Raw genomic sequence first — 144,179 nt, forward strand, 5'->3', positions numbered from 1 at the left:
GATGATGTGGTGGAAGCTACTCATCTTTAGTTTTTCAGATACAAAGGTGAAGAGGCCACCCATGGGGCAGGTGGTTGCAGCATTGACATAATCAAACCCTACAGGTGTAGGACTGATGCACAGAATTGTATCAGCAGATATACTAACACAAGAAATTTCATCTTTCCAGAATGAAGTGTGCATTACTATACATTTATAGATAGGTTCTCTGCATATTCTTTGCTTATTTCAAATTAGACCTTCAGTTCTTGGTGTCCAAGAGCATCACAACACACTCTTCATTAGTCACACAGACTTTCAACATTGTCTTGAAGCCACATGTAAGCTGGAAGCCCAAGCAGATGAAAGCAACAGGGTGGTATTATCCTTTAGATACATACCTCATCAACAAACCACTGTTGCGTTTCAGGAACAAAACAGAGAGCCTACAGAGAACACTTCAGTGAGTGATTTACCACACATCTATAACCTGAGCTAAGGTAAAATGGACAATTGAGGCACCTGAGAGGAGCAAGTAGAGGATAAATTCCATTTTATTGATGCCTTTTTAAATTTAAAAAAAAAAAAAAAAAAAATCGAGGCTAAATTTAGATCATTGGGTCATCAGTTAAGGAAAAAAGATAGATACTCTAAAGGAGATAGCGCTAGAATAACTTTTGAACAAGATGATGAAACGGTAGGCAAACTTCACTTGATATCACCAAGTTTGTAATGAGTTCTGAAGAGTGCAACTTCTCTCCAATACAAGGCAAAGGATCGGGTTTCTAAGGGAACCAACAAAAATAATTTAAATATGAGAATAGTTTGAGGAAGTCACATATACAGCTCATCATCTTTATAAGCAATTAAAAGGGAGAATCCTCAAGTCCAACAGCACTTCATAGTGTGAGAAGTTAATAGAAAACCAGTATGAGATAACCCTGTATGGTAACATCTCCATTCTTAGCAATTCTCTTTAGGTGATTATCTCAGTCCAGTAACTCTGCCAAGGCAAACAGGGGAGATGGTACAACATAAAACAGTTACAGGTGTCTAGTTTTGCTCCTGGGCACACGCAAGCCATACGGCGGCAGCTGACACCCCTTCACCAGTCATATGCTTCGTTTCATGTCACAGATCGACTCCAGGCTGGCAAAGGGGGAACAAAAATTCCCAAACTTGTGCTCTGCCGCGCATCGCTCGGCACAAGAGCCAGAAGAGCCGCAGGGGGGAGAGGGAGGCTGCAGACTCGGCCATGCGAGGAGCCCCAGCCAAGCTGCTGCTCCCACTTCTGCCGTTGAGGGCTCAGCCCGTGGCCGCTGCTTGCCCTCGGTGGAAAGTTAAAATGACAGAGTGGGAAGAAACAGGAAGGTTTTGCATTATGCTGTTATTTGCGGTGCCAGCAACAGCCAAAACAGATTAGTCGGTGTCCAAATTCACGAGCACGTGCTTCAGAGCCAGCTTCCCAGTTGTTCACCATTTATCTACCCCTCATCTCCTCCTAAGAGAGCGTTAACTGTTTCAAAACTTGAGTAAGTCACCCTCAAATTATTTATCTCAATTTCAATTAAAGTGAGTATTCCTGGTATGGCTGGTTCCCCAAGAGCACAACGAAATTTTTGTGTAAATATCCACCTGTCTCCACAACCAAGTTAACAAAATAGTTGTAAAAAAATGGAATTTAGGGCAGTCATTAAAGACAACACCCCATAATGATGATGAATTTTTGGAGTATGTACAGATACTGCTACAGTTTCACTCCAGTGAATGGCAATAATTATCTACTCTTCTGGGTAGACCACACAATCTCCTAAATATGAGAAGGTCGGGGCTCCGAGAAAAATTGCTTTAATGCTTTTTTTGAAATTTCTATAGCATGTTTCCCACATTGACTAGGACACTAGTACTGAAAACTATTTTTCCCAAAAAAAGCTTAATGCAAATCCACTGAACTGAATTTTGTACATAGTTTAGGATATTTAATTATCAGACTGTGTCTTTAATTACATGCAACCACAAAAGGGAATTTTTGAGTTTTGAGTGCTAAAGAGACAGGTTGAGAAAGAAGAAAAATGGTATCAATGAGGAAAAAAAAAAAAAGAAGAAATAGGTAGGAAACTGTGTGGAACAGTAAAAACCCTTTTTCCTTCAACCTTAGATATGAAAGCTTCTACTGAGTCCTATAAAATTGAATTTATAGTGCAGCAAAAAGGCATTTCTAATTAAATTTGTTCATGAGAGCAGTGAGTGCTAGGGGGGAACGAAGCTGTAGGTGGAGAGTTTAAAAAAAAAAAAACAAACCAACAGACAGTTGTGGGCAGCAAAAAAGAAAGAGCAAGAGACAGTGAGGAAGCCACGCATGAGTAGAAGAGCACATTCTTCCTTTCCAGAAGGAAAGGATGCAAGAAGCAGCAGCAGCAAAAAAACAACAAAGGAGAGAATTTACTGGAGAAGAATAAAGTCTGATGGGGGGGGGGGCGGTGGCACAAACAGCAGAGACTATTTGCTGAAAGAATAGAAAATAAGAATTAAAAAGAATTAAAAATATGGATAAATTTAATACATTGTTCTTTGATATTAATTTCTGAAAAATTAAATGTGATACTTACATTAATGGAAGACAGACACTTAAAAAGCTACACCACAGTGTCAGGTAAAGAAAAAAGATACAAAACAAGAAAAGCTAGAAAGATCGCAGATGCACAAAATTATGGGGTATGCACCTCCATATCTAGCTATGAAAAGAGCTTGAAATAAATCCTTTGCTGCCTTATTCTATCACATTATGTTTAACTAAAAATGTTATTCGATAAAAGAAATGTTCCTATAATATTAAAATACATGGGATTTTTTCTGCATGAAAGTTTCCAGGAATTCGCATCTCGTCTTAGAAACAGAAGCTAGTGCAACATGTAAAAGGATGCTGATTTGCCAAAGCTCAAACAAATAAAATAATATAAACACTTTAAGATGTTTAGAAGACATGAGTGCATTTGAGAGTTGATGGCAAGAGAGAGTATATTGCTCTTGTGCCTGTTAGGAGACCATCAGCATGAATAAAGCTATTTGTATTTACTTACACATAAACTAATTAAAAGTAACACATTTCCTTCTGTAATAGGATTATAAAATAAATGTATTTTTAAACTGCATTGGAAACATTAACTATAAATGATCACAAGATACATGTTTCATAGCACAGCCATTTTATGCAAATATTTACTATTATATATTGCAATTAAAAAAGCATATTCTTAAAGGTTACAGTACTAAAGCTATACAAGTGGCTTATTTCAATTCTAAATGGCAAACTGTTTTTAAGTAAGAATATGTCTGAACTGATCATAGGCAAGAGAACTAAGTTTTTTATTCCAAGTTAAAATCCATTAAAGCCACACCGAGTGGGATTATATAATTCATATTAACATCTGGCTATGCAGTTAGTATAGGCTCCTTTCTAAGCAACAAGCAGTAGAGCACATTGAGCTAAATTTGGTGTCAAATATTTAAGTACACTTATTTCAGCTTTCATCACAGGTCAAAGAGAAAGATATCTTACATTAATAATAGTGTGGTTTTTCACTGAAACACAATGAAATAGCTTACAAGGACATTTTATGCTTCAAGCTTTCAAACTTATTGTATCATAGGGGACAGATTTTTTTTTTGTTTGTTTTTAACATAAAGAGGAGTTTTTCAGTTTGTTGATTGGTTGGTTTTGCTTTTTTAATCTTCCTCAAAAGCACTAGAGAGCACCTGGCTAATGCAGGGGTCAAAACGCTTGGAGATCCGCACTGACTCAGAAAGCGACGCTAAGAATCCCCTTAGGAGCTCAGGTAGCGCATCATATTCACTTACGTAGGGTGATACATTGATTTTTGCCATCTGGGACTGGAAATACATGTCTTGTGCTACCAGACAAGTCACCTGCAAAATCTTCAACTTTCCCTGCTGCGTGGAAAGTAACCTGCTTAGACCACCTTGAGAGATCTCACTTAATTAGTGAGGACATTATGACACAGAGGAACAGTGATCTTTTGTTTCTACCTGTAGCCTATGTGCTGATGTTCTAAGAGAGAAATATCCAACTAAACAAATATTTAGGATTGACACTAATACCAAGTGAAATGCAATGGCCTGTCATACACAACAGACCAGACTAAGGGATCTCAGGAAATAAAAGTTTAGTTTGTTCAAGTTACTGTCTGTACAAAAATTTCCTATGTGGTACAGTTAGGCTTAGTATGAGTCACTCCACGAGTGAAGAGAGAAACTAACATCAAACTAGACACAAAGATGTCCCCCAGCGTCGCTTTATCCTATTTGTATTGCAGATACATGATAAGCAAATCCCATATTTAGAGAATGCTGTATTTGAAGTCTCTGTACACTTGGCACATACAGATATTCCCATACTCTCTTGTTAAACATTGAGTACTAACTCCGTATCTGTCTGATTATAGGCAACATTTAAATTTATACATAATTACTTCGCATTAGTATGCAATATCTTTAATAAAAATTGTGGCATTTTTGTAATAAAAGGCATTTCTAGTATAAGAAGTGGTAGAAAAAGAGCAACTTCTAGAACATGAGTGTTTAGATCCTGCTCTTAACTTTACAACAGAATCCCTAAGCAGAGGGAACATTATACATATGTGTGTGTGTATATATATGTCTGTATGTGCGTGTAGATATATATTAACACACACACTTCAATATGTACTTCAACTGAGGCAACAATCACCTTAGCCTTAGTACATAGTTCATGTTCTTTCTCTTTTGTAATGAGCCCTTTAGAAAAGCCTTCCTATATTTTTAGTTTGGTCTATTGCTACTTCTATCTAAAAACTCCTGGGAAGAAGTTCAACAAGGAATGAGAACAGTTGTTGATACTGACTCATTCCAGGTCTGTTGCACGTAGTTCACACGCATTCAGGGCTCAGATTAGCCTAGTCCATTTTAAACAGCATATAATTAAAAAAAATTAAGCATCATAAATTACATTTCATCCAAAAGGCTCTTAAAATGCTTTATAGACTCTACACACAGATCACTCCATCAGTCACCGAGAGCAAGTACCTCTGGGATGAAATGCAACAACTGTTCCACGGGGCACGGCAGAGGAGAGGAAGTGAGGAATACCAGCACATCGAATTGCAATTGCAGGGGGAATTTAGGTAGGAAGAATGTAATTACCCCATTTGGAGCCTGGCCAGACCACGGGGGTTAACATCTTATAAAAAGAGCCCTATGAGAATTTTAACAACCCCTAGTGCTCAGGACCTTTAATTTATATTAGCCCTCAGGAGCAAGGCTAACAGCTCAACTGGTTTCGTATGCCGCTACAGGAAGCGGGGGAAAAAATCAAGTTCTAGTTGTTCCCTGCGGTTTCCACCCAACTACTAAGCAGATTAATACTACTTAGTCTGCAATATCTGATGAAAAAGCAGCAGAAGGCAACATGATTGAAAGCTGCACTGAATCGGAGCAATTCTTACTGATCCTTCAAAAGCCGTACAGGAAGAAAATGTTTCCTACTCCAGTGAGTCCTAAGCCCTCATAAAGCAAGCATTCAAGATCATCTCAGCAGGTATAATAATAAATAAATACTATAAAGATACACAGATAGGAAGATAGCATCAGAAATACCTATTCCCTCCCCAAGAGCAACCTCTGAGAAACAGCAGGAAACTAAAGCATGTATACAGATCAGTTTCTTTCATATATGAAGTAAGCAATTGTCACCAATTACACTTATCTCTACTAACATGAGATATATTAATACATGTGTGCATTTTAACAATTTTTGCTTAAGCAAGACTGAAAGTTAAAGGCAACAATGAAAGTAAGAAAGATGAGCAGGTAGGAAGAAATGTAAGCATGCAGCTCGTCTTACTTTTTTTCCACTGTCACCTTTAAGCAATTAAAAAAAAAAAAAAAAAAAGTAGACTTGCTTCCAAGTTTCCTACCTCCAAACTAAAATATCAACTGAAGCTATAATGGAGCATAGCTTTTCAGTCCCATTGAACCAAAAGCGTTTGGAGCAAATTCCAAGAGACTGCCAAATACTCTTTGAAATCGTTTACATTATGTATCCATACCCCACAGAAGTATCTTATTTCTTCAACTAGGTTACACACAATTTAGAACCATTTAACTTCTTTAGGACAGTCTAACATAATGCACTGCAGATATTTTTATTTAATTGTTTTTAAACTCCTGAATGTCCACAGGGGTGCATTTTATTTGCCTTTGGCTAATTTATCTTGTTCACATCAGACATGCATAACAATAAAAGTATCATGATATTCTATACGATTTTCTCTGGAAGACCCTTATTTGTTCCATCTTATAACCAGAATTACTCGTTAGGATGCAAGAAACTGTGAAAGAAGAAACAATGAAAGGCTTCTCCCGATCAAGCAAAGCAGAGCATTTTGGGTTGTAAATATTCCTTGGCCACAGCAGAGATGCTGTATATCATATGGACAACGCTACTGCTGCAGGAGCTTTGTGATTTATGCTAATGAGAAAAGCCACCTTGACGAACAGAAAACAAAGGACAGAATAGTTCAGTGCGGATGCAGATTTCGAACATTAGGTTTAAGTTTCACAGGAAATACCGAAGACCAGTGGTTACAGGAATCTCACAACGCTGGTACATATCTGGGAGCCTTCGCTGGAGAGACGTCAGTCAGAGGCACAAATCACTTACAAGTGATTTGTACCACGCAGTTTTATCCCAGGTCTTACCAGCTCTCCTGCGTGCTCTGGTGAAGAGTGGACAGTCCCTGCTTTTTAAAGAGGATTCACAGACCAGTACTTTAACTACAAAAAACACGCTTCAAAAAGCACATCGTTCAGTCTTTTATGTAAGACCATCGTGCAAAGGTGCTCCATATCATTGCAGCTATAAAGGAGAACTTGTCTTGCTACAAGTTTATGTTTAGGCAGGTCTCAGCACTGGATTGGTGTGATCCTGTCCTCCTCCCCAAACAGTTCTGGTACATTTGTCAAGGGCTAAGCAAGTGTTTAGGAGCCTAATTTTTCACTGACTTTCAAGATTAAATGAGCTTTTCCAAGTCCCTAAGAACTACATTTTGAAAAGCATATCGGCACATAGAGTTTTCGCATGTGCTCATCCATCATTGACTTCTGAACATTTAGGAAAACCACAGCGCTGATTTAGAATCTGTGTGTCCTTACTATGTTCAAAGATGACCACAACCAGTGGTGCAAGGTCTTTGAAAGGCCATAAAAGGCATAAATTCATACTTCAGGAACTTAGAACTTGTTACAGAAGACACAGACCTGCTCTGCTTGAAGGTCTGAGTTCACTGCATAGAAACTGATCCGAATAGGTAGGTTACTTTTAGCGATAACGTGTGTCTTTTTGACCACGTAAAGAATTGGTCTAAGTTACAAACTCATTTCTTGTCCACATCTACTATGTGGAGATAGTGTCAGCTTGTTGGCAAGTAGGAGCCAGCAGCAGGGACTCGAGAAGCGGATTTATTCCTTTATAACAATAACACTGCAAATTATCACGTCCGTAAGTTAATGTCACGCTTTCACTTTTTACTTGACTAAACAGAGTGTTGCAGGCCCCGGAGCAAATTTTGTCCTCGTGATTACTAGAAGCGCTCTCCCCCTCCAACACCTGTAAGGAGGAGACCTGTGCTCACATGTATTGCTGTCTAGCTATTCATGCCTCACCTTGAATACAGAAAATGCTACACAAGTAAAGAAAATGCTACACAGGTAAAGACAAAATACAAAAACCCCTATGCAGACAGCTCCAGGTTCGATTTAGGAGGGGTTCCAATTAGGCTCCCATGCAGAAAGCAGCTAGTAAGTGTTCCTATGATCATGAAATGGATCATTAAAATAAAACCAATCAGAAAATGTAGCCAAACTCACTCTGGCTGAAGAGGCTTAAACTGCAGAAAGATCTATGCCACCGAAACATAAGTAAAATCTTTTTCAAACAAACAAACATAAAAGAGCATCTGTGTGATTTGCAGGGTCAGCACTGTTAATTTATAGCAAGACCACAGCACACTGAGGACCCTTTTTATATTTCTCCAAATACACACTATCATACAGATGCAGTGCACTGTGTCACGTAAGCACAATAATTAAACAACATGGACAACTTCATCTAGTTGTTTGCTATGACATATTAAAAAAAATAACAAAATCCAGCAGTTTTTAGGTTTAATACAAGGTGGGAAAAAACAAGGACTGTATTTTGCCCTATCGGTTAAAGTGAACAAAAGTGGCCATGTATCTTAACACCTGGGAAAAGTCAGGGCAATGCACAGCTGGCCGCGAGCTGGTCACACATTCCTGAGGTTACAATTACGACCAGTGTTCTCAAACCAGGCTCATTGACAAGCAGTTGCAGATGGCCAAAATGCTTATGTATGGAAATAGCTTTACTCAGCAAAATCTTAGAAAAATAACGTATCAATAGGAACACTTGTATATGTAGATATAGCACTTTCTCAGTGATGTTTTCTTCAGTTAGCCCACAGGTCGTGTCATATAAACTGAAAACAGGAAATCTTTTGTGTTGCACATCATATATATCATTTGGTACCGGCATATCATTTTCCCCAACAAGCAGACTTCCAGTGTAGTTAAAGTGGGGAAACACTATCAGTGTGCTAGGTTCTGTTCCCAGATTTGCCAACCACCAGCTATGTGGTCAGTCCTCTTTTAAATACGTCAGTTTAATGAGGGGACAAACAGGCATAATGTGGCTCTCATTTGTGTATACAACTTCAGGTTTCTGATGCTTGGATGAACAGCAACAAACACTGTAAAGTATCATTTTATAATCTCTGTAAGTAACACGAGCAAACGTACTCATGTTTTCTCTCTTCAGTAATGACATTTAACAAAAATACTGAAACAATCAAAATTCAAACATGGTAAAAAGTGAAAAACATCCTGTTCAGATAATATAAAATGAAGTTTTTAGTTATTTGCAAAACAATCCTTGCAAGATACTTCTTTAGTAAGGTGATGGGGTGATCACATGATCAGGTGACATTTGTGATGCTGAAAGCATGGACACTTAACATAGGAGAAAGGAAAACAGTTGTTAATGTGTTAAAATATAGGATGAAAAAGATATTTAAGTGCAACATATACTTTCAATCCAATGTTTTCAAACTCCTGTTTGGCAAAATCAGTACCAGAAATGATATAGTAAAAGTCATCGGACTTCACACCAACATTGCCAGAGCCAGCAGTAGGGGCAGAAACATCAACTGAAATTTAAATTAGGGCACTGATGTCTATTTGCACCACTAAATGAACCTTATTTTCATAGGAAAAGAACTATCTTTTCCAAAATCAAATATGCAAAAATTGCATCAAGGTGTGATTACAAACATTTTAATTTCAAAATGTTATTGATAAAAAGCACAGTAGAAGAACAAATATACTATTGTATTGCTCACGCCTGATATCCCCCTGAGCAATAGCCCTGTTACTGTGATTAGTACAGACCAACAGATGAACATCTTTATGCACATGATTAGCAAGACCAAAAGGTCACTATGGTTTTAATTTACTATTTGCTATAAACCTAATATATTTAAACAGACTTTGCATACATTTTTCAGATGTTACGCATACCCTGAAGTCAACAAATCACAAGGTAGATTACAAATCACTCAATGTAAACTCCTATTAATGTTTTGACCCAAACAGCCCAAAGTAGAGAAGACCTCTCCAGAACTTCTGGCTTTCCATTTTATTAGGCCTTACGCTGCACTCCTTGAGACAGAGAAATCTTCCTCTATGAAGATTAGGGAATTTTGCCATGGTAAAGTATGCAAGGTCAGACCTATTGGACAGCAATAACAACAAAACCCTCTTAAAACTATTAAAGTTTGAACACAGCACTTCCACTCATTATTAAAAAGATTTGGGAATAAAATAGTAAACGAGATTCCCAGTTTTGGAGGTTAGTATTAGTGAATATGCCAAAGCCTCTTGAAAGAGAATTAGTTGCGAGGTAAATTGAACTTGCATATTCCCTTCTGTATATTCAGCTTTTCAAAGATTATTTTATTCAGCTTGTAACTACCAGCACAAATGCTGATTCTAAATATATCTGTTGAACTCTAAATGACTTCTGTTTATAGAAATAGGACACAACAAGCTATTAAATCTTCCTTACAACAAACTGTGCTATGCCAAAATACTTGCTCCAGATTTTTGAGCTACAGTTAAAAGACTTAGACTGACAACCAGAAGAAAACTGGTAAGACAGTTATTATAGCAATATATTTTATCATTTAAGTCTTTCCTTACCTGGACTTAATTTTAGTCTTATTAATTCTGCATCCACACAGGTTTAAAAAAAAAAAAAAAATCTAGTGGTGCTTGAAACCTTCATTACTTGACACAACTTAAGAATTCAACACAACACTTTCTTGCTATATAGCATCCAAATAAATTCAGCAGAAACAGGACACAATAATACTAGAAACCTGCCTAATTTTCAGCATCTCAAAGTAGTATTGAGTCAGAAATTACAGTCCTGAGGATGCCACAGAGAGTTCATAATTAAGCAAGAATTAACTGCACCCACTCATTAACCATTAGGTTCATGCTCATTCTACTAAAAATACAACAGTAGGAACTGAGTTGCAGAGTTTGGGTTTTTTTCCCCCTCTGTAATCTCTGCATCCAGCTCAAGGCTGATTGAGCCGTTTCTTCAGTTTCCATAATCTACAAGCGCTTGGTACACTATAAAGTGTTTTCAGGTTCTACAGTAAAGCTCACTAATAGTGTAAAATATTACAGTTCTAAAAGGCCAGTATCCATTTTATTGCTGTTATACCTGACGTATAATCACATTTACTTGTTTGCAAACATAGATCAAAACTGAAGTTTCAAATCCACACTTCCTAAAGGAGTTGGCAGCATTTTCACTTGCTCAAAGGTCGTCATAAATAAAGCATAGAAGTTATGGCTCTCCTAAATGGCAATGGGATCTCAGGCAAGCAGTTCTGAAAAAGAGGATTTAGAAGCTGAATGTGAAGCTTTAAGTGCAACAATTAAGGAAATGTTCTGTAATGGAGGTGGCTACACTGTGGGAGAAGTAACTGTATGAATTCCTCTGATGAGGGAACCTTTTTCTAGATCTACACGTATATAGTTTCACACGTCTTAGTAACTATTAACAGATTCTTGTTCTAAACTATACACACCTAAGGTGTCAGGGAACATCAGGAATGTTAACTGACTAAATAATAGTCAAACTCTGCCTGCTTTAAGTGAAGAACAGAAATCCAACAGCATGTTGCTTTGAAACAGTGTTTATTCCAAGTCAGTTTTGGCCAAGTTTGACAAGAATCATACCTAGATCCGCTCCTCACAACTGAAACCATTTGCCTTTCAACAACTACTTTATATGAAATAAACTCAGATTACCTCCAAAAGCATTTTACTTCCCATTCTCTTGAATTGAGATGACAGGACTCTCTTAAACCTACTTAAACATGAGAGGGTTCCTCCCTCCCCCTTTTTTTAATTGAGAAAGTAAATTCTCTTACCTTTTGTCAGGAACACTCTCTCATTCATATAACATAAATAGCACCAGGCTAACAAAAACAAGGAAAGACATTACCTCTCTGTTATTTTATATCAACTTAGATAATTCTACCTGACTAAGCATCTTCAAAATCCTCCAAAAATAGGCTGTGCTGACATTAGAAACAAGGTAGAACCCTAGCTCTACCAATGCAATTCTATTACTGCAATGGCCTGACAAGTGAACGCTCATATACAAACACTTCATACAGTGTTCCTCTGTCAAAATGCTTGCTCCTTATGAATATTTTAATTTAAACAGGCATTTTAAGTGCTGAAACAAAAAATAGCGGTGACCTAAAATATCTAAAAAATGTAATGATTCAATTAATGCTGAGTTACTCCATGCATGAATGAACAATTTGACCTGGGTTTGAATACAGTATTTTAATAATGCAGCTGCCATATTCATTGGTCTCTACATTTCCTGAAAACTAATCTGCCAAACAAGTTATACAGTTATTAATCTTCTGCACTTCCGTTCGTGGAGTGCTGAGTTAGTAATGCTCCACAACTGCATATTATTTCATTGAAAAGCCATGTTTTTGAGAACATTTACAGATACTATAATTCTAAAATTAAGACAGATATATTTTCCACTTGAAGAACTACTACTATCACCTTTGAGCATCTGAGTGGGAGGTACTGGTCTCTAGGAAATTTCAGGTCAGTTTAGCCACTAATTTTTAAATATTTTGAGATACTTGGGTTGGTGTTTTTTTTTTTCCTAGGTACACATGGTATTGCATCTGCAATTTTGAGGTATTTTTTTCCAAGAGGCTGTCAGAACCATAGCTGTTCTGTATTTCCAAACCTTAGTAGCACAATACATGTCATCAGACATACAGAAAATAAATGAACTAAGATTAAAATTATTTTCACATAAAACAAAAAAATCCATGCACTAAATGAGAACCTCTCCTGTACCACCTGATTGGTACTACCCCAATATGCAGTGCTGGATCTAACTGAGCATGCTCTGGCAAAGCTTCACCTATAATACCAACCAACTTCATATGGAGTTCATACGAAACGAGCGTTAGCCTGGGCCCTCAAGAGCAATTTTTTTCTCCCCTTATAAAGATAGCTGGAGCAAAACCAAAGTCAGAGTTGCTTTGGCTGAGTAATTCAGCCCAATGAAATCATCAATAAAATTACTGATGTGCAAAAAGACTTACAGTGGGTTGATGAAAGACTACAATAACCTTGGATAAACATTTACAACTTCAGATACAAAAGCAATTAAATAAAAAAATAAGAGTTCTGTAACTGCAGATGACAGCAGCATTACAGTTAATATTTAATCATGATATTGTGAGAATGTTCAGTAGTGGAAGACAGGATTAACATATTGCTTTAAAACATTCCATTACTTTTCTGCATCTGTTTACTGATAATAAAAGAAACAGCTGTTCTAAATGTAACATCAACAGGTGTAAACCATTCATTTGAGATTTTAAAACAATAACTCTCCTCCATTTCCTCCATAGCTATTTTGAAATGATATTATGAACACCCCTCCTATTAGCTTACACAATTAACTTGTAATTGTTTAACCTCTCTGCATGTCCGCAAAACGTATACATGTGGAGTTAGCTTCCTTCTCATTTTGTGCAAAAGGCTCTGTTCTTCTGCAGTGCACATCCTGAACTAATGCACCAGATGTGTCCCATAAAATGGTTGGTCACACCAGTCAGCAGCTTTCCTTTAGCAACTGTTCTATATCAAATTTACTGTAAAAAAGCATCGTAATTATGAAGTAACACTGTATCAAATTCACAGACCTAATATCTCACTATGTTCAGTTAAACTATGAATGATAATTGAGCTTGAAATTGTATATTTACTTTAAATAAGTCCTCCAAATCATCTGCAACAATGTGTGCTTAATTCGAAGCCATTAACAAAAGATTTAACATTTCCGCATTTATACTCTCCATAATTTCAGATATGATACTCCATACTTTGAGAGAGAGAGGAAAAAAATAAAAGCTACTTCTGGTAGTTTTTCTTTTGCAGAATTAAATGGATGTATCTTAAGTTTCTTACAATTGCTAACCCAGACTGTTAAATGCTAAGTACAAAAGAAACAAAACATCCAAGAATCCTTCAATATTGTCATTGCAGCCAAAAAATTAATTCAGAATTACAAGTTTGTTTAACAAAACCAAACCAAAACCCCCTACCAAACCAAAACTAGACCTGCTTTACAGAAGATAAAACAATCTCTGAAGACCAAATATTATGCCCCTTTCAAAAACCTAAAAAGGTGCTCTTTGAATCTACTTTCATGAAAGTAATACCAATAAGTATGCGGGGGGGGGGGGGGGGGGGGGGGGGGGGTGAGGAATGAAACCATTTATATAAACTGAGACCAAGGAATATTTTAGGTGCTTGTATAACTAAATAGAGTGTTGCTTGGGAGTATTGATTCTATTGCTACATGTTTTAAATATTCCATATTAGAATATGGAAATACGGAAGAAGAATACATTTTAACAAATCACAAATTACATTATGCAGATTTAACTGTGGCAAATGACTGCTAAGTGCTCCTGAAATAAGTTAAGCATTCCTCTGGTTTTGCTATTATTCTCTACTACTCATACTAAAGGAAGAAAAAAAAATCCTCAGAAATACTCCAAATCCCTTCACACACGCACTTCTTAACTGAGAGGAAAGAGAAACTTCCATTATTAAGATCCCTAATACATTCAGAGAAGAAACATGTAAAAGGTGCTACCTCCATTTCGTGTTTATACCCATATCTATACGCAGGGAAAATAATTCTTTTTTTCAATGAGATTTTCCTGCATTTAAAAAGAAAATTTATATCCAATGATTTCTTATTAAATTAATATGCAACTTTTCAGAATTTGGGCAAGGCAGACACCTGAGCTGCAAATACACCACCAGAACTGAACCTGCCCAAACCAACCGCACAAACGATCATCTGAAAAATGCAAAGCTATGTACAGCCAAAAGGTTTTTAAAGTTTTATTACAAGATCATGCTTCAGTCTGGAAAGCTCCCAGTTATCACTTAGGGAACACTGCTACCTGCACTAGGCATATTTTAGCACAGCAAACATGCACACCATGAGAAGCGTCATAAGCGATAACACTTCGACCTGCTGGTGACCGCAAGTAAGGGAGGAATGATGCTCGTTTGTGGTCAACCTCAGACCTACCTACCTACCCACCCATCATTTTAAGTGGTCAAAATTGTGCAAAAAATAAAATGCCAGCAGAGGGCAGCGCAAATACTAGAAATTCCCTGAAATGCCCCGACCTGGCCACTCGTGGGTCCACGGTGTGGAGAAGAAGGATGCAGCAGCCTGCCCGCTCGCTGCTGGGACATGCGCCCGCCACGTCCTGCCCCATTGCTTTTTCCATTGCTGGACTGGGTGATCTTAAAGGTCCTTTCCAACCTGAAAGATTCTATTCCTCTAAGGTAAGAGGTCAAGCACAACAACAACCAAGTCTACTCATCATTACACATTTTAGGTTTTCTTCCTTTCCAAGAGCCCATAGAGCTGGGGACTGACTGCAAGGACAGGCAGCCTTTGCACGCCCTCCAGAGAGCCTCGTGGGGCTCATCACTTAAAGAAAAATCTGAGTGGCACCAGGTGCTGATGCAATGGCAATAAGTTGATGTGCCTTCCTTTTTGAGAACCGTTAAATCAAGCACAGCATTTCATTTCTTTTAAACTTGTAAATCTAGAACTGGGGTACTTTTACTGTTTAAATAAGGAACATAAAATGGATGCATCACCAGAGGCATCAGTAAGAACATCTCTAGAAAAAGAAAGAGTATCTCTAGAAACAGAAAGTAACATTTCCTTCTGTCCACACTGGATAAAGCAAGGAGACACCCACCCTACCTAAAGCCATCTCCCATCAGCACAGTATCAGAACTAACTCACAATTTCAGCTTGCACGCCCAACCACGAGTACCGCAGTGGGGAGACGCCCAGACTTACAGCTCCGAAGCCATGCTACAGCAGTCGCTGTTGGCACCCAGCTGCATGACAATCCCCAATATCCCAGAGACAGACAACAAACTGTACGTGTATGTACCTAAGAAAGAAATCCCCAGCAGCCCCCTGAGGTAAAGGACAGCAAACCTAGCCAGGAGAGAAAGAGGGAATAGGGGAGAGAAGACCCAGCTCCCAACTGCCTAACCTGGTGCACCTGCACCCACAGCAATGCCTGACACTAATTTGCTTCCATAGCAACTAAGCCCACCTTGGCACCTGTGAATACCAATTTACCAATCACTTTTTATCCGCAACCTAGGGGCCTGAATACCTATGAAACAACTTGTCCTCTGCAATGGTACTATTATATGAAAGCACTTGATGTTGACTCTACTCTTATCAAAGATACTCGCATTTGCTCCAGTATAATTAGGATACAGCTATTTTACCTTCTGGAAAAGAACTAGCAATTATTAATCTCATTAAATACTACACATTATATTCCCAACTGACTAAAATTGGTGCACATACTCATTTAAGTTCCAGCAAACTTAGTTTAGAGATAAATCTCCCTTCTCCAGCTTGCCTTTGGCTTTTCTCACTGTAATGGCTACTCTCTAAACTCTCACAGTTTGTATCCAAACAAGAATAAAAATAAACAAACTATAACCTTCTGCATCCAACGCAAGGCTGGGATCCTGTTTCCCCCTTGGAGCCAAAAGTCACGTCTCCTTCCTGTGTCTCCATCCACCTTCTCGCTGCCATTCTAAAAATTCACATCTTCTGCACCGAGTGACATTTACAGCTAACGAGTGTCCAGTTTTCCAGTGACATTCTCATCTTGTGCCTTGCTCACCGGTTAAGTTTGGAAAGATATTCTGCTTGTGCCCTCCGATCATCCCTGCTCTTTTCCCCCATCAGTCCCCGTGCTGCCCACCCTCCTTTGGTGCCCACTACCAGAAATGTATTTTATTCATGGTTGTGTCTTAAGAGTCCCTCAGTATGGCAGTAGATATCAAACTTTTTCTTCCTCCAGAAAGAGTCCTCTCCTTCCCAATTTACACTTAACTATTCTGTCACACAGCATTCACTTGACACCCTTCTGCTGTTCCCAATCTAACCTTGCACATGTGCATGGCAGAGGTGGGGAACAGCAACAGAGGAGGCTGCGCTTTCTTGTGCTCCTATTCCTTTGCAGCTGTGAAGGATCCACACACAAAAACAGTAACAACAAGAGAGCACCTTATTTGGTACTACAGATTATCTTAGCTCAGGCCTTTGCACAATTCTGCCATGTATCAGGAGAGGTAATAAAGAAAACTTTCCTATGCATTTGCATTTGGTCCCCTAAACCTTCCTCTATGTGCCTCCTGGGCAAAAGTCAGCACGTGTTGTGAATGGAGCAGAAGTCTACATGTGCTGATCGTCCAGGCGCCTGCTGCTGAATGGAGCAGACTGTCGAGTTCAGCTTGCCTTTCGCCTACATGGGGGCACAGGGTACTCCTAGCTTGCTGTCAAGAGCATCTCCCTAAGCACTTCACTCCAAACGCACACATACGAACTCTATGTAAGACTAACAGAGCTACTTTGAGACTTTGAGGCAAACACACTGTAATTAATGGGGGTGGCTACTTAAAACAAGCACTGTGATTTAGAACGACTGCTACAGAGTGCAGTTAATGTTTTCTGTACTTGTTTTTCCTTTCTCCAGTTTGAAGTTACAAACCTCTCTTCTACATGAAAAAGATAAGCTTACTTTAATGGCATAAAAACATAATTATTACCTTTCAGCTTAGAATTTATATGTTGTCATGTATTGCTGTCATTTCTTAACTTAGTTCACCAGTTCAGCATTGTTTGACACAGAGCAACAGAACAGTCATTTACATTCCACATTGTACAAACTGTCTGGTCCGATACTCCTGTCCACAAACCAACTTGCACTCAGGTCTTTCGGCAACCTTCAACCATTTACCTAGCAGCCACAGAAACACTACAAAGCTAGGCCTTACCACCACATCTTCATAGCGCCAAAATTTGCTAATGAGAACAACGGAGGATGGACAGGAATTTTCAGGTGATCTTTCTTCAAATTTTTAAAACACACTCTTCCTGAGACATTGCATCTGCTATGCACTGAAGGCATAATCGGGTAGCTTTACAGAAGTAGGCTACTACTTGAAATAGAGGAGTAAACATTACGTTCTGGTAGAAAAAGAATGAACAAGTTTAGCAGAATCATTAGCTCTCTACATAGCAGACTTTGCCCTAGTTACGCCACATTCTCCTTGAGCGAGGACAGTTCATGTTTCCCACCCCCGAACAGTTTGTGTATAGCATTGCACCAACACACATGTATTGGCATCTGTGCTCCTGTGGCTCTGATCCTTCCATCGTTCAAGTCATTGGCCAGTTTTTGTTGATCTGAAGTGTACTATACTTAAGACTCACACTTTTCTAAGTTGTGTAAAAAAGCTTTTTGGAGATTTAAGTCTTGGTGTCCAATAGTGATTTACACGAGCTAACAATTTCTAAATAGAAATACACCACTGTAAAAGTGTAACTATAATAACTGCATATCACAATGCCACATTTAAATACCTACAGCTATCTAGCATTCCTTTGAAAAGTAACATCTCATGTCCTTAGTACAATAAACTTTACCAGGCTCTGTTGAAAGCAACTTCATATCTAAAAAAATTTGACATAGTGGTATTTTCTAAACCTGCAGCAATAAGAAAACCATCAAACCAGCTGAGAACATTTCTTTAATTCTTTTTTTAATAAATTCTTTAAAAAAAAAAAAGTGGTAAGTTGTTTCTCTGCAGTATTTATTTCCAGTTTTCAAGTAGCATTTGAATTTAAATTTAAAAAGTCTCTAGGAGGTGAACATATGATAATGAAAAGTCTTTATACAAAAGCTTTGCACAAAACATACTGAAATTACAGAGTAATGATCAAAATTAAGCAAGAGAAATATGATCCCAAACAAAATGTTCTATTTACTGAATAATTTCCATGGAGTTGTGCTTGTCAACTTCTGGAATATCTGTTAAGTGATGAAAAAAAGGACGACCATGAACACAGCCTTTATTTTCCTTTCCAAGCTGTTGCTTCATCCTGTAAATTGTGTTTTGTACATCTTCTTTTGACAAATGTAAGGGCAGCTGCCGAGCTAAACGTACCGCTTCTCCCTGTGGAAAAGAAAAACAAAAACAAAACCCCAATAGTTTTAAAGTACCACTTTTTAACACATTAACCTGGGGCTACCAGAAAGCAGGAATTAAGCACTCACTGTTTAAAGGTCACTCTTCTGCTGATAAATATTCTGAATCCCAGAAACCCAAATGTAACTCTAAACATATCTTATTGGTCATTTCATGACACTTCTACAATGGAGTCACACACAGTCAGTCTCCTGGTCATGGCTGCACTCTTTTTCTTTTAGGGTCCACTTTTGCAAGATGCTTTGTGTTTCTGAATATCTTATTTCCTGTTGGCACCAGTTATCAGCTGAAGATGTTTACCAGTTCACAGGACACATTCTACACCACAACTTTAGAACTAACATAAACGAAGTCAAACAGTCAGCTAAACAAAATTTTAAAAATACTATAGTGAAATTTTAGATTAATGTATTAATTATTGCCTATTGCATCCAGTTACCTCACAATACTAGAAAGCAGAAGTGACTCCTAAACACAATTACTGAAGCACCCATCCTCAAAGAATCAAGCAACTTCAAAAAGAAGTTGTCAGCTTTTTTTGTTTCCTCCTCTAAGATGGGCCTTCCTGCCATTGCCTTCTCTGCTGTACTTTTGTAATGCTGCCTAGACTGAAATGCATGTGGCATACCATCTCCCTTCACATTGTACAAACCTGAAGCAACGTTCATAATGTTTTAATCTGAAATCTTCTCATTTTGTTTGTCTGGGATTTTGTCCCACTCTTCCAAGTGGAAAAGACATCACTGTGGACTATTCTCTACCTAGGAAGGCTGCTTCTTTAACCATTACCCTATTCTTTCTTCTGGGTCTACCAAAAAACAGCAGAAGCTGCAGACATGCTGCCAGCTCACGAAACGTATGATAAAAGTTGCAATTCTGAACATGACAGTGAATGGCATTCCTAGTATTTACCCCTCGAAAATGGTCAAAAAACTCAGTGCTTATTTTTATAGGGTTTTTTTTTTTTTTGTGACGGCAAGCCATATACTTCCTAGTTAATATGTATTTTCCAGCTACTGTTAACTGCTGCACATGCATCTTTTTTCTAACAGTTCCTCACAGGATCAATGTTGCTCTTAATAAGCCTTCCTTTGATAATCTCTTGATATAAACCTTTATGTGTATGTGTGTGTATCTCTCTCTCTAAACCAACTCCATCCCACTCAATCTGACTGATGGGTACTTGTAAGTAGAGGAAATAAAGCTTCCCCCTCCAAACCAAATTACAAACCACTCCTGTCTCAACACTTAACTCATCCCTTCTTTAAGCTTCTGAGTACATGAGAATGGTTCAGTAGTACATAACAGAATCACTCGCTCCAAAGGCAGCTGTAAATCTACTGCTCCAAAAAGACAGGGAAAGATTTGTATAATAAATGTTTAAAAGACAAAACACATACTCTGTGTAAGTCCCATTTTGAAGTAGCCCGATTCAGGAAAGCATGTCAGTAAATGCTTAAGTAAGAAGAGACTTAACATGTATTTTGGTAACCTTTTTGAACAGAGATCTTAAGAATTGGGATTAAAGATAGCAATAGTGAAACATCTAGACAGGAACTGATAGAAAACTACTATTGTTAGTTACTGCAGCTTTAACTAGTACCACATATATTAGTTGTGTCTGAAACTTCAGGCCCATTATTATCTCTGGATGGACGATTTTACCTATTTGCATATTAAATATTAACAAGAGTCATTCCAATTCCAACCGTTGCATAATAATTTCTGTAAGAAAACAGATTAAAGATTCTTCTACTCAAGTACCGTATTTCTGGCAACGAATAATGCTGGCTGCTTGTGAAGAACACATGGTTTCCTCTCCGTCAGTGCACTGCAGAACTTAGTCACTATTCCATTGAATAGAGTGGACTTACAAGACTGTTGGTTGTCAGTATGTGCTTCCTTTAACTGCAGAAGTTATTGATGTTAACTAAACACAAATATTTGCAAAGGCATATGTGGTTCACCGTATGTGAGACTTCACTTTTTACTTCAATGTCTTAATTCCAGTGACAGCTTGGTTTTCTGGGGAAAAAAAAGCTTCCATTTGTCTATCTCTGCCCTTTGAGTGAATTGTAGAATTTTTCTTCTGTAAGTGTAAATGGTGCACTTTCCGATTTTCACGATGTACATCTCGTAGAGGTTTTCATGAGAATTAAGCTTCAATGAACACCTGCTTTTCATAAACTATTACCTTAAATAATTTTATAACTTCTTCATAGATTTATTTATAAAGGAGTTAAATCTTGATGACTGTTCTGGATTCAACTGCCTTCCAGAATTTCTAAAGCAATTTTATGGCAGTTCTGTATTCTAACATGGAGAAATGCCTTTCTAGTCTGAAAACTGCCTATATAGAAATAACTTTGTGAACATCAGCTTTCAGCATGTATTTTGTCACATTGGATGACTATGCCTGGGTATGTCTGATGGAAGTATTTTGGTAAGCAATGCAGAACCCATACACCTCAGAAAGGATATGACATCCTCCTTTTCAAAAGTAACTTCTGTTTAGAACAGAACTACATTAATTAAAACAGAATGCCAAAGAAAGATTTTTTTCAAGCTGCTTAAGGATTTATTATAAGCTTAGCTGGCCAATACTTAAAAGCAAATTTCTGTCTTACCTCCAGGTAATTTATCACTTTGAGAGGCCTACATTCATATACTTCCTTTGCATTTCCATTAACTACTGCATTCAGAATTTCTTTCAAATCAGAAATACCATAATATGGCAGACAATTTGCCACCCCTTCTATTTCCAGATGACTTTCTGTAGCTGAAGCACCTGAAAATACAAAAAAAACCCAGTAATATATGCACTGCTTTGATTTCTATTCTGGAGCAATTCAGACAAAATTAAACTAATGTAAAATCACTTAGTAAATTAGTCTCACAAATTCAATACAATTAGGAAACTTTTTTGCTCCTCTCGGAGTGAAAAGCATTTATTTGTCCAATGTTTATGACGATGTGTGCCTATTCACAACACAAATGTCTCAGCTTATTTTAATTCAAATCCTAGCTGGCGCTGTTTAAATACTTAAAAACATTTTGCAGCATTCCCAGTCTTGAGCATAGCTTTAATTAAAGCTTCTATGGCTTTAATTAAACTTACATGAAATTAAACTAGAAGCTAGTAATAAAATACAATTTAGTTTGAAAAAAATTAAAACAGAGTGTTGGCACTATTTCCTATGTAATTGGTTTAAACATCTGTAGATGTTACCATAACAAATTCAGCTTCTACTGAAATAAAAAGCATTTTTTTCTCCTACCACAGAAGAGGAAGAACTCAAGCCCATGTAAGTAAAGGCTCTGTGACAGACTTCATACTATCATTCATATGATATCACTGCTGCAGCAAGTACCACTCTGAATAGCAATGATGATTAAAACATTTAAACAACCTTCCCAACAAAATATCTATTCAATCTTCGAGGTGTAAGAGATTTCACTTCTTACTCACACTACCTGCAAAAAATCTGAATGAAGTTGTTACTGTACAGCTAACTTTTCTTCCGCTCCCAGTCAGAAGCAAATTCTCTAGGGGTCAGGCTCACATATTCTCATACAGTCCTTCAGAGCTCCTCCTCATTCATGCTGGGTGCACAAAAATCTCAACCCAACCCACATGGCTACCTTCCCTTTTCCTCCACTACAAGTCTGAGAAGTAGAGCTTCATAAGGAGAGCATGGAAGAATACAATTAATAATGAAAATACATCCACTCCTGTGTAATGGCCCCAGGTAGGATAAACTATGTTCAGCCTGAGTCATGAATGGTTTTTGCAAAGTCAAAAAAGCTGGAAACAAACAGATTGCTACAAAGTGGATTAAACTAACAAACTGTGATAAGGGATCATTCATGTTCCCAATCCAAACAACAATGTGAAAGATTTCAGAAGTGAGAGAAAATATATATGTAATGTAAGTCACCACAATGTACTTTCATTAGCTAGTAGAATGAGACCATCCATGACCAGGCACTGTTTATTTGACAGTCATTAAATAAGAGCATAGATGAACAGGAGGAATGTGCAGGTTGAAAATTTTTCTAAATATGGGTGTGTCACCAAGTAAATACTGCTATTGGGCCCTTTTAAGCTTCATAGCAAGATATACTTTGACCAGAGCGGGAATTTGGTATAGGGAACAACCCTCCCCCCGCCACCACCCCCCCCAAAATAAAAATCACATAACCTCCTTCCAACTACATATTTAACACTGCTTTAAATTTGAAACTTTATTTCCTTTTTCACCCAGCATTGTCTTCCTTCTCTTTTTCAAGTGGTCCTTCCCTAATCATGGCCAGCAAAAAACCACGTATTTTTTATGTACTGCTATAAGCCTGTGATCAGATTCAGGTTAAAGCAAAATGTTAAACTATCTGAAAGTTCACAGTTATTAAAGGTGAGATAAGATGATGTACTATGCCAGTATTTCCCCATGGGAAAGGCTGCCAGTAAGAGACATGAGCAAATGACAAAATCTGGTTTTAATCTCCTTCAGCTATTTTCTCTTCATTTTTATCCCAATTTTGCTTTAATGAAAGACTAGATTTGAGTAACTGTTCCAGACCATTTGATTATGCTGCCTTCTCTCTAAAATGAGAACTTAGTCTATTTGACAACCTTTCAATAATTACCTCTCTATATGCTACCAAAGACAGGACACAAAATTTTGTTAAGTTTCAAGTGTGAAGAGTTTCAGTTTAAAAAAAAAAAAAAAATTATTTCTGGTGCCTCCTCTTAAAATTTCATGACAGTGAGGTTCTGGATTTGCAAAACTTTTTTTTTTTTTCCTTTTCTTGCAAATCCCGTAAATTAATCATATGTGCTTGCTAATGAGACTGCTAATGCTCAATACTCCAGTTTTACCAACAGCAATTTTCCTGTCTGCAAATTTTGACAGCCAGATTTGACTTTACCATACTGCTCATTAATTTGAAAGTCAAAGGGGGCTTTAAAGAGTCTAACATAAGAACAAACAATACAAATCCTGGCTAAGAGAAGTTTTCTTCTTTGGTATTTCTGTTTGTGTGTCATTCTCCTTTTCTGCTTACATTCTTTAGACTGCAAAATAGCCCACTGCATGCTGATTAACATATATTTATCTGCAAGTCTTTGCAGGAATTCTGATATTGGCAACATTTGATGATATAAGCAGATGTCTGAGCCTCAGCGTACTTGTACATTTTTGACAAAATATACATTAAGATTTTTGAGTATTCAAACAGCAGTCTTCAAGCAGTTTCCATGGTAGTTTCTATGAAATGCTTTACAACTTCCAAGGAAAGTATTTCCATGAACAAATAAACTAGCTTTCAATTGACTAAAAATGTGGATTTCTCATTGCTATAAATTTCCCCTTTCTCCTTCCAAACAAAGCATTCACAATCATCTCTGGATAATTCCTTCTTGATGGCCAGGAAAAACTGTTCTCTTCCAGCTGCCACCTAGATTAGGTGACACTATAAGACTATCTATCTTCCAGTCTATGGTCAAAATCAAACAGAAGTTAAGTAGCAGCATGATTTTCCACTGGTCGGTTACAAGAGCTGAGGCAGCTTATATTACCAAGGAAGACAGGTTATTTACCTATTATTGCTCTTTGAGGCCTTGTAAGCACATTCTTTGTACATACATATGTTGGGTACACATATTCTATCAGGCAGACAATTCCACCCTAAAAGCCTGCCTTGGAGCATGGCCCAATTGTTACAAAAACAGGTTAAGATGTGTTCCTTGCTCTCAGTTCCTTTCCAGCCAAGAATTCACATCTCTCTCTAGGACTCTCACAAAGACAGACAGATGTGCAGTGAAGGCACATGTAACAAACCCATCTTAAGAAGAACTGGATAGAAAGTAATCCATCTTACTTCTTGAAATGCAGAATCGTCTGTATGTAGGGGTCATTGCAAGCTATACCCAGCAAACAAATGCCTGGCAGATCCCAGAACATGAGTTAAGTAAAAGCAAACAGACTGCTCTCCCAAAGGTAGCATCACTTGAAGCCTCAGTAAGGCCGGAACATGAGGGGGCGGGAGGGCAGTGGAAGACAGGCTGAAGCTCAGCGTCACAGCTTTGCAAATCACAACTGGCACGTTCCACAAAGAAACCATTGATTTTGCCTAACTGACATACTTACAGCAAGAAGCTTTTTCTGAGCTATTTCACAACATGTTTTTCACTGTCAGCTATCCAGAGAAAAATCTAGCTGAAAACTCCTTAGACTGCTGAGCAATCAATATGAAGAGAAACAAGGAGACATTACAAAAGATCTTAGTCTTAGATCTTAGGCTGCATTTGTCAAAAAGGAAAACGTCGTCAGAAGTTCACACAGTTCTCCCACCAAAATGACAGAACAAGAACAAAACTCCATGTGGAACCGAGTCCTTGTTAGGAAGAAAAGGCCTAATTAGAACTTCCAAAAACCTACTAGGAGTAGTGCATCTGGTGTCACATGGTGCCATGCAGTTCAGAGTGGGGCAAGTCCATACTATGCCTGTGAGAAAAACTCCTGGTAGGTTTTTAGAGTAACTAAAGTTCAGAACCACCCCACTAGCTAAAAGGTCTTGACCATTAAAGAGTATAGTTGTATTTCTACAAATTCCAAGCACTGTGAGGGAATGAGATTCAATTTCCGAGTATTAATCCCAAGACCTACCAAATTTAGTCAAAGACTAATCAATTAATTTTATTTATCCTACAACAGAAGTCATCCCTTACAGACAAGTCATCCAAATAAGGACAAACCAATACTATGTGGGTTGCTTTTTTTTTTGTTTTCAAGTAAGAAACTATCAGCATCAAGATCTTTTTAAGAAGTTCCTGTGTCATAAGTTGCCAAAAGGTAGGAATTTAAACTGTGAAGAAGCATCTTTAACAAAGACCAGTTGAGATGCAAGCCCAATGCGACAAAGGAATTACCAAAGTCACCTTCCAAATTAAGGCAGCTGTTCTGATTTTCTTGTTATTAAATAGTCAGTCAGTCCTGTAAAACACCCCACACACCAAGAGGAAATCAGGAAAGAATCTATGGTCCTATATTCAAGTCATTATACTCACCTAGGAAACAGTCCTAGTGAGGTGCTCAATACCAAAGCAAGAAGTCTTGCGTTCCAAATTAATACCTGGGTATGATGAGTAGACTTAACATACGATAATGGGCAGTAATACTCAGGGTCCTTCTCTTCTCCTTTGGCAGCATATGTGTGGAGATTTAAACAAATAATCAATGCAACCTACTAGACTGACAGCCCTCTTCAGAAATCACCATGGGTCAAGGAAAGCCACCTCTTCTGCGGCCAAAACTGCCAAACATCGAATTGGAACAGCTAAGTTTCCTTTGTTCTTGTTTTGGAAGGTATCTTAGAGCTAGCAATGGCATCACAGACTTATCCACATGGATCAACAGGAAGTCTTGTTATTTTGCAAGAAGAAATTACCAGAAATACACACTTTCACATTCAAATTCAAAGCTAAAGAAATGGAACCTGTGCTTGTGACATAAAAGAGGACGTGTCTGCCAGAAAAAGAAGTTTTCTACTACAGAAAATAAAACTCTTAATTCGGGATGAAAAAGGAAGCCATGCACTAGTGGCTATTAATAAGAAATCAACCAGCAGTCAGAATGGGACATCTAATATGACCATGTCAGGGTTGAAGTCCCAAAGGAAAGACCTTCAAATATACTACAGTGGACCTTGACAGCAAGAGAGTTTGATAGTTCAGTTGAGAAACAGCAAATACTAGGACTGATCCAATTCATCCAAAAAGTTGGGGAAAAATGAGTTATAAAAGTACGTGCACAGAGAATGGGGTTCAGGCATGCCCCTATGGATGCTGCTAAGGTGAAACTCTCCAGCTACCATGTGTTAAGTGCACATGTGCATTCTGGACACCTCTCTAGAGTAAGCTGTGACTTTATCATCTGCCATGCAAAGTGGCAACCCCTGTCCCAAAAAGTTAACAATATATCCTGAAGAAACAAAACTTTTCTGAGGCAACTTCTAATTCAACATCATCTGAATGCTCCCCTTTCAGGCTGTGTCCGAGTTTCAAAAAACCTCAAAAACAGACACTGAATTCAGACAGTGAACAAAAAAACCCGCTTCTATAAGGATACTGAAGAATGTTCTATGAGACTAACTTGTTCTCTCAAAGTTGAGAAATCGTATAGAATACTCAGGTTTAAGTGGGACAAATCACTCCTGGTCTGCAGGTCACTGTCTGTAAAGATTATACAACACAAATCTATGAACTGAAGAACCTCAAACTGAATAGTGAAATTCCCAGAGAAGGACATGTAAGGAGTGTTAATAATTAATACTTGTGTTTCTAAAAATCAGCTTTAATAAGTATTTGTAGAAGATAATAGCATATTTGTAGAAGACAGCATATTTCAGGGATGAGTGTAAGAAAAAAGAAAAAGGACTGATGAAATATTAAGTAAAAATCCTTGGGTCAGTTGGAAAAAAGGCTGGGAGAAATTCCATTTGTCTGCTGGTATTTTTACCTTCACCTGCAATGGTATGCTCCTTTAATAAAAGAGGCTGTAACTGCTATAATGTCATCAGCAGAAGCTTATAAACATGACTGACAAGCCTCAGATGTTATTAATGTTTCATTCAAGTAGTTAAAATATAAGACTGGGACAAAGAACAGAATTAGATTCCCATTCTTCATATGGGCTAGCCGTATGGTACTGATCAAGTCCATGACCACAGTTCGTCAACCTGTATGTATAGCGCATATAAAGCACTTTTACTTTCACTAGCTCTAAACCAAGTGAGAACAGTTTGCTCACAAGATTTCTTATATACCTAGGAGCACAGGACTGGAAGACAGTTACTACTTCCTGGTTACTGTGCCGAGTCCCTTTTGCTATTATATTGTACAATTCTGCTCTTAAACTAACCAAGCTATCTTAAAACTAGTTTCCCATCTCCACTACCACAAGATCGGTCAACAACGCTCCTCTGTTGTTGCCTAGAAACTGTCTTCAAATTTTCATATTCAATTTATTCACATCCAGTTTATATTAATTAGATTTTGAGCAAACTTACAGTATCAGGAAGTAGCGGGGGGGGGGGGGGGGGGGGGGAAGGTATGTGAGCAAAAAGGGTAAGCAACAATCCCTTTCTCCCATATTTGTCTAGAGACATATCATAGACCTCCTCAGCTTTTGATTTGCTGGACTGAATAAACCTTTTAAGAGCTGCCTCTTACGCGCTTTATTCTGCTAAATCATTCAATCTAAGATTATTACCATGAACACCTCTTCTACAAAGTTTTTGCTATTTATGTAGGGATTTAACCAGTCAAAAAGAAGTTGCCTTGGTTTTGCTGTGCATGATTCAGTAAAGAAAACAGCTTAGGCTCTGTTTTCCCCAAGAGCCAGTCTCTGAGTGAAGGAGTTGCTCTACATCCCTTTTTTGTACCTACCCTTAAAAGATCCCATATGTTACAGTAGATCTGTCATCACTGTACATATGTGGGGATCTGTAACACATGAGGCTATAGCATTTCTAACAGCTCTTATAGTGAATCTTTTCCCTGAGCTGTCAGCTAGGTACTACCCCCAAAGATGTTTGCTTTTCTTGGAATTCTGCTAGAGAAATCCTGATCTGCAGAACCGACCCTGGGTGGGTTGCCCCTGGGTTTCCAACAGCATCCCTATAAATCATTCTTCAGAAAAACGTATAAACACATTTGATCTCTCTTGCTAAGGTAAAAGGATCTTATATGAAGCAGATTTCTTCCGTGATCAATGTAGAGGCATTGGAAAGTAGGCTGTCTCAAAAAAAAAGTTCAGATCGAACTCTATCAAAAGGTGTGACGGTGATCCTGTCACCCTCTCTTTACTGGCCCCTTTGCACTCTGCGTTACGACTCTGATATGAAAGTAAGTCAATTAGCAGATCCAGCTCCTTACTGGACCTCCTCAACTACTCAACAACAGAGGCGTAGTCAGCGAAAGCACATACAAGTAAGTACGCAAGTATCAACTTGGAAGAAGCTGCCAGGACTCAGGAATTCTCATCAGTTTAATCTAAATTCTGTCAGAATGGCAATTAAGGATATTAACATCCAGCATTTTGAGACAAGAAGAAAAAAACAGAAGTCGGGAAAATGTGGATTTCAGAGCATTCTTTAAAACACTATTGACATTTTCTGTTCAGTTATCAGTTTCCGTTACTCAGTGTTCAACGTAGAAGATTACATTCTTTACCAAGTAATAAAATCTCAATGTTAAGGAAAACAGGATGTTAGTCCTTTAAATAAGGTGATGTAGAATAACATGATCTACATTAACAATCATTTAAATCATTAAATCAGAAGAAACAATCCCCAATACAACTAAAAGATTTTAGCACTATCATACCTGCTATCACTTTTATCTGGAATCCGTTTGCTACAAGCCTCGGATCTGACAAATAACCTGATCCATTGAAACTCTGGTAATCCTTCTGCATTTTATAAAGAGCAGCCATATACTGAAATCCACCAATAAGACTGGAAAAAAAATACCCCCAAAGTGTTAAAAACCAAAATCCTTAATGTGAAAATTAAAACTGTGAGAAAAATACAGAAAAAAGTAGTAAGTGATGAGGAATGATCAAGATTTTTAAAAGTATTCTGAAAAAGCAATTTGTTTACAGAAACAAAATCACAACTATTCACATTATCTTAAAGAGTGACCAAGTTTAGGCATATAATAATAATTACATCAGCCATTTCCTAATCCATCAGGGAAAGTTAGCTCGAGTGAAGTTGTGAAAATGTCCAGCATTTAATTTTCCTCTGGGGGAAGAAATTTGTCTTCGCTGCATTACCAATGAAACTGGTCAAAATTCATACTTATTTCAACTGGAGTATGACCAGGCCTGCTCATTTACTGTAAAGCAAAAGTATACAAAACGTAAAAATCTGTTCTTACAGATAAACAGATGTACAAATAATCACCAAATTAACAAACAGGGCCTTAACAGAGTTTACTGCAAAAAATTATCAACTTATACTTGAAATAACATACAAATTTTTGCTGTATTGTACTATACCTGTCCGTTAACACAATTGGCTCGTCTAGTTTCTCTACTGGAAGCTTATGATTCATCAGCAATCTTTTATGTAGCAGGGCTTCTTCCAATCTATATGGATTCAGCAACATTAGCTTTTTTTCAGTAGCAAATATCCAGACATCAGGAAAACTCTGACGACGGATCAGGAAAAGCTCATGTTCACCTGAATCATTTTTCTCATGTCTCTGAATCTGATGTCTACAGGAACTCAGAGAAAAAGGCACTGTCACAATTTTTGTAGGCTGTTCAGGTTTCTGCTTCTTTTCCATCTGAGTATGAAATATCTTGTCAAGCTTCTGCTGGTCAGATGGGGAAGTCTTCAGCTTGGGTTTCTGTTTTTCTGCCTCCTTTGCAGGTCGGTGCACTGTCCGTCCCATAGCTTTCTTGACCTCTCTGTTGTACCGTTCCAGGTCTTTAGCAGCTTTTATTTCGTAACTTAAAAGAGAAAATAAACCAGTAGCATAATCAGATAAAAAACCCCAAACCCCAACTCCTAACATATGAGAACAAAAGACAAGGTAACCATTCCAATAGACAAGAACAACTCCCATGGTTCATCCAAGTAGCCACATCAATATACTTTCCACTATGATGGAGATGGAAGGACATTGGGGACTCTGCCCGTATTACATTACCCTTTAAAGATGATGAGCTGGAAATTTTCCTTCATCATGACAGCCGACAAAACCTGAATTACTGAAGGGGGAGGCGTAGACTGCATCATACAAAGAGCTACAGCAAGTTGCTTGTGACCTTAGTCCCAAAGACTATGTTTAACCCTAATTCACAATCAGGCATATAGTTTTGAAATGAGTTTCGTCACAGGCACATCCAGCCCAATTCACAAAGTCATCTAAGCTTCTAGAGCTCTACAGACTTCAAGGGGAGTCCATGCAGTTAGGTAAGAGTTTGGAGCCTACATAACCTCATAAGCCTGAGGCTTAATATAAAGAAGTACATTTCATTTCAAATGGCCTAAAATTAGCCACATAAATAAGAGTGTGAGAATACAGAATAGATATGATTATCACATAATTCTGTAACTAATAAACTTACATATTTTTTAGAAAAGTACTCCATAACAAACTACTCCTAAATGCTGTCTAAATGGTTAAAACATTACTACATACTAAATCTCTACAACCTGAATGGATTCTTAATGAATTTACAAATGTCAGGAAGATAGCTAAACTTTTACAGATGCCAGGTTTATACTTGGCTACTGCATACAAATCTTACTTTTTTTGAAGGCCAAAGGAGTGATTTGCTGAACTCCCTCTTTTTGCCCTTATTTGATATTCTGAATTCTAGCAGGTAATTCAAACTGGTCCAATATTCAAAAAAAAAAAAAAAAAAAAAGTTGTACTATCATATGTAAGTATTGGAAATAAGTATTTTAGCTGGTCATATTTATTTATTGCTACTTGCTGGAACAGTTTGATTCAATTATGTGTATGCATGCTGGAAAATTAAGGTCAACAAAAGGGTCACCATTTGCAATTAATTACGATGTGCTAGCATTCACATATGGTACCAATATTTAGTTAACTAAAAAAGTCAGCTTAAATAGTTTCTTGCAATAAATCATGTCCTAGAAAATATGGAGTAAATGTTAAGATAAAAAACATCTGCTGCTTTCAAAATGAATGGATGAAATCACTTGAACAGAAATTTTTTTATCCCAAATACGTTTATAGCTTTGACCAGATCAATACTTACTTTGTTTTGAAGAGACCCAATTGTAATGCAGGAGAATATTTAACTATAAAGAGAACCAAGCTTTCAGTGATACACTGATTATCCAAACCAAAAGCACTTCCAAAGAAAGTCCAACTTGCCTGTCATTTTAGGGTACCATAAGAAAAATTCTAGCCTTACAAGCATCGATTGTGAGGGTTTTGCAAATTCATGTACATCACTATCAGTGATTTACTGAGAATCAAAGAAAACAGCAGGTTTACAGACTACGAGGGAAGACCTTTGCCATTCCAAAAATCCTTCCACAGAGGCAAGTACAATCAACAAGTGCTAGAACAGTTTCTTCTCTGCTTTGTGAATTAAGACTGTAAATTTAGGATCCCTTCCTGAAGCTCCAAAACCTAAAGCCAAGGAAATTTGCAAAACTGGGTGTAAGGAGGGAAGTGGAAGACTAGAATGAAGTCTAGTTTCAAAGGCAGGTTTGGTTTAACTAGAAAAATAGATCCATGATTTATTATCTTCCCCTTGCATCTGAAACTCAAATGAAATATTTATCATATAACAAAAAAATCTTTTAATGTACGGTCTCTCAGACCTTGTAAGACAAATAATCTGAATTTGACTATCTGGAGAAAACTGACTGGAAATGGCCACTTGTGTAGATCCCTATGTGTCCAGAATAGAGAGGCATCCCATTCTGAATGTAGTATGTCTCAGCATCAGCCTCTTCACATAATGAAACCAGTTCAACTCAAACTATCACCACGAGTATGTATTACGTTCTACTTCTGTGTTTCCTTCCTTTGTGAAGAGGAAAATAAAAAGCTTTTAATTGCCCATATCAGCTTTTCACAATTGTCTTCTGAAATGCATAGGTTTCAGGTGACTAGCACTGTTTCCTAGGAGAGGACCTACTATTATCAAGCATTGGAACAGGCTGCCCAGGGAAGTGGTTGAGTCCCCATCCTGGGAGGTATTTAAAAGATGTGTAGATGTGGCACTTAGGGACATGGCTTAGTGGTGGGCTTGGCAGTGTTAGGCTTACAGTTGGACTCGATCTTAAAAGTGTTTTCCAGTCTAAATGATTCTATTATGACTGAGTAGATGCTGGGGACAAGCAACAGTATGGAAGGATTGATACCAAGTATTAATAACATTATTCATGATTAGTATCTGTCAGTATATGAATGGAGCTGGCTAGAGATATGATGGATGGTCAATGACCAGGTGGTACCACCAAATGACCTCCATCCAAAGGAAAGAGAATGTGTTAACTGAAAGGTTAAAATACAGTAAAAAAGGATTTTACTGGAATTGCTAAGCAAGCGTATTTACCCCGATGTGAGAGTTGCAAATAACGCATACACACACACACACACGCCACGAGATGCAGGAAAGTTTATCAGGCAATAAAAAGCTACCACACATGAGCTAGTTACTACTAGCCACTAATGACTGTCTACATGCATGCTCTTACCTGTCAACAGACAGCAAAGGCCACGCTACCTGAAATAATGTTTCTCCCAAGGTACAAATACATGCATGAAGAATTACTGTAGAGTGCTGACAAGGTAATTTGTTAGTCCCATGATAATGTGCATGTAGCTCTGAACCTTTCCTACACCTTCAGGGTAACTACTGCTGCCACTGTCATGGAACTTGGAGGGATTTCTCCCACTCCTACCTGAGCCCGATATGCAAGAAATATTAAGGCCAGAAACATACACAAGCGGTAGTAAGGAAGAGCAGAGTGAGTGCAAGAAATTAAATCCTGGCTTTGCAAACCCAGGGGGATATGCGATGCTGCCAACATGGACATGCATGGAAGCTTTCCTCTTCTATTATAACCTAAAGACCATAACATTTTACATTCCGGTTGAGTAATAAATGCTGGCTTGTTTTGAAAAGGCTATCCTATGTCACTATGAGACATCTGTTGGTTGTACTGCTCCCAAAAGGGATTTAAACTCATTTAGACCTGCTGGAGGAGCCACAGAGAGAAACAGAGATGCTGAAGCCAAGCACACCCATTGTAACATAAACGTGTTACTTTATCACAGAAGGATGGAGGACTAGAGCCCAGGAAAAGTGGTGTCTTGCCAGCAAGGTTGCATGAAGTTGGAGGTATAGCGTGCTCAGTAGAACTGTGGCACTTTGGCTGCCCTGTTGTATATACATTTGTTGTTACCTCTAGGTGGCCCAATTTATCCAGAGTATCTGGCAGGCATGACTTAACGTTCTCTGCCAGACGTACAACAGTTCTTCTGGATTGTTGCCTTGGAGGAAAAGATGTCTGCATATCTCCTCCTATTGGTTATTTTCTGAGGCAATTTCAAAAGATTAAAAGCAGAAAAGAGGCACACCAAAACTGAAATGTACGGATGCAACTAGTGGTAAGTTTTTCATTCATTTCAACATCCACTGGACTACACTGCATTCATTCCTACATATAAGGAAAAGTTCATTACCAGAGAGGTCTCCTTCCTGAACTAATACAAAGTTAATCTGTAGGCACACTTTTAAACATAACAGTTGTACCAGGAAAGCAACCATGAAATCTCAAAAGCTAGAGCAGAGCAAATTAAAATTTTCTGAAACAGCTGGCAGAACCTTTTGTTTCATTTCATTAAAAGCATGAATATAATTGGAGTAGATTTCTACTATTACATTAATATTTCTGCTAAAGCTGAGATGGACAAAACACTCTCACATGTGTGGTTTTGCGACCATGGCATGCTGCTTGCTTAGTGAGCTTTAAATTAGGTAAATCAGGAGCTAGATAAAACAGTTTTACTTAACTCTGATATAGCTGCTATTCAGAACAATGCAGATGTTTTCAAACAAAGTCAAGAAGTCAAGGAAAAAACAGATATATTAACAGTAATTTAATAGGTATAGCTTCTCTTTCTTACCATTTTCCTAATCGAATCTCTCATTAGTGTTAAAATTACACTGTTTTGGCTAGTATAATTTCCTTTTCAGTGGTCTTTCTTATTCCTCTCCTTGCTTCCATAACATGAAGAAAACACATTTTCACAACACTTCCAATGAGTTTGTTCTTCAGAACCCAAATTTCATTTCCCAAACCTTCTGCTACAAATTACAATATGCATTCAAATAATTACATTTAAAACTACTGAAGAACTACTTCTATTTTCCTCATTTGTGTGATGCCCTACAGTGTTTTACATTTTATAAAATTACAAATACAATATGGAAGGTTTGGTGTTTCGTTTTTTTAAAACTGTCTTAGAATGTCTCAAAATCTGTTATTCTAATTCATCTTTACCATAAGTTCCACATAAAGGACAACATATACCTAATATTTGAACTAATCCAACCCCTGCCCCAAACTGGGCTAAAATATTTCCCTTACTTGCAGACGGATTTAAAAAACTTAGTGACAATTTATTTTAGAAAAATATGGAATTTAGCTATTCAGGTTGTAATCTAAAACGAGATTCATTTTTGATTGAAACAGATTAAAATTCAAACTGTACTAAACTCTCTGAACCAGCAGTGCAATAGGGGAAAAAGAAATTCCTAGTGTCATTTGACTGGGTTTTATAAATACGATTCTGAGGTAGCCTGGGTTGGGATAGATACTAAATTTAGAGAGAAGGAGTTTACCAAATGTTCGCGTACTAAAGATCCTGAAAGAATTCTCACTTTGTAGCAATAAAAAAAGAATTGTTGGTTGGAAAAAGCTCCGGAGGAACTATACGGTGCCTCTTCCATCACCATGCTGGTTTTCATTGACAGTACACTGGGAGTGACAATATACAGGCAGTCCTTTAAAAACCAGAAGCTTGTAGGATTCAAACAGTACATTTTCTTGCCTGTTATCTCTAAATAACAATTCAGCAAAACTGTCCCTACCTAACTGCTGCATGGCACAGTGACAAAATGAGTGACTCAAATCAGCTGTGTATGTATGCATACAGCAAAAGATGACAATTCACAATATCGATGCTGATTTTGAAAAGCAAAAAACCATTTTCTGTTCTATTTTTTCATAAATAATGGAGAAGTTACAATTTTTTTCATTCACTCTAGATGACTCATTGGTAACTACCAGATTTAGAAGGAAGACAGCCTGAAAACTTACTTTTTTTTTTCTTCTTCATTCAAATTCTTCCACTGCTCTTCAATTTGCAGTAGGATGTCCTCCATGCTGGTCTTTGGATTATCAGTTATCAACTTTGGACGACATTCTTGAGTGAAAAATCCAATTGCAGACTTCGGTTTCCTTATTATTCTACTACTAATTAAGTCATAAGCAGTCACATGTCCGAATTTATCGCTTATCACATTTCTTTTCTTTATGCTTTGATTTAAGGTATGTGGATCATTGTCTTGTTCATTAGTATGTTCATTTTGCTTATTAATTGTTCCTCCAACTTCAGGAATCAGAATCTTAACAGGTTCCAGGTTGTCTCCTAGACTGTTTTTAAATCCACTTCCCATACTCCAATTATCAGCAGAGATTTCAGGTAAGTCTTTAGGGACTAAGGTTTCCTCATTTTTTTCTATTTCGTCAATATTATCAGAACTCAAAAGATGTTCATCGGCTTTTTTGGACTCGGGGTCCACGGGAACACTGTTACTTTGAATATCAGTCATATTCTGTCCATTCTGTTCCTTCTCACACAATAAATTTAAGGAACTGTTTGGAAAAGCATCACTCTTGGAAACCTCTTTTTTGTCCAGGTGACTATGTACATTATCACCACAAAACGACTGATGATTTAAGCAGATCTCTGTGTTTTTTCCTGCTTGGCAGTTTTGCATATCACTGCTGAATGAAAGGAATGAAGTATGAGCATGTAGATCATCGTTTCCAGATGGTCCCATTTCATTAACAACCACATCTGTTTGTTCTGTTCTACGAACAAACATGTCTTCTGAGGTAACATCTGTTTTATTACTTTCACCAGGGACTGTAGCAGGTAGTGGCCCATACAGTGATTTCAACACATTTTCAACAGCAAGTAAGACAGATTCCTGGGGGGTGGGAGGGGGAAGAAAAGCACACCTGAAAATGTAACTGACAGATATTGAGAACATAAAACAATAAGCAAAGTGATCTTATTCACAATATTTTTCAGCCAAATCTGGACAGATTATTGCCTTTCAGTTCTTCACACATGCTCAAAAAGACTCTGAACTGGACACCTTTAGCCTCAAATATTTTGTGACAGGTATTCTGCTTCACTGTTTTACTCTGATATTACAAACCCGATTAACTACTTTCTTTCTAACAGGGTACTGACTGCTTAAACCAGTATAAGTTAAAAGCTGTTCCCACTAATATGGAGTTAGATGCTTAGTTATAGCTTATATAATATAGCTTATAGCTTATTTTTCTTATGCCAAAGAAAAATTTTGAACTAGATCAAATGTCAGAATGCTGTGTCAATTTTCATACAAGTGACACTTAACAGGCAGTACATTTAGAAGATTAACAGACAAATACAAACACCTTTAGTGAAGAAGAGGATTAACATACTGGTGTGACTACCTACATTCACTTTGAATAAGCACCTTACCCATGTAGCTGCCTTAATTTCTGTAGCACTGTTTCTCATATGAAGTGCTAATAAGTGAAAGTGGCTTTGTGGAAATGTATCGATACACAGCCTCTAAAACACAGGCATATAGGGTCTAAATTTCAGGTCTTGATCATATGGATTCAGCATCTTGATAGTTCAAGATATCCTGAAACTTAAGTGATGTCAACAATAATCTGTGCACATAATGGCAAACAGAAATTAACTCACACACACACACACATCCCTTAATGTATGTGGCATTTAAAAAGTGGTTACTTAGTGTAATTATGAAGTTAAGCATGAGATTTATGTAGTGACACACATCATAATTCCATTTAACTTAGAATCATAGAATGCTTCATGTTGCACAGAATGCAAAACTACTCTCTCTCTAAAGCCATCTGAAAACAAAGTGATACACACATCTGATGGTGTAAAAATGATCTTTGAAATCAACTGGGAAATTAATTTTGAATAATCCTTCACTTAGCCTGTTCAATACTTTTCAGACAACACAGTCCTGTCATAAAGGCAAGCTATCACGTAACTTAAAAAAAAAAAAAAAAAAGAAAAAAAAAAAGAAATCAGTGGCACTGTTTACCTTCAAACATTTCAATAGTCCCAGAAGGCCTTATTATGCTTACATAAGTAAAAGGCTGACAACTCAAAAAGAGATTAAGACCTTAGTTACCTTATAATGCAGTAAAACTTGAGTTTTATCAGGTGTTAAATTCACATCCACAGCAGAAGGAGGTACAGTAATATTCAAAAAGAAAACAGGATATAAACGAGTACAGTCCTTGTGTGTCACCAGACTGTAGTACTGTCGAATTAACTACAGATTGATTTAATAAAGAGATGTCAGTAAAGGCAATAAAATAAACACAAAGGCACAGAAACAAAATTTGACATTATAAAAGCATAACTGGTTTGTTGGGGTTTTCTTTTTTTTTTTTTTGAAGTTAAAGAAATGCTAAAAACATTTTTGTGGGTATACACGTATGCCGGAATAGTCACCAAAAGGGCAGTTATTGGTGGTTTTCACATCTTCACAGCTAAATAAATAAAAAAAAAAAGAACCAATTCTAAGACACTAATGGTAGCTACTTTGACCTTCTGAATTAATGTATTGATCACACCTGGAATATATGCTCAAATTAGACTGCAACGCCAATACTTACTTCCTCAGTCAACACAAAAATACTATTATTTGTTTGGTTTTTTAAAGAAAATGTATTTATACAGCGTGCAACTACACTGCTGTCTCTTTCAGCCAAACTGAAGCCTGTTTGAGAAAGTAGCACTTTACCACAGACCTGCCCTTTCCCCAGAACACAATTAATTTGTTCCTTTTATTAACCCAATAATAAATTTACAGCTTTTCCTTAAATTCTGCTTGCCATTACTAGAATGATCAAATAAAGATCCTTGCATTTCCCTCTAGTATCAGGGATCCTTCAACAGACATACATACTGGAGAAAAGAATATCTTAATGAGACAAAAAAAAAATTGAAAGTGTGAAAAATGAAGAGCCACTGCAGATTAAATTTTAATTTTTTAATTAATTTTAAATTCTTAAATATTGTTTAAATAACATTAAACTTATTTAAATATTTTCAAGTTATTTTAACCTTAATATTCCCATAGCCTGTCCTCAGCTGGCACTGTACTGTAGTAATAAGAGGTCCACCAGCACTTCTTCCCCATACACAGCATGGAGATAAAAGTAAGTGACCTATAGCTTGTTTTCCAAACCCATCAAAATGTATTCTTACAGGTGTATTGTTATCTGCACCTGGCCAAAAAAAAAAAAAAAAAAAAAAACTCCATTTAAAAAAATGGACAAAAAAAAAAAAAGGCAGTGGAAGACTTATTACTTGCACTACTGCAAGAACAGCCCTAAATGACGGGCAATGCATTTTTACTTTGCATGATAGTACTCTGAACCCCACCCTGAATCTAGGCCTCTGTGCTCTAGTTAAAAAGCTGTCTCTGTCATGGGATTCAAGCTGAGCTTTGAACTCCCAGGAAGAACCAGGCACATCAAATACTGCGTGGAGATGGATTAGCCTTATTTGGGACTTAACATACCAACACAAGTTCAGCATTTACAGCTATAAAGCTCTGCTTGCCAACTGAAATCTACTTCATTGTCTCCACTTTAAAACCTACACATACACTTTGGCATGAATGTGATTTTCTTTTCTGGGGAGGGCAAGGAATAGGACAGCAAGGCTGCTCCAAGTGAGGTGCTGCAAGGTTCAGTAGTGTGAGAAACCCAAGAGTATCAAATTCTGCCTACACAATGCCTAGCTGTAGCCAATGCTACTGCACTATCACTTTCATTTTTATGCAATGCATACACAAATTTAAAGGGAAAGTATGCGTATTTGCTTGATAAGCCAGCACAGGAAGAAGTGGGCAAAATCAAAACTTTATTTTCAGAAGAATTCTTTTACAAGGAACTACATAAAGTTCCCTCAAGGAAAACTGCACAGGTGTATTTCTGCAGGCTAATACAAAGAAAGAATCAACTATTTTGGTCTCTGGCATAGAGTATCTGAAATGACATTTTTTTTTTGAACAGCCATAAACATAACCTCCAGTTCTGTGGTCGTAAGTGACTGCAGGAAATAGAATAGAACTGAGGCACCAGGAGCCATCAGACTTGCAGAAGAGGTTTCTGTTGTAAATGCTAGTATCTTCACCTGTAATACTCTAGTTATTTTATGGGGGGAAGAAGGTTGTAGATTACATAGGTGTCTGTGTCCTCAAAGAAGTCACATTTCTATTCCTTGAATAAAAAGCTAGAGATGTTACCTTCAGTATTTCCTTCTGATGAACTGGACGATTATTTATAAAAATGAAACTCCTTTCTGAACTTGAAAGGCTTGTCAAAGAACTGTCTGACTCAGCTTTTGGGAGAAATCCAGAAAGATTTATCTGCAATGATAAAACAAATACAGCGCAAAAGTCTTTAAAAGAGAACCCCAAAAAGTTGGGTTTTGGTTTTTTTTTTTTTTAGAGGTGAGATATTAAAATGAAATTGTACAGGAGTCCAAGTCATTCAAATGCATGCACTGCTTCTTGAAAGTTGATACAAAAAAATAAAAGCACTTAAAGAAAAAAAAAAAAACAAACCAGAAGGATGGGTTTGTATCTATTTTCCTTGATCAGTTTGTTGAGAAATTTCCCATTTGGACTGCCAGGTGCACCAGGTTGCTGTCTGCAGCCCTCAGCTGCAGAGAGCAACAACAGCGAGCTTTAGGCTTGCTGACTGTAGGGATTGCCAACTTAACCCCTGTACTAAATGCATGCACCGCTGCCTAACCTGGCAAAAGCAGCAGTGAATTACCCCTGCGGGGAAAGCCCGAAACACACAATCCCTCCCTTTCTACGCGCAAGGCACCTTAAATAGCCTGTCAGAGGGCATTTATTCAGGGCACCTAAATTTACCTACGCCACCTGTATCCAAATCATCTGACTCTCAAGAGTGCTGAGCACCCACGATTCACAGACCGCAGCAGAACCTGTGAGCACACAGTACTGCCAAGGAGCCTCGGAAAATCACACGATTTGAGTACCTAACATTAACTCCAAGTTTCAAGATTTTTCTGTTGAGATTCTTCAGCTTAGTTTTTTTTAGGTCAAAATGAGGCCGATGACTTGTGCTGCCTGTCCCATCACCTCCCCCTCTCCCCCATCAAGCAACTTTGAAACTGTTGGATCGATTTCAATTCAATCTGATGAAGAAGCAGAAATCCCAAAGATATTACATTTCCACAATTTCTGCGATAACTGACAGCTGTTTGGAGAGGAGAGCCTCAAGATAATGACCTTACTGAGGAAAACGCAATTGTAACTTTTCAAGAGCCAGGATCCATTAGCATGTAAGAACTCACATGCCAACCAGCCCACATACTGCCCCACACATTGCCCCACTACCACTTGCCCAAACTAATAGGTGAAGGAACACTGGAGCCTCATAAGGATGGAGATTTTGGAGATACGGGAAAGCTTGGAGAATGTTCTGGTAGCAGGGTGGATCACTGAACACAGAAATCAGACCTCATTAGCTTTGCTTTTGGCAGATCCACTTGTATTTACTAAAATCCAAATTATCATGCATTTGAAACGGAATTTAAAATCCCTGGGATTTGGCCTATCCTTCCCATTCATCTACGTCACGGCAGCTATCTGCTCATGTGCTCCCTTATTCCCTCCTGACCTTGTAATAAGCATTCTGTGCTAAAGCTGGAGTGTTCTGGTCAGCAACGTCGCACATAACCAAACACCACTGGTCAAGTAAAAGAGGTGTCAAATATCTGTTGGATGATTATCAGAAAACAACATGCAGCACTTCTAGACTTTATTCTGCAGCTTTAGCACATCCTCCCTGAATGTTCCTGCTCTATGCTTCAAGCTCCTTTTCTAATTCCCAAATATTTGCATAAGTCTACCACTTCAAACAAGATTTTTATATACAGACAACATTAAAGCAAAACTGAAAGTCTCTAAATAACTCATTTAAGAAGCTGCCAGATTTAGAAATGGCTGACTGCTGTTACTATTTAAAGCCATGTAGACTATCAGTACGCTCATTAAAAGTTAGCAACAATTTCTAAAACTAGTCTTAATTATTAGAATTTTCATATACATATGAAAGTATATGAAGTATAAAGACAAAATTACAGAGACTAGAAAATATTACAGAATTTTTGCTTTTAAATTAGATCAGCTATTTTCAAAATGAATACTTTAATAAAAACCAACTTATATATGTATGTTCTTGTTTCATTCAGTGTTCATAATGGAGATGTTTTGGAGAAGGCCAGTCTTTGAAACCCCTGGCTCACTTGCTATAGAAGTTTTAACTCTGCAGTTAGTAAGGTACAGAAAAGTTGTTTATAGCAAGATTAGTTTTGTCTTCAGAGTAGACTTTGCAGCAAAGGAGTATGAAGCTACACAATGAACAAGTAGGAAAGGAAAAGAATTAAAGAGCTGCCCTCTGGTCTGTGTACTGAATGAGGCATGGACCTAATGGGAAGGAAAAAAGCAGCATATGCCTTGTCATTAAATACCTATCCCAATACCTGCACACCAGGAATAAAGAAAGGGTTACACAGACAATCTTAATTCTGTCATTTCATAGTGTTTGGCTGCTTAATTTAGAAATGTCCACGGTTTCTGAACGTAGACTTGTGCGTGAGCAATATGCATGGATCACTTTTACACCTATAAATGATGCACGTGGTATTTTACACACTATTTAGAGACAGAGAGAGAGATGGAATGTTCCCCAACTTCTATTCAAGGAATATGGATGCCTCATGATATAGCGGAGAGGTAATGTGAGAACCTGAGTGCCTCCTTCAAGCTAGTCACTTCTAAACACCCCCATGTCTTCCCTTCGGAGCCCCCTGCACTTGCCCTGTGGGGCACATCCAACCTGCATTCAGGTACGAATGACTCTGGATGTTCTGTTCAGACACAAGCAACTTTGTTAACTACAAGAAGGAACTTTGCTTTTTCCCCCCTTACTTCCCTGCATATGTACACTACAAGCATTCTGACAAATTCAAGATTTAAGTCTGAATAATGTTATTAAACTTTAACATGCACATGCATTCAGACTGATTTAAAGTCTGACTAAAGCTATTAAACACAGCTTACCACGCTGGATGCAGCATGGTAAGTTGTTTTGGACAGCCACTGTGACTTTACAGATGGTGATTCATCTCATGTATGGTCAAGATTTGATTACTACAAGACACAGGAAAATGCAACTTTGAAGGATCAGCAGTAGCAAGACTCCCCTTTATAAGAATGTCTCCAACAAAAATGGAAGCAGAGTAAAAAAAATTTTTGACAATATTAGACAAAAAATATAATGGGGAATTCCCTCAATTTCAACAGGGGCCAAGAAAGCCAAGTGCAGTGAATTTTTGAAAAGTAACTAGTATTTCCTCGAAATATATGTTTAGTTGAAATTTTGCATAACTTGCTTTCTAAATATGTGTTTCTTTTGCTGCTCAGGTGCCCCTCACTGAAATTGAAGGGATATTCTTCAGAGTATAAGGCTAAGAGGCCACAAGGATGAGAACGATATAAATGCTTACATATTAATCAGAGCACAACCTGCCTGTGGGCCAGGAATCCCAACTCAGACAGCTCTGAGCAATCAGCAATTCTGCATTTGTCATCACAACTGTTTTTACTGCCATTTGATCAGTGCCACATGAGTCCTGACTAGATGATTCTTGGAGTGGATTTTCAATCACCAAACCAATTAATTTTACAGAGAGGACAGTAATAGAATCAGAAGCATTAACCAGATGTCAATCTGGAGAGAATTTTCTCTTTTTCAAAGTCTCCTTCTGTTTGAATATTGATTTAGCTGTCTTCATTGACAGGCTTTAAGTGGATTTGGGAGAAGGAAGTTTAAACTCACCTCAGGATCTTCACAACAGTGTTGAAAAGGTACCATACTGCCCATAACGGCTGTTCCCAGAACTGACATACAGGCCATTTTGTGATCTGACACCCTGGTCTTCTGCCAAATAACTGCCTGAAACAAATGGCACAGAGTCAAATTTTTGACATTATATTTGCTGAACTCAAGTCATGTCTATGAACATGCATATGCAACTGCACACATACTGTATATGTAACATTCTGTACCTTGACCCTCTTACATTCACAACTTTCAGTGTTAACACACACGATATAGTACTTTTTGGCATGTCTGCTCATATTGTATTACTTATTTAGACTCGTAGCGATTGGAAAATTAAGCAAAGCTTGTATTTGTGACTTTTACACGGCTAATCTGGACTTCTGCACCTGAAACAATTGTTAAAAACAAATCTATAAAAATACCACTTCTCCTCTTAGATATCTAGCAGTAGGCTTTGTGTTTTAGCGAGCATATAAATTGAGGGTTTATGACATGTCTCTGGCACAGTGGTCAACATTTGAAGGTGGGCACTCCAATGCTTATGGTACTTATACTCAAGAGATAGGTTGTTTTGGTAGAAATCAGGCTATTAGATGTCCATTCATAGCTCTCATCTGGATATTCGAGGTCTACGACAAGCCTGCTATTTAGAGAGGAAAGCAGTTTCTAAGGAAGTATTTATATAAGGAAAGCAGTTGTTTGTCCAGTGAAAACTTTGTAAAAGTTAGAAGGATAAAAGGATATCTGCTCTATTAGCGACGTGTCTTGCAATACCATTGCAAAGATTTAATACATACAGTAAGGCAGTATGAACTGCAACTTGCATCAGAAGTTACCTGTCAAGTCCACTTACATATACAGAAAGTATTAGCTGCTTTGGGAGACGAAATTTTGTCTCTCGCTAATGAGAAGTCCTACACTAAACAGCCGCAAATTTAACTCTGAACCTGTTGACTTTTATTGCTGTGTATCAACAACAACAACAAAAAATTGCTTAGTTGGCTTTCTGCTTCTAGGCAACTGAGACTGCTAGATTCAGATGCACTTTATACTTATTTCTGTCACTGTTAGCTGACTGAGGGTATTTCAATGTGCAACGTTCAAACACAAAAGGAAAAAAAATGCAGCAAGTTGCACTTTAAATCTGATGTTACAGTGCTGCTTAAAATGATGTTTTAAATAGGTGCTAGGTGTCCAATAAATTCAAAATGAGTTCACAGTATTCTGGTACAGGATGTTATGTGAAAGCATGGTGAGTGAGCAAAGAATACACATGCACCCATCTCAAGAAATGCAATACATAGCCTTAAAATTCCACCTGTCCAGTGGGATATTTGCTGGCCTTGGGGGGTGAATTCCACGGAAGAACACGGTGCTCCTGTAAAATGATATTCCCTTCCTACAGGACAGGTGGAAATGTAAAGGTTTGAGGCTGTTCAGCCTAAAACTATTCCCCAAATCTTTACATGTACACTCTGCAGCATTTATGAAGGGGGTCTTTTTAGTCCTTCCTGAATCTAACTCACCTCCTAGACTCCAGCCTGACAGCCCTTTGCACATGCTGGATCACAGCTCAGTCATCCTACAGCAAGCACGAACCCCTCATACATAAAGGACAATTTAGGTCAGGGAGGGCAGCAAATACAAAAAGGGGAGAAGGAGAAATGAGCAAGCAGAGCCACGGGCCGGGCGTCCACAGCTCTGGCAGGGAGAGTCCCCACCGTGCTTCGGCAGCACGCAGCGGCAAAGTACAGCCCGGGGCTGCCCAAAGCATGCTGCCTCTCAGCCTCTCTCCTCTACACCTGCTGTAAATCTCCTCAAAGACATTTTGGAGTGATGAAAGAATTTGTCCTCTTCTTTAGAGCTCCTCTTATAAAACATATCCTGTACTGCTTCTATTTTAAAATTCATTACTTAAAATGGAAACACAAAGTGCCAAGCAATTTTTTTCTTTACTGGATATATTTTAAATTAAATGCATGTGACCAAACTGAGAAAGACACTTGTTACATGACTAATACAAACATCATGATGTTTATTTTAGGTTACACTAGTGTGATGCCACAGGTACAGATACAAATCTTAGCTGCTGATTAATGCAAGGTTATTACACTGCTTAACCTGCTGAATGGCTGATACTCAGGACTGTGAAAAGATTACTTCAGTAAGGTGGTTCTGAAAAAACTGTGGAAAATGAGAACTTATTAAATGCAAACTTGCTAGAAGTAGATACTGTTAGTAAGTTCAGGGCGTATTTTTAACTAGTTATATATTTATCAGATATTAATACTCAGAACTACAGACAAAATTTTAGGAACTAGTTACCACTGTAGGTTAAATTAAAGCCTACATACTAAAAAGGCCAGGCAACCCCTAAATTTCTATACTATATAAACACAGAGTAGATTGTGTGTTCATTTTTAGTCCTGACTGCACATTATGAAGCAACAACATAGGAATAGCTGGTAAAGAAAATTATTTTTCTAAACTCTCCAGATATATCAACAGGCATTAAAAAATCCACAGAGAAACAATGCCTGTTCCATTTCATTTATTTTAGAAAGTGCCTGTTTCCATGAGGTTCCTGCAATACCCTATTTTTTTAACCTTGCTTATACCCTTTAGTTTAGCTAAAAATACACACCCACACACACCCCCCATATTTTTTTTCTAGGTCATATAAAGCGGGTGTCCAGGATGAGCCAAGGAAGAATCTGACTCTAGTCAGTATGATGACACTGCAGAAACAGCCTACTCAAAGATATATTATTACATATGGCCCATCTTAGGTTTTGCTAGAGGTAGCCAAATATATCCCATCTCCCTGCTTGTTTCATTGAAGGGGATTACATGATCTGGATTTTACAAAATGTCATAACATATATAAAATCTGTTGCACATATACAGAAGATAAGTACGTGTGTGCGTGTATGTATTTCTCCACCCCCATCCAGCCCTAGGACATATACATATGCATACTTCTGTGGAGGATGACAACGTACATGCACACATGGAACAGGCATCTCTGTTATTTCAGGACGCATACACATAGCCCAGAAAGATTCCTTGAAAAATGGGTAAAAGGTGGAGAAAGAGTATGAGACCTCTTCCCACTGGGGTCCCTGGTACATGGAGAATAAGAGCTGCTCGTTATTTGTCTCCTCAAAGACACCAGGGAACGACAGAGGAAAAAATGCAGCCACTCCTCATCCCCTAACTACCTTTCATATTTTAGAACTCCTACCAGCAGCCACAATGATTCGCAATCACAGACAAAAGAAAAAATCTTAATTAGAGCTGGGGACTGGATGCTGTTGCTGACTGTGGCTACCTCAGTGCAACTATCATTTTATGATTTAAACAGATTCATCCCGTTTACCTTATTACTACATAATGGCAGTAACTTAACCAAGTAGACTTTTACTACCCAGAAACGATCGATTTTATTTATTTATTTTGTGATAATCATTGTGTTATTTATCCTGTAATCAAGTTTGAGGGTGTAAAAATCTGGTAGAGCAAGTACCGCACATGAACTGTAGGTTGGTAACGTAACACGAGTTAGCTCTGTAAAAGAGAACTGTATTTCACAGTCTCTCTTAATTTTGTTTTACATGCTTCAAAAATGCTGTCACCCTGGCATCTGAGATCTCACTGCACATAGTTAACTCTTTGGGCCAGTATGTTGCTTAGCTTTCCTGACTTAAAACCTGATAGTTTATTAGGCTCCAACAAAACTGAAAACATTGCTGCCTACCTGTTAAAGAGGGCATACAAACATGAACAAAGCCAGGCAGTAATATCACAAGTTTGAATTCAGCCAAAGGGAAACAAGTAAGACATCACCTTGTACAATATGTATAACCTCTTTTGCTTATGATGCACAGACACCTAGCTGCAAGGGCTGGCATGTTCTCTCTGCAGCGGAAGAAAATCTAGAAGACACCAAGTTAAAATCTTAACCACATTCTTTACAATCCCAGCCTTGCAAAATGTCAACGATATTTACCAACTCCATGCCATAACTGGTGTCTTGTTTTAAGATCAATGGTAAGTTATCTTACTAAAAGAGAGCTCTTGCATAATCTTCCCTTGAAAACAGGAATCACAGCAGTTTTTCAATTTAGCGTAAAGAAAAATTATGCAACTCTCTCCATAATTATAACTATTTTCCCATATATTTTATACTTGCCCCTGAGGAACCAGTTGTCCCATCCCCTTCATAAGTGATGGTGGGACAACTACCAGCAGAGGTATGCAATACAGAAACTCAAGGCAACACTTTTCCCCTCATCAGATGCAGATGACATACCTATCTATCCCATGGGCATCAGCCATTACCACTATCAAGGGGATTTGTGAAAGACAGTCACGTTCCACAGCACTGCTAAGCCTACAAATTCTGACATATTTCCTGCTCAGATTTCCCTTTTGTGATACGAGAGCACCCTCTCAATGAAAAGGCTTTCTTGAGCATCACGCAGTGGAGAAATGGTTGGATTTGGGAGCTGGAAGGTAACTTAGAAGAAGACCTAAGAGATATTACAAGGAGCCAAGGACCTTCATCTGGCAATGCATGTCTTCAGAGCCTTTCAAGAATTACAAAGACTATCGAGAGAGTTGTAAGTTTTTTGGCTGCTTTAACCACACATGTTCAACTGTGGGTATTTAGAGAAATTCCACTACCAGAGCACAAGGAAAAAAAGAAAACCAAAAAAACCTCCCAAACAATTAAGCTACTGTCAAAAAACCACATGGTTTCTAATCCTAAACTGTCATTCAGAGGATGCACATCATTACAGCGAATTCCACCTAAATAAAGGAGGTTAAAAGCCTTTTGTAAAATAGTGGTTAACAAAAGTAACAGAGAACATACCTAACTCTGACAAAGTGCATTGGTAAGGAAGACTGAAAACTCCCAGGCGGCTTTGGAAACATCCTTTTTCTGCCAACCTTTTTTAAGTGTACAAAGCCAGTGCGAAAGCCTTGCAAGAGCTAAAGGCACATCTCGGATTCTGCAACACACACTGCATATGTGAAACAGTAATTGTTTTGAGATTTCAGACATATACTGTGCTGTCATTTGAAAAAAGTGATGGATGAGAAACTGGAAACCTCAAGGAATTAGTAATAGGATATAAAGCATTTCACCTCTAGGTCACCAGTTCAAATTCAACCAGGTTGGTAGTGACCAAAAGTAGTTACCATCTGGCAGCTGTTCTCTGGCTGATGTAAATTGAGTTGAGGGTCTCAGCGCATTTCCTAGTGGACAGGTGTCCTCATCACAAAAAACACCATAATTAACTCTCTGTTTGGCTTTCTCAGCAAAGCCACTGAACAACGAATGGAAGTAAAGACTGAGCTATACTCCAGGTCAGCACGAAAGCATGTTGGCTACAAACCACTGCAGATTCTTAATCATTACTCCTCTTTGTATTTTAAGACACACAGATTAGGGAGGTACTTACTTTATTTATCATCGTTACATTAAACAGAGTAGCCTTTCCAACTCAAGAAAGAGCTTATGTGCTGCTGTTTCTGCTCAATGCAGATTTCTTTTCAACATGCAGCTACAGCAGAGTTTGGAAGCACAATGAGTGAATGCAAAGTATAATCCCATTATTAAAAACGATAAATTTACCTTAATGCACCGTATTGGGTTTGCATGGTAAGGTTTTGGTAGTGGGGGGGCTACAGGGGTGGCTTCTGTGAGAAGCTGCTAGAAGCTTCCCCCACGTCTGACAGAGCCAATGCCAGCCAGCTCCAAGACAGACCTGCCGCTGGCCAAGGCCGAGCCCATCAGCGATGGTGGTAGCACCTCTGTGATAACATATTCAAGAAAGGGGCGGGGGGGAAACCTGCACAACGGCAGCTGGAGAGAGGAGTGAGAATATGTGAGAGGAACAACTCTGCAGACACCAAGGCCAGTGAAGAAGGAGGGGGAGGAGGTGCTCCAGGCACCAGAGCAGAGATTCCCCTGCAGCCCCTGGTGCAGACCATGGTGAGGCAGGCTGTGCCCCTGCAGCCCATGGAGGTCCATGGTGGAGCAGATATCCACCTGCAGCCTGTGGAGGACCCCACGCTGGAGCAGGTGGATGTGCCCGAAGGAGGCTGTGACCCCGTGGGAAGCCCACGCTGGAGCAGGCTCCTAGCAGGACCTGTGGCCCTGTGGAGAGAGAGGAGCCCACGCTGGAGCAGGTTTGCTGGCAGGGCTTGTGACCCCACAGGGGACCCACGCTGGAGCAGTTTGTGAAGAACTGCAGCCTGTGGGAAGGACCCACGCTGGAGAAGTTCACGGAGGACTGTCTCCTGTGGGAGGGACCCCACGCTGGAGCAGGGGAAGAGTGTGAGGAGTCCTCCCCTGAGGAGGAGGGAGCAGCAGAGTCAATGCATGATGAACTGACTGCAACCCCCATTCCCTATCCCCCTGCACGGCTCCAGGGGAGGAGGTAGAGAAAATTGGGAGTGAATTTGAGTCTGGGAAGAAGGGAGGGGTGGGGGGAAGGTGTTTTTAAGATTTGGTTTTTATTTCTCATTACCCTACTCCTATTTGACTGGTAACAACTTAAGCTAATTTCCCCAAGTCGAGTCTGGTTTGCCCATGACGGTAATCAGTGAGTGATCTCTCCCTGCCCTTATCTCAACCCACAAGCTTTTAGTTATATTTTCTCTCCCCTGTCCAGCTGAGGAGGGGAGTGATAGAGCAGCTTGGTGGGCACCTGGCATCCAGCCAGGGTCAACCCACCACACGCACTTACTCTGTCTCAAAAACCCCACACTTATTACAGAGGACTCAAAGAAAGAAAACAAACTGGTTTTGGACTATTGGATACAGACTGTAGGCTGAGATTATCCAGCTTTGGAAATAAGAGGAGACTTACTGTAAAGCAGTAAAACGGAAGATGGCATCCCTTAGGTGAACACCAACCACAACCACAAAGGGAGTTTGGGGAAGAATACTATCCACAGTTAAGAGTAATAGCTTTAAAATGGACCTCTTGCATCCAGAAGTTCTGACCCATGTCTCTCTCAAACAAACAAGATGCAGTTCTAGGCAGAACTCTGTGTGACCACGGCTTTGAAATATTATGCATGAAGAACACTGGGGGGGGGGGAAATCCCTTATGCAGATTTTTTCCTCAACGGGAACTGGAAAATTTATTGAGCCTACTTATGGTCCACCTGTGCTTCGCACAAGACATGGGACCAGTTGTGTATGGTATGGCCTGCTGATAGGCACTATCTAAACCACCCATTGCCACCATTTGTTCAGCCCAATTATATCTGAAATTGTTAAAACAGATATAGTTATTGTGTGCCTGCGCTCATTTTGGCATTTGTGGAATAAAGGCAACTAGAATAGAATTAAAGTATTCCGTATCATCAGCCTTTCAACACACAAAGGCATTTCTTGAACATCAGTGGCTTGTAAGACTGAGTCGAGGGCTGCTGCTGTTAAACAGTGATGAGCGTGAAAACTGTTGTTCCAGGGAAAAGCCCTACAACACCTTGGGTAAAATACAGCCAGAGCTCACAGGTGGCTAGAACATGGCATTTCGGGCTGAAGAGTTTGACGCAGTTTAAGCGGTAGCTGACTTTGGAATGTTCTTAGCACGCCTTCAGATAATGTTAACTTTAAATAAACTGGCTGAATACTCATGTAAATTATTTCCATTTGGCTGTCTCATTATTCAATATGCTTTCAAGGAACATGGTGATGAAAGAAGAAAAATACCTCTTTCTAACATAACCATACTGGCAAGAGGATCAACATTATCAGTATTCAAAGAATGTCTTGGCAGGATAAACCTTCATAAAAAGAAGGAGCACTAGAGCTAATCCAAGTTGTCAAAATAGCAATAGTACTTCAAGGGTTGATCTGCAAAGTGATTCATTATTTATTGCTAATGCAAACAAAACATTCTGAGCAGAAAGAGCAATTGAGTATTTCCCATCTCAGAAATCCACTGACAGAGACTACACAATAAATGAACTCTAGGATGACCGATAAAAGGGTATCTATTTTCTTTTTTACTAGAGAAAACAACCCAAAGGCAGGAAAAGCATCGTGGTTCTTCACAAAAATCACACTTAATGGTAAGATTTTCCGAACTAACACAGATATGAAATGTGGCACAATAACAAGAAAAATTTCTGGAAATTTCATTCAGAAGCACAAGACATACACCTTTAAAAAAAAACATGGTGGAAATAAAACATGCAATGTATTGTGCATCCTAAAAACATATATACATTCAACAGCTCAATATGAGGCCTGACTTTTCAAAATAAGTTTCTGCTAGAATCAATTAGGCAAGCATTTTCAGATGCCTAACCTCAGACACTTCTATGAAAGTTTCAGCCTTATTACATTCTTCCTCAGTAAAGCTAGGGCTATGCTTTCTTCCATTTTCCTTTCACTTCTTACAAAATGTAGGACTTTAAAGACTGTTTGAGGTTTTTTTTTTTTTTTACATGTACTGGTTTTGTCATTTATTTTCACGATTTCTTTGAAATGCACTTTCACTTACACTTTTTTCACTTACTACTCTTTCGACCCATCTTTCCTCGCTTCCTTCTGTAATACCTCATCTCTGCTACCTTCTTGCTCTTTCAAGCCTCGGAACCTGATCTTACTCCTGACACGTATCTTCTTCTATTGCAACAGAAAGTATTGGCTCAGCCTCAAGAATTTGGGATTCTAGGAACTCCTCCGAATAATTGCACATACAATTTTTTTAAACTAACATATAATCTGTGAGCTACACAAAAAAATAAAGCCATTCTGAGAAGTTGATTCTTTCTCCTAGTACATTTCAAAGAAATATTAACAGCCACCACAAAAAAAAAAAAAGACAACCCTATTCAGTAAAGTATTATTCTAGCACAGATATCTATCACTATAAGAAAAACGCCCACTGATCTGAATTAATAATGTTGATGACAATAACAGCATCTGAAGGAAAAAGAACTAATAAATATTCATGTTCTGTGATATTATCGTAAAACGGATGCACGTAGACCTGCTGAAAGTTATTATGCATTGGAATTTCAGAATTTCAAATTTCTTAAAAGGTATGATGGAATAGGTATTTTTTTATTTTGCAAGTAATGACAACAGCAGTAGAAACACAGGAATCTGCATTCAAAGTTTTTTAACATTTTCAGACTATTTTAAAGCTTTTATACATGCACAGAGACAGACTACACTTTCTGTACGATTTCTTAAGCCTTTAATTTTCCCTGCTCAGCAATAGCCACTGAGCGACCTCTTGTGTTGAAACATGTCCGAGCAGCTTATTACTTGCTTTCTTTTTTCCTACATAAATGAACTTAAGGCCGGCAGTGCAAAATGAAAGACCAAAAAAAAATGAGCACCATCTCTGTCATTACAATGAATAATACTGCCTGCAGATAGAATTTATAATGATTTATTTTACCTACTCAAATTTTGTACTGAAGAATTTACCTCCAAAGCTAAAAGGATAGGTAGTCAAAACCAATGTGCAATGGCTACTATCATGCTGTTCGCCACACCATTTTTGCAGTAAGTATTGTGAAAAAGGCATGTGATCCACATTACTGCCATTGTATTAAAATAAGCACAGGAAAAAAAAAAAAGAAAAACAAGATATGTAATAGTCTAACCAAAGGGGATGAAATCAAAATACCATAAAAAACCCCCAAACATTTGCAACTTGTCAGAGGGCAAAACCAAACCACCAATAAAAGACAAAATTAGTTTTATTAACCAACATTCAAGACCAATACTACGAACCACTGCTAGATATGTCAAGGAGCTTAACAACACCTAAGAAGTGCACACCCCTGAGATCTCTGGTTTCAAACCTTGTGTAGTCCCAATGAAATAAGACTGAAAGTAGCTACACTTTCTCAGCTTTGGAATACTAATTCTGCAGCCACAAGGCTAGCTTTTGTTTTTCACAGTATCTACACTTTGATATTTAAAAATACATATATAACCAGAGTATGTTATACAACTCCAGAAAAGAATGGGCAATCTGTTGTCATTTCAAGAAAGCACAGTGTCATTCATCATTCCCACTGAAAAGGAACTGAAATGTGAATGTTTGGTTGACAGAGTAACTGATCAAAATTGCTCAATGAACAGGCCAAACAGCAAGATCAGCAAACAATATTATTTTAGAACAGAAAAGGAATTGCTGAGGGATGTGGCCACGAGATGTCACTCTCTACTTCGTGGCAACTTGGAAATTCTTTAGCATAGCTTATTTCTCAGAGGTGCCAAAACCAGCAGTACAGCCAGTATTACCAGCTATGTTAAACTGGGGTCAGGTAAAGGAGAACTGCTCAGTGCATCATTTCTGGAGCTGCGTGCGCAATTTCTGTACCATGTTTTAAAATTACTGTTCAGTATGCTGTGAAGTCAAAGTAGCCTCCAAGCAGCCTCTGAATCCGTTCCCCCAACTCTAAACAAAGAACGACTACCTCAGCTAAAGCCTGTTGTAGTAACATACATTACTCTTACCTGCACCAATGTAGCAAGTTGTTTTGAATTTTTTAGCCTTTTCAAATAAAACCATCATTATGTATTAAACTTTCATGACTCAGCCTACAGCAAGCTACCTGTATGTGCTATAGCGTCTATCCAGATAGATAGCCTAACCAAGTTAAGTTTTGAAAGTTTTTTCAGTTGGCTCAGGTTAACACTTGATCAGGTCCTGTGGCCTACTAAGGTCTCACTGCTTTGTTCTGCTCAACAGCACCAACATCTTCACTACCCACTAGTGTGTAAAAATCATTCTTATATCACTAGCATGTAAAATAATTTTCATACTTTCATACTTCAACTTTCATAAATTGATATACTTCCATATATCTAACCAGACATCTGTTGGAGCAGACCAAAAAGCAGATCTGAGCCCGAGTTTTAGAAGTTTAGGATTAAAATCTGTAGCCATCATAAATACACATCTATGAAGGGAAGAAAGAAGTGAAAGTTCAAAAAAAAACTATGATGAAAGAAAATTCCTAGGAATTAAAGATTTTATGTAGTATTAGATGAACTGCATAAATTAATCAGAAACGGATCCTTAAGATAGCTGATAGAGAAAAAACTCATTATTACCTTATCATGTGTTAAGGTTATCCTCAGGTCTGGTTTTATGATACCATATGCTGTCAGTAGATCTTGAACTTTTTTCAGTTCTTCCTTACATTTTCTATTTGTTGAATAAAACTGCTTTCTTACAGGAAGATTCTTAAACAACTTCAGGACTGTTACTGTAGTACCTGCAAGCAGGTGACAAAAAACAAGTAGAAATTATACTGAAAGCACACCACTGACTGGATATCAAAGAAACTTCATTTGTACTTGAAGAGACCTGTCTGTATGCTGCTGCATACAAAATAAACCCTGGTAACACTAAATTAGATTATATTAGCATGATAAGAAATATACCAAATTAGCAGTCATCCTCCCCCAGAAAGTACCTATAGACCTCAAGAGCTGTGATTCCTCTCCTTTATTTAGGGTTATGATCGCAGCATTAAGCTTTCTTTTGTACGCACTGACAATAGCAAGAATCAGCACTAAATAAAGCTGAAGACTCTTTCAGTGCATATTATGTTAACTTTCATTAGCAAAATAATTAACAGACTAGAATCTAATGACACACATCTGGAGGCAAAGGAACAGGGAGCTCGATTAAGGCCCTTCACAAGCATTTGCTTTAGGGTAGTACCTGAAGAGCCCGATACCTCTGTTCAAGACACAGTACATAGTAAGAGGAGGCATATGCATCTACCAACACAATCACATGAATTTGTAGCCCGTAAGGATACTGAAAAGTATTAAATATATGTCACAGAATTCAGTCAATCATTCAACAATTTTGACAGAAGACAAGGCAACACAACCCATAGGCTTTCCAGCCATGAAAAATACTATAGCCTAAATCTTAAAGAGAGTCCCTGGTTAAAATTGGCTAAAATTAGAGTTCTCTGCTTAGGCTCTTTCTTCGGTACTTGCCCCTCAGCAGCTTCTTCTGGCTTAATGGCTCCCTGCAGCCAGTTAGCACTGAGGAGCAAGGAAGCCGGGTTGGCATTCAGCTCCCCATTGGGTGTACGAGCGCTGCAGCCAGCTGGGGGGCAGCTTGTGGGCACAAGACTGACAAGCAGCTGCTGTGGCTCAGCTGGGAAAAGCTGAGCTTTACAGAAGAACTGCAACTGCTTCCTCAGGAGCACATCCTTGTCACAAGAAAGGAGCAAACCGCTGTTCTTCTGGGAATACACACCAGCTGCAGTGTGAATGTGAGGACACAGTGTGGTCTTTTAATGGCTCTTGCCGAGCAACAATTAGCTGAGCAGAGTACGAAGTAGAACAGATGCTACCCCAAACCTACACCACGTCTAAACCACCAAGGCCGCCTCTGAGGTGAGGGCAACCTTTAATCTTCCACACAAACATGCAGAAGGATTTCTAGTGACATACCCTTCCTGCAGGTTAGGAAGAGCTGTGACTTTGCCTGGTCCTACAGCCATGCTGCTTCCAGCTACTCCTTCATATAGCTGCAGCACAACTCTTCCTCCTTTAAGCAAGGATTTTGCTACATACAGAAACATTATTTTGATCCTGAACAAATCTTTCATATACTTATATAGTGTCTGCCTGGACCCGGGGCATCGAATTTTTATAGATTTTATTTCTGCTGTCATCTTGAAGAAGTGAGTCGGAGAAGGAGAAACTAATTACTATCTAAAGCAACTTCCAAGACATACTAGTTCTTACGGTAACAACACATTCTCAGTTGACAGACATAAGGCAAGAAATGTTTACAGCTGCAAAGATTTCATACTTGGCCTTCAAGTACAGAACAGGTATTTCAACACCAAAGACAGCCCCAGAGAAACATAAAATACTTCTGTCACAGTACAACACCAGAATGATATCCTACCTTGCCCAAGATGAGAAGGCTTTTTAGAAGTTATATGCCCGTTCCTATCCAAAGCATACTGAGTGCTGAAATCATCAGCAGCTGTCTTCGTTGTGACCAAAACCTGAAAAGAGTAATTTAAAAAAATCACGTTAATCAAGAATTCAGAATGAGCTTAGATAAGCTTTGCTACCACTCTTACCATTGCATTATTTTAGTCATGAAAATTACATTTAATTAGTTTATAGAATTTTTCTTCTACAGGTGTTTCTTACAGTCACAGAAACATTCTGCATTATTACTCATTTTTCTATCCATTTAACTAAAAGCCATGCATTTCTATCACACTAATACACAAAGCATAGCAATCCCTACTACCTACAACACGCACTCCTCTACCTTCTATTCTAAACACAGGTTACATGAACAACTAAATCAGTTGATAATTTTGCATTTTCAGCCATAGGCATACTATGACGACTTCTTAAATTCACATGAGATTCCACAAACATAATGAATACTATCAAACCGTGTATTATCTTTCCACACCCAAATATATCTAGCAATCAGTAGTTGCACGTTTTGTAAGCTATTAAGGTAATACACAGATTGGCTTTAGCGAGACCAGTCATACACCAGAAGTTCAATAACACTACAGTTCCCTGAGTTCAGGTATCAGTATTTGGAACAATAGAGCCACTGCACTTCCAACTACTGGAACGACATAAAGGTTATCACATGTATAGAGCTTCAGGATATTTTGGTTTATTTTAGTGTCTCATATGAATCATTCAGAGTTCACCCATGCCTCTGGAGAGAAAAAACATTAATTGATTGATTGGAAATGACAATATTACAGACCTACTTAAGGGCCAATAGTAAAGTACCTCTTAACTGAAACTTCAGGGGGCAGTTTGGGTAGCCAGAATGCAATTAATGCCTGGAGTGTTTAATTAACATAATTACTGACCCAAGGATTAAAGTAATACCTATTAAAGTACTTAATACACTCAGGCCACCTCCCATCTCTTATGAAACATACCACAGAGCTCATTAAATGCTCAGAACAGATGGCATCCTGCTCTGACAACTCATTAGAAGGAACCAATGATTGAGGTCTGTCATCATCTGTCAAAACACCAACACTTTTGAAAGCATCTTTGGAAATCTCCATCCAAACACACAACCCACGCCTGCTTAGTGCAACGTGGACGTAGCCCAAGGTAGCAAGGAGTCAAGCTCTGACATCTCTCCTGACCTTGCCACTTGACGGTTTCAATCAGACACAGGTATCAGTATCTTCTTGGAGGATCTAATCCTTGGCAGACTTAGAAAAAAGAATCCAAAACTTGACCTTGGCCCAGCACGAATACAAAAAGGCAGAGCACAATGGAAGAGGTAAATGCTGTGCCCTTAATAGCCTGAACACTTTTCAGATGGTTTTGAACCTATTTACTTACTTTCAGTCAACAAGTTAAATCCTAAATACCAGTACACTGTCAGTCCTCTTAACACAAACATATGGATCAGACTCAGAAGGGCCAGGGAGCAGGTTCCTGTTTACTCATACAGACAAAAAAGTTTGTGCAACTGGAGTCATACACATGTCAAGGAGCAATACGGAGCCCAGCAAGATCCTATGACTGCTGATCACCTAGATAACATCAAGGCAGAAATCCTTACTGGAACAGTAGCTATGTGGGCCATCAGTTCCCTGCAGTGATTTCTCCTGGCCACGATCTGCTGTTCCTCATGTTGATTTACCCTAATTCAAGTAGCAAACTCAGCCACGCTCTTTGACATTATATTGCCAATAACACTAAAGAGGATAAGCCAGTGTTCTAAGGAATCACGTATCTATACATGTATATATAAGGAATCAGGTATCTATACCCTCATACAAAAGAAAAGGCACCACTAAGCAATCTGTCTCTGACCTATTCTTACTGAAGAAAATAAATAGAGCACTGCTGTAACCAGTATGACAGAAAGGCAGGACTGACACTAATAAGAAATTCATACTGCTTCCTAACCGTATGACGTAACTTCTGGGGAGGAGGGGAAAGGCAGCACACACAAGCCAAACTGTTCGGAAAACATATCCCTGGCAGGCTGCTGGAACAATTTAGAGTCTTTGCACTGATATTTTAATAAAACTTTCACAAACACACACACAAAAAAATCACAACACAAAAGACTAGACACATATATAGCAGCTGCTCACCTCTGATATGGAGCAAATTGATCCCAAAGCCTCACCACGGAAACCGTATGTTGTCAACCTTTCAAGGTCCTCAGAAGAGCTTATTTTTGAGGTGTAGTGTTTAATTGCCATAACTGGAACATCAGCAACCTTGATTCCACTGCCATTGTCTCTAACTTCTATTTTGTTAAACCCATAATTCTCCTAAAAAAGAACAAAACATAATGGAGCACTAAAACAACCAAATGAATTAAGACACAAGTTTGACGCAGTTAAGATTACAGCTTCTAGCCATCCAGATAGAAGAGGGAGTTTTGCTTATTTGGAGAAACTGAGCAACAACTAAACGTCTCTGCTTAAAAAAACCCAAACACCCCAACCAAAAAACCCCAAAGGAAAATACAACATGTTAGGATAGTAGTGATGGTTTCTCTAATTAAATAATGTAATTCATACCCTGTGGTTTGGAAACATCACATTAATATAAATACAGTAAAATTAAAACAGAAATTAAGTAAGTTTTTTTTTTAAAACGATGATGAAATTTGCAAAACCTAAGCTCAGAAAGAGATCTATAGCTGGAAAGCTAAAGACTTTTTCCACCTCTTTTCAGCTCTCTCACCTATTTGGTATCAATTTTTTTGAACTCACCACAAATGCAGCCCTGCATCCATTAAAGTCAGTGGGCCCTCAACTTAGAGCTGTTTTCAATTTCAGTCTTGAATTATGGGATTTCACTGCTTCAGTGGTTTTCCAGTCTCTATACTGTGTCTCAATATACAGAAGCTGAAATTCTAATGGGGGCAAGGCATGAATAGGAACAGAAATAAGAAAGCTTGTAAAGAGGTGCAATACTTTACATAAAGAAGTAAAGGCTCCTCGAGGCTTTTTTAAAAACAGCTTTCAAGGAAGCCAAGTTCAATCTTTGTGATTTCCCTTTACATATATGCAATACAGATTTTACTGAATTGTAATTTAAATGTGTCATTTCAGTAAGCACCAGCATAAATTGGGTAAAACGCTGAAAACCCAGATAATTAGGACAGCTAAATGAAAGACAGAATTCAGGTTCTGTAATATCTCAAATGGGTGCAGCAAACAAATGCTTCTTTCCAGCTGCATTTACATAATAATCTGCACATGTAAATCATACCCAAAAGAATCACACGCCAGGAAGAGAAAGTCATTAGAGCTGCAGGATCACTAACTAAACTTCTTTTACAGAAGCACACCCGGCTCTTCAAAAAGATTATGATATAACATACAGAAAAATGTGCTGCAGTGTGTAATACATCTAGGCGACCTTAAAACTGTTTTTGCTTAGAAAGAACCTCTTGAATGAGTGGCCACCACCACTGATGCTGTACAGAGCATGTGATTGTTGCTCACAGAAAGCTGATTGATTAAACAAAACTAACTTTGTTGTCCCATCTGGGGATATACTGAGAACAGTTATGAAAAAACCATAATATACTCGCAGGGTTATTTCTTGAAGTAAAAAAAAATAATGCAATTAAAAATAAAAGGAAGGTATCTAAAGATATTATCTGTATTCAGACATAATCTGCATTAGGAAACATCAAAAGCCTCCGATGTAGGCACAGAACTATATATATTTAATTAACTGACAAAACAGAATAGAATAAAATAGAAATCTGGGTACATTCCACTCTTCGTATTAATGAATGGTGCTAAAGCTATCTTCAGGTGAAAAACAATGCTTTTGCTAATATTTGAGTCAACCTCCCACTGGGAAGCAAAACAGAACCTAAGCAACACACCTCAACTGAACATAAAAACACATAAGGAGATTTAAATGGGAAACCTTCTACCCCGCTGCTGTATGCACTAATGAAGGGTTTGAGCATTTTACAATGAACTCCCATTTTCCATTCTAATTTTTACTTCCAGACCACTTAACTGCTTAGGAAAAGTGAGATTTATCTTCTTCAACTTGAATCAAAATGTTACCTGAATGATTCTCTATTTCTTTTCTAATATTACTCATTTTTACTTGCACACATTTTACTTAAAATATTACAGTGCTTAAACTTGTATTCTATAACACCTTCCACCATGTTACACAACGTAAATACTACCGAGGTCATGATCCCATGAGATGTTTAAGTTGTTCTACCAGATCACTGATGCCAGACCATATGGTTCAACTCCCTCCTCTTTCCCTCACAACTGCACAGTCTCATCTTTGTTTCAGCTACAGCTCTGTTACTCATGAGAACTCTAAGGTCAATTCAGTTTATTAAACTGGCACAAATAACCCACTTTTCTTGCCGGGTTCCTTTTCTTTTGCATTAGCAAGATGAATGGATCATGAGAGGCAGAGATGTCTAGCAATGCTATGCAGATGGATGTAGGACTTCGCTTTTCAGACGATGAGATAGATCAGGTGTAGAGTGGAACCTCATCCCAAGCTAAACTTCCTCTGAGAAGGTTCTAAGGATTAAAGCTCCCAGTTCACGCATTGGGGAAAAAAAGGTGCAGAAATGAGCGTCTGCCTTTTACAACAGCCATTTCATATAACAGTAGTAAACCTGCAGCTAAGATTTGTCCTTCCCAAATCCCAACTTTGCTCCAACTGCTAACACAGGCTGGTGCTCATCTTCTCTATTAATTAAAATATGCAGGTCCCAGTCAGACTGTGCAGATTATTCTCATAAATTCCTGTCATTAGAGATCAGTCAGGGAAACTAACAGACTGATGCCTGTGGAGGCTCTTTATCCATACACAAGCAATTACATTGCTGCATCAGTGGTTTTCAGCATACTTTAACCTGAAGCCAGGACATCACATCAAGAATAAAACCATCATTCTACATATGCTTAATGCACAGCCCTGCTACAGAGGCAGTTGACCCCGCTGCTAACAACAAGGCAAGCTCCACCACGTTCGGATTTGTAAAAGTAACAAAGCTGAGGTGCAAATTAATAGATAGATACCACTCAATACCTTATAGAAAGGCCACAGCTCAGTTTCTAATCAAATGGCTGGCTCTTAATTGTAATTAAAGTAAATCTCATTATCTAAAACTACAACACAAGCTGATGTTTTTCCCAATGTTGTGTAAAAGCTAGTTGATACACAGTGCAAAGACACTCAGTAACATCACCTCTTGGAGCGCGGTCAACCAAAAAGTTAACAAGAACAAAACACTAGCCAAAGCTTCCCACTACAACTAACCACTGCCACAGTTTCTACCTGAGAACCATTCCACCCGCAGGTTAACTCCTGTCTGTCTGCCTCCAAAAAAGCTATTCCTGTCTTTGTTCAGGCAAATTGGGTAACAAGTCTGAATGAATCAGCTAGCTTTCCTAATCCATCTGGAAAAGGTTAAAACAATGAAAATGCTACAAGTTTCAGGCAAAAACCATCAAGCTGTAAAATGAAATTTCAAAGTTTCTGTTCTCTATTATGCTTTTGAACTAATTCAGAGTTAATGTGGTTGTTGAGCTCTATTATGTGGTCGACCCTATTTAAATTTCACATAATAAAAATAGTATTTTGATATAAAAATATGTTTGCCAGAAAAAAATCCACTGTTTTACAGTATTACTGTGTACAGTTGTGCAAATTGCAGGTTTTCGCTTTGCCCCTAGTAGCCACAGAAGAACAATCAGCAAATCTTATTTACTCACTGACAACTTGTGTACAGCCAGGTTTATATGTTTTGTTTTAGAAATACAGTGATTTGGATTGGGCTGAACTGACAATGCATGTAAACAGTAGTGCAGATGACTCATGCACTGGAAATGGTTGAAAATGCTCTTTTAAATTGATTTGGGACCTCTCACTATGCAAACAGCTGGTTCTTGCACTGTGAAACGCATGCTGATTAGAGAGCTTTCTCCTCCAGCTATCTGCACGGCTTTATATTGTCACTCCAGCAAAGGAGGCAAGGTTTGTTCTAACAATTTTTGAAAGCTCCAAAACCTTCTGTTGACTTCTTGCAGTTATTGATTGGCCCACAGGATCTGATTCTGATACCCTTATCCCCAGAACTGTGTACACACTACTCGCTTTGGAGTTACTCATGAAGCAAGATACTATGCAGTCTAAACATTGAGAAGATAGAGGTCATCACAGACCATAGTGAAGACAGAGTATCTTTAGCTCACTTAAGGCAAATAAAAAATAAGCACGTTCCTTGGCATCTGCAGGAAACCATACTCAGATAGAAAACACTTGAAACTCATTCAGAAAAGATGGCAGTGACATGGACAAAGGAACAAGCAGAAATTGAATTGCCCTCCTAATTAAGAGCATTTGTCTAACATTTAATTCAAGAATAGCTTACACATTCACTGTTATTTGCAGGAAAGGAAATTGGATGCAATTCTGGATACATTCATTTATACAGACTGTAACAACACACTTTCTTACCAAGTAGGATACCGCTACTATGCAGCTGTTGACAAAATACTGCAAAACCAGAAATACTCATGGCAGCAAGGGAAGCTGATCAGTTAGCCATTTTACCCAATTTGGGAAAAAAAGCACAAGTTCTTTATTATAAGCAACAATTTATTTTTTCAGAAACTCTCCTTGAGCGATATGCCAACTTTTTTAACAACTTACAGAAATAAAATGTTAGAAGTAGCCAGAGCTCACCATGCTAATTAGGGACCATATGGTAATTTATATTACAAAAACATCTAGCATGGCCATCAATCTTTTCCACTGTTTCCATTTTCACCTTCCTGACAATATTTTGTAATGAGCATTAAACATGCCAGGCTAGCAGTGAAACTTAAGTCCAACATCTTTTAAAACAAGCTATTAGTCAGAAAGAGTAATTTGTAAGTAGGAAAAGAAGTATTAAAGAAGTTGACGGTTTTTCCCCCAAGATACACTCAGGAGCACAAATACACTTTACTGTTTCAGTGGGGCCTCAAAAACATTAGTGGAAACCAACTTTGGACCATTTTTATTTGAGATTAAAGTATGTATGTATAAATACTATTAATACCCTTCCATTCCCCAAACCACGGCAGCCTACAAAAATATATTTACAGTGGAACAACTTTCCTTGCATCTTATTTTATATCATTCTTTGTAAGAGAAAGAGAGAGGACTTACCAGTTTAATATCAATATTTGTGGCACTGGCATCCAAGGAATTTTCTATCAGCTCCTTCACCACACTGACAACTGATGTAATCACCTGAGAACCTGACAGGAGACGAACAGTTTCTGCCGACAGGTGTTTCATAGTGGAATTAAGAGTCAGAGAAGCTGCATAGAAAGATAACAGATAAAGAATGTAAAAGGCACATTACAAATATATATTTCTAAGTAATTGTTTTACAGCAACTTTTAAATGTAGGCGAAACATAACATTACAGCTAAAAAGTGTAATTTTCAGGGTACAGTAGCACCCAGCTTCCTCTGCAGTCAGTGGGAGTTCGACTTGTGGAAGAAACAGAACCCAGAGGTCTAGACTGGAAAACATTATTTTAAGCAGATTAAAATTCTAATGAAAAAAATTAAGAATTCAGAGATATATTGATCAAAACAGTATCTCTCCTGTAAATTAGTATAACATGTGGTTGTGATCTTGCAATTATAACAGAGTAGACAGACCAGATGGTAACCCAGAGTGCTAGCTAGAAATGTCTTCAGATAGGATATTAACCCAGCATCAGGTCCAATCCCAGCACAGAAGGGCGGGGGGGGGGGGAAGAAAAAATAATTTTGAATCTTTTATTAACTTTTTTCTTTTTTAACAAACTCCTTGTATCATGTCTTCCCTACATTTAAAATTTCTGAGCTCAGCACTGCTGTGTTGCACGTACAATTCCCAGTACCCAAAATTTCATGGAATGAATACAACCTGAAGGTAACTGTTTTGGAGTTGGGAAGTTGGGAAAGAAGTGAGGAGGAAGCACAGTGGTGCTGAGACAAAAGTTACATTCAATGGCAATAATGAGAGAAAAAAAAAAAAAAAAAAACCACAACCTTCTGAATTATAACCTTGCCTTTCTGATCAGACTTACTGCATGCCCTCAGGCAGGTCACTTTATTTCTGTGTCTCTGCATCTTCCACTTGAAAATGGAGATGCCTCCTATTATAATAAGCAAATGGAGAGGCTTTTTTTTTTTTTTTTAAATCACTGAAAACACTTACAAAGGGTTACAAAATTCCTGCTGCATTACAGAGGCACGCTACCATGAAGAGACTGTAAGTGGATCTGCAAATTTTGCACGCATTGCTGTACCCAAGCAGACACAATCAACCAAACTCCAGGAAAAATCTCTGCTGATCCTTGTAGCATGACGCAAGGAACTCAACCACAGGTTTTCATGCATGTGGGGGGGGGGGGGGGGAAGGCCATTGCTAGACAGCTCTTTGTGCCTCAAGAATGGTTCAGAATTTGGTTCCCCTCTGTCCTACAAGGAATGTGTCTTCTTTTCACAGCAGCACTCTTTACTGGGTTATGTTATGTAATGTTATTTATATTGAAAGGCAAACAATCCTGGCAGTCCTGGCGGCCCCATCGATTCAGTCCAAGCTGCCTGCTGGAGAACACCGACCGCACACTTCGCACCAGTCCCTAGGATATGAGCATGTGTGGAGGAATGGAGCAAACCCAGATTTCCTCCGAACACAGTCAGGACACAGTGAGGGAATGCGGTCAACACCCCAGAGCACCACTATCCCGCAGGCTATACGCAACTGATACAACAATTACAGGACACTTCTCTGCCTCGATATCCTTCTAAAGACTGCCACTCTTTAAACACAGAAGACAAAGCAAAACCGTGGTTACTTGTGGAAGAAAGGTACGGTGTTTTGAAGAGGAAGCAGCATTAAAACTTTTATGAGAACCAGCTACAAAGAGGTTTTCTCTTTATGCTTGTTCTTTATATTCCAAAAGGGAGTTTGCCTTTCAGATGTGCTAAAAAGATCTGACAAATCAGTCTTCCACCGAACAAACTGGGAAGAGGAGCATGGGAAGGCATGTGTTGTTGAAGGCAGACCAATATTAATCATGTACACGCATTCAGGAAGGCAGGTTTCCTCACGCATTACACAGGACTCCCGTGTCAAGTGCTTCATGATTTACTAATGACAAGCGCCAGATCAGAACTGGATATCTTTATCAAAAGATGCTGACCGAGGCAAGGGAGGGTCTTAAAATAAAAACGTTGCAGATCCCAAAGACAAATTTTCTGAGGTGTGCATGAGGCAGGTGGTTTGGGAGAGGAGCCAGCCCCCGGTGTGCCCTCCCCTTCCCTGGACCCAAGCCACCCCACGCAGCACTGCCGGCTGCATCGCAGAGGCTTGTGGTTATACAGCCACGCTAGCCACGTCTCGGGGGCACCTGCTGGCAGGGGGGGATCGCTGGTACTTCCCACCTATGGAAATACATCCAACCCCCGATTACTTTTAGCTAAAAGATACCTATTTCAGCTCAAGCCACGTTACTACTGTAACTCTTCGCTGACCGGACATATTATAATCTGCGCTCAGCGGGAAGGTGTAGTATTTTCTGTGTTTGAGCACCATTGCCAGCATAATCCTTCTACACCCCTCTAAACAAAGTCAGGCACCCCAGCGGCAGGGGCTCTCTGAATAGCTGTAACACTGCACGCCATCAGGTGAACTGTGAACAAAAACTCCTTGAACTTCGTAGTTGCAGCCTTGCAAATTTTGAGAGCAGCACCCAAACCCCACTCCAACAGCCACCTTTCTTACAAGTCCACCAGAACACGTACTCAGGTAATTCTCCAGTTTATGGGGGAAAAAAAAAAAAAAGAAAGTGGAGGAAAGCTACAGATAAAACCTGCAGACAGTCACCACCTTTCTTACAAGTCCATCAGAACACGTACTCAGGTAATTCTCCAGTTTATGGGAAAAAAAAAAAAAAAAAGAAAGTGGAGGAAAGCTACAGATAAAACCTGCAGATGGTCACCACCTTTCTTACATATCCACCAGAACACGTACTCAGGTAATTCTCCAGTTTATGGGAAAAAAAAAGAAAGCGGAGGAAAGCTACAGATAAAACCTGCAGATGGTCACCACCTTTCTTGCAAATCCACCAGAACACGTACTCAGGTAATTCTCCAGTTTATGGGAAAAAAAAAAAAAAAAAAGAAAGTGGAGGAAAGCTACAGATAAAACCTGCAGACGGTCACCACCTTTCTTACAAGTCCACCAGAACACGTACTCAGGTAATTCTCCAGTTTATGAGAAAAAAAAAAAAAAAAAAAAAGGAAGCGCAGGAAAGCTACAGATAAAACCTGCAGATGGTCACCACCTTTCTTACAAGTCCACCAGAACACGTACTCAGGTAATTCTCCAGTTTATGAGAAAAAAAAAGAAAGTGGAGGAAAGCTACAGATAAAACCTGCAGATGGTCACCACCTTTCTTGCAAGTCCACCAGAACACGTACTCAGGTAATTCTCCAGTTTATGGGAAAAAAAAAAAAAAAAAAGAAAGTGGAGGAAAGCTACAGATAAAACCTGCAGACGGTCACCCCCGAGTTTACCTAGACCCACACGAGCGGCCCCCAGTTCCCGGTTCTGCTTTTCGCTAGGGGAAGCACGGGGGGCCGCGCCGAGCAGCGCCGGCGGCGCGCCCCTGGGCGAGGCGAGGGGAGGCGTGAGGAGCCACCGCCGCGAGGGACGCGTGGCCACCGCCGCGGCCAGCGGGCCTCGCCCCCCGCCCGGGCCCGGCCCCGCTTCGGGGGCCGCCGCGCCCCGCCAGGCCCAGGCCTAGGCGTAGGCCCAGGCCCGGGCCCGGGCCCGTCCCGCGCAGCCCGGAGCGGCAGCGCTTCCCGCCGCGCCGCGGTGCCGCCAGCCGCCCGGGGGAAGCGGCGTCCCCGCCTCGGCCGGGGCCTCGGGGCAGGCGGCGGCGGCGGCGTCGCCTCCCGCGGCGGGCGGGCAGCTGCCCCACACCGCCCCTCTCCCCTCCCCTCCGCCCTTCCCGGGCGCCCGCCCTCCGCAGGGCCCCGGGGCTGCGCTACCTGCGCGTCCGCGGCGCCCCCCGCTCCCGCCGCCGCCGCCGCTGCTGGGGGCGGTGCGGGCGGCCCGGCCCCTCCCCTCCCTTCGCCGGCAGCCCTGCCCACGGGGCGGCCGGCGGGCTCGGTCTGCGGCCGGCGGCCCGCGCTCCGCTCCTGCTCCTCGGCGGCTGCGGCCACGGCGCGGCCGGCGGCGCTTGGGCCGGCGGGTCTCCGGAAAGGTGGGGCCGCGCTCGGGGGGCGGGCGGGCAGGCGGGCCGGGCCGCCGCCGCCGCTCGCCAGCAGGCCCCGGCGCGCCCGGCGGCTGCTGCCAGGCCCGGCCCGGCCCTCAGGCGAGCGGCGGGGCCCGGCGGGCCGGGGCGGCGGGAGGGGGTGTGCCGGGGAGCCCGCAGGGTGCGTGGCCGGGAAGGGAAGCGAAGCGAAGCGGGTCTCCGGCGAGGCCCCGGCTCCTGCGGGGGCGAGCTGCGGGGGGTCTGCGGGCACAGCGTCCCGCTTCTTTCGTGCGGCTGGGCTCCTGGCGATGAGGGAGACAAGACAGGGTACAGCTAACTGAGAGGAGGTGTCCATCTGATTAGATAAGAAGCGTGAGGAAAAGATAGGAAGAGATGGCAGCCTGTGTCAGGAGGTGTGTCTGGGTACTCCTTCACCTGCGGTGCCAGGGAGGGAGGAGCGGTCTCGCTTCACCCATCTCAGGGAACGCGTTCCCTGCATACGCACGTTTGGAAATACTTTGCCACAAAAGTATTGATTAAAATCAGCGTTGCCCCGGTTCAGTTTCGGGTTCATCGCATCTAGTTTTTATTCTGCGGCCTACAGTTAATAGCGCAAAATACTTGGGCATTAAGGGTGTTTTACAGCACTAAGCAAGTATAAAAAACAAGCTTCCTACCAAAAGCTAACTGTTTTTGCTGGTTAAACGACGCTTTTGTAGACTGATTTAGAAGAAAGTTAAAAAGTCCCCGTCCCAGTCCCATAAATGAATATAAATAGTCTTACAGATCACGTGAGCATGAAGTCTGCGACGAGGATTTTTAATTATCATTACAAATTTTAGTACCACAGGACAAGAGTGTCACCTCCACTATGTTCTGTCAATCTCCTGAAGAAATCGGCACTCTGAAATTGTTCTGTGTATCTTTGCGTATGTCTGTCACTTAGAAAACTTTTGAACCCGTTGGCTAATTTCAGCCAGATGTGAAAGACACAAATGCCTGTCTGAAAACTAACAGGTAGGGAGAGGAGGAAAATCTGAAAACTGTACTCTGCTGCAAGAAAAGCAGGCATAAATTAGTCCTTATTCGTTCTTTCTGGCAGTAGGTGGCTGGGCAATTGGTATATGCAGAATTCTTCCATTAGCCATTACATGAAGAAGAAACAGGAGGAAAATTGTCTGATACAGGAAGTGGAAAAGAGCTGCGGATATTGTCGTGGATGGAGAAAGCAATTTCAAAAGTAACAAAAGTTACAAAGCTTGGTTTCTTACAGGTTTGCAACTTCAGCTTCTAACAGCACACCTTACTACTTTTTTTAAAATGTCCCTTCTGTAGCAGGCTTGTGGGTTTTATTTGTTCAGGCTTTTTCAAAAAACCAGTTCCCAACAGCCCTTTAGTACTGGCTTCTCCATGAACCATACTTTGAAGATCTTGAGGTACATCTTTGCTTATGCACTGTGTTCCTTTCAGACTTGCTTATTTAAAACGGCCTTTTCCCAACTTCGAAAATTGCATACGTTAAGTACTTCTCTATAACAGTAGTCTCAATCTTCAAACAGTTCTGTTTTATAGGGTAAAAATGAACGTAGGAGTTGCCCACAGCGAGGTAAATCCAAACACGCGGGTGATGAACAGTCGTGGAATGTGGCTGACGTACGCGCTCGGAGTTGGCATGCTGCACATTGTCTTGCTCAGCATTCCTTTCTTTAGCGTCCCTGTCGCCTGGACTTTAACAAATGTGATTCACAACCTGGTAAGTACTCTCTCGCATAACGAAATTTGAAAAGTTGTTCATATGTATTTATTTTTAGTAGCAAGAGAAGAGAAGAACAGCCAGGCTGTGTGGATAATGAAATCCAGCTAGCCAAAACACCACCTCTACTTGGCTTATCCACTATGAAATGAGTTGGCTGGTTTTGGGAGGAGAAGTGATACATGATCACTTTGGGTTTAAACACAAAAGATGTGAAATATTCCTTACATATTTTACGTATTCTTTAAAAGGCATTTAATTAAGCTAGAATCTTGCAAACATAAAATCATCATGCCAAAGGACTTTTACAGTGTTTTGTGTATTATTAGAGAGCTGTGCTGAGTCCATAAAATATATTACATTTTTAATGCTTGGATATCATCTACTGCTGTTTCTACATAAATCTGTTAGTATCCCAAAATGTTTAATTTCAGCACTTTATCTGTTTCCTTGGACAGAAACATTTGTGTTCTTCTTGCTTTGATTTCTGGTCAAGCTAGATAAATTTTAGCTCAGAATGCCTTCAGCATACAATTTTGTCACTATGTATGACATTAGAAAAATCTTATTTGAAAGCAATGGGAAAAACTGGACTGCCTTGACCCAGGCCCTGAAACCATTTGTTATTCAGTGGGTTGTGATTTGCATGATGACTTTTTTATGCAAAAGGATTTGGAAGCTGAAGACCTTAAGAATCTTTCTGCCTCCTCTCCCCAAGATGGTATAATTTTGTTGTAATCATTTAAAGTAATGCAAGTATGTATATTGGTCCTGCCAAGCTTAGAGCAAAGAGGGCCATAATCCAGCAATTTACATCATACTTGAGGTTTGCTAACTCAGCTTTCCAAGATTAACAGCAAAGAAGTCTTGACAAAAAGACAGCTTCTTCCTTATTTAGGAAAATGATAGTTCACTTCAAAGACTGAGGTTGGATAATATCCTCTAGGATCCTACAAAAAAAGATTTTTTTTGTTTTTAATTTGAGCTTTTTGGTTTTGTAGCTAGATTTAAAAGTAATAGTGGGATTGTAAGCATCATTATAGCATTTTGTACGTTATCTTTGACAGGCTCAGACATGCCTGACTTCAGAAGATGTTGGCAGAGACAAGTATTACTAAATATTTCTGAAATGCTGTACCGAATTCATTGCGAGTAGCTATAATGGCAACACAGAGAATGCACTGGCAAGTAGTTTTCTAGCAGAACACTAGAAGATGAGTATAAACTGCACTTTTGGATATTTCAGCATTTAAATGGCACTTTTTTGGAAACAAATCCTTGAATTGTTGACAAACAAAAAAATCTTGGATTTCCACTAATGGAAAAATCTTAGCTGACCTTGAAAGCATTTTTGGCCGTCCTTTCTGCAAGTACCAGTGTGATATAAAATGTGTAGTAAGCACATCTGGATCTGTCCTAAAAGTGCCTTTTTGGTTAAATTGTTAAAACTGAGATGCTGCAAACATAATGAATTGAAAAATTAATTAAGCAAATTAATTCTCTTAGGTTAATAGGCTTCCAGTCAGGGGGCTGTTCCAAAAAAAAGTGGAAGTACATGTGAAGGGAGTTGCTCAACTTTCACCTCCTTCATAAGAATTCAGAAGAAACGTGGGTTTTCTATATAAAGCTTTCTATAAAAATTTCTGTATGTGCCTAAGAAATGAACACACCTGAAAGAAAGAAAATGGAAGTCTTTGGTATTTTCTGATAGATACTCTTGCTCTTTGATAGAAAAAGTATGTTTGTTAAAACTGGAAGAGGGTGGGCTCCCCTGTCTGATTGATCTTTGGGCCCAAATTGATCTTTTAGAACAGACCAGACATGGCATGCTCCCATCGAATAGAAAAAAACAGCAAAGAACAGGCCGGTGTGGTTAAGGAGAAGCAGTGAAGAGATGGACAGATGGTATTCAACAGATTGCTGGTAGTCAGCTTCTAAGTATTTGAAGCTACTGGGGGGCTGAGAAAGCTTTTGAAAGTTCTTGTCATATTGCCAGTATTCGTAGATACGTTTTTTGCTTTGTGCAGAGTCTACCTTGTACCTCATTTAACACTGTCTTAGGAAAGCAGTAACATAAATTGGCAGCCCTAAACTCGTTACAGTGCTTGTTAAAATTCTGTTGATTTCATGCAATTTTTGCCATCTAACATACAAGACAAGGCAGTGGATGGGATGTCACATAGACTGTGGCTTTAATTCTGACTGTGCCACTGGCTGCACAACCTCGGGCAAATCACTTCTTGTCTCTTCCTTCCTCTTTTATAATTTGTCATTACAGGCTAGCAGCTCTTCTGGGTGAGAATGCATTTACTCTCTATTTTTTCACAATGCATTGAACAATGTAACAGTCATAAAAAAATACAGCTAAAAATGCCACTGTATTCACTTTTTGTTTTCCCCAGGGAATGTATGTGTTTTTGCATGCAGTAAAGGGAACTCCTTTTGAAACACCTGATCAGGGGAAAGCTAGGCTACTAACACACTGGGAACAACTGGATTATGGAGTACAATTTACATCTTCAAGAAAATTCTTCACAATCTCTCCTATAATTCTGTGAGTTCAAAACCATATTATGAGTTAATTGAATCATAAAACCATGATTTCAAAAGCTGCAACCAAATGAGTTGCAATTTACCTTCTAAAAGCATTTTCTTTCCTTTTTTGCTTGCTTGTTTGTTTCTACATCACAGAGGTAGGGAGTACATATTTACAGGCCATATAATCAACAATCTTTCTTACTGCAGCTTTCAACACTGATTGACTTACTGAAGTTGAAGTTTGTAAACAGTTATTAAGGGGGCAGGTTTTAAAGATTAGAAACGTTATGAGGAAAACTTGCTGTTAACTCTTGAAGTTCTTTAAGAGATTGTGAAGTCATAAATATTGAAAACCTAAACTAATTGCCTTTAGCGCATGCACATGACAGCATTTATTAACTGTTTTGCAACTTGTGAGTTACGGGGAATGTGGCAGTCCTCACTGAATGGGATCCAGGATTTTGCACGTCAGTTTTGCTTTGTACAGATTGTCTTCTGTTACACTAGTTGTGTAAATACTTGAGAAATTCTACCCCGCCTGTCTCTGTTGACAAATGTATGGTTGTGTAACTAAAAGAAATCAGATGCGGATTTAATCTCCAACTCTAAAAAGTCTTTCTTTTTTTCCTTTAAGGAAGTTGTCCACGTGCATGGTGGGAGGCAGAGGGAGGGAAGATCCTGCATCATGTTTAGAAATTTGGTTCACAAAGGATAGAAACTGAAAAAAATATATAGAACTCCTAAAAAAAATCCTCTTTTTCTTCCAAGATAGCTTCCCACTTTCCAGTGGGAATTTTGTATTCCTAACACTTGCGTATGGTTCTCTTCATGCACTAATGACGCATCAGTAGCTGAATAAACACCTCCATTTTGCTGGGAAAAAAACAAAACCAACAATCTGATAGCCTCATTTCTGTGACTGGTTTTTGCAAAGAACGAAATGAAATTACTGGCTCAAAGCATAAAGAAGTTGGTAGTGAATTGGATTTTCTGAGGCACATTTCCTTATTCTTCCAGTTGAACAGGTTGTGGACTAACTTAAAAGAAAAATGTGCTGGGAATGTCTGCCAGACGGGAAGCATTTTAAAATCATGCCAGTCACAGATGTGCTCAGCATAGTTGATTTTTGCACTGAAAAATGTCAAATGCTTTGTCACTGAGCTTGCTAGGGTAGCAGAACTGTTGAGTATTTTGGTAACAGATCTTACACCATTTAAAACCTGTGTCACAAATCAGGCTTGTAGCTGCAGAAGTCAGAGACTCCAACTTGAGAGGTGGGGAGAAATGCTGGAGGAAGATAGTAGCCAAGAGTTGCTTTTTAGCACCTTGAGAAGTATGGGAAGAAGAGACTTAGGCCATACAGTTTTGCTGTAGATATTCTAGAACCTCAGGTGAGATATTTAATACAGGAATAGATCAGTTGTTAATCAGTAAAATATGACTGGTTACTAATGCACTTTTTTCAATTTATGCTTTGCTTTTTTATTTTTTAGACAAGGGTGTTGCCAGCTAAGCTTTCTCCCTTTTCTCCTGCAGGTACTTCCTGGCGAGTTTCTACACAAAGTATGATCCAACACACTTCATTCTCAACACAACCTCTCTCCTGACTGTGCTTATCCCCAAGCTGCCACAGTTGCATGGCGTTCGAATCTTTGGCATCAATAAATACTAAGCAGAAGGTTTGACACTGACTGCCCCTGACACGGCTACTGGTGCTCCCCAGGTGAAGGGAACGGGTAGTCTGCTGTGCCGTGTATCTAATCATATTCAATGAGAGATGCTTTTACATCTGAGATACAGTTCCTGCTTCCTGCAGCATTGTCTGGGATGAAGGTTGAGTTTATGAGAAGATACCTTCAAATACTTAAATGTGAATCAGAAACCTCTAGAAGAAAGATTTCCATGAAGAACTGGGCAAGCCCAGCTCTAAAGTGTAATCACCACTAAGACTGTTACATATGCCTGGCTGATGCAGTCCCTGGCAACAGTGACTTGTAAGGAAGGTGCGAATAACAGTTGAAATGGAGGGTAGCATTTCACAAATACCCAGTCAACCATAATGCAAATGGTAACTACATAGAAAAGCCAAGGACTGGTGAGGCCGCATTCTTAGATTAAGTGAAAGTAGCTAGTTTCTGCTGTATGGATTGTAGGTGGTTGTGCTTGTTAACTGCGTTGTAAAAGTTTGTCTCACAGTAAATACTGTGACGGCTAGCATAAACTGATGGCGTAATCCATGCCTTATCTGTTCTTGTGATTTTTTTTTTTTTTGTCACAAAGACCGAAGAAAGTCCTTAACTGTCAGCTCAGGGGGTTTCTACATCAACTTGATAGCTCAGTTTATGTACGCTTTTACAAGTTGCTACTGTCGTGTTTATTTCATTTTGCCTACCAGGATACTGACTTTTCTATGTGTAAATGGGACATCCTGAAAACCTGAAATTTCTTTTAAGGTGTGGATTTTTTACTATTTTCTCTGATACTTGTGTGATGGGTTATTTTTCAGTAGCTGAGAGGCCTGTAGTGGTGGAGGAAAGGGCTGCTGGTGTGGTGGGAGAGGCAGCTCCATTGTAGAGCAACAATGTCAGAACACGCAAGAGAAACTCTGTGTAGGTCGTAAGTTACAATAGAAGCCAAACTAGAAGTAGGTGAATAGGCAGATCACATGGACTAACTGTACGCTTTTTCAGAAAAAGGTATAGATAATTTGCATGTCTTGGAGATGTGGAGGAATGCTGTGTTTTAGGGGTACTGCGTGGTACGGAGTAATCATATATAATCAACTCTGGAAATAGAGTGAAGGAGGTACATCTAGAACTCTGAGCACTTATTTCTCTATTTTGGAAAAAGGATTAATATTGAAGTCTGTCGTATGTCTGCCAGCCAAAACTGGCTCAGATTTAACAGAAGACTCAATTTAAGACTTGATTTACATTTTGGTTGCAGTTGACAGCCAGTGAGCTGGAAAAAAAAAAAAAAAAGGCGCAAAAAAGAGAAAAGCCGACAGTGGCGTATTTCTTTTCTTGCTAAAAGAATTTTTCTGGATATTTACTTTATCAATAAAGATGCCGTTTAAAAAAAGGTACTGAGTTATGAAATTCCTAACAACTGGAAGTAATCGTGTTGTTTGTACGGAAAGCGGTAACTGGCAAATTTTTAAATAATGGCCATGGCAAGGCTATGCGAGCCTTTTGAAAAATCACTGTTTTGTGTACCAGCGGCAAGGGTTTTCAGGCACGGACCGAACTGCTCGGGGCAGAGGGGCGGCGGCGCGCGCTGGGTAGCGGCGGGACCGCAGGTAACGGGGCAGGGCTGCCGTGGGGCGGCTGGACGAAGCTCTTGGCTTGCGGCATTAACATTCTCCGCCCGCCGGCGGCTGCCTTTTCTTGTCCGCCTTCCAGGGAGGCGGGAGCGCAGCGTCTGTCACAGCCGGCCCCGGCGGCACCCGCTCGGCTCCGCTGGGCCGGCGGGCTGCGGCCCGGCTCGGCTCGGCTCGGCTCAGCCCGGCTCGGCCCGCTGCGGGCCTGCGCCGGCCCCGGGGAGCCGCGCCCCGTGACCCGGCGGCGGGCGGGAGAGGGCCGCAGCCTGGCCCGGTAGGAAGGCGGGGGGGCCCGACCCCGGGCCCCGACCCCCGGCCCCGGCCTCGGCCCCGGGCCCGGCCGTGTCCGCCTGCGGGGCGGAAAGGTGCCTCTGGGAAAGGCGGGGGGGGGGGGGGGGGGGGGCGAGGGGCCTCCTAAGGTGGCGATCAATCGCGATACAGGGTTACAGTGCGAGTGCGCGGTGACAAACATGGCTGCGCCCGGCGGGGCCGGGCGGCCGGGGCCGGGGCCGGGGCCGGGGCCGGGGCCGGGCTGCACCTTCCGCCATCACCCGCCGCCGGCGTGAGGCGGTTCCGTCGGGCTGCTGAGGGTGGAAGGCGGCCTCTGAGGATGAAGGAGCAAAGAGGCCAGCGAGGGACAAAGCTGCCAGCAGCTGGCAACCACGCTGGGCGCTGGGGCCACGGCGGGCCCGCCGCGCTGCGGTTCTGCCGCGGGTCGCGGGTTTACGCTGTGGTTTGTGTCCCCTCCTTAGGACGGCGGGAAGCACCGTACGCGGCAAGCACGGGTGAAGAGCTCTCTTGAAGCATGATTAAGGTAAAACAGAGGCCACTGGCTCCCCACTCTTGAATTATTTTTTATTCTTAGGGTCTTAAAAATCTCGAAGAGCCCTCTTGAAGCATGATTAAGGTAAAACAGAGGCCACTGGCTCCCCACTCTTGAATTATTTTTTATTCTTAGGGTCTTAAAAATCTCGAAGAGCTTTCTTGAAGCATGATTAAGGTAAAACAGAGATCACTGGCTCCCCACTCTTGAATTAGTTTTTATTCTTAGGGTCTTAAAAATCTCGAAGAGCTCTCTTGAAGCATGATTAAGGTAAAACAGAGATCACTGGCTCCCCACTCTTGAATTAGTTTTTATTCTTAGGGTCTTAAAAATCTCGAAGAGCTCTCTTGAAACATGATTAAGGTAAAACAGAGACCACTGGCTCCCCACTCTTGAATTAGTTTTTATTCTTAGGGTCTTAAAAATCTCGAAGAACTCTCTCGAAGCATGATTAAGGTAAAACAGAGACCACTGGCTCCCCACTCTTGAATTATGTTTTATTCTTAGGGTCTTAAAAATCTTGAAGAACTCTCTCGAAGCATGATTAAGGTAAAACAGAGACCACTGGCTCCCCACTCTTGAATTATTTTTTATTCTTAGGGTCTTAAAAATCTCGAAGAACTCTCTTGAAGCATGATTAAGGTAAAACAGAGACCACTGGCTCCCCACTCTTGAATTATTTTTTATTCTTAGGGTCTTAAAAATCTCGAAGAACTCTCTTGAAGCATGATTAAGGTAAAACAGAGACCACTGGCTCCCCACTCTTGAATTATTTTTTATTCTTAGGGTCTTAAAAATCTCGAAGAACTCTCTTGAAGCATGATTAAGGTAAAACAGAGACCACTGGCTCCCCACTCTTGAATTATTTTTTATTCTTAGGGTCTTAAAAATCTTGAAGAACTCTCTTGAAGCATGATTAAGGTAAAACAAAGACTTCTAGCTCCCATCTCTTAGATTTTTTTTTTTTTTCCTTAGGGTCTTAAAAATCATTTATGGTCATTCGTAACTTTAAAAGTATTACCACCTCTTCAGAAAATCAAACCAGAGCACATGCTTGAAAACGCTCCAGTGACAATAAACTGTACATTTCTTTTCTAGACAGAACTACCAGATTGATTTTTAACAATGAACAGCATCACCAAAAGCCTTTTGAAATCAGTTAAACACGGCCGAGCTGCGTGGCTGAGAAGCAGCTCTGCTCACGCTGGAAAACAGCATCTTCGGAAACTAGTCTTGGGAATAGAGACGAGCTGTGATGACACCGGTGCTGCCGTGGTGGACGACGCCGGCAACATTCTGGGAGAAGCACTGCGCTGTCAGAAGGAAGTCCATTTACAGTAAGAATATACTTCTCTTGGAGCTTTTGCCTTAATAATGATTTTATTGTTATTCTTACTTGTAATACCGTCTGTGTGAATGTCTTCTCTCCTCCAGAAAACTCAGTAAGAAGTGGGTAGGCGTAAAGACCTACCTCTTGGGCCATACCACATTCTGCTTGAGGTATTACTAAGGGTGAGGAAAGAAATGCCGTGCATTTCACAAGTTTCCCCCAGTACTTTATTTCAAAAAGAGACATTACTTACCTAGCTTGAATTAAAGATGAAGTCATTGTTACTGTTAAAACCACCAAATGTCTAAAATTTTTTAAGGGAAAATTAATCAAAGGTAGGCGTTGGTGGCTAAGTACGTTAACTGAGAAGTGAGGGGTTGTGAATATTAAGTTACAGACGTTGTTCTGGATCAGAGTTGAGATACATTTAAGAGGTATGTGTACCAAAAAAGGGGCAAGTTACATTCTTCTCTGACCTCCCAGTGATAATTACGCTGTCTTTGGTGCATAGATGCCCTTTGCACTAAACAAGGCATTTGAAAATGTACTAAGAAAATGGGCAGGATATGGCAAGGTTCAGAGGTGTTTAAAATCTATTTTTATGCCATTCTACCTGTTACGAAATACAAATGTGTCGTAATTCTTTGTTTTCACTAGGGCAGGTGGAATAATTCCTGTGGTAGCACAGCAACTTCACAGAGAAAACATCGAGCAAGTAGTAAAAGAAGCACTTAGTGTCAGTGGAGTTTCTGTACATGAACTTGCAGCTATTGCAACTACGGTAAAACCAGGACTTGCGCTAAGCCTTGAAGTGGGGCTGCAGTACAGCCTGAACTTGGTGAACAGGTACCAGAAGCCGTTCATACCCATTCATCACATGGAGGCTCACGCACTGACCATCCGACTGACACATCACGTGGAATTTCCCTTCTTAGTTCTTTTACTCTCGGGAGGCCACTGCATCTTGGCAGTAGCACAAGGAGTTTCAGATTTCCTTCTGCTCGGACAGTCCATAGATATAGCACCAGGTGACATGCTGGATAAGGTAATACTTCCTTACATAAGTGAATCTGTTTTTTTTTCCTTTTTATTGCAGTTATACTACATAATGGTAGTCTTATCATCAACCCGAGCACAGTAATACAGTGCAATATGAGCTTTACTTAACTTTTTTTTTTCTGTTTTGAAATACCATAGATTTAAGACACAATAGGCAGTTAAACTGATGCATAGCATCAGTTGTAACACATGTAAGTTAATTATATTTTTAGAAAATAGACAACCAAAATTGGTGTCGGAAGTTTCATTGACACCCATTATACAAATGAGTTGTATGAATTAGAGAAGACTGGTAGTGATATTTTAAAGGATGCTGTCAGGTTTAAAACAATACATATTAAAACATTTCTTAACAGTTTTTTTGTACAGTTTGAAAAGCCTGGTTTGGCTTTCAGAATCTTAAGTTTTCTGGGTCACTGAATACAATCTGTAAAATTGGTCACTTACAGTTTTGTTCTCATACACTAGCAGTTTTTTAAACAGTATTTGTGTGTATTAATTAAAAAAGTGGGGGAGTGAGTGAAGACAGGAAGGAGATTGTTGGAAGTTGAAACCAACTTTGTTCGTGTTTATTTGGTAATACAGTATGGCAGTCCGTGTGTGTTTCCTATAGCATAAAAATGGGGTAATTAATGTTTCCTGCAAAATTCATTGATCCTCATGTTTGCCCAAATTGTTCTAGAATTGCATTTCTAATTACTCCAGAAAAATAAAAAATCCAGCCAGCGTATGTCTTGTCTTTATTGTGCCCTGTTTGTAATTTCACGTTGGATTGGATTTTGTGGTGTCTAATTTTACTCCACAGACTAAAATAGTGATGCAGCTACAGGAGGAATTAATTTAGCTCTCTATTCCAAGCCTGTTGTTTATCTCCTCAGGTAGCAAGAAGACTCTCTTTAAGAAAGCACCCAGAGTGCCACAGCATGGCTGGGGGGAAGGCGATAGAGCACTTGGCTCAAACTGGAAACCGGCAACAGCACACGTTCAGACTTCCCATGCAACAATACCGTAACTGTGATTTTTCTTTTTCTGGACTTCAGAACATTGTCAATAGAGCCATTATACAAAAAGAAAAAGAAGAAGGTATTTTCAAACAAAGTCAGATATAAACCATGTTTTTGGTGACCTACACTCAGGAAAATCTATTTGATCGTACATTTTTATAGGTATTCAAGAAGGTGAGATCCTATCCTGTGTTAAGGATATTGCTGCTGCTGTACAGCATGCAGTGGCTGTTCATATTATCCAGCGGACATATCGAGCCATGCTGTTCTGCATAAAAAATAGCATATTATCATCAAAAAATGCAACTTTGGTGGGTATACACTTTTTTTTTTCTTTTTATATTTGACTGTATAAACACCATTTGAAGATGCAGATGCCTTGTTGTATGTTCTCCCTTGACAGGTGAGGAAGATGTCAGTATGTATTATGTTATTGTAAATATTTATATATAGAATATTACTTTAGTCCTGGTATTTTAACAAAGTCTTTCATAGCTTGGTTTTAAGCTAGAAAAATATTTTCTTACCATTTAATCTGACCTTCTATAAAAATTTAGGCCACATAATTTCACCTAGTGTTCCCCAATACTTGACAGCTGTTCTAGCTATAACATGCTTTTATTCAGTAATCTCTTAGCGTAATAAGCTCACTTACCATACTCTTGCCTGATATGTTTTGATCTTCAAAGACAGGTTTTCATCTTCAAATGTATTATTTATTGCTGTCTTCAGAACTTCATATGATAACCTTTTTTAAATAGGATGTTAGGTTGAATGTGACCCATCAGTACTTTTGAGTTAATGCCTTTTTTTCTTTTTGAAACTGCTGTCAGGTTGTATCAGGAGGAGTTGCAAGTAATCAGTATATCCGAAAAGGTCTACAGACTTTGGCAGATGCAAATGATTTTGCTTTTCTGTGTCCTCCTCCAAGACTGTGCACTGATAATGGTGTTATGATTGCATGGTAAGAGTTGTTTCTCTTTGCATGGGTTTCTATAATGTTCTTCAAAAGTTGACATCAGAATCAAACTTCTGTTTACGGTGCCTGAACCACACAGACATATTCAGATAGTTATGACATACACTTTTACATAATTGCTTTCTTGCTTAGGAATGGCATGGAAAGGTTACGTGCAGGACTTGGTGTTTTACATAGTACCGAAGGCATCCGCTATGAACCGAAGTAAGTGACTCCATTTACAGTGTATTTCTTCGCTTATTCACTATGGTCAATGAAAGTGGAAGCAGGTGTAGACTAAAAAGAGTAGCAGAAGCTGATGAGTGTCTTTGCAGTGCATATAAGCTTTAAAAGTTACCAGACCTTCCTTTTCAATGTAGTTGTGAAATACAAATGATTGCGTCTGGCATCTATGTTTGTTTTGGCTCAGAAACTTAAATTACCATACATTGGAACAGTTCTATGTATTTTCCTATTACCACTGTGTTATAGGAAAACTGGAGGAAGTTAAGCTGTAATACACTCCCCCTAGCTTCTCAGTCACTGTAGGCATAAATCAAAATCCTCCAAGTCAAACTGGGTATTCCTAATAAGCAATCAATTTAAAAAAAGAATTTGACATACAACATCTGATTACTTTTTTTTTTTTTTTAACTGATAATACTGATTTTTTTAATGACTTGTTAGGTAAGACTTGTTCTATGGATTTAAGCAGATCCCTGACATAAGGCCAAACAAAGTTCTAGTATTTCAAAAGTACCAGCTGGTCTTAAACTTGAAATTTTTTTCAGGTTTTTCCCCTTTCCAGTTCCAGCAAAACAGACTTGCAAGGTCTCAGGACAAAAAAAAAATTGTTTCAGAATTTTCACATGAAAAATGATAAAATACTCTTCTTCAAAAATGACTTGCTTTATATATCTCACTGAATAAAATACTAAGTTTTATTTGCTGTAGGCTATACATTCTTTATCACATAAAGAGATACCTGTGAATCTCTAGTGTGTCTTGCATTCATCAGTGAGATGTAAAATGAGTTATCAACTAAAATCAGAATCTAAATAAAACAATGTCCCCAAAAGATGGCTTTGAAATCACAACTGTGTTTCCCTGCATTTGGAATGGCTACAAATGCCAACATTTCCTCAGTGTAAAGATGTTTCTAGGTACCACCGCAGACAGACCATTTTAATGGTCACACAGCTTTACAGTGCAGGGAATCTGCAAAAATACTAACTGCCATGCTCATTGTAAAAAAAGTCTGTGAACCTGCACATCCCTGTGATATGGCAATAATGTTATTTATTTTTAACAAATACATCATTTTATTATTTTCTAGAGCTCCCCTTGGAATTGATATTTCAAAAAGAGTTGAAGAAGATTCCATCAAGGTGCCAAAACTAAAAAAGAAGATACGATGGTTGGCATCTTAAAAAGTAACTTAGTAAATGCAACTATAAATTGTTCAATAAAAACTGCTTCAATGCTGTTACACTCACTGACAGTACTTGGTTTACAAGTGTTGAAAAATCACCTGTCAGAGAAATAAATGCTGTGTGGTATCACCAAAATGATTCCAGTTACTGTTCCACAAATGTCTAAGAGTTCTAGGTATTAAAACAATAACAAAAAAAAAAAAAAAAGCACTTTCTAATAATAAATCTACACAAATGAAAATATCTCAATTGTTTACACTTTAAAACTTACAATAATGTTTATATATTTATAATATGTTATAATTTAACAATATAATATATAATTCATATAAGGTTTATAATTTACATGTTAAAAAAATCCATGCCTTCCATGATTGAAAAGTTACAGAAGGTGAACATGAGAGAGCACAGATTTTCAAGAAGATCTCAATGTGTTAGCTGCGCCAGTACAATTTCAACAGTACCTAATTTTCTGCTGCTGGTGTGAGAAGCCCAGTCTTAGAATTAAAATTTTGGGGTATAGGGCTAGTGCCTTTTAATTTTTTCCTTTCTTTATAAACAGCTCAATAAATCTAATCACAGTGTCAGGGAGCTGCTAAGATGCAAGTTCTGAGTTCTGACGTGAATAATGGGTTATTTGACCTTGCCTTTTGATAATCAATCTAATACACTTTTACATTATTATTTATTTTATTTATATTTATTTATATTATTATTTATTATTATTTATTTACTGGAATAAATACTTCAAGAATTCAGCACCTCTTCAATAAGTTTTCTAATTCATAATGCATATCTTTAGAATTGCTTCCATTTAAGTACAAACAAGTAATTGGGATTTGTGGGACAGTTACAAACAAACAAGTTGCCTGTTTTTCAAAAAAAATTTTTTTTTTTTTTTAAATCAAGGGCTAGATGTAACAAATTAACAAGGTGCATGTGTTATTTTTTCTCCAATACTTAATTTTTGGAAGAAGGTTAAGATCCCTCATTGAGCAGAAAGCACTGGAAGAGTACATAGTATTTACATCTTCTTCCACAGCATTTCTGGAGTCTCATGGGATTTCAACTACAAGTACTTTATCTTCTTGGTAAAGTAATATTTAATAAATTTAAATATCACATTCATAGGCCCTATTCAGCAGCATGTTTATGCATGTGGCTCACTGATTTTAGCATAGATGAAAGACTAGAATTTGTGAAATGAATAGTGAGCAAAACCTTTTTTCCTCTGTATTACATCTAATCTCTCAATTATCCCAGTTTTTAGTGCTGGTTGTACCTTCCTTGGGATCAACAAGCCAGTCAGTCTTGCTGCTCAAAAGTCTCTCCCTGCTTCCAAACTTTCTGAACACTGAAGAGGAAGAAATCCCTAAATAGCTGTGCTTTTTGATACAATAAATGCTGATAAAACCCAATACAGATTTCCCATCGGGGATCCAACCTTATGAACTGGAGGTGGAGTGGTTCCAGTATGTCCCAAGCCTCCCAAATCTACTGTTTGGGCCAGACGGCTTGATTCTAACACCACAGAAATTCTCTTGCATGATACTACAAATACAGTTAATGGATCACTATTATGTTTACCTCATCTCAAGTGTTTGAGAGTTTACACAGCAAAATTTTTTTTTTTTTTTTAAATTAAAAAAATACTTAAAGCTCTTCCAAAACAAGTACATGGGAACAATGCCCCCAGTAATTACAGTGAAGGCTTTTAGGTGGAGGTGCTTTGTTAAAAGAAATTAGAAATGCTATCAAAACAATTTCCTGGCCTATCTCAGTAAATCAAATAAAGCAGATTACATGGTTGAAAATCTGTGCTCAGTGACTAGTTATTGATGGCCTTTTGATGAACTGTGATTATAGGGCACATAAGGTCTTGAAAGGTTTGCTTCAATGTCTCATTCTGTGCATTTTTTTTTTTATTTGTGGCTGCAAATTGAAAGCACAAAAGGAAGTGGTGAAATTGCAGCTTATACCGTTTTGAAAGCAGCTGCTAGCACTTCTGAAAACCTACTTACAGTGATTTTTTTTTTTTTTTAAATAAAATTCAGTACACTAGTACACTTAAAGACAAGCAAATACAAAATACCAACTAGGAATAATGAGGTAGATTTATAGGACAGTAATGGAATCAAATCTAAATGAATCAACAATATAGTGTGGAGAGGCGTATATTTGGTCTTTTATTATATGAATAACACATAAAAGAGAAGAAATACAGGGTTGGGTTTTTTTACTGCAGTAAGAGGCTGACTAAAACAATGAAGTTGATATACTGAGGAACTCTCAATCTATTAAAATGAGTTATAAAACCAGTATTCAGTTGTTCTTCATTGCAGGCAGGATTAAAGTATTTAGCTTCATTCATAGAAAAGGCATAAAAAACTGCTAGGAAAAGCATTCTGTTTTAAGGAAGGGAAGTGATGGAGCATATTACCTATTGAAACAGATTCCTCAATCGCTGCATATTATGTATTAAAATAACTGTTAGAATGCTCTGCAAATACCTCATTCCTCACTCAGAACAAGGCTGTAAACTAGATGATCCCTGGAGATCCCTTGCAGCCCTACACCGCTATCCTGTACACAACATATACACCTTGTCCTCATTGCTTGTTATCTTCTGGATATTATTAAAACCCATAGAATGTAATCATTTTATATCACTTCAGGAGTCATTTTGGTATTAAAGTATATTCAGTAACCGTAACAGTCAAACAATTGGTAAGATTTTAAACATAAAAATAATTTATGAAATATCTTTGAGTAAGTTTTAGAGTGGTTAGTACAATTGAAACAATTTACTTGGAATTTAATGTATCTACAGCAAGACGAGCAGTTTTCTTACATCTAGTAATACAACCACTGCCTCCTATAGGACATTTTAAAGTTTGACAGTGCTCAAATAAGGGGGAAAAAAAACCTCCAACCACAGTCTCTGCTTGTTTACAATTTAAACCTTGGTTCTGTAGTGCTTTTGTGAGGATATTTTGACATGCTTGAATTTAAAGCAGCAAAAAAACCAAGTTATTTTGATCAACAATGATGTTTTTCATTTGTTTCTACAGAACTTCCTTTTCATTATTTCCAGAAAAAGTAACTGCATTCTACAAAACAAATGGTTGCACAGTATTTAGCTAGCAACCCTGTATGTTGCCAGCAACTGTACTATATGTACAGAACTTTTAACTAGTATTTTATAGTGTCATTTAATCCATTAAAAAAAAAATTAAAAAATCAAACTGGAATCAAAATACATTTTATCAAGCTACAAAAATCTTTATTCCTCTCAAACCTTCATAATATACTCAGCAATTTCAGTTAAGTAAATGCCAATCTGAAGTCAGAAAGGACTTGTATTATTTTAAAGACTATACTGTAGTATCTATATTCCTGTGCACATTCCTTACCTCTTACCATCAAATTCCATCAGTGGAATGGGGTAGTGTTCTCTACCTGGCATATCCATGTCAAACAACTGAGCCTCAGAGCCTGATGCACAACAGGAAGCCTATGAGGAAACAGTTACTAAATCAGGTGTAAGGATTGTTTACATCAATACCTAACTGCTTACATCAATAAAACGACCGACAGAATTGCAGCTTCAGAAGCTTGCCAATGATCAGCAAACATGGAAGCTGAAGTATCTATAATTTTGATTTAATTTCATATTTAGAAGTGCTTTGCCTCTTTATACAGACCATTTGCACATGTCACAGCAAATTAAACCCATATCTAATGAGAGGCATCCCTCAGGGAATAGTTTATACCTTCTCAGGTGAACCTGTTTTGATCCTTCTCCAGACTTCTATTTTGCCATCCAAAAATGCCACCTAAAGGCTATCTTCTTTTAGGGCGATGCTGTCCTTATGATTAAGGTACCTTGTGCCAGCTTGCACAGCTCAGTATTAGCAGCAAATATTGTTACAGCATGCTCATTTGAGAAATAAGTAGTGAACTCTGTGTTAGCCTAGTCTATAACAGCTACTTGGACAACCAAGTGTCGTGGTTTAGCCCCAGCCAGCAACTCAGCACCACGCAGCCGCTCGCTCACTCCCCCTGCCCCGATGGGATGGGGGAGAGAATCGGAGGAGTAAGAGTGAGAAACACTCCTGGCTTGAGATAAGAACAGTTTAATAATTGAGATAAAGTAAAATCATAATGATAATAATAACAATATAATAATAATAATAATAATAATAATAATAATAATAATAATAATAATAATAATAATATCCAAAGCAAGTGATGCACAATGCAATTGCTCACCACCCGCCGACCGATACCCAGACAGTTCCCGAGCAGCGATCGCTGCTCCCCAGCCAACCCCCCCCAGTTTATATACTGAGCATGATGTCATATGGTATGGAATAGCCCTTGGGGCAGTTTGGATCAACTCTTCTGGCTGTGCCCCCTCCCAGTTTCTTGTGCACCTGGCAGAGCATGGGAAGCTGAAAAGTCCTTGACTAGCATAAGCAGTACTTAGCAACAACTAAAACATCAGTGTGTTATCAACATTCTTCTCCTACTAAATCCAAAACACAGCACTATGTCTGCTGCTAGGAAGAAAATTAACTCTATCCCAGCTGAAACCAGGACACCAAGCAACAACAGAGTCTAGACAAATCTATTAACTCCTGGAGCAAGCATTTTTTTCCTTATCTCTGATGCTAATTTTAACCAAGTACAATATTCTCTCATACTTTATCAGCTGTAAAGACATGTGCACACGTACATTACAAGAAAGACAGCAAACTAGAATCATGGTCTTTAACAAAATATCCTTTACTGATCCTTTACATCAAACTTGCTTCGTCTGTGGACATAAAAATACTCATTCTGTGCATATTGAAAATGTTGACATTTGAAACTCCCCCCCCCCCCCCCAAAAAAAAAAAAAGGACAACCCAGGGGCAATTCTTTCAGTTTTAACTCCACAAGGTATAAAAAAAGATGTGGGTGGGTTTTTTCCTTTTTTAGAAGTAGCAATGGCAACAGTGTAAAACACATTATTTTAGTATTTAACATATGAGAGATATATTACCATTTAAACATATAAAAATCTACAAGATACAATATCTAGAAGATATAAAAATAGCAATGTCAAATTTGAATTTAAAAAATCAGTAAATTTAGTTTTCTTATTAGAATATGACTGAAGACGTTTACTTAAATTTGGGATTTCCATCTTCTTTTTAAACCCTAGTAAAAATGGAATCAGAGTTCATTAACTTGAGGTACTTTATATTCCTGCAGAAAGCTATGATTTCTTCCAGTTGTTTCTTCGGAAGCTTTTGCTGAAGAGCTAACCTCTGCTGCAGACTGACATGTTACTGTATCTTAATAGGCCCCTGTTAATCTTATCCCATTGGTGAAAATATTCACTGCATCAACCCTAAATAGATTTTCATGTAGCTCAACTTGTGTAGTGCCAAGTGTCAATTTAAATAGCATATTATCAGCATATTGCATAAAAGACACTTTTTTTTTCAGTACTGTTTGGATTGTAAGTTGGATCTTCATTCGTACTTTCATCACAGGTTCCCTCAAAATCATGTTTAGTGAAAATACCCACTAGACCTGCAAAATCAGGAATGAGTACAAAATTCTAGAAGGTCAAATGAAACCTTTTAGAACACTATTGTTGTCTGCCATAAAAAAATATACATTACATTTTGTACCACCTAAATGTAAGCGTTATTCTCTAAGTTTTAAAACGTATTTGTCAGATGTACTTTGCTGTTGTACATTTTTATTAATACACTGGGAATTACTAGTTATATGTTAGAAAGTTAGAAGATTCTTTTGTCGCTAACTCCACGTTATATAATAATTTTAAACCTTAATTATACAGACATGGCAAATAATATAAATAAAACTATATAAAATGTTAGGAAAAATATATGCCTGTGTCTTTAGAGATGTATTTTGAAGAATTCAGAAGCCTGGAGCTCTTGTTATTCTTAAAAGAGTGTTTCCAGAGTACTGAGGACTTTTGAAAATCCGACCAGTCACTTAAATAACACAGTGGAAGCTGAGCTCTTTTGGAAAAGTGTTAATTTACAGTATTTCCTATCAGCTTATAATTTCGCATGAGATCCAATGATTGTATTTTTTTGAGTAATAATCCCAACTTTATAGGAATGCCATGTATAAACTACATGCAGTATTAGGTATTTTCTTAATAGGAATGTTTCTGTACTTGCCTCCTGAACAAAAACTCAAAAAATATTTCCATCTGTTTGGGTTTTCCCATCAGTATCAATGTCTATTTCAGAGCACCAGAGCTCAAAGAACCCAACACACTTCTCTTCGGGTATATACACCCCAAACTTCTGCCATGCAATCAACACTGATCAAAATTTGTCCAGTTTTTCTGTCGGTGTAAGCTGGAGGAAGCTGACAAGAAGTTCTGTGATGATAATTTGCATCTGAACCGATGGAAGGTTTAAACAGCAAATTCCAACAGCCAATTCTCTCAAAATCTGATGGACTTCTTAATAATACAAGGGCATATCTGAATCCAGCAGTGCTAGCAAAGTTGCTGTCTGTGTACATAAATTTTTTAGCTGGCCCAGCAGTCCACTGGGAATCTCCACTGAGCACTGTATGCCATCTTTTGAAGCCTAGAGGACATGGAGGACATGGTAGTAATCCATTCTTGCTACTTACTTTTGTCAGACTTCGCAAACAAGGCACTAGCATTTTTCTGTGCTACTGAGTTTGACAAGCAGGTTGCCTCATCATTTTATTCAGCTCTAGGGAACACTTACCAGGCCTGAGCATTCTTCAAGAGTATTCTCCAGTTTCTAAAATACAATACCTACAGAGCCTACCAAAAAAAGAGAGAGAATATTACTTAATCAAGAACTATACTAGTATTTGCAAGAAAACAACAAAGCTTTTAAGGACAAGATTAAAAGTCAGTAACATTGCTGTAGGTTGCTCTAAAATATTATAACAATTTGATTTCAATACATCAAGTATTTTAAAATGGCTTCTCCCCCACCCCCCAGAACCAAACATTTTGTCAGGAAACTCTATAAATATGTGTACCATAAATAATAAGAATAAATTAATTTCTTATGAATAACTGGAAAAATGGAAAAGCTTGCCAACACCAAATTACATGATTTCTTCCTACTATCTAAAACTATTTAGAAGCCTTCCAAAATTATTTCTCATGTTTCTCTAAATATCAGAGGCCTCGTAGTTTGGAAAATAAACAATTTGCATAGATATAAAAAGCACAACTTCTTTTTTTTCTTAGGGACCTCGGTGACACATAACTTCTAGGAATACTGCAACACTACTACAGAGGTAACAAATAATGAACAATAGTCGCATTTCGCCAGCCTAATGTTCCTCTGGGTCCAATCTCCACCTGCTTTAGAGCATGATACAAGAACTCTTGCAAACATCCCAGGGTGAGGTACTAGGGAGTCAATTTTCCTCGGAGCACTAGTAAGAAATCTGCCAGTGCTTTGAAGCAGTCTGAAGCTTAAATTTTTGTAATTTCTTTATAGACTTAACAAATTATTTTGAAAATCTACTTAGACCCTTAGAGATACTTTGTAGAAATAGACATACTATGCTTTGTATGAAAATAGATTTTTTTTTTTTTCCCCCGGTATGATTTTTTCTTTTTCTACTTAATTGGACAAACCAAAAAACAAGAACTGTAAGGTAGCAAGTTGAGTACTAAGCTCCAACCTTACCGAAAACACTGAAGAGCATGTATCCAGTTGTTCTTACAGCATTACCTTTGCAATCCTTCCATACACAATTAGAAAAACAAGCTAACTCAAGGTTCTCTTCAGAGAAAGTCCATTCATATTTCTATTTCAACCCCATGATTGCATCCACATACTCACTCAGCGTGCCCTTTTTTTTTGAGACACCTTTTTTTGTTTTGTTTAAAAGAGATCTTCCTTGAAGTACACAATGGATGCTTTACAACTTTAGAAGTAAAAGTAGCAGAGCTAAAGCTAAAAGGAGAGGCAGCAAACTAGGGGAGCCAACGAGGGACAAAGAACAGCCTGGAGGGAGCTTCCCAGTTTGGGAGCAGAGAGAGCCCCAGGCTGGGGACCAGCAACCAACCCAGCCCTGCGGAACTGGCCAAAGACTGGGACGCTGCCCTGGATGGGCCCAAAACACCCAGGGCATGTGTGGGGCGTCTGTTTAGTAACGAAAGGGCAAGCATGATGCTTGGAGGGCAGATCTCCAAGAGGCGATGACGCCCAAGACCTTCAGCTCCTTTTGGCTCTGGCAACCCAGGCCAGCTCCCCACCACGCCCTCCCTTCTAAAACCATAACCTGAACCCTCTCCGAAAGCAGAGCTGCAGGACTGGCCCTGTTCTACAACAGAGGAAAATGTGACAGATGTGACAGATTCAATATGCTTTTTGTGACACTGACATTGTTTAGGAAGGGTGGGAAAGCCAACCTCTGGCTATCCTCTCTTCCCCAGACCCCAGTACTCCCTTTCTCCCCAAGGGTGCATTCATAGTGAGTCTCTAGTACAACTACACATCTGCATATATTACTTTGATGATTAATAATAATGTCCAAGTGTGTAAAAAAACCAGACCAAACATTCTAAGAAAACTCCAAACTTTTACTGAATTTGCATATAGGATAAATGCAACATCTCAAGATGTAGCTTTATAATTCATCTGCTGAAAATAACTTCAGTCTGCTGCATGTGTCAGATGCTTTTTCAGTGTTGCTCTCTAGTTTTGCAATCCGAGATCCAAACTGTACAGCCCTTTTTGGCAAAATGGTCGAGGCTGTAAGGCCAAACTCCTTGGCTGCAAGGCGCAGAATCAATTTCTCACCAACTCCTCGAGGTAAAGTCAAGTCAGCTTTTTCTGAGACGGGCAGAGTATTGAGGAATGAAACAACATCTTCGTCAAGAAAAGGAAACCTAAAGGAAAGATACACATGGGGAAAGACCCTTTGAAAACTTCATACAAATAGTCTTGGTTTTCCCCTTTACCACATGGAAAGACTTCAGAGTCTGTGTCAATTCTTAACTACAGATGTACCTTGAATGTTAGCGTCACAGTACTGAGGCAAGTCTGCAAAGCAGTTACACTGCCTTGGAGAAAGAAAACATAATATATCATGTTTAAACTCAGAAGCCTGGAAGTTTTCAAAACTCAAGCAAAGAAAAGAGTAAGAACAAGCATTAGAAATGCTGTGTTTATACAAAACAAAAAATATGAAGAAAATCAGAAAATGCAATGGAACAGCAAGACAAATTTTAAACTAACACTTCTCAAGATCACTTCTAAGTATTTAAAAATACTGTATGAAGCTACACTTTAACTTTGAAACAAAAATATTTACACACTAACTTCTGACAACATTCCGAATTCCAGGCATTCATATCTAACCACAAGCATGATTAACAGCATCGCCTGTCCAGCACTGCAACTGCTAAACTGAAACCGTGCAACTAAGAACAGATTTGGAAAAACACTGGCACAAAGATCACGTGAAAAGACCCTTCATGCACCTCAGTGGCCTCTGCTACTGGACACCACCTACGGGATTTTTTTGCAAGTTGGTGGTAGCACTGAGGAAGTAAACTCAAGTAAAATTATTCTTTAACTATTCTGACATAACAACCAGGAAATGCAGTGGATGTTGATCATGCCTTTATTGCATGGACAGGAATACATGGCTTCCACGTTACGCTGTCACTCTCCAAAGTCAGTCCCCAAATGACCACACCAGAACACTTCAAAGTTGCGCAGAAGACTGTTCCACTTAAAATGATAAAACCAACTTGATTTTGACTATTTCAACATCTGTTCTTGCTTCTTAAAGCTTCCAGATGGAAATCCAATGTTCAAGTTGCTAAGTTTCCTTAAGTAACTCTCCCACAGGACTACAGACCACTTTTTAAAAAACAAAACCAAAGAAACCCCACAACACAGTACACAGTAACAAAACTGCAACAGAACTTAAAGACAATAAAATGCATAGAAGTTTCAACAAGCTTTCTGTTGGGAGTGTTAAAAACAGAATCTAACTGGCAAAACCAGTTTTGTTTCATGTTAAAACAATAATACCTGGCTTCCTTTCCGTGATCACCAATAACCCTGTCATCTCTACCAAGATTTCTAGAAGAAATGCGATCTAACTCCATTTCAAGTTCTTTTTTCAGACCCTCTAAGCCATATTTTTTGAAGCAAACACGATGTCGAGAGTACCCAGCAAGCTGTTCATCTGCTCCAATTCCTGTAAGCACAACCTGAGAAAACAGAATAAAAGAAATCTTTCTTAATATCTATGCAAGCTAATAATATGTAACAGATCTTAAATGTTTAACTGCATCTTAAGGTGAATAACTTTAATACACATCTTCTAAATATGCTGCCTATCATGACGCCTGCCTTACACTCTGCTTTACAGAGCCTGGAACAGTTCCCAGTAAAGTCACTGGAAACTTTAAGTAGGTTCACAATCAGACCTAAAAGTACACACGAACATTTCTACCAAGGCAAGGAAAAAACACCAAAATAATGTTGTGCGCATCACAAACAGACCAGTATCTTTGAGGAACGTCTTTGTTAGTTCTATTACAATAAACAGCATTTGTTAAGCACCAGCCTTTATAAAAAAAAAATTGTTGTCGCAGATTACGCAGTATGTCGTAGGTTCTAAATAGTCATCTGAATGTACACCCAGATTATTATTAATTTACCAGCTACTGGGTTACTAACAACTGCATTACACGAAATAAAAATGCGTCATCCTGTTCTGTCTACTCGACGATAAGCACATAAAATGTTATCAAGAGAAAAACACTACTACATCTGGTCCATTACTGTGCTTTCAATAGCAAGTCACTATAAAAGTGGAAGTCTCTTAACATAAAAAGTCAAGTGCATTTCACTAATCTGACACCAGCTACTGGTCAACTAATTTTTTTACCTGAGCACAGTAGTAAGTAACTGATGGGAAATGACAATTTCCCTTTGTGTTTTATTAACTCATGACCCATTTCAACATATTCTGGACCTAAGATGAATTTCTATGTTTCACAAACCTGAGATGCACATCCTTAAGTAGATCAGTCAACTAAATCAACTGTGTTCTACAGCAGTAGTTTTCACACAAACTATTGCGTTTGTTGGGTTTTTTGTTGTTGTTGTGTTTTTGTGGTTTTAAGATCTAGCAATTAGTAGAAAAGTAATAGAAGCCTCAGAAAGCAAAGGCAGCAGTGAACTGAAAACTCCTGAAATGAAACAGTTTATTCTACCCTACACAAACCATCACGAATTGGGAAATGAGAAAAAATAATAAAATTCCCAAGAAATTCATATAGTTACTAAAAAGATTCTACCTGAAACCACATACATGAAAATAAATTACAAAAAAGAAAGAACTACTTTTTGTAGTCCCGTCATTCAATCAAACTCTAATTACAAAAGATTCCAAGTAGTTATCTTTTCTGCCATTATTAATTGCAATTTTGTCACATAGCGTGCCTAAGTAACAAGCTAGTAATTTAACAGCCATTGGGATGCTGGCACAAAACAGTATTACTTAATACTTCATTAATGTTGATCTCTAAATTTGTTAACCTGTATTCAGTTTGGACTGCGTAACAGTTACCCATTACTGGAGTTGAAACACCAAAAATAATAGATGACTTGTTACTTTTTTCCTAGTCACACTGTTGTTCATTCAAGCTTAACGAAAAGCCATACACATTACATGACAAAAGAACTGAATGCAGTTTTTAACCCCAGAATTACACAAAGATTATCAGTACAGAACTATTCTACATTCTGCCACTGAATTTCAGAAGCCTTATGAATATTAAAGACCCCTGCTGATTTCTGAAACAACAGAACTGTTTTTACATTGATAGGTCAAGCATAAGGCAGAAAACAATCAGTACCTTTGCAGGACTCTTATATGGTTTCAGTTCTCCTTGGTTAGTAATAAAACCCTCTCCTCTGGAAGCAAACCAAATTGCACAGCCAATGCTGTCATCCAAGACTGTATCCAGTGGATAAATTAAGTGATTAATGCACTGTTGTCTCATTTTTTTCAATTCCTCTACCGTAACATTAATTTCCACAAAGTTCCAAGTTCTTGAAGGGTTAATGGCTTCTAATTCTTTCAGTCCTGCCCTACCAGTGATTCTGTCGGGAACATCAAAGCAAGATAAATGAGTACCAGTTTTAGCATCAAGATCTTTACAACTTTCTTGGGGACAAAGCAAATCAAGCTGTACTTCCCGGTTGGCATGTTTTTTAGCAGTACCCTTTTGCTTAGCTTGTTCTTTTATCATGAAAGCTACATTGAGAAGATCAATTGGTTCCCCTGAAGGCACATGTTTATCAGCAAGGGCTGCAATAACCATACAATCAATGCCACCAGAAAAGAGCACTGCAATGTGTGCTTTCCTATGAGACATGCTCGGGACTTCTCTTGTTTTCTGATCTTCATCTCTAAAGAGAGATAAAACCCGTCTCTTCACTGCTTCATTTAAAACATCAATAAACTGATGAACTAATTTTTTCTTGTGTTCCTCTGCAAGGAATCCTTGAAGGGTTTCTTCTGAAACCATATGGACAATGCTGTTAATATTAGTGCCTGGACATTCACCTAACACTTCAGAAATTGTTTTATTTAAGGGGATAACTGGTGCTCTGAGACATAGTTTTGATTCATTCATGACGAGAGGTATGTGGTTCGGTACATCTTTTGAAACTTGGTCCAAAACATTAATGAATATTTCTTCTACTGTTTTCTCTGTGCAGCTGTACTTCCATGGAAACAATGTTAAAGACAAAGATTTAGCTGTTGCACAAGCCTTGAGATCAATTTTGAAAATTCCAGATGCTGGGACTTCTTGCCATTGGTTACCTGATTCGGAATAAACACTTACAGATGTGAGACAGAAAGCACTGCCAACCTCATTACTAAATTGCCAAAGCAAACTACGACGACCAAAATAATCTCTACCAAACCATAAACTGTGTCTAGATGCTTGATAATAAATAAAAGACCATGGACCCCGAAGTGATGAAAAGAGTGACAAAATGTCCGCTTCACTATCGCACAACGCAAGATGATGAAACATTACTTCAGTGTCGTTCTCTAGATCTCCTACATGCACTCCATTGAAAATTTCTCCATTCCAAAGAAAAACATTGTTATTGGCATCTTCCAGGGGCTGAGGAGTCAGCAGTCCCCTCAAGTGAAGTACATGGCCAGAAAACAGACACTCATAAGAGAGATCAGATGCAGTTTTTATCAACTGTTCGCTACTGTCTGGTCCTCGTCTTCTAAGACGGCAGAGTATGTCTTCATTAAAGAAATCATGAATAGCATGCTGGCTACACAAGGTAACAATGCAACAAATGCCACACATTGTGACTCTGAATTCAGATGGACTATTTCTTGGTTTTAGTCTTTTCTGAATTTTCCATGTCCTGATGTGCCTTCTTTAATTCATCTAACGTATCTGTGTAAGAGAAAAATACATGAATAATCAGTTTCATTACCTGACAAGTTAGTGAGTTTTTGAGTAGTTAGGTTTAAGAGTATTATCTAAGAAATGAGTAACTCCAGCCACTTGTTCAATTAGAGATAAACATGAAACACTAAGTAACAAAAGTGTTATAGTATTGATGTAACACAAACATAGCTCACTGTAGCTTATTCTTCTTTAATTATACAAAGATTATGATTTTTTTTTTTCTCCCAAAGAAAGCCACACTACAAGTACAAGAATTAGGGGAATGGCCAACTATTGCCTATATAATCAGCAAGAGTTACACATTTGTAATAATAAGAAAAGCAAGCTGTCAATTAAAATGTCAACACTATTAACTCAAATCAAAGGAAAATGAAAGTAGCAATTGTTCATTCCAGAAGATAAATTTATACATTTCTAATGTTCGTTCAACCATCAACTCTCTTTGTCATCCATTCTCCTTTCTTCATAATCGCACAGATCCATTCTTTTAACTACCTAAAGATTTCTAGCTTAGCCTTCAGTTTAACTTGCCATTATTTTCTTCCTGCTCTTCCCATGCAACTTTTAGACTTTTTTTTTAAGGGACAAAGCGCTATACAGCTTCCCAAAGGGCACTGAGAACAGCAACTCCTCTGTGGGGCAGACGTTCTTGCTCTTCCTACATCTTCAGCACTTGCTCTTTTATCACATCTATATGTCAAGCGGAAACACTTTCACATTTATCCAATCCAGAAAAACAAGAACATGTCTGAAGTCCACATTGCATTTGATATACAGTTGCCAGTTTTTCGTTTCAATATACCTTTGAAATCATTAACAGCTACAAATACAGCTTTTAAATAGTTAACTATTTGATCAACTTTTACACTGCAAACTTACTTTTGCATTGAGATAGCGTTTCTGTTCGGTCTGCAAGGAAGAATATGTTGCTATTGGGTTGCTGCCTATAAACTTTCTGTAAAACACAAACAATGCTGCATTAAGCCAAAGTAACAAACTCTGGCAACCACACCGCAGCAGAAGCTGATGCAAGCCCACTGAGATACCCCTTTCACTTTTATGCCAAAAGGATAAGTTCTGCCCTGACAACACCAACATTCTCATATCGTACCACCAAAACCATTTCATGATCAACCCATGACTATTCTGCATTGCTCTTTTCCTCATACATGAGGGATCACGTTCTATTTTAAAACACATACACACAAAAAGTAAGAATACTTCACAAAGTCTTCTGATCAACTCAAACACCTTGATGAAATAACTCAGATAAAACATAAAAGGGAAAAAAAGCCCAACAACGTACTGTGTTACGCTGCACAAGCGTACATAATCAAGTCATTTGGAGGACAGATTATTCTGAGAACATATGACCACATCCGTACTAAAATCTGTATTAAACCAAATTAAAGACAGCGCTATGATTTTCTTTCCCCTCTTTGTCTCTCTGCTTATTTCTCTGATGCTAAAATGAAATAGTCAAAAGCAAATTTGTAAATAATTACCCGGTTCTTCTTCAAATTAGAAAGCTCATCAACTATAACCTTCTGTTCTTTAATCTGAAAGGCAAAAGATGCACTTCAATTTAATTATTAAGAATAAACCACTGTATTACAATCCTGGTGGCGAACACGCTTAGTGATATTTTAAGACAGCTACATGCATATATAGTTGCTGTTCTCTGAATGGACCATTGAAGGCAATGTGGAAGTAGATATAAAAATGAAATACTAAATAACCACTCTAGAAATGGGTTACCTTGCATGGATTGGTATTTCTCCCTCAAAAGCAATCACTACTGGGAAGCCAGAGCACCTCTAACTATTTATAATCAGAGATCACATTTTTCCCCCAGAAGAAAAGAAAACATGCAAACCACTAATAAAACATCAGATAACTTTAAAAAACAAAATTCAGCATAGTATCTACAATACACTTTATAATCACAGGTATGCTCCAGATTCAAAATGAAACAAATAAAAACCCCAGCCCCCTAAAACTGTATTAAGAGCCATGGAAGCCTTTCTATGACTCTGGAGTTTTGCGCAAACTTCCTTGGTGGGATTTACCACTCTGTTCAACTGCACTGGCAGAGGTGGCAGGTATTCCCATTTCCTTTTACAATGACAGCTGTCAATGCTAAAGAGCAATCAGGAGGACTGTGACAAAAGCAAACAAATAGAACAAAATCTGGTCAGCAGGCACTTAACACTTTTTATTAGAAACAAACAGTACGGTTTTGTTTGCTCTTCCTTTGTGTCTCCTGGAATTGGTGCAACAACAGAAAGCTACCGCAGAGCTAGGTTAGCCAAACTGAATGTGTCATACAGAAAAGACAACTTTTCCAGCAGCTACATCAATGTCTTATACTTGCAATTCCAACAAAAAAACCAGAAGTGTCATCTTCTGGCACGGACTAAGCTGCCACTTAAACGTAACAGAAATTACAACCTGCAATACTCTGACATCCTAGATTTACTGCTTCCCAGGCAATCAAAAACACCACTGACTTTATGTAGTATGTCCATACGGAAAATAATTAATTTTGAGGGAAAGTAGTTCCATAGGACTTGACAGATTTTGCACTAAACAAAGCTGTTGGCAACACGGAAAACAGCAGATTTATGAGGAGTGCCGGCCTCTGACTGAAAGCCCTTGGGACTTTTGGAGCAGATACAGCTGAAGTAGAGACTGCAGCTAAAAACCTCACTGCGACTCACCTGACATTTCAAGCTCAACCTGGCACAGTAAGAACCAAAAAACCCCAATTTGACAAGTGAGCTAACAGCGACGCCGACGCTGCGCGGCAGCCGCTCTCCCCCGCGCCCGATAATGAAAACCCCGTGCCACGGGAGCCCCAGCTTCCTGACAGCACTCGCCCCCCTCTTCTTCCCGCGGATCATGCCCGAGGTTACAGGCTTCGCGGGGCCGCCGGCCCCCCACCCCCGGCAGCACGGCCCCGGACGCGCCTCAGCCCGCCCCAGGCAGCCGAGAGCGCCGCGGGGATACCGGGGGGGCTGTGTGTAGGGCTGGGGCCGTGTGTAGGGCTGGGGCCGTGTCCCGGGCCGGGACCGTGTCCGTGGGGCCCCGGCTCACCCTCCGGCTCAGCTCCTCCTTATAGCGCAGCTTCGCGCTCTCCCCCTCCTCCTGCCGCGGCGCGCGCCCCGACATCCCGCCGCCGAGCGGGGCCCCGCCGGCCACCACGCGCACCAACCCACCGGCGGCAAGGGCGGCACGGAGCATGCGCAGGCAGCCTGGCGCAGGCGTGCGGCAGGGCCGGGCGGCGGCACCAATCAGCAGCGCTTCCTCCCCGGCAGGCGCCGGTGAGCATGCGCGAGCCCTGAGGCACGCGCGCGCGCGTGCGGGCGGGGCGGGGCTGTCGCACTTTGCGCCGCCGCCAGTGGCGGTAACGGGTGAGGGGGCCGGCGTCCGCCGAGGCCCTCCGCCCGCCCACCCTCCGCGGGCAACGGGCAACGGGCAACGGGCAACGTCCTGGCTCAGTGGAAGCGTTCCTTGGGAACCGTACGCTCGGCGGTGAGCTGTCGCCTTGTCCGTGAGGGTATCGGCAAGGCCAAGGTGGAAATGCTGTTTGGAATGAGGGCTGGCAACTGGGCCTTGTAGAGTGCGAAAGGAAGGAGAAGGGGGAAAAAAAAGAAAAGTGCTTTGCCTTGGAACTGTTTGGTGTGGTGGTGACCCTGGACCCAAGTCAGGCAGCTTGCTCTGGAATACCTTTAAGCAGCTTGCTTAAAGGTGTGCCAGAAGAGAGATGAATTACAGAATCATAGAATGCTTTGGGTTGGAAGGGACCTTTAGAGGTCATCTAGCCCAACCCCCCTGCAGTGAGCAGGGACAGCTTTAACTCAATCAGGTTGCTCAGAGCCCCAGCCAACCTGACCTTCAATGTTGCCAGGGATGGGGCATCTACCACCTCTCTGGGCAACCTGTTCCAGTGCTTGACCACCCTCATTGTAAAAAAATGTCTTTCTTATGTCTAGTCTAAATCTGTTCTTCTTTAGTTTAAACCCATATTCCTTGTTCTGTCACAACAGGCCTTGCTAAAAAGATTCTCCCCATCTTTCCTGTAGGGCCCCTTTAAGTACTGGAAGGTCACAATAAGGTCTCCTTGCAGCCTTCTCTTCTCCAGGCTGAACAACACCAACTCTCTCAACCTGGCCTCATAGGAGAGGTGCTCCAGCTCTCGGATCATTTTGGTGGCCCTCTTCTGGACCCACTCCAGCAGGTCCATGTCTTTCTTGTGCTGAGGGCCCCAGAGCTGGACGCAGTACTCCAGATGAGGTCTCACCAGAGCAGAGTAGAGAGGCAGAATCATCTCCCTCTACTTGCTGGCTACGCTTCTTTTGATGCAGCCCAAGATATGGTTGGCTTTCTGGGCTGCAGGCACACACTGCCGGCTCATGTCCAGCTTTTCATCTGCCAGCACCCCTAAGTCCTTCTCTGCAGGGCTGCTCTCAATCCCTTCATCCCCCAGCCTGTATTGATATCAGGGGTTGCCCTGACCCAGGTGCAGGACCTTGCCCTTGGCCTTGTTGAACCTCATGAGGTTCACACAGGCCCACCTCCCCAGCTTGTCCAGGTCCCTTTGGATGACATCTCATCCTCCTGGCATGTCAACCGCACCACTCAGCTTGGTGTCATCTGCAAACTTGCTGAGGGTGCACTCAATCCCACTATCTGTCATTGATGAAGGTGTTAAACAGCACTGGTCCCAGTACGGATCCCTGAGGGACTTCACTTGTCAGTGGTCTCCATGTGGACATTGAGCCATTGACCACGACCCTCTGGATGCGACCATCCAGCCAATTCCTTATACACTGAACAGTCCACCCATCAAACCCATATCTCTCCAATTTAGAGAGAAGGATGTTGTGGGGGACTGTGTCGAACACTTTACAGAAGTCCAAGTAGATGACATCCATTGCTTTTCCCTTGTCCACTGATGCAGTCACTCCTTCATAGAAAGCCACTAGGTTGGTCAGGCAGGACTTGCCCTTGGTGAAGCCATGCTGGCTGTCTCGAATCACCTCCCTGTCCTCCATGTGCTTGAGCATAGCTTAGGAGGATCTGCTCCATGATCTTCCCAAGGACAGAGGTGAGGCTGACAGGTTGGTAGTTCCCAGGGTCCTCCTTTCTTCCCTTTTTAATAATGGGCACAACATTCCCCTTTTTCCAGTCAGCAGGGACTTCACCTGACTGCCATGACTTTTCAAATATCATGGAGAGTGGCTTGGCAACTACATCAGCCAATTCCCTCAGGACTCTGGGAGGCATCTCATCAGGTCCCATAGACTTACGTACATCCAGGTTCCTCAGGTGGTCTCAAACCTGATCTTCCCTTACAGTGGGAGGGGCTTTACCCCCCTGCTCCCCATCTTTTGGTCTATCGATTTGGGAGGGGTGAGGAGAGAGGTTGCTGGTGAAGACCGAGGCAAAGAAGTTGTTGAGTACCTCAGCTGTTGATACAAGGTCGCCATTCTTGTTCATCAGGGGGGGTACGCTTTCTTTAACCTTCCTTTTCTGGCTGACATACCTGTAGAAGCCCATCTTGTTATTCTTTACATCCCTTGCCAATTCAGCTCCATCCTCGCCTTGGCCTTCCTGACCCCCTCCCTACACAACCGGGCAGTTTCCCTGTACTCCTCCCAGGACACCTGTCCCTGCTTCCACTGCCTGTGCAGTTCCCTCTTACCCTTTAGTTTGACCAGCAGGTTTCAACTCAGCCATGCTGGTCTCTTCCCTTCCTTGCCTGATTTCTTACACTTGGGGACTGAGAGCTCTTGTGCTCTATGGAAGGTATCCTTAAAGATCTGCCAGCTCTGTTCTGTTCCCCTGTCCCTGAGGACCATTTCCCAGGGGGTCCTTCTGACCAACACCTTGAAGAGCTGGAAGTTTGCTTTTCTAAAATTTAGTGTCCTGACTGTACTCCTCACTTTGCCCATGTCCCTCAGGAGCGTGAACTCCACCAATGTGTGATCACTGCAGCCCAGGCTGCCTCCAGTCTTGACATCACCGATGAGTTGACATCACCACTTGAATTGGTGCCCATCAGGCCTAGTATCATGTCCCCTCGGGTAGGGGTGTCTATTACCTGGCTTAGGAAGTTGTCGTCTGTGCATTCTAGGAATCTCCTGGATTGCCTACAGCTCGCCGTGTTGCTCTTCCAGCAAATGTCGGGGTGGTTGAAGTCCCCCAGCAGGACGGGAATCTGCAAGCATGAAGCCTCCCGGAGCTGGAGGAAGAAGGCTTCGTCAGCAGGCTCCCCTTGATCAGGCGGCCTGTAGTAGACACCAACCACAAGGTTCCCTTTGTTGCCTCTGTCTCTGATTCTTACCCATAAGCTTTCGACCTGCTCATGGCTATTCTTCAGGGACAGCTCTTCACACTGTATTGATTTATTTACATAGAGGGCAACACCTCTGCCCCTCCGTCCTTGCCTGTCCCTTCTGAACAGCCTGTAGCCGTCAATAGCCACATTCCAGTCGTGGGATTTGTCCCACCAGGTTTCAGTTATGGCAATCAGGTTGTAGCTTTCTAGGAGCACAGCAGCTTCCAACTCCTCCTGTTTGTTCCCCATGCTGTGTGCGTTCATGTAGAGGCATTTCATCTGGGCTGTTGGCTGTGTCACCTTCTTAGTGGAACATTCCTTGTTTCCCTTGGGTGTTTCACGAAGGTTTCCTTGTGAGCTGTAGCTATCTCAGGAGCCCTTGGCTCATCTCTGCAAGACTTCAGCTGTGCTGCAGTGTCCCCATCATGCCTCTGGGCAACAGGTTGAGGGCTCACAGTAGCACCTGGTCTCTCTTAACCATTGCATACCATCCCACAGCTTGTCACAGGCAAGCCTTATATATTCCCCCTCCCCCTTCACATCTAGTTTAAAGCCCTGTCAATGAGCCCCGCCAGCTCCTGAGCAAAGACCCTCTTTCCCCTTTGAGAAAGGTGGCTCCCATTTGACGCCAGCAAGCCTGGTGCCATGTAGGCTGTCCCATTCTCAAAAAACCCAAAGTTGTGATAGTAGCACCAGCCACGGAGCCATGTGTTAAGAGATTGGATCCGCCTGTTCCTATGAATGCCACCTCCCACAACTGGAAGGAGGGAGGAAAAGATAACCTGTGCCCCCGATTCCCTCACTAACCATCCCAAGGCCCTGAAGTCTCTTTTAATGACCCTTGGGCTGTGCACTGCAACTTTGTCACCACCCACGTGGAAGAGCAGTAAGGGGTAGTAGTCCGAGGGCCGTACCAGGCTGGGAAGTCTCCTGGTGATATCTCTGACCCGGGCTCCAGGCAGGCAGCAGACTTCCCTATGAGAAGGGTCCACCCGGCATATTGGACCCTCTGTTACCCTCAGAAGGGAGTCTCCTACAACTATGACCTGTCTTTTCTTCCTTGTGGAGGTGGTAGTAATATGGGGGGTAGGTCTTTGTGGTCTTGGCGACTCTTCTTGTGTAGATGGATTGATGCCCACGTTGTCCACTGACTGGTTCTCAACATCTAAAGCCTCATACCTATTGTGCAGAGGCACCTGGGGGGTCACGGTGGGCAAGGAAAGGGTTTACTTGCCGCCCCGATTGTGGACTTGTTTCCACTCTCTGCTTCCCTCTAAGACCCTGCCTGCATCCTGGTAGGGGGAGGATACTGGCTCCCTTTGGTCACAGGCTTTTTCTGGAGACTGTCCCTGGTCCGGTTTCTGGGAGCTCAGAGCATGGTTCCACCTGTCTCTCTCTTGCTCAGACTCCCTGATGCTCCGTAGCCTGTCTGCTTCGCCACCAGGCCGAGTAGATAGTCCACTTGGTCACAGCGCACACAGCTGTTCGCTCCACTGCCATCTGTTCCCAGTGCAAGCTGGTGGCACTCCCTGCAGCCGGAGACCTGGCCGGCTGTGTGTTTCTCTGAGAGCTCAGTCTGGGTAGATACAGCCTTTCTGGGTAGTGTAGAGGATACAGCCTTCCGCCGGGTGGATACCATGGCGGTGCCTAGGCTCCCTCTCACCAGCTGAACTTACCGAACCTACCTCTTGAGCTAGGAGGGGGACTTGGCCTTCCCTGCACGCCCTGCCCGTGCGAACTGCCCCACAAACTGACGTGTCATGCCATCCTGATGTGCCACGCCCTGTTTGCCTGTCCTGTTCACCGAGCTCCCTAGGGGTTACTTTTATAGGTGTGTGGGGGGGGGTTGGCCACCTCACTCCTGTCCCCGCCCACACTACATCAGAGCTGCTGCATGTCAGCAGCTCACCCTTTCCCACTCTTTCCCGCGCTAGGCGGGGAGCTGGATACTAAGGTTATATGTTCTCCTCTTCAGTAGGATGATTTTAATATTTCTCCGTCTCTTCCATTCTACTGTAGATATATCACAGTGACACATCTGTCTTCCTGTCTTTATAAATACGTCAGGGAAGAAGTTGTTTAAGTGGCAGGATGATGATAGCACAAGGCCAAATAATATTATCATGATCCGCTATCGTAAATTTAGGCTGAGAAATGGTAAAAGGAGCCAATTACTGTGACAACAAGGTTTTGAAAATGTCTTCCAGTAGCACCAACGAGGAACAAAAATTAATTTAAGATAGAGTATGATTTACTTATGGAAGGAATTACACGCTCTGATCACTGAGTTAATTGGTGAATGAACCGTGTGTTGCAGGAAATCAGAAGTCTGCTGATTTTCATGGAAAATAGATCATATTAATGAGGGTTAGTGGATATCAGTGGGGAGTTTGGGTAAGACTTTGTCAAGCTGGTTGATGTAGGAACATTACAGTTGGTTTTTTGGTCTCATGTTATCCCTTTCCCTCTTTTAAAATATTGTTGTGAATTACTCTAAAGACTCAAGAGCCATTCCAAACTTGCAGACTGCTACCAGTAGCTCAGTTGGGATAGAAAGCTCATAAAATCCTACAAGTCCTTATGCTACTGACTGCACTGCAAATATCATGCGAATCTTCGTAAATTATTTGAAATATTTGCTACTTTAATAAGCAAGGTAGTTGGGTTGACTTTTGCTGCTTTGTGATTCGTGGCTCACATTATCAAAATACATAACACATATGGTTATACTTAGAGCTTGTGAGCAAGATTACACTTTGTTTTGGTGGCATCCATGGGCTTGGCTGGAATGCCCTAGATGTTGACTGGAATTTTTGGCAGTGGTATAGGGAGCATAAGGATTTTGGCTCCTAGTAGAAGCATGAAAAAAGACAATTTGGCTGTAAGAATATTTAACAATACAGTAACTTGCAAATGTTATGCTTATTTGCCTTCAACAGAAAGAGAAACTGAAGTTACAGTTTCATAAAAGGTCAGTTCTGCTCTTCGCTCCACCTTCAGCCACACACTTCTGCCTCCACCCTTGCATCAATATGGCTGCTTGTGGGATTGTGTGGTGAGACAGGTTACGTAGCTGATCTGTCTTTCTCTGCAGTGCGCCAGTGCCTATGTGATTCTGGCAGTCCCAAAGCAGATTAACTGAAGCTGCTGAGAAACTGTTGCCTAGGGGTTGGAGAAGTTCTGGGGCTTGCCCTTCAAATTCTGGAAGAAACACGCATACCTGGGTCACATACAACAGCTTTGCTGCTGTTGCTCAGTGCACTTTGTAGTTTGTCACTCTTGTTCTGTGGAGTAATTTGTTTAATCTGAGTACCTCCCGACCCTCTGCTGCCTGAGTATTTTATTTGCTGTTGATCTGTTACAAAGGTTGATGATCAGGTAACGCAGTAGTCAAAGTATAATTTCTGTACTGATGATCCTTTTCATGTTCAGTAATAAATACAGTTAATGTTTATTCATCAAATAATTCGTCACTCTGTTCCTGAGAATGTTTCATTGGTTCATAAGAGTGATGATAATGGTCTTGAGGCATAATAGCGAGTGTGGAATGTCTTCAACTTCTGGTCTTACCACGAATCGCTGATTCTTCTGCTGACACGGAATGTGCTTTTGATAAGTGCTTTTCAAAATGAATGGATTCCTGTGACATGATTACTCCTGAAATTACCTCCACTCATACCCACAATAAGAGCAGCTATGTTTAAAACTCAACAAAGGAAAAGGTCAGCACCTTTTATCTCCCCATGCGGAGCTGTGACATCTTAATTCAACCTTATTTCAGGGCTGCTCTAGTTCTGTTGTTTGCTGTGTGCATGCACTGTTCTTCGTGAGAGGTGGTGAGGTGACTCAGGAGCTGATCTGGCTGACAACTAAGTGGGCAATGTAGTCCAATGATACATCTCCAGTCAATCTGCTTGTGTCTGTGCACTTCTCTTGTGCCAGCTCAGGTGCTCTGAACTATTTCTGGCATAAAACTATTTTTGGGAGGTTAATAATGCCCAACACAATGTTAATAAAGTATCAAGGAATATTTCAGAGTCCTTTAAAGTCCTCACCTTGTCAGCATCTAGGGTCTTTAAAAATATACAAAATAACACAAATTACCCAACAAACAATGTAAACAGTTACAAAACAGGCAGTCCTTACTGCTGCCAGGAAATATTTGAAGTTGCCATCAAGTGTTAGCAAACACATGACCAAAACTATCCTCAAATAACCAAGCCCGAGCTCCGACAGACTGTTGTTAAAAGCATGCTGAAAATGTTAGCCCATCTTGCTGAAAACCTCTATCAGTCGTGAAGACCTCTTTTCAAGATGTTGGCAGTACATTTGTGTCCAATGATTTTACGGCTGTGAGAGGTACAGGGTAGCATTGATAATGCCTTTGGGGCTTAGCAGTGCCAAGTTCCCATGCTTTGCTGTAGGCTAGAAATCTGCATGTACTCAGTTCTGTATCTAAGCTGATGCTTGGTAACAAGTTAAGCCATGATAACTTGATTGTGGGTTCAAACTTGAGTCATTTACTAGGTTCAGCTGTAAGTGACTGTAATCTGAGGAAACTTGTCATGCTTTAGAAGAACCACTCTTGAAGGTCCTTGGAACTGAACAGTACCAGGACAATTGTAGCTCTAATGTTGGCCACAAGAGAGCAAGCTGGAACTGTGCTGGCTGTTCAGTGAATCCAGAGATAGTCAAAGAAAGAATGGAGCCTGGATTATAAGACAGGTATATGAGGTCTCTAGAAGGGGGAGAGCATGGTCAGAGGGTATTTGCATTTATAGGTTTTTTTGTCTTTTTTGGAATATTTTAAATTCTGATCCTGGGTTATTTTGTATTCAGGCATTGTAACTTCAGAATCCATGTAAGTGAATTCTGAGATGTAACATTGCTCTACATTAACCCCTCAGTTCAACCTAAATTTTAATAACTTACTAACTCATCAGTCTAAGAAAACTCAAATTGCTGAAATTAATTGGGTTTGCTTTATGGTAATCCTTCTGCTAATTTGATTGAGACATTCGGATTTGAAGGGAGTTAGGTTAGTTTGCACAACCAGGGATCTGGAGCTATGTACCGGAATCTATGTAAAGTTGTGGTTTGTTTCCTTAGGTTAAGCATCTAGATTATCAATTGCACAAGAAACCTTGCAAACCCTCTAATTATTCTGCTTTAGAAGTCCTATTACTGCAAACAAAACAAGAAGTCTGAGCGCTTTTATGAACTTGAAGTACAGTCAGGTTTTTTTCAGTATTTACTTCTGCTACACTGTTAAAGCAATCTGAAAACTCCTTTGCACAAAACTTCTGCATAGGTCAGATGTATAAAGTTCTTAATTTTCTAATTAAAAGCAGAATTTCATCACTTTCACGTGGAAGATACTAAGGCTGTTGTGAAAATAGCTGAGAATTTGCGTCGCATCAGTCTATCACTAGTTTTTACAATCTGATTGCATTCCTTAAAGCTTCTAAAAGTGCTGGACCAAGCAGCTTGTTTGTAAAATACTCCCAGTATAGTCTTTTGTCTGATGTTTTAAATAAAAGAGGGTTTAAGAATAGACTTTTTAAAGTCTACTCTGTGTTCTTCAGCATAAAACTGAAGTAACTCTAATGAATACAAGGGCCTTTCTCCAGGTCTTAAGTTGTTGTAGCTAAGAACACAGTTTGACCTTTAATTCTCATAATCTTTCCTTCCTTAGTGCAGAACACCTTGTTGTGCACTTTGCTGGAGTTTAAAAGAGAGTTGAGAAGTTCATGTGAGTGGTAGTTTGACTGAGGAAGGTAGAACTAAAAGATTTGGTTTTGTCCCTTGTCTCTTTTGTTGTAGAGAGTTCATAACCTGGCGCAGGAGTCCCTCACATGCTTTGAATAACCAACACACCTTTGAGTAACCAACACGCAGGTTTACTATAGTAACCATCTAGTTTGAATATGGGATCACATTTCCAGACTGCACATTTTGAGCAGTGAATGTTCAGGGATCTTCAAAAATCAAGTGCTCTGTCTCACAACAACAAACATTTTGTTTGCAGTATGACGCTGGAAGCCTGGTGGCTGGAAGCTGGAAGCCCTTTTGTTGATGCCGCTAAGAAGCAAGGATATGAGCGGCTTAGAACTGCTCGTGAGCACCAGAGGAACCTATGCCTCCTTTGCGTTATCTTGGATTGGAGTATCTTGATGCAAAATCAGATCATGCTAGTATTTATGCCTAATGAGAAAAGGAAAAGAGAACTGCACCAAATACACTCCGAGTGAGGAGTCAGCCTGCCCAGTAGTCTGCTTTTTGCAAGCTGAGCTAGGAAGCCTGGAGAAGACTAGAGGGATAATTATGTGCTTGCTTCTATTTCCTGTTGGGAGCGCCTCCCTGACAGTAAGTACTGTGTTTAATACTATGTACAACTGATATTTTCTTGAAGATAAAACACAGAGATTAGATTGCTTTGAAGGAGTAGGCAGGCCTGAGCAGGGTGGGCTGAAGGTACAGAAGTAGCAGCCTGTTTGTGTTACTCTAATACGGGTCTCCTAGAACCAGGGGCTTGGTCATTTCGGCTGAGATAGGTTACAGTCCCATAAAGCATGTTCCCATAGACACAAAATGGACCTGCCTAAGTGTGAGTTTGGGCAGACCAGAACATGTCTGACTAGGCTGGAGAGAGGCGGAAATGCCTAATACGTTTGCAAGGCTCTCTGAGGCAAGAGTGAAAGTAAGGCCATTTGTTCTAAGATGCCCAGTTGGATTAGGCTCTTACCTAGATTGATTTATTAAATGTGTTGCTCTCGAGTGCTTTTTGTCCCTTTGTTCTCATTGTTACAGACATTTGGACTTAGTGCTTGCTAGTGAGCAAATATAGCCACTTGGACACCAAGGGCGGAAAATTTAGTTTTTCCAGGTTTGAAGAGCAGAGTTATTCAAAAGGAAACTCAAGTTTTCAAATTCTGATGTGCCAGAAGCCATGTTATCAGACAGTTTGTTGGGCTTCACTTATTTTATACTTCATTCTTTGTGTCTTATGCTATGCTGAGGGCTTCCCATTTACTCATTGTCCATTGTCCTTATTCCACTCTAGCCTTTTTTTTTTTCCTTCCCCTCTACATGAAGCTTTGGTACAAATCAGCCTGCACATGGCAAAACAACCTGGGACCCAAATAACTGAAATCTTCTTAGAGTTTTCAGTCTTGAGGGTTATACTTGTTCACCATCATTTTATGATGAATATGGTACTTAGTGCTCTGACTGCCTTAAGGGTCCACAGAACTCAAAATGCCTGATTGAGATAGATAAATACAGAAAGGAAATCTAAGCCAAATTTGCATGAGTTGGCAGCGTGAGGAACAGAACTTTGAGGTGCTGGCTTTTCTTCGTATGTTCCGCCTGTTAGCATTACTATTTCCATGTTTAAATTGCTATTTCCATATTTAAAATGAGGCTATTTTTGCTTTATGAAGTCAGTCAGAAAACTACTCAGTACAAAAAAAAATCACTGCACTGAATGGTGAATTGGTATCTATTTTAATTTTATTGCAGTTTTTATGTTGACTGTTTTAAACCATCATGCTTGCTTGGCAGCCTAGACACTTCTCGGTAGCAGGAAGGAAAATACTCTGATCAAGTGGGGGCAGCAGACTAGGTGAGCTCTGACAGAAGAGCTCACAGAATAGATCTCATTAAATGTTTATTTTGGAATATCACAGGACAAAAGCATCTTCCTTTTGTCATGTTGACATAGAGCCTGAAGAAAGGCAAATTCACTAGTTGCAAGCTGCTGTGTCCTATGAATTACTATGATTGTCATCATATTTAAAGTCTAAACATCACTGAGGTTTAACTGTTCTCCTCAGCTATCCTCCTGTGAAACACCATCACTGATCCTATACTCTTCCCCACTTTTCCCACAATTTTTGGAGTAATTACAGCTGTTACAATTAAGGAAGAAGGACATACAGTAGTACAAAAGGGCTGTAACTACTGTGAGGTGTAAGAACCTCATCTTTTAGATAGTATAATAGCCCTCAAAAGGTTTCCTTCTCTTCCAAGGCAGAACCACTAGAAGCTAAGAAACCAGCAATGTAAATGTAAATGTTGGTAAGCTTTGAATGTTAATAGTTAGTATTATCTGTGGCTGATACAGTTACTTGAAATGCAGTAATGTTGACCGAGTTCCTAGTATTCACAGTGCTGATTTTTGAAAGTGATAGTTCATCATTTGGAGCAAGAATAACCACAAGGGAGGGAGAGGCATCATTACATAATTCCTGGCATGTATTTTAACTGGTGGTTATTTAGCAAAACATTGACCATGGCTCAGAATCTTAACAGTAGTTTAGGTAATAGTAAGCTTGAAAAAGGTCTTTCTGCCAGTGACATACATTAGCATATGTGATAGAGGTAGCCTAGACTAATCATACAATTTTGCAACATTGCACATTTGAGTAACATATTTTTATAAATATTCAAACATTTCTGTAATGAAAGATATTGGTATTTAGCACTTCTGCAATCAAGACAGTAAGGTACCTGTCTGGAAAAAAAAAAAGAACAAACTAACATTAGATACCTGTAAGGTAAAATCTCAGTCTACACATGTTGTAAATTCAGTTAATGGTGTTAGAGCAAACTTTTAAAAGCTTTTAAAAATAAGAGTATCAGTGTAACTTGACAGATAGAAGTAGTGACCTTGGTTAGCAGTGGAAGTCAGAAATAAGAATACTGAATTTAGAAAAAACAAGCTTTTCCAAATTTTGCTTACAGTCTCAATAGGTTGAAGATGACCGTAATGTCAGTATCAGTTTACATGGGCATAAAGGAGGAAAATTTAGAGTGGCCTAGCAGTAGTAGCATATGAAGCTAAACTGTGGAGCTACCCTTTCTTGGTAGAATTGCAAGCAACAACATGAGCAAGATGTGACTACATTTGATTCTCTCCAGACCAGAACAAAAGAGGCATGACAATGAATTTTAATGAAGAAACATAAATTTCTAGAATTATTCCAGTCCAAAGGGATGAAAGTTCTCTCAAAAGAAGGGAAAGCTGGCAACTATCTATCACTCTTTTTGTATCCTCTTAGCCTTCTCAGCTGGTTTCCATCCTCAATGAAATGTTGAAAAATTATTATCAGAGAGACAATGAATTTCAAGCCTTGATATGGAAGCTGAAAATAGGTACTTGAGGAATGTGGTAGATTTTTCTAGTGTGGACTGTGTGTATGTTATATGGATATGGCTCTTCCTTGTAACGCACCAAAAATAGTCAATAACGTTATCTCAGTCATAAAACTATGTCAGTATACTTATGCCTGAATGACAGGACCAAATTGGTACAATGAAAATTCTGCTACTTCTGATACATGGTGCTCTAGGGGCGGGGGGAAGTGGGTTAGAACGTAAGATAAGGCACAAGTGGCCGCATGGAGTCAGATCAAAGGTTCCTCTAGCTCTCTAGGCTGTCTCCGTCTGCATTTGATAAATGTAGCCCAGGAAAGAACGTGCAAAGAAGTACAAACAAGACCAACCAATTTGTTTCAAATGCTGATTACACTAAAAAAGGTGACCTATGTCGCAGAAGTTATTTTGGTTTTTGAAATCATACTGCCTTCTTTAACAAGATGAGATGGATTTGTCTCTGCTCATCAAGGAGGAGTTCAGTGTGTACTTTCTCAGAGTAGAGAAAGTGCAGTGTGTAACAAAATCTCTTGGGAACTTGTTTCTCAGTTGTTAAAGGTGGACAGCTAAGCATTTGGGAGGAATTTTTCAGGAATAAATGTTTCCTTGCTTCTTTTAACTTATCAGACTAGGAGAACTACAGTTTTCTAGCACAAGTACATGGTAAAGAGGAAAAGCAAGCTACATTTCCTTTCAGTAACAATCTGCAAAAGAAGTTATGTTGCAGTAATAATTGTGTTTATAGTATGCAGAAAGCAGTAAGTGCTAAGTAGTTAATCCCCAAAATGGCTGTTGGAGACCATTTTAATTTGTGCAGGTTAAATAAGGGACTGTGGTAAATTGATCTGCCCATTCTCACTGTTCACATCAATGTCAGGATTATTATTTAGTCCCTGGTTTTTTGCTATGTAGAATGCACAAGACTGCTACTTCCTCTTGAGGAAGTGTTCAGACTTCACGTTTTGTAGTCTGTAAGTGTGGTCTAAATCCTCTTCTAAACAGTGTTGAAAACTCAAAAGGCAATTCAAAATTTAAAGCAACCCTTAGGCATAAAGAGTATGGTTAAGATGTTGACCGTTGGACTGCAAGAATTCTTGAGGTATCTGTCCCAGTGGGGGGAAAAAAACCCACACCCAAGCCTCTGATCAGTAGCGTCACAGGCTGTGCCTGCCTTATTGTTGAGCAGAGTTTTAAGTGATAATTTTGTCACAACTGTTAAAGAATATATACTGTATTCAGCACAATTAAAGCAGAACAGACAGGTTTGGCAAACACCTGCTGAAAAGGCCTTGTAGTCAGCCCTTGCAACTATCAGATTTACTCTATTAGTTAAACAGCTACTGCAGAAATTACATTAAGATATCTGATTAAAACTTACATTAACTAGAAGGAGGTCATGATCTTTTTAAAAAATCAGAGGAAGATGATTATTAGTCTTTCTTTTTTTGCATTTTACTTTTTATCTGAAGTATTTAATTGACTTTTAATCCTCTGTTAAATAAGTCCACTAAATACACTCTTACATGGATTGTCTGCTACTGAAATGGGTGCAACAGCTCCTTAAGAGTACATAGAACCATTCAAAATGTATCTGGATAAGAAATGAAGGCTCTAGCATTCAGTTATTATGCATGTAGCTTACAGTTAATTGTTTATTGTGTCTTTACACAAAGTGTTGCCAGGAGACTTTGCCATGCTTATTTTCAGTCATGCACTAGAATAGACTCCTGCAAACTGTATGCTTTCTCCTTTAGTGCTCTACCTTTATTTTTTTTTTAATAAAAGAGCTAACAGGTAAGGAGAACAAAATACATATTTGTATGACTGAAAAATTGGAAAATTTTGTTCACACATAATATTAGGAAATAAAAAGCATTTCTTGTTCTGAGTAATAATTGGAAAATGGATTTATTTTTAGTTTGCAATCATATTTGGTATTTTTTAACTGTAATAAAACTCATTATCTCTTATATAAGACCCTGGAAATGTGATCTGCATCTTACTTGTTTAAATGAATAGTAGTCCGCAAAGCCAAATTCTGCTGCCTTCCTCTTGTAGGTAATTTGAATCAAATGACTATTGTTTACAAAGCAAGATGAGCAAGATTTAGCTGGTAAAGAACTATTTGGGTGAATGCATTCTTTCTGTAGGGTATATAAGCAACACAGTCTTGAAAGTCTTGCTGCTGGAGGATTTCCATTAGCTTTAATGGAACTTCATGTCTCATTTGTAGAAATCTAAGTGTGTGCAAGTTTGTGTGTGCGTACAGAAATACAAGTTTATATATATGCACATAAGCATACTGTATTAGATAATAACCATCCTAGACATTCTAATTATTGTTAGTAGCATTTCTTTATATTGTAGAATTCTATGTTTCACATGTACGTATGGTGTCAAATAAGGAGTTTGTAGATAAACTCTAAAAAAATAATTTCCCAGTTAGTGTCATTCCTAGGAAAGAGTGAAGCAGAGATAAAATATTGGAAGAGTAGACAGAAAAACTTAAGAAATTGTTAGTGAAAATCAAACAAGAATAATGTGGAAAAATTTGCAAGGGCTGAATCATCTTAGAGAAGACAGTTTGGAAGTTGAGAACTGTGTATTAAAATACACACTAAGAAGAGATGAGGAAACTCTTTAGATAGCAAAGCAGAGATGATGATGCAACACAGATGCTGATTTTGTTTGTAAAATAGCTCCCCTACTTAAATAGTTCTAGATTTTTGTGAATTTTTCGTTAGGGCCAGGTATAAATCACTAGGAATCTGTAGAAAAGTGCCCACAAGTTTCAGCAAGCTCTTGTGTTGAAACCCATACTAGTTTCAGAATTAAGTTTGGACTTGATCAGATTCTGTTGATACATTATGTATAAAAAGCAAAACTACTGTAAACTATTTGGAAAATATTACATGGGTAGTGGAATATATGGGAACAATTGGCGCTCTGCATAGGTGGCAAGGTCAGACATCCTAGAGCATAAACTCATTTCAGGATGAAGCCCTAAGTGACAAGAATAGCTGTTCCCAGGATGAAGAATCTCGAAGTTACTTATGAGAAGAGTCTGGGTTTTTAGTGGACCAATGTTGTTTGAAATATTTAACAATTAAACAGCAATTAAAGAAGGACGTTAGGTGATGCTGAACACTAAAAAAACCCAAACCTAAACCAAAAAACACTTAAGGAGAACGGGAAGAATTTTAAATAGTTTTATACCTTAATAGATGCTGTTCTTACTCCACTTTTGATCTGCCTTGCCTACTGCTAAAAAATTTTCTCTTAGGCTTGATGACCTCTGAGGATGCCAGATCCTGTTTTGAAAAGGATTTTTGAATTGTCATGGATAACTCAACTAATATTTTTTTTCAAGTTTACAGAAGGCATTAAAATCTAAACTCAGGTGAATTAAAACAATAGTAGAAATGGAACCAAAGGGGGCAGTTTCCATGTCACATGTAATGGATCAGACCTAAGTATGCATATAAGATCACTGGAGTTTACTATTTTCTTTCAGGTACTACTCCATTCCAGAACCATGCAGAATGTCTTAGTATTTATCTTGATAAACATCTTCAGTATTCAATATATACCTCAATATATTATCTTGATAACATAGTCTTAATCAAGCTGCTTTTAGATTTTTAAAAACTGAAGGTATTTTTGTTTGACAAGGTAGAACACGTGGCTGCATCATGCACGTGATTGATGAAGAAAGCTGAAGATTTGACTCCAGTTACTGGACAATTCAGTTTCTAGCCATTGCAAAGTTGTGAGTGTGTCTCTCATTCTGATGCTGAGGACAAAGCTGTCCTGATGCTGAGGATATTGATGGTAAAGATTTTCTGTTCTAATATGTAGATAGGGAAGTGATTTTGGGGACTGGGTGAGAAGTTTTGTAGTATTCAGCCTCTTCCCAGCAGAGCTTCTAATTGACAGGTTGCACCATCTCTTCTGCCTACGTATCTGGCCCCACACAAGACAACAATGAGGAAATACTTGCTAGGTGATTGGCAAGATGATTGCTAACAGTGTTGACATCAGTTATCTTTCTGATCTAACACTCCACTGGTACTATATGGTTGATGTGTGGGAGAATTTATTTACAAACGTATTAGAACTGGAGAAATGGTTGAATGAGACATCCAGATAATGAGGATTGTTGCCTCTTTTTAATTTAATTTTATAACAGAAAAAGCACTGATGGGTGATGAGGTTGTAATACATTTAGAACTGAAAATATTCATGTCACACATGGTGGGTGAAATGTAATGCCACAGAAATTCCTAGTTTAAAATGCTGATCTGTTTTTTTAATAGACTAATTTTATGAGCACTAGTGGTATTTTTTGCCATAGGGTACAGTAGAGAACCGAATCTCATGCTTCAGCGTATAAGCAGGTGTCACAAAGGAGTTGGTTTAAGCCCTTAAGTTTCCTTCTGCACCAGTGCGTGCAAATGCAACAGTGAATTGCACATCTACTGAAATCTGCTCTGTAGTACTGGCTGTTGGTCAGAGCAAGGCCAGAATGTCAGACACTTAGATGAATGCAATTGATCTTACACTCCAGTATCACACGTTCCTTTTAAGAAGTCAACAACAACAAAATGGCACAGTATCTTGTGCTATACCTAACTACTGCTAGCTGTTAAGTAGTAAAACAATTTCACAAATGCCAGTATAGTTGGAGTTGTCTGCTTGTATGGGAAGATAGGCAGTTGGCAATGCTAGCCTTTGGTTATCACCTTCAGTCCTGAGGTTTTTACTATGCTAATTAGCATGATTAATTAAAAATAACTGGCTTCACTGAAGTTCTTTGCATTTGCATGTTGGTATTATAATTTTCTTTTTTCCACTGAAGCATTTGCTACGTTTTTGACTGAGAGATACAACAAAAGGGAATTCTGCTTAGGCATTCATAGAATTAATTTTTAATGATTTTCTGACTAGTTCATCTTTAAAAGTAAGACTTTATAATATAGCTGTATATAGTAAATAGGTCTTTTTGCAAGGGTTTATTATATGTCTGTCAATTTCTCATTAGCAGAATAGATGGCAGTTGTTGTCAAATAGTACTGACCTCATGCATAGAAAAATGATTTAGCAGCATTTCATTATTTAATTCTTAATAGTTTGTTTCTCCTCAGAGTGTAGTGCGTGCTTGGATCAAGTAGTTCTTACTGCCTATGGAGCAGCTTCTGTATGATCCAATAGCAGGCTAAATATTTCTGGGAAACTCAGCAGTTGAGGTGAATAGGCTGAGGATTTTTTATTTGTCCCATGTGTTACTGTTATTTTATGTTAGGCTGTACTTTTAGTCCTTCGTATTTGAAAGTTATTCAGCAGGCTTCCTGCTTGACTTTGGTGCCATTGCTTCATGTATTTATTTACTTATTGTTTTATTGTGAAATAAAACTTTACCTCTGAGAATTTTTAAAAATCATCACCAGCTCTGTGTTAGTATGAAGTAATCTCAGTTTCCTGGCCTAAATTATTGCGTAGCACCACTGTGCACAGTGGTGGAACAGCTGCAACATCCTGACTGAAAATTTTGCATTTTGTCTGAGGAAGGAGTGTGGTGTAATTGGGCCAATATTCTGCCCTTGAGCACACTGCGGTCGCTACAGATTTATCCAAAAAAGCCATCTTCAAACAGGAAGGATTATTAATTGAAGGAAATTTCCTGGGTAACCCAGCCAGGTCTGGAGCGTGCATTATGAAAGGCTCTTATATGCAGTAGCTTTATCTAGCAAGCTGTTTTCCTGCAAATAGAGATTTGATGAAAGACCGGAGTGCCACACCTCTGTGCCTAGGTGTGGGAAGAACATTTATCATTGCTTTGTCTGGGACACAGACAATGTTGCTGATTTGTAATTCTCTGAGGTGATGAGCATCCTGGTCCCTCTCTCAGAAGGCACATATGCATACCTCAGAATGAATAAAAATCTGTATCATGGAGTATCTTGCTGTCCTTTTCTATTTCCCTAACTACTTCTTCCACAGCTGTTGCTCTCACTTTGACTCCCTGTGGTTCTCAGGGTGCAAAATATACCGCCACTTACTCCAGTTACTGTTAGTTACTGTTTGTTGATTATTTTGGCAGGAATGCTTGCACAGCTGCTTCTCTTCTTTCACAAAACATCCCTGGGGACTGAAATCCTTGTTCTGATGACAGTGAGAATGTTTCCAGCTCATACTGAAGTCAGGTGGGAGCTCCTAAAATCATGACACTAGAGCCTTTTAGGCTCCAGAATTTAAATATACCAACTGTAAGACTGTTCATAACATGGCAGTGCCATCTGCTAATGCTTTACAATCCCGTGAACAAAGGTGCGGTTTTTTTAAGTTTATGGTGCAGCATCATCTCCCTTGTATTTTATTCTTGTCACATTGCCACAGCTCATACTCTATGAACTCTGTAAAAAAAAAAAAAAAAAAAAAAAAAAAATTCAGCTAGTTATGCCTCCCTAGCAGAACAAAAGCAATTCCAGGATGCCAATATCAATGAGGACGAAGCAGGAACAGATTAGATGCAGGGGATATTTGGCAACTGGAAGCATTAATTAATTTCTCAGATGAGGCAAAAGAAGATGCAGATGAGGTCAGTGAAGCAGTGGAACAGGCTGTCCAGGGAGGTTTTGCAGTCTCCAACCTTGGAGGTTTTCAAGACCAGACTGGATAAAGCTTTGAGTAACCTGATCTCATAGCTGACCTTGCTTGGAGCAGGAGATTAGACAAGAGACCTTCAGAGGTCCTTTCCAACTGAATTGTCCTAGTATACAAATCTTTGAGATCAAGAAAAGCTTGAAGGTGTCTAGCATCTCACAAGGCAAACAAAACTTGCTACAATCTGGCCTGACGTTTACCTGCAACATCTTTGTTTAATTGATCGCCCTTCTTTCCAGTGAGGCTGCTTGCATCTCCTGCTTCTGTTAGATGACCTGCATCTGTGTGGAATGCTACCTAAAACCTATTTCCCATATCCACTGATCTGCCCCAGACTCCAGTACTGGAGTGTATTTTGAATTGTGCTGATCAGTTGTCCCCAAGGCTGCAATGGAATTTCTGTTCAACTTCAATGAAGTTATACTGGAGAGAGGAGAGGACAAGGACAGTGTGTACCATAGTCATTATATTTGCAGGAAGTCTTTTGTTACTTTCTTTTGTGTGCCCAACTACTGAAGTTAATTCCCTTACCTCTTTCATGCTGATAATAGTACTGTATGTGATCAATTAACCTGTTTTCCTACCTTTCATGCTTTTATCACACTGTTTGCAATAGAATAAACTTTTTGACCTGGCCAGTCAAGCCACTTTCATCCTTTTACTCCAGCCGATCTTTAATTCCCATGTTTTTTCTAACACCTAAAATAAATTAATCACACCTCGCATTTCAGATTTTACTTTTATTAATTCCACTTAGAATCATAGAATCGTTTAGGTTGGAAAAGACCTTTAAGATCATCCAGTCCAACCATTAACCTAACATTACGAAGTCCACCATAATGTCCCCTCCATTCAATAGATAAGTATTCTTTGCTCCTGCAGCTACATTCTTTGCTGTACTGCTGCACAGTCACTGCTGTAATGTCTGTAGTTTATCCCATAATTCTTGTGCAGATTGGCCACCAAAAAGCTGTTTCGCATCAGAAAGCACATGGCAGACACATTGGGAAGGCATGCAGTGGTGAAAGGGCTCTGAAGACCTTCAAGGAAGGTGATGTCTTCTTTCCTTGGGAGAACTATAGTAAGGTTAGACACACTGGGTATTAGCTGGTTAATAGTTTTCAGTGTGACATATCCAATGCTGTTAGCTATATTTATGTATATATATGCAATGGTGGTCAAATTACCCAAACATCTAATATAATCTCTCTCTCTCTCTCTAGTAACCAAGTAGCTGAGGAAAAATATAATGATAGCCCCAATACTTAACTTGGTCCAACTGCTTTGTTCCCTGAGGAGCACCCAGTACTGTGGACAGTGTGTAAACATACGTTTCAGGTGTTAACAGTGTGACTTTTCCTCCCAAAGAACAAATCATGACATGTGAATCTGGCAAACTGCATGCTTTCCACTGGGATTTTTAAAAGTGCTGAGCATCCTGCCACAAAGAAACCTGCCTGGTACTACTGGGGGAGGAGCTCAGTTGAGTTTTAGCCCTTTTGAATTTCTCATTTTTAGTACAGTAGATTTGTAAACTGAACTACATGTTTTTTCCTATACAAAAAATTCTCAGCAAATAGCCAAATGCAATTAGCCCAGAGAACTGACCTCATTTTTATGATCTCTCTGCTTTATAATGTCACAACTAATAGAGTACTGGGTTCTAAGCCTCAGCCATTGTTCTGTTCAGTTGATGAAGTATCATTGGCTTATAGTGGTCATTGCTCTTATATCACTCTGGGCACAATAACATCACTGTTCCCTGTCTCCTGCTCCCTGGCCTCTCTGTAGAGTTAAGCTTTATGTAATATGCATGTGGTGAAACTAATAATAATATTCTTTGAATGCTGGCTCCGTTTTCAGGTTTTCAGAATACCTGACCAACATTCATGACTTTAACCTCTTAGTGACCCATTAATTATAACACATAAAATAATCCTTATCCTATAGATGAGGAAATTGGACGATAGAAAACTAGACATGACTGCGTATGACAGCACTATGAATTTACTGAGCAGGACACTATTCATCCACAAATTTTAAAAGACTTTATAAAATATCTCTCTCTATAGCACAGGAAACTAAGACAAAATATGCACTTGTTTAGGAATACACAAAAGACCTGTGATAGAACCAAAAATAGACTGTGACCAGTGGATTGTCACTCTACAGCTATCAAGCTGCTTGGTAAAGCATGAAGGGAAACATGACACACTATTGATATGTTTTTCCTGGAGTTAGTAGCATGTGCGGTATTCCTTCAGTATCAGTACCAGTAGGTCTGCAGCATAAAGCTTGACATGGATGAACTGAGCACATACCCCATTTCCTAGACAGACTACGTAGCTTCTGCTCAAGTCAGTGCTGTCACAACTAGACTGGTACTGGAGACTGCAGTATAGGTGCACCCTGTATCAGTGACAAAGCCAGAGACAGGATGAATTCAAGATTAGTGATTAGCAAGCTGCCTGTATCATTTCACTTTGGTATAAAAAAAAAAAGCAAGCAAGCAGTGAATTATCAGTGGTTCCATCCAATTTTCAGTTAAGCCACTCAAGCCACAAAAATATTGCTGTTCTTCTTTCATACTCAGATGTGAGTAGATGTAATGTCACTTTTTGCAACTGCTCAAGTGATGCTATATGTGGTGGTCTTGAAAACTAGCGATTGTGTGCTATGGTTTGGAGATACAGCCTATGTTTGTTTTGTAAACTAGATGTTATTTTGTTTGCTAAATAATTACAACTTGCTGTCTTTTTTTACAAAACCTATGTGTGTGCTTGGTTGTGTTCCCATTTGAAAATGGGCTGGACAGCCCAGTTTTCTTTTTGTTTGGCAAATAAAGCATGCACCCCTGCTTCCTACCTTGGAGAGATGATAAATTATTTTTCAGAAGGTTGCCCAAAACTAAAAATGTATTAGGCCATAAAAGCAAATTTTGTCTCAGCATTTAATAATACTTTGGTCTTTCAGCAGATTTTCTTGTTCTCCTTAGATTGAAAAAATTGTTTACTCACTGATTAGGTACAGGAAAAGCAGAAGTGGACTAATCACTTGATTAGTATGGCATGTCTAGTATTTCATGTACTGATTCAGACTGAATAGCCGTCTTTTCTATTGCTATATTAGATCATGATAATTTACTTAAGTCAGCACAGTACCTGAACCAAACACAGCAAATCTTAATTGGCAACAAACTGAATCTATATTTCAAAAATATTTATTAAATAATTTGTTTGAATAGTTTATGAACAAACTTTATTTAGGGATGGCTAGTGAGCTTTCTCAACTTGGCTTTCTTCTGTTATTCGACATTACCAAATTAGATCAAGTTGTTGTGATTTCATAGATAGTTGCAGATATAAAGCCTGACACACAAAACTTTAAATAGACTCATAGAAAGGACAGGCATATTAGGTTGGATAGAAATTACAGTTGACTTATGGCACCTATAAGACACTAATGGCCTAACTGCTAACACTGTTTTGCCTTCCTGAAAGACCTCAGCCTTGAGTAGAGGAATCATTAGGGAAAGTAAGTAACCAGAATTTTACCAGTGCAGAATATCAATCTGCTTCTGGTCTGATAGTGACCAAATAAACACAAAGCTGCCTAAGATGTAGTAGGCTTTTGACATTAGATGAAGTAATAAATGTATCCTATAGTTTGGGGGGGTGGGTGTTAATATATTTTAATAAGATAAGATTCTGATGAATTCCTGCCATCAACAGTGTACTTTGATGCTGAGGCACAAAAATAGACCTTAAAAAGTGTCCCAGCTTCAGAGAGCTGATGACCAATGCTAAATGTATTTATCACTTTTTTATAACTTACCAGCTATTATTATTTGTATCTGAAAAAGTCTTTATCAGATGTTTCTGTAGATATATGATAAAAGACAGCCCTCTACACACCATCTAGTCTTGGAATCTAATCTGACAATCAGTTGGGCACATGATTAACTTTAGCTGATAAATAGTTGCACACATATGATTTGCTTGAATCGAACATTAGCTAAATACAGAGTGTAATCATAGGTGAAAATAGGTAGAGGAGAGAGTAGTCAGCAATAACAAATGTATGTTGGCATTTTTTTTTTTTTGCATGCTTTCTGTAAGTGTAGACTGGTTTTGCTGAAAAGGAATGAGCAAGTCAGTTTGATACCCTCCTAGGCATTACTGTAAATTTGGCCTTTCATCTTCAAAGTACTTTCCAAACATTTATTAATTATCTTTACAACATTCCATGAGACTAGTAGATAATATCACCCTGCTTATGAGAAACTGAAACATAAAGGTGGAGTCATTTGTTCGTGGCCACATGGTGAGTCAGCAGTGAATCTAAGATCAGAATGCCGAAGTGCCTGGCACCCAGCCTGTTGGTCAGTCGCTGGATTTAGTCCCTTTCTCGGTCCTGTCTTCCTGTGTGCCAAGGCCTCATTTTTTTTTCCTTGCTTTCTTCCCATTTGCCTTCCTCTTCCCGCAGGCCCCACTGGAGATCAGATCATGTCCACATTGGCAGGTACGGTCTTGAATTTTCTTTCTTCCCCCATCCTTTCCTACTTAAGTAAATGTCCAGCCTTCTTGTTCTCTTAGGTTCTGTCTTTGGCCTGTGCATTTTAAAGAAAGTAATAAACCTTGAATTGAATGTATCTTGCATTAATTTGATATATCAGAGCATAATTATATAGTTTTACTAATTAAATGGCTGTACCTAACAAAGCTGAATCACAGGAATGAATCTCATGGCTTGAATTAGTTAATGAAATACTTCTTTTGATAGCTTCCTTTAAATCTCTAGGTCTATGCATCTATACAAAATGTTAAGGAACTGAACCATTTTATTCCAATGATTCCCACAGCCAATTTCCATGTATTTAATTATCTAAGGAATAATAATTGTGAAGACAAGCATGTTCCCCCAGACAATTTGGAATGATTCTCACCTTCCTAGCGAGTAGCTCCTTCAGTTACTACTACAACTTGCTATTCACTACAACAGCACAAGCTCATGTATTGTAGAGCCCTCATTTTCACCTTTCAGACTGCCTTCTAAAAATCAGTCAGGACAAGTTCCACATTAAGACTCCATCCAAGGGTTCTGATGGCTCCAAGCAATCATGCTGGATTATATAAGGCCAAACTCATGCCATCCAAATTGCAACTAAGTGATAGTGTTTTGATTGGTTGGCTGTAGGCTTTTCCAGTGGAAAGTGCCGGACACAAAGACTGAAGAAGAATTTGAGAAAACTGAATATGGCTCTCAGTCTCTCCGAACCTCAGTTCTTCCACAGTGGAAGCTGTAATACCTACTGCAGAAGCGCTGCTGAGTCTCAACATAGAAATGTTGGCAAAGTACTCTGAGGATAACACACAAACAAAAAACTTACCATATTAATAAACACATGCTGTCCTAAAGATTTAGCATGTCTCCAACAGCCTCAGAAAGGTTTTTAGAGAGCAAAAGTTTGATCTTTTTTTCTAAATTTAGACATCTATTATCATCTGAGATGACAGAGGCTATCCTGTCTGCCACCCAGTTAATACACCAGAAGAGCACAGGTCTCTTACAGGACCTATATTGTATTTGCTGTTTGGGTGTTTCAGATGCACAGGGGTCTCTCAAACTAGATGCCTATGTTTAGGCAGCTTATTTTGGCTCTACGTAGCATGTAGTCACTGTGCAGTTTTTTAGCTAAATTAATCACCATTTTGAAACTTGTTACGCACAACAGCATAAACAAAATACTTGTTTTGCAACAGGCGGTGCGAAATCGATTGCCGACAATAAGAATGTGGTCAAAACAGAAAGACTACAGAAGAAAGGAATTCACAAATGAAAAACCTGTGCTCAGGATGGATGTGAATATTGTGTAAATAGACATTAGTTAGAGGTTTAATTGTGTCAATGTTTTCTTTAATAATTATATGTTACAACAACTTTTCTGTTTGTTCGCAAGGTTAAATACATCACAACAATGCTTCTGACCATGTCAGACATCCCGAATTGCACCTTCACTTAAGAAACATCCTCTGCCTGTTTATCCTATATAATTTCCCAACTACTTTGGAGCCCTATACTTAATTGACTTTGGCATGGACTCTCATCCTGAAAACACTTGGAAGCACGTGCATATTAAATACTTGACTATTTCTATTGAATACAGTAACGGGCAATTATGTGTTTTTATAGGACTGAAGACATAATTAGTGAGCAGCCCATAGATTTAAAAGACTACTTACTTGAAATTTACCTTGAAAAGCAATTTAAGTCAATCTCTTTTGCAGTGAAGCAAGGGCCCTGTCTCAGCCCCAGCTGAGGTCAGAAAAAAATATCAATATACTGTATTAAGACACAATTTGAAATCCATTGATCTTGCCGTTGTTTTACTTTTTCCATGCGCAAACCTGTGCAGTGTAGTTTAAGAATATAGCTAATATACAGCTGTTCTTTGTGGTACCAGTAATATCAGATTTTGTTAGATTTTCTTTCCTTCTCATAGTTGTTTGAAGTTGTTTGAAAATATTTGCTCTTTTTCCTGACACTGATATGGCAGGAAAGGATTCTTGCTAACTCACATTTGACTCATGCCAGGCTTCATATGACCAGGATCCCGATGATGTTGCTAACTTTCTATATCAGTTCCCTTAATTTATTAATGTTTGATCTCCTGATGTGCAAAATCTTAAAGATCTGATTGTGTTTATTATATTAATTTAACCTTGATTTCAGTTGAATTGACTCATGAACACTGAATACAGACTTACTTTTCATGAGCAGTTCTTCTGTAGTACCTAGTTATTTACAAACCTTCCCCAAATTCAAATCAACATTGCCTTTTCAAACAAAGAGGATCAGCTTTTGACCACTTCATCGTCACATACACTGACTCTACTTGGTGGATCTGTAATGGGAATTATTTAGTTTTCCCAAAAGAGAGGTCCCCAGCCTGCAGTTTAAGAAATTGAGTGCTGAAGGTGATAAAGTTTCCATGATCATAGAATAATTTAGGTTGGAAGGGATGTCTGGAGATCGTCTAGTCCAATGCCCTGTTCGAAGTAGGTCCCAGAGCATGTTCCTCAGGGACTTTTCCAGCTGTGTATTGGACACCCCCAGGATGGGAATTCCCCAGCCTTTCTGGGTAATATATTCCAGTATTTGACCACCTTTGTGGTTAAAAAGTTTCTTGTAGCTATTGGAATTTTTCATGTTCCAACTTGTGTCTGTTGTCTCGTCCTATTACTGTGCACCTCCAAGAAGAGTCTGGTTCCATCTTCTCCGTATCCTTGGACAGTATTAAGATGTGCCCTGAGCCTTCTCTTCTCTAGGGTGAACAGGCCCTGCTCGCTCAGCCTTTCCTCTTACGTGGTGTGCTGCAGCCCTCTGACCATCTTGGTGGCCCTTTGCTGAACTCATTTCAATATGTCAGTGTCTTTCTTGTCCAGAGCAATCAAAAACTGGTCACAGTACTCTAGATGCGGTCTCACAGGTGCCAAATGGGGGAAAGGACCAATTCCCTGGGCCTGCTGACTACACTCTGTTTAAAACAGCTCAGGATGCAGTTGGCATTCTTTGCTGCAAGGACACACTGCTTCATGTTCAACTGCTTCATGTTCAACTTGTTGTCCACCAGGCCTCCCCAATCCATTTCTTCAAAGCTGCTTCTTACACAGTTGACCCCCAGCCTGTGCTGTTGAAGGGAGTTATTCCATCCCAGATATAAGACTTTGCATTTGCCTCTGATTAACTTTTTGTTGAAATGTTGACCACACTTGTTTTTCAGATTTTCAATGGGCACTTACATCGAGACTTTATTTCCCTAATTATTTAAATGTATCACAATTTGGGCCATTGAGCATACTTGTTCCATGAAAAATCGTACTTTAGTGAGCTATCTGGGTTAGGATAACAGGTCATTCTACCCATTTGGGAGTGCTAGCCATAATAATAGGGTGGAGAAATATTATAGCAAGATAACAGCAAGCTATCAGTCATATTTGTGTTTTCTTGTTAGCTTGATTTAAGCTAATGAGTAGATTTCTGCTTAAGATATTGAAAAAAAAGAGCTCTGCAAATACTGTAAGCCACATTTTCAGCTCTGATAGAGCAGTGTTTGCACATAGCTGAAACTGAGGGCTAAGACCACCATTGTGGCCAAAGACTACCTCTTTGAAAAACATCCTGAGGCAGAGGGGTTTGTATCTTGTCACTGAGCGCAGCTACATAAATACGCTGGTGCCAACAGATTCCATGTACCATTTTGGATACTGGGGGGGGTCTCCCCAGCAGTATCTCTGTAATATGATTCAGGCCACAGGTGTCATTAATGGAACAGAGAGGGAGTGCTTCCCTTGGTATTACTTTAACTTTCACTTCAGATAGATTAGAAAATTAACAATGTTAATATGAATGTTCTTGCTAGAGCCACTATACAAGAAATTTTAGAGCAAACTTATATTTTCAAGTTTTCTTTTTAATTTTTCAATTACTTATTACTGCTAAACACCTTTTAAGAAAAAGACCTGAAGATGGACAAAGCTTTCTATGGGAACAGCTTTACCTGACTGAAACAATAGTTAGTTGATGTTTATTAGTGTTAGTGAAGTCATACCATCAGTGACAAGAAGGTATCAGGTCGAGTCTGATGGGTAAAGTACTCTTTGAAAGCTAAGGCTAGAATTTATGAGAATTGAAAGCTAAGTAATTGTAGAATGATGGCTAATCACTAGATGAGTTATTATGAATAATCAATACAGCGCTAACACCAAAGGATTATATTAATGATATTGCAAAAGGGGAAGAAACTAGCTTATTAATTCTTAATAAGGTATGGCAACTTAGTTAATCACTGTCTAACATCGAGTAGTCAGATGGTAGTACAAGGTTTTTCCTCATACCTATAAATGCATGCCAGAATCATCTATGCAGGTTTTGCTGAAGATTTATTTAGCTACATCTCATGCCCCAGTGCAGAGTCTTGTTTACATAGGGTGCCCTATATGAGTGAAAGCCTCCAACCATATTAATTCACCTGCAAAATTGGTGTCTACAAAATTGATGGCTGTTGAGGTAGATGTTATTTGTATAACTGCAAAACAGTTCAAATTAATTATTTTATTTGCTGACATATTTCATCATGTAATTCTAAGTACTTCTTGTACGTTATGCTTCGCCGTCCAAAAAATTACTTTGAAGTTATGCCTAATTTGATCATAAGTGAATATTGGTCTCCAAAGACAAACGTGTTTTTATAAAGACTGTTCTGGGAGACACCCAGAAACAGAAATTGATAGTGCAACTGAAGCTCTTCTAGGGGATTTCCCTTTTCCTGCTGTGGAATCACTGATACTACAGATTGTTCAGCTCAAACTAACGGCAGGTCAAAAGAAGCTTTTATCCCCTGGTTCACTTCTATTCCAAAAAGTCTTTCAACATTGTCTTAAAGCTAGGAATTTTTTTTTTTTTTATTTCATTGAAATCAGTGGAAACTAAGCATGTGCCTGAAGTTAAAAATGTGCTTTTAAGTATTTTCTTGGCATAGAATCAAAATTAAATATTGCAGAAAGGTGAACAGGGATGTAAAAATCTGATTGTCTTAAAGAGGCCAACCATAATCTTCAGCAGGAGTTGTTCAAGAGAAGAATGCCTTCTACTTATAACAGGGTTTCTTTTTTAAGGGATACAAATACCGTCTGACTTGCTTTCACATTTGATTTTATTGTATGTATCAAAATTCCTGAACATTGAATTAAGAAATAAAGGCAAAACTCATAGGTATTAGAAGGCTGTAGGGAAAATAACAAACCCAATGTTTTCATATTGCATACTAAAATACAGACAGGAAACAAAATACTGTTTATTAAGCATTCTTGTGTTGTTTAGTAACAGAATAATGACACCCTGTAGGAGCCAAACTGCAGTAAGTTCTAATGAAGAAAACAAACAAAATAAGCTTAAATTGCAGATAGGCTGTTATCTTACCCTCCAGACTCATTGCAGTCTCTTCCTCAACACACAGTGTTCCAATTCAAGTCAGTAATTCGCACTCTTGAGAACGAATGTTCAGTATGACATAGGGAGTTTACAGAAATGCTACTGTTGACATTTGTGTGTGAAATACCCACTTGTCCTAGTAGATGTGGTGGTTTTCCTTTCTTTTAATTACTTTTTTCCTCATTTGCTACAAGGTGCTTTCCGTATTTGTGTTTTGGGTACAGTGTTTTCTTATGACTGAGAAAGATTGGACAAAAGGAGTCTCTTACTGAAACAAGTTGTCACCCATAACATAGGATTTTAAGCAAGCTGTTTTGCTCTTTAGTTAGGCCATCACTTTTCGGTTACAAACATCTTAGTTTGGGCACATGAGCACAGAGCTGGTTCAGCCCCCTGAGCTGGAGTTTTGTATAAGCTAGATAATTTCTAGCCTCTCTAAATAAACCTCTGAATTCTGAATTTGCTAGAGCTTCTGGATGGTTTTCCTACAAGAGTTTGTCACAGAAGTCTAGCTCTGGTAATGAAAATGATGATTGTTTCAGGTTAAAATGACTGCATTCTGTCATCTAGCCCTGAGAGATGGGAGCTGTCACTTTGAAGTCTGAGAGAAACAAATCCAATAAGAGCATAACACTATGAATCTTAGAGCAGGTGGCAGGGAGTAGACATTTACTTAATGAAGATTAGTATGTATAGATATTCAGATTACTTACATGTAAGTGAAATGAACAGTTTTGGAGTAAAAAGCATCTCTTTTGAAAGGAAGCAGGAATCCTAAAAAACCTGGGAGACTTTTCTCTATCCCATCTCTGCCTGTTTCTCTGTGCAGGTGCAATTGCAAACTCTGAACTCTGAGCATCAGCTGATATGGAGATGGTAGTTCTGATAGCGGAATGTGTGGGGATACGAGCAACAGAGCTACAGCTTTCCATGCCTAAGTCATAGCAGGGGTCAGTTCAGTAAAGGCTTCTGTGCTTCACGGGCCAAAAGACAGCAACTTATATATATATTCTTTCCAGTTTTGCTAGGCCTTGTGTAAGCTAAATGAGTAGAAAACCACTTTGCACACCAAGAGGGGCATCTTAATGAAGAATGGTAACGTCATGATAATTAAACTTCATGAAACCTCTCAGCTGAGTGTAAGATCTGAGCTTACATGAGGTCTCTCACTATTATTCACACCTCTTTGGTTAAACCATGATGACATTTGTGGGTATTATTTTGTAAAATTGCTATTGCTCTAGATTCAGCAGCTCTATTAACAAGCACAGTGCTTACAGAACCTGCCACTGATGTGGGCAGTTGTTTAAAGCCAAAACATATCCTCTCTTATTTTTCAAGACATGTCTTTCCTAGAAGTGTATCTTTGAACATTCTTGGCATCATAGTTATGTGCTTACCAATAATTAAAACATTTTCAGTTGCTTACATCTTGTAGTTGAATTGTTGCCCTTGTTGCTAGACAAGTTAAATACATTATAACTTTTTTCATTTATAGACAGCTGTCTCATTAGAAACATTTTGAAGAATGTTTGTCTTTTGAATGAAATTAAAGTATTTTCAGATTTTAATATGAAACTTAAAAATCCTAAAAACTAATCCAGTAGTTACATTTCTTCACTCAAATAATAACTAGAGAGACAATGTTTATCATATATTTTTAATAAAGCATAAGGAATTCATCTACTGAAAAACTTTGGCTAGGAAGACTAGAACATAAACGTGTCTTGTTTCCTGTGCATCTCCAGGGATAGGCTGTAAAGAATTGAGAGATTTCTGTTAAGAATAAAATGCCTTTGTGACAGCTACAATAGCAGTAAATACAAATTCTGAAACGGTTTTCCTCACAGGAAAAAAGAAACAAAAACAAAGATAAATTGTGCTATCTAATAATCAGGAAAAGTAGTAATAAAAGAAGTGATTAAGACTTCCCATAGGAAAAGCACAGATGTGGGTAAGAACAGGAGACATCAAGTAATTAAGTAGGAGGCTAGGGCTGGCCTTGCAATAGGAGAGGCTATAGGGTTGCCCTCAAACGTGTATTCCAGTGAGTGGTGGAAAGCCAGGGTTATCTGCATAGCAAGGTTGGCTTACTGTTTTGGTCAACGCTTGCTAACATAATCCAGGGCTTCTGCACATACTGGTTGCCCTTGTTGTAAAGGAAGACGCAAATCCTTTTGAAACTATTACCTCTGAAGACTCAGAAGCTGTTATTTGCAAAGCTAAACATCGACAGGGAAGTAGACTTTCTGAATCTAAAGACATCTTTTGGCACCTGTGTTCAGACAAAAAAAAGGATCTCCTGTCTCCAAAATCCCACTTTTTTGTCTCCACTTCCACACTGTCAGTGACAATTAGTCAGACCTGGGCTGAAATCCACAGCTGGTATGCTGTCCCATTATGGAAATTACTGCTGTAAGACTGCTGAGTCGGGTCTATACCGAGTAAAACTGGTAACTCCTCTCATACAGCTTCCAGCTATTAAACACCTCCCAAAATGCATCTGAAATCTGTAAATATTGTGGTGAAAAGACTCCGGTGAGCCAGCCAAACTGAAACAAGAGCTGCCTCTGTAAAAATAATCACAAGAGCCTCGCAAAGCAATCTAATGAAATTTTGATTTAGTGGAGTATTAATATTTGGGACTTTTTTAACAGCATCTTAGATGTAAAATTCAAAGTGCTCAAGCTACTGTATGAGGTTTAACATCGGTCTTGTAAGGAATGTTCTGTTATTCCCTGTTTCCCAGGGAAAGAAACCTGAGCACAGACTTGTTTTAATAAACATCTGGGGAAAGATCATGCAGCACAGTGGTGGCAAATTCAGGAGAAAAACTATGGATTTCCTCTACCTGCCAACTCCACTGCTTTTGGAGGTAGACGAATGCTTCATAAATCAGCTAAGGCCTTTTAGCTGTACGTCTAGGACCTCTGGACATTCAGCAGGCAAATTGTTAGAAAAGGTGCTGTTACTGCCTTTGGATATAATAAATTCTGGATGGCACCTACTCTACCTATTGGTGCAAGTTGACTCTGTATCACATATGCAGTGACTCTGGCACGTCTGCAGTATATGAACTGCACGGTTTATTTGCACTATGCACATTGTTTGCATCATACATTGTGCACTCTGGACAGGCTGACTTTATTGTGTGCAGATCAGCTCTACGTTGCATGCAATACAATCTTTCACTGACATCCAATAAATTCAATATTTCATTGACAGATTGGATTCACTGTGTATACGCTGGCCAGACTATACATACTTCTGTCTGAGAAACCCCAGAGAGATATGGGAACTATTGCTTTTTAAATTTCAAAAGATGGTAGGTATGTTTTCTTACCCTTTATTTCATGCCTTAAATATCACAAAAAAAGACTCGTTGCCCAGTAGGAAAAAAATTATGAGGATGATGATTTCAGCTATATAATCCAAGGCACATGTGTAAAGTGCTGCAAGCATTCCATCAGAAATGGTTATTTAAACTCTAATTCATCCAAGTTGTTCTCTAGTAACAAAAAAAGGTCTAAACAGCAGTGCTTTTCTGGCAAGTGTTCCTAGTTTTACTGTATGGAGAGTGAATCTCTTCAGGATCCAGTTGTGCTGCTGCTATATTATGTCTGGTACCTGGCAGAGTAGCTCAGACCCCAGATCCATCTCGTCTGGTAACCAAACCGTAACAGTGGCCAGAGGTGCCTCCAGGGACAGGGGTGGAAAAGGTGCAAGCCAAACATGTTGGCCTGTATGGACCACTACAGGCATCTCACAGCACTCCTCGAAACTGCGCGTCGCCTTACTGCCTAAGATGCAAGTAACTTCGACGCTAATCAGAGCCTTACTTCAGAAGAAACCCGAGTTAATTCAGTGCATCTACTTGTGGAATACACCGAAATTGTCAGTAAAGGTACAAGCACTGACAGTTAATAGACTTAAAACCAACTGAGTTTCAGTTGATTTTGATATACTGTGGGTTATTTTTTTGATATGGGCTAGTAATATTAAAAATGTTAAATTTTAGGAAAAATAATTCTCTTTTTATCTGTTGGTAAAGAAAAATACAGTTTAAGCAGTAAGGCTTTATAAGATGAGCCATCAAGAAAATTTCCTCCACTTTCGATGCCAATTTGAGAAAAGATTTTGTGCATTTTCTAAGGAACATACCGTAAGAAGAAACACTTACCTCGCCTAGGATAACCAATCCCATTAAAATGGTAATTTTCGGCTTCCTATGTTTATATGAATTTTTATTTCTGTATTACTTTTTCCCAAGGTATAGTTCCTTTTATGCAAAGGATAAAGCATGATTCATGCATGGAAAGTCATCTAATTAATACAAGAAATACTTTGAACAAGATCACAGGAGTGGCAAAACCAGAACAGATTATTGGTCTATTACGTCAGGCATTTGCTTCTGGGATGGCCTATATACTTGGGGGGGCGGGGGGAACACCAAACCAAAAGCAATTTTACACGTATAGGAGGGAGCTTTGCAGTATTACACAACGTAAAAATTATCTCAGCCCTGGCAACCAGGAGCAATCGTTATGTTTTTTGAAGCACAAGGATAGATACTTCTTCAATGTTTTCATAGCATCCGGAAAAAACTAGCCTATTGTACATTTTGGCTGTTTTTTAAGTCATATAAACGCACAGCTTTTGCTGGTGGTCAACACCAAAAATAGGACCCGCAGGGTGCAAAAAAAGTATTTACGGTAGGAACTGGGATACTTGATCTGAAGCAGACAGCCTGAGCTAGCACCAAATGAGCAAGTTCTCCACCATCTTCATCAGAACAGAAGGTTATTTCAGTTCTATAGCTTAAATTGCGGTACCTTGTTTTTTTGGAAAGCTGTGAATGGGGAGCATTGTCGTTTGCAGGTGTTTCAGCCGTAGTCTTGTGATATTTGGTGCTTACCTTGCAAGCCCAGCTTCCTGATGTATTTCAACATTCAAGAATTTCACGGTTTTGAAAAGGTCGGAAAACAAAAAGGCAGCAAAAAGGAGCCAAACCAAACGAAGAACGCTTATGGCCGGCACTACAGAAGGCACGTTGCGGCGATTTTTAGGGGGGCTGCGGGGGGGCCCGGACATGACTGCGGGGAGCCGAGGCCGCCGGGCAGCCCGGCCGGTGGCGGCCCCCGCCGGCTGCGCCCCTCGGGCCGCCGCTCCCGCCGGTGCCGGCCGCGGGCGATGCCGGGCCGGGGGCCGCCCCCGGGGCGGGCCGGGGCGGAGCCCGCAGCCGCCTACAAAGGGCGGTGCGCGGCGCAGCGCCCAGCCCGAAGCCTCCGCGCCTCAGGCAGCCGCGGCTCCGCCGAGCCAGCCGGGCGTCGCAGGGCGCTCGGCCCCCCCCTCCACCCGCGGCGGAGGGTCCCCGGCCGCCCGCGGCGCATAAGGCCAAGGCTTTCCGACTTCAGCTACAGTGCTAGCTAAGTCGGGGAAGGCAACACGGAGCGAAGCCGCGCGTCCCCCCGCCTCCTCTCGGCATCGGGCTCTGGCAGCGGCTGAGCGGGCCAGCATGGCGCGGGGAGCCGAGCCGGCGGGCGAGCGGCGGCGCTGCGGTCAGTGCGCGGCGGCGGGGGCGAGCGGGGCGGGGGGCGAGGGGCCCCGCCGAGGCTGCTGCGCGGGGCCGCCCGCGGGTGGGGGGCTCCGGCGCCCCGAAACGCGGCGTGTCCCGGCGCCGGCCTTCGCCCTGAAAGCGGTGTTGGGTCCCTCCACGGCAGCGAGTGCGCCCCAATCTCCTTTAGCATTTGTTTCTTATTTCTCATTTAGGATCTGTGGTTGCCTATTTTACGTCTGCAAAGTTTCTCCTTTTTCTTGGGCACGCGCTGTCCACTTGGGTAAGTAAAACACTGGCCTGGTAGAAGTAGAGTCTTATTAATCTGGCTGTGAGTTCCCGAACGTTATTGGTGCTTCCCAAAAAATCTTCACGAAATAGCACGCCACCACAAAGACAGAGGTCTCGTTACAACACCTTGCCGTTAAAAGTCTTCATAATCCGTACATGATATGTTGCAGTAGACTCAGTTTCCATTGGCGTGGAGTAGTGCAGTACACAATTTCCTGAGGGCCTGGTTCTGTACCTCTTTATGCTTTTAAGTAACTACAGAACCGGTGAGACTCCTTATAGAGGAAGTTCTGAGTGAAAGAAACGAAGCGTAGTCCGTAGCAGGATGACAGACAGTCCATTGCAACACGTATTTGATGGACTTGTGTACTTACTACACCTACTAATGGGAAATGCTCAGTGTTTACAGCGGAGCCATTACTGCCACTCATTAGCAAACCGGTTGAGAGTGTCAGGAGATGTTTGTTTTTCTGTCAAAATGTTTGCCTTCTGAAATGCTTTTCTGCTGTAGTAAGGTAACTTACTACACCAGTTTTTACTCACTTGGAAGATACTAAAAAAATCTTAAAATATGCACTGAAAATAGACAGTCTGATTCTATTCCATACAATAAAAGTAAGAATATATGTATCTTATAATACAATCTTGTCTTCATCCAAAGGCTTGATTCAAAAAGAAGTGGAAAGTTTCCTCCCTAATATTCCCTGTTTTGTCTCTAGTCCTGGATTTGGACAGGTTTAATGTGTGCTTTGTATAGCATTGAACAAATGGCTGATATACAGTTACAACATCGCATGCCTAACTCTGGCAGCTGCTCACTTTCACTAACCTGAAAGGTCATATTGATGTTTCTGTTAATGGAAGAAGGCTTGGAGTAGTATCAAATGCTTATTTAAAGAAGTGCAATTTTTTTAACAGTTACTAATATTATTGTTGAAGGACCTGGGTGGTGAAGTTTGTTTGGTTTGCTGCTTTTCAGAGGCCAGGGTTGTTACCTGCAACAGTTTTTGTCAGTAATGCCCACTAGGTGCCTAACTGGCAACCTGGCCAACCCTGCTTGCTCCTCCCTGATGAGTGCTTCAGAGCTTGGCGGCAGGACTGCTCTCAGAGTGCATGAGTAAAGGTGACAAAGCAGAATTTGAAAACAATGTTGCACACCATAACAAACACTGGAATGCAAGATGTCTACTCAGGTGTTTAGCAATATTAATAGTATACTCCTTGTTCCAGTGTGTTTTCTTTTGCGCTGAAAATCTTGACTCAAAAAAACCTGACCAAACCTGCTGAAACAACAGAAATACAGCTTATTTTGACAGAACTGGGTGCAGGACTACACCTTTTGTATCTCCTAAGCTTTAGTGTTCCTGTAGTCTGAATGTTTTTGCTAACGGGAATGATAAACAAGTACTTTAATCTTCAGAACTCCAAGTAATATATCATCTTTGTTCTAAAATGGCTGTGTCCACAATACAAAACCTGATAGAAATGTGGTGTTGCTGTAATTGAGGGAGCTAATTTGGTTTCTGTGTTGCTAAGCCATTCCTAAATGGCAGAGAGAAGCTGTAAATGATTACACGTGTCACATATCCACAAATGTTGAGATTTGAACAAAGTCTAGAGTATGTTTTAGGGTCTTGTTCAGTAAAGCATTTGAATGTCTGCTTGGCCTCAGTGATCTTAATAGCTGGAATGCACTGCTGAGCTGCAGTCTTAGACCTTCTGCTGCTGCCTTCATGTTTTTAGTTTGTTGCTGTCTGTCACTTGGCAAGCAAAGAAAGAACAGAATGAAATGGGGTTTGCCTTGTTGGTGCCAGGCCTCATGCTTGCCAGGTCACTTGCAGCTTCCCAGCCTTACCTGTGCCACTCGGACCTCAGGAGGCCTGTCAGTAGGTAGTAGCCTGGCTACTGCTTAACTTCTGGGCTTCAGTTCTAAGATGGGATCGTATACATTCAGTCTGAGATGATTATAAGCAGAGTTATGATGGAAGAGCATGAACCGTCTTTAAAAGGATGGTAAGGCTGAATAGCTGCAGTTATTTATTTAAAAGAGTTGAAATATACACAGTTTGAGACATTTCAAAGTGGGGTCAAGTCTATATAATCAAGGCTTTGCCCACTTCTGAAGGCAATATTTACTGTTTAAATTTCAGTAGATCTTAGCTTGAAATTACAGACCTGCTTCAAACCTCTCTAATACACTAATATTGTTTTTCTGTGACACTAATTTAGCTTTTCTTGCTCTTCATGGTTTTTAATTCTTGAAAGAAACTCATGCTTCTAGGTTGGAACAGCTTTAGTTACCCCCAGAATTATCTGTGTGGATTGGCCTGATGAAAATATTCTGGGTACATGTGTTGGATAAGGTTGAGCAGAGTTCACAGGCTCCTTAAACAGATTGTATAGCAAAATCATGATCTCACTGGAGTCGAAGGAATCTTCCTGTGAGTTTCAAGTGAGATCAGGTTTTTCACTCTAACAGTAGTGACTGCCACTGACTCTCACATACTTAACGTTTTTTTAAAAATGTCTTTTTCATCTTGTCAGAATTCAGTTACTGAGACATCTCTGCATAAAGAAAAAAAATCCCAAACTTCTGTTACGAAGTTTTAATGTGAAAGTACTCTTTTGGCTTATTTTTCTAGCTTAATAAACAGTTACTCAGGGTAATCAAAACTTAGTTAATCCACCTGCATGTATTTTAAGTGAAATTCAGTAAAGAGGTACCTCGGGTCATATTAAGTTTAAGTGAATGCTAGACTTGGGAAAATATATAGACTTGGGAATACTTTCTACATTCTTCTACTAACTGTGGAATAAAAGTGGAACATATTTTACGGAAGACTTTAGGTGTCTCTGGAGAGTGAAAATTGGTTTAGTATCTCCGAGAGAGCACATCTAAGCTGACCATGCTTATAGTTGCATTTTTTCATTGGTTTTAGTTAGAAAACGTACAGAATATCCAGAGTTTTTCCTTGAACAGGTGAAATTTTCTTCTTGCATGATTGAGATGTAATTATTTTTCTGCCTATGGTTAAGGAAACAAATATGAATGTTTACACACTAAAATGTTTGAAGAAACCTCCTTCAGAGAACTTCAGTAACATTAAAAGGTGAATTCTTTTTGTGTGTCTGTGCTACATTGAAGACTTTAATCAAACTGCAGTTATTTTGACCCTCCAAACAGTACACTTCTTAGGTATCTCCTGATTGCTGTGCTATATAATAGGTTAGATTTGGCAGATTTAGCTTTTTAAAAGTGCTTTTATGTTACACCTCCCCCAGCGCTTTAGAATATTTGAGGTCCTTAGCAATTTGTACTGTTTGCTGTATCACATAGCAATTGCTTGTTTAAGATAAGGCAACAGAATAAAACAGTTACATGTTTGGTTTATAAAGGACTAACGTTAGGGACCCTTATTAAACAAACTGTCTGCCCTATAATAGTATGAATTATTTCTATTAATCTGATTTGTTATTGATTACATAAACTATTCTCTGTAGTGCATTTCTTGCAATATGTTTAAAAATGATGAGATGTGACTCCTATGATGTGACAACATAAAAATCTTGATATATTCATTAGCAAGCCACAGGTCTGTTTGGTAGCAAACCTAAAAATGTTTTTAATAGTATCAAAATTACTTCACTTGGACACGTTTAACGTTTTGGGCTTTTTTTTTACCTGCAGTAAGTGGTATCAGAACACGAAAATTGTGTATTCTAAGCACTAGGTTAAACTATCAATAGGCTAAATAGGTTGAACTAGCAATGGGTTTACAATAGGCTAAACTAGCTGTGATATTCTACCTCTTAGTAATATGCCATTGCTTAACGTTATTAAAAAGAGCTTAAGTCCATTGACTTCAGTTAACATTTAGAATAACACCTTTCTTGATTTACCCATGTCTATCCCAAATTGTATTATGACTTGCTTTGACTTGACTGGCTCCTGTGTTTTAAAGCAGCATTTAAGCTTTGATCATCTAAGAGCAAACTGCTGTCTTGGAAAGTTATTTATATGGTATCAGTAATCAATAAATCTGTTGCTAATATTTGATCTGTGCTGGAGAATCTATGTAAGCTTTTTTTCTGAGGTTTGTTGGATGTGGCTGGTAACAGACTTTGCCCTGTAATATTATAATAGAAAATCCCTCGGGTTTTTGATGTGGTATTACAAGCTGTAATGTTGCACTTGATTAGGACAGGTGATCTTAGTGATAATGGGATAAAATCAATGGTGACAGGATGTAGTCATCAAACCTCCCCCCCCCCCCCCCCCAACCCAAACCAAAAAAACCCAAACCCCAAAAAGCAAAAAACCAAATAATTCCCCATGCACACCCCATACCTTCATGTGTAACAAACCTTTGTTTTAATACAGACTTTTGTCAGGGTATTAGTACAATAGTCAACTTGTATGCTTGCAAAGTTCAAATAGTAATGCTGTGTATGTACTCTCTGTTACTCTTAAAGGGAGATCGTATGTGGCATTTTGCTGTGTCTGTGTTCCTGGTTGAACTGTATGGAAACAGCTTACTCCTAACTGCAGTCTATGGACTGGTTGTGGCAGGATCAGTTCTTCTCCTGGGAGCCATTATTGGAGACTGGGTGGACAAGAACTCCCGGCTCAAAGGTTAGATGCCTAGAGCAGGTTATTTACTTAAGGATGGATCAAATTAATGTAAAAAGATAAAGCTGTTGGAGTTAACTGCTCAAGTCAAATATGAGAATGGGGCTTGCTCAGTTTTGTTAAGGATAGTGTTTGAGTGGTAATGATTATACAAAGATAGTGTCAAAGGCAGGAGGAAGACAGTTTTATGTCATGATATGTCTGCTACTTAGGCTAAGCCTGTATGATACATAGAGATGTGCAGAAATGCCAATGGTAAAACGCGCATATCTTTAAGGACTACAGACCAAGCTCTTTACAGTCTAATACTAACATACACTTGCATTATTTGTTGTCTTCTGTCTGGATACAAACATCTTCCACTTAAGTGTAAACATGTACTGCATTTGCATTATACCTATTTTTAAATACGTATGCTCTAGTCTGTTTTATAAATAATGTGACATCAAGTTCTTCATACGCATTTTTACCTTCCAAGAGTTTACAAAACACCATTGCTTCCATGGTACACTGAAGATGAATTTTAGAGACTCAAGATGAGTCTTGTTTTTACCCCTTTAAAAATAGTGCCTGCTTTTAAACAGGTACAGTTTGGGTTTTAATTGAGAAAACAACTACTTGGGCTGTAAATTAAGAGCTATGAAGTTACATCAGACATTAATTTGTTTCTCTAAGACAATGGAAAATCTAATATAAAGTATAGTTTTACCACTTATATTTTGGGGGGAGAATAGGAAAATAAAAATATTTAAAGGCTCTGTGCATGTTTCTTAATTATAACATCCTTAAGCTTATAGTTAGCTCATTCTTATGTTCATAACTGTTGCTCTCTGTTTTGATTTAAAACAGTGGCCCAGACATCCTTGGTTGTACAGAATGCATCTGTCATCCTGTGTGGTATTATCCTGATGATTGTCTTCTTGTTTAAGACACAGCTTTTGACCTTATACCATGGATGGCTTCTTGTGAGTGCTTGAACTTGTTAATAAGGAATTAACTTACAAAGAAACTTTTGGGAGTGTGGGAGACAGATGAATTTTTATTTTTCTCTCCAGTCTGTTCAGACATTCCTGTGAGCTAAAACTGGCCAATGAAACTTTAAGCTAGTTGGGTAAACAGAAGGGATTGTTTTCTGCCAGGAATTGTAAGGTAGACCTGGTCTTGTTTTGTCTGAAGAATGACAATAAAATGTATGGATTCAAATGTAAAAGTGTCTTTTCTGGTTGTACAGGGTTGGAGTGGAGATTTCCCTTCATCAATTTTCTCACGTTGTAACTTTTTCCCCACATTTCTCTAGACGATGTGCTATATCCTGGTTATCACAATAGCAAATATTGCCAATTTGGCCAGCACTGCCACAGCGATCACAATTCAGAGGGACTGGATTGTTGTGGTTGCAGGGGAAGACAGAAGCAAACTGGCAGGTGAAATATGTTGCCTTTTTAATACCTTAAATGTCTTATTTTCCAAGCTTGATTTCAGACTAGAGTCTTACAGAGGTCAGCACATCTTTGAGTTCCAGATACTGTGAGAACACAGCAGGTAAAAAGGGCAGGCTTTATTTTCCTCTTCCCTGCTCTGGACTATGCTTACTGAGATTAGAAATGACTGTTGTGATTACAGTTCAGCTAAGCATCCCTAAACTTGTTTTTGTCTTCCTTTTAGACATACTGCAGCTTTGACAGAAAAACTTTATTCCTGCTGAACAAATAAACGTACATCACACTCTTAAATAACAAGTGTTTAATAGAAAAGCTATTTAACTTCCAGGCACTTAAAGCCAAGTGTTGCAATACTTTATTTTTAGGTCCCTGGAATGAAACAGAAAACTGTTGCGTAACTGAGCTCCTCACATAGGGATCAAAGAAAGAGGTACATGAGAATGAAGTCCAGAACAGTAAAGTAGGTGGATCAGGAAATTGCCAGTAGGAAATGCTGTGCACGCAGATATATTTGAAATCTTGCACTTCTCTAGCATTAGGTGTCTAACTCAGAGCTGTGAACTTTTCTTCAGTTGGAACCAAAAGCTCTGTATTCCTTTGACATCTGATACTACAGACTTAATCTTCTTTTTCACCTAGTAAATACTTTTTCCTTCTTTTTCACCTTTCTTGCACAGTGGCATGGCATTATTAGGAGAGGGTATGAGTTCCCATTCAAATCCTACTGCAGCTTGGTGGTCATGACACTACTTGGGTGTGAGAGATTGTTTGGGATCCTCCCCAAGGATGCATTGAAGGTGACTCTCCTTTGCTGGGGGGTACCCCTAGCTGCAAGAGATGTATGATTGATCTTTGGCTGTGTTGCTGCTCTGATTGTAACAAATGGTGTGGGAAGCAGCATTTTTTACAGTGAACTTGGGCAGGCTATGTGGGCCCTGATTGAACCCTGTAAGGGGACTTAAGCCTTCCCAGATACAGGAACTGATACTGAAGTGCAAACAAGGCACAGAGCAGCTTGACATGGCCAAGACATTTATAGCTCACTGAAGTAACTCTGGGACTAAAGTTTTAAGTCTTATGCTTGTGGAGTTTAGATACCTCCAGGCCTGGACAGCATTTCAGCTTCTGGACTTTAATTTTGTATGAAGCTGCCTAAATTGCCCATAAAGTTCAGTTTACGTGCCAGAGTATTTTAGGGATTTGAATCCTATATTGCAGACTTATTCTTGATGTTTATCTCCAATGAAGGAATCTTATTTCCCCATCTCATCCAGGAGAGGCTAGTTCTTAATTAAATGTGTTAAGTGTCTTGCTTTCATTTCCCAGTATAGAAATTTTCCACCATAGTCTCTTATTTTGACCTTGCAGTGCCTTTTTAGGTCATGCCTTTTGTAGAGCAGCAGTACAGGTTCACTTTCTTTATGCGTGTGAATCATAAGTAGAAAATATCATCTATCCGTAAAAGCCTTAAAGTTATAATGGTTCTCATTAACCTTTCTTCTTGTGTCAGATCTTATTCAGCAAATCATCTCCCCAGTCCCTGTACTGCTTGCTACACGAGATAAGGTACAGACCACACCTGCAGAGAACTGCTGCATGGGAGGCAGTCCTGCCTCTGTACTGCTTCATGATCTCAGACAGAATTATATGACCACTTACATTTGGTACTGAAAAATCAGGCAAGAGGTTACTCTAAATTCTCATGCAACTTAATTTAAAAACAATCAACCCATGAACAAAGCACCTTAGTTCAACAGATCTATCTAAAGGATCTCTTCCAGGCTGAATAGGGTTGTTATGTGTTTAATCATAATGTAATTTAGAGACTGTTGAAGTTCCTTACAATTAAACGCTAGCATTGACTTTGCCACAGATACTGTTGTCCATCTCTGCACTGTTACCTTTCCTCAAAGAGGAGCCTTAGTTAACTTAGTGGAATAGGGAAATAAAAAATTGCCTTGGCTTCCTCTTCTTCATTGTCTTTGGTTTAATTTTTACGTTCACTCTTACTTTCTACCTTTTCTGAGTGGAAATATTAGCCTTCCCCAAATAACTCAAAAACCACAGCTTAGTTCTTGGAATTTCTAAAGCCAAATATCATGCAAGTATTGTAACTTACTCATCCTAGTTAACCACCAGTCAAATAGTTAACATTGAATTGACTTTGAATTCTAAATAGAACAACATAACATTTCTTTGAATGGTAAGCAGTAATTCTCTACAGATTCAGAAAAGCAGCTTGATACTGGTATACAGTTTCACTTGCCCTTCAAAAGCTCTAATTTCATAATAGGACTCTAAAATGGATTTGAGATGTACTTCTAAGCAGCCTGAAGCCCTGATGTGCAAAACCATTGAGCATCTAGCAACTTCTAGGGGTGAAACAACGGCACCGTTAATTGGAACCTTACAGGAGCCCAGAGGGTGTAAAGGTTGGGGAGGGTGAGACATCCCCTACCAGCAAATGCAAGACGTATTCATGCTAAGAATGGGCTGCTTAAACAGCATAAACATCAAAGTGTGGAATAGAAAGGAGCGAGGACTTTGCTTAGTAAGTTCAGAGAATGGTTGATGGCAGTTGTAGGCAATGTGACTCAATAAGGAAATTTAAAGCCATTTCAAAGGTCTGCTATCATGGTGGGTACTGTGGTCACCAGTTATTAGAAGTAAATGGAGGAGATTAAAAAATACAGGGTCTACTATTGGGAGATAGTTGCTAAAATTATCTTCATAGGAAAGAATTCCACCATATGAGATTCCTCTTAATGTCTGGAGTTGTGCATGCTGGGTTTGAATGTTACAGAGCTAGGCTTAGGAGTCCATAATGTCACTAGGATGTAAGGGTAATCTGATCTCATGACTAACAGTTTCAACTGCAGGAATACGCTTCCACTGTAAACCCAGCATGTGAAACCTGAAAGACCTCCTGCAGACACAACTGGCAGGAGTTGGCTTATGAACACCTTGGTTGGTTCCAGTAAACTTAAACATTGGAACGCTCTAAAGGTGTCTCTTGTTAGCAGTCTAGCTCCTGATGGAACCACTTACAGTTCGAGCAAGACTTCTTAGCTTGATGTGCATACATCTCCAATCAACAGTTATGTAGTGAATATTTCACTGTAAGTGTTCAGTAATTACTTCATATCATCGAATCATTTCTGACAGATATGAATGCTACAATAAGAAGAATCGATCAGTTGACCAATATTTTGGCCCCAATGGCAGTTGGTCAGATAATGACATTTGGCTCCCCGATGATTGGCTGTGGATTCATTTCTGGCTGGAACCTGATGTCGATGTGTGTGGAATACATGCTGCTCTGGAAGGTTTATCAGAAAACCCCTACGCTGGCTCTCAAATCTCCAAAAGTTGAAGAATCGGAACTGAAACAGCTGAATGTAAAGAAAGGTATTGAAAATACAAAAGTAACTGTATCGGTCAAACTGAAGTGTTGACTTTTGTCTTCTACAGACACTGCTTTTAGGCTATATAGCTTTCCACTCATAGCTTGAAGGTTTCAGGTTTTGGGTATAGATACCAGAGACTCTAAGTAGCAATACTTTGTGCAGCTATTTGAGGAATCCCATAAAATGGAGCCAAAGAATGAATTCCCTCCTCCTAATTAATCCTTTAGAGTAAGACTGCCCTGTTATTTAGGGCTGATCATGAGGAATGCTCCTGTCCATCTATACCGTAGCTAATAAGCTGACAAAGCCCTTTGCTCTGTAGTGTCTGCAAGCAAAACAGCCTGTGTAGGACTCTTTCTTGCTAACTCCTCTCTACTTGCACATAGTACTAACAGGCTTTCAGGAGGTTGTAGAATAGGTGGTAGTATTTCTACTCTGGCATGCTTCAATGCGTTCCACATGCTGCAGGAAATAGTGGAGGAAAAAAAAAAATCTACTTTGATCTTTACTCTGCTTCCTTGGCCAAGCTGAACAACTGGGATTTGCAATGTAGATGGCTATGACTATAAGCAACCTTAAAATTGATGTTAACATTGCTTCAGGTAGTCTTAATATCAGAAATCAAAATTGTTTCAGAAGCAGACTTTTTGTTACAAAGTATTTGAAGTGTCAGATACTGGAATACAAAACTTAATCATTTTACCATTTTTAAGATAGCAGTATGCGAATACTACTGAAAGCTCAAGCTATGGGTTCCCACCTACAACATGTTGTGGCTATTTTTAAAGAAAGATTATAAAGAATTCCTGCGTTTTTTTTCTTTAAAAGCTAGCTAGCAATCTGTTCTTTGCTCAATATATAGTGAGATAGGAGGTTGCTGTGAGTGCTGAAGAGACGTATCTTCTTCACAGCCAGCAGATCCATTGTGGTAATAGCCGGTCCATAAGCTATTGGACTAGGCTGGTGGCAGCCTAGGATAGGGGAGCAAGATAAAGAGCATAGAAGGCTCCATCGCTTTGGAATTGGCTCTTGAATGCTCCTGAAGAGCAAAGCATTCAGCAAATGTCGA

At 39.5% G+C, this 144,179-nt stretch overlaps 6 protein-coding genes across 16 annotated transcripts in view; 3 read left to right on the top strand and 3 right to left on the bottom strand.

Annotated features, from left to right (window-relative positions):
* Positions 1 to 18,409: 18,409 nt before the first annotated feature.
* On the bottom strand, positions 18,410 to 63,963 carry PMS1 (PMS1 homolog 1, mismatch repair system component). 6 transcript variants are annotated; one of them, XM_075710511.1, is made up of 12 exons: positions 63,809 to 63,963; positions 58,735 to 58,917; positions 56,532 to 56,634; positions 54,704 to 54,867; positions 43,588 to 43,704; positions 39,957 to 40,079; positions 37,827 to 37,970; positions 35,692 to 36,587; positions 29,865 to 30,320; positions 29,189 to 29,319; positions 21,429 to 21,580; positions 18,410 to 18,768 (listed from the first exon to the last, which is right to left on the bottom strand). In XM_075710511.1, exons 1-12 carry the CDS (start codon positions 63,938 to 63,940, stop codon positions 18,577 to 18,579), a joined length of 2,793 nt encoding a protein of 930 aa, XP_075566626.1. In that variant the 5' UTR covers positions 63,941 to 63,963; the 3' UTR covers positions 18,410 to 18,576. The 6 variants fall into 6 exon arrangements, with proteins under 6 accessions (XP_075566626.1, XP_009489033.1, XP_009489034.1 ...); XM_009490758.2 differs by having other exon boundaries at positions 21,429 to 21,589; XM_009490759.2 differs by having other exon boundaries at positions 21,429 to 21,589; positions 37,827 to 37,958; positions 63,809 to 63,946.
* Positions 63,964 to 69,449: 5,486 nt separating this feature from the next.
* On the top strand, positions 69,450 to 76,324 carry ORMDL1 (ORMDL sphingolipid biosynthesis regulator 1). Of its 2 annotated transcripts, XR_012831063.1 has the most exons (4): positions 69,450 to 69,657; positions 72,060 to 72,211; positions 73,732 to 74,198; positions 76,267 to 76,324. XR_012831063.1 is itself a non-coding variant. In XM_009480474.2 (3 exons), the coding sequence occupies exons 1-3, from the start codon at positions 69,484 to 69,486 to the stop codon at positions 73,865 to 73,867; spliced, it is 462 nt and encodes a 153-aa protein (XP_009478749.1). In that variant the 5' UTR covers positions 69,450 to 69,483; the 3' UTR covers positions 73,868 to 75,259. The 2 variants fall into 2 exon arrangements, 1 of the variants encoding a protein (XP_009478749.1); XM_009480474.2 differs by lacking the exon at positions 76,267 to 76,324 and having other exon boundaries at positions 73,732 to 75,259.
* A 259-nt stretch (positions 76,325 to 76,583) lies between these two features.
* Positions 76,584 to 82,162, top strand: OSGEPL1 (O-sialoglycoprotein endopeptidase like 1). 3 transcript variants are annotated; one of them, XM_075710845.1, is made up of 8 exons: positions 76,584 to 76,607; positions 77,436 to 77,674; positions 78,325 to 78,712; positions 79,605 to 79,809; positions 79,893 to 80,041; positions 80,564 to 80,694; positions 80,842 to 80,913; positions 82,025 to 82,162. In XM_075710845.1, the coding sequence occupies exons 2-8, from the start codon at positions 77,463 to 77,465 to the stop codon at positions 82,116 to 82,118; spliced, it is 1,251 nt and encodes a 416-aa protein (XP_075566960.1). In that variant the 5' UTR covers positions 76,584 to 76,607; positions 77,436 to 77,462; the 3' UTR covers positions 82,119 to 82,162. The 3 variants fall into 3 exon arrangements, with proteins under 3 accessions (XP_075566960.1, XP_009484583.1, XP_075566961.1); XM_009486308.2 differs by lacking the exon at positions 76,584 to 76,607 and adding an exon at positions 77,231 to 77,258; XM_075710846.1 differs by lacking the exon at positions 76,584 to 76,607 and having other exon boundaries at positions 77,564 to 77,674; positions 78,330 to 78,712.
* Positions 82,163 to 90,715: 8,553 nt separating this feature from the next.
* Positions 90,716 to 95,523, bottom strand: ASNSD1 (asparagine synthetase domain containing 1). Its single transcript, XM_009493625.2, has 3 exons — positions 94,042 to 95,523; positions 92,204 to 92,385; positions 90,716 to 91,050 (listed from the first exon to the last, which is right to left on the bottom strand). The coding sequence occupies exons 1-3, from the start codon at positions 95,521 to 95,523 to the stop codon at positions 90,789 to 90,791; spliced, it is 1,926 nt and encodes a 641-aa protein (XP_009491900.1). The 3' UTR covers positions 90,716 to 90,788.
* A 22-nt stretch (positions 95,524 to 95,545) lies between these two features.
* ASDURF (ASNSD1 upstream open reading frame) lies at positions 95,546 to 98,802 on the bottom strand. The gene is made up of 4 exons (XM_075710932.1): positions 98,728 to 98,802; positions 97,137 to 97,190; positions 96,511 to 96,586; positions 95,546 to 95,616 (listed from the first exon to the last, which is right to left on the bottom strand). Exons 1-4 carry the CDS (start codon positions 98,800 to 98,802, stop codon positions 95,546 to 95,548), a joined length of 276 nt encoding a protein of 91 aa, XP_075567047.1.
* A 34,499-nt stretch (positions 98,803 to 133,301) lies between these two features.
* SLC40A1 (solute carrier family 40 member 1) overlaps positions 133,302 to 144,179 on the top strand; it is a 14,152-nt gene continuing 3,274 nt past the window's right edge. Inside the window, exons 1-6 of one of the 3 annotated variants that reach the window (XM_075710158.1) lie at positions 133,302 to 133,344; positions 133,556 to 133,623; positions 138,105 to 138,264; positions 139,111 to 139,226; positions 139,559 to 139,685; positions 142,869 to 143,111. In XM_075710158.1, the coding sequence (XP_075566273.1) occupies positions 133,302 to 133,344; positions 133,556 to 133,623; positions 138,105 to 138,264; positions 139,111 to 139,226; positions 139,559 to 139,685; positions 142,869 to 143,111 (757 nt within the window). Of the gene's footprint in view, positions 133,345 to 133,555; positions 133,624 to 134,645; positions 134,755 to 134,877; positions 136,742 to 138,104; positions 138,265 to 139,110; positions 139,227 to 139,558; positions 139,686 to 142,868; positions 143,112 to 144,179 lie in introns of those variants that run through there. The other 2 variants (XM_075710159.1, XM_075710160.1) reach the window with 2 other exon arrangements.

Source organism: Pelecanus crispus, chromosome 5 (assembly GCF_030463565.1).
Source record: "Pelecanus crispus isolate bPelCri1 chromosome 5, bPelCri1.pri, whole genome shotgun sequence".
In the NCBI taxonomy this organism is placed as follows: Eukaryota; Metazoa; Chordata; class Aves; order Pelecaniformes; family Pelecanidae; genus Pelecanus; species Pelecanus crispus.

What these genes read in the sequence shown, in the direction of transcription:
- PMS1 (XM_009490758.2), bottom strand. Translation starts at nt 63,940, where the DNA reads ATGAAACACCTGTCGGCAGAAACTGTTCGTCTCCTGTCAGGTTCTCAG. An exon ending in AAGTTTTACTGCATTATAAG is followed by an intron (nt 36,588 to 37,826) that starts GTAACTAAGGTC and finishes CCCACCCCCCAG; the next exon opens with GAATCTGTCTTACTTGCTGT. An exon ending in AATGAAGAAGAAAAAAAAAA is followed by an intron (nt 30,321 to 35,691) that starts GTAAGTTTTCAG and finishes TTCTCTTTTAAG; the next exon opens with TTACGAAATAAAAGCTGCTA.
- ORMDL1 (XM_009480474.2), top strand. Translation starts at nt 69,484, where the DNA reads ATGAACGTAGGAGTTGCCCACAGCGAGGTAAATCCAAACACGCGGGTG. An exon ending in CAAATGTGATTCACAACCTG is followed by an intron (nt 69,658 to 72,059) that starts GTAAGTACTCTC and finishes TGTTTTCCCCAG; the next exon opens with GGAATGTATGTGTTTTTGCA. An exon ending in ACAATCTCTCCTATAATTCT is followed by an intron (nt 72,212 to 73,731) that starts GTGAGTTCAAAA and finishes TTTCTCCTGCAG; the next exon opens with GTACTTCCTGGCGAGTTTCT.
- OSGEPL1 (XM_075710845.1), top strand. Translation starts at nt 77,463, where the DNA reads ATGAACAGCATCACCAAAAGCCTTTTGAAATCAGTTAAACACGGCCGA. An exon ending in CAGGTGACATGCTGGATAAG is followed by an intron (nt 78,713 to 79,604) that starts GTAATACTTCCT and finishes TTATCTCCTCAG; the next exon opens with GTAGCAAGAAGACTCTCTTT. An exon ending in ACAAAAAGAAAAAGAAGAAG is followed by an intron (nt 79,810 to 79,892) that starts GTATTTTCAAAC and finishes ACATTTTTATAG; the next exon opens with GTATTCAAGAAGGTGAGATC.
- ASNSD1 (XM_009493625.2), bottom strand. Translation starts at nt 95,523, where the DNA reads ATGTGTGGCATTTGTTGCATTGTTACCTTGTGTAGCCAGCATGCTATT. An exon ending in CATATAAGAGTCCTGCAAAG is followed by an intron (nt 92,386 to 94,041) that starts GTACTGATTGTT and finishes CTGTTTTCTCAG; the next exon opens with GTTGTGCTTACAGGAATTGG. An exon ending in GATCACGGAAAGGAAGCCAG is followed by an intron (nt 91,051 to 92,203) that starts GTATTATTGTTT and finishes TCTTTCCTTTAG; the next exon opens with GTTTCCTTTTCTTGACGAAG.
- ASDURF (XM_075710932.1), bottom strand. Translation starts at nt 98,802, where the DNA reads ATGTCGGGGCGCGCGCCGCGGCAGGAGGAGGGGGAGAGCGCGAAGCTG. An exon ending in AGGAGGAGCTGAGCCGGAGG is followed by an intron (nt 97,191 to 98,727) that starts GTGAGCCGGGGC and finishes TTTGCCTTTCAG; the next exon opens with ATTAAAGAACAGAAGGTTAT. An exon ending in AACGCTATCTCAATGCAAAA is followed by an intron (nt 95,617 to 96,510) that starts GTAAGTTTGCAG and finishes TCTCTTACACAG; the next exon opens with ATACGTTAGATGAATTAAAG.